Source organism: Biomphalaria glabrata, chromosome 1 (assembly GCF_947242115.1).
Source record: "Biomphalaria glabrata chromosome 1, xgBioGlab47.1, whole genome shotgun sequence".
NCBI classification, from domain to species: Eukaryota; Metazoa; Mollusca; class Gastropoda; family Planorbidae; genus Biomphalaria; species Biomphalaria glabrata.
In genome coordinates this window covers 81473217-81617395 of record NC_074711.1, presented here as the reverse complement: position 1 = coordinate 81617395, position 144179 = coordinate 81473217, and the positions used below count along the sequence as shown (strand labels likewise).

General features: G+C 34.4%; 7 protein-coding genes across 16 annotated transcripts in view; 6 read left to right on the top strand and 1 right to left on the bottom strand.

Moving 5' to 3' along the window:
- Window positions 1–5494, top strand: part of LOC106075102 (zwei Ig domain protein zig-2-like) — an 18511-nt gene extending 13017 nt beyond the window's left edge. For both annotated transcript variants that reach the window (XM_013236021.2, XM_056018052.1), the window contains exons 5-9: window positions 491–686; window positions 1219–1266; window positions 1424–1578; window positions 2365–2484; window positions 3678–5494. In XM_013236021.2, coding sequence (XP_013091475.2) covers window positions 491–686; window positions 1219–1266; window positions 1424–1578; window positions 2365–2484; window positions 3678–3692 — 534 coding nt within the window. In that variant the 3' untranslated portion in view covers window positions 3693–5494. The remainder of the gene's footprint in view (window positions 1–490; window positions 687–1218; window positions 1267–1423; window positions 1579–2364; window positions 2485–3677) is intronic.
- Window positions 5495–24891: 19397 nt separating this feature from the next.
- On the top strand, window positions 24892–52055 carry LOC106053690 (zwei Ig domain protein zig-2-like). 4 transcript variants are annotated; one of them, XM_056018048.1, is made up of 9 exons: window positions 24892–25029; window positions 30344–30436; window positions 31153–31189; window positions 31305–31453; window positions 43022–43208; window positions 43815–43862; window positions 44833–44987; window positions 46023–46142; window positions 51934–52055. In XM_056018048.1, the coding sequence occupies exons 2-9, from the start codon at window positions 30359–30361 to the stop codon at window positions 51946–51948; spliced, it is 789 nt and encodes a 262-aa protein (XP_055874023.1). In that variant the 5' UTR covers window positions 24892–25029; window positions 30344–30358; the 3' UTR covers window positions 51949–52055. The 4 variants fall into 4 exon arrangements, with proteins under 4 accessions (XP_055874023.1, XP_055874025.1, XP_055874026.1 ...); XM_056018050.1 differs by having other exon boundaries at window positions 24924–25029; window positions 30349–30436; XM_056018051.1 differs by lacking the exon at window positions 24892–25029 and adding an exon at window positions 25093–25383 and having other exon boundaries at window positions 30349–30436.
- A 7527-nt stretch (window positions 52056–59582) lies between these two features.
- LOC106075113 (F-box only protein 39-like) lies at window positions 59583–68623 on the top strand. Its single transcript, XM_013236032.2, has 8 exons — window positions 59583–60042; window positions 62120–62210; window positions 62760–63022; window positions 64169–64333; window positions 65199–65331; window positions 66068–66246; window positions 67270–67437; window positions 68399–68623. Exons 1-8 carry the CDS (start codon window positions 59800–59802, stop codon window positions 68579–68581), a joined length of 1425 nt encoding a protein of 474 aa, XP_013091486.2. The 5' UTR covers window positions 59583–59799; the 3' UTR covers window positions 68582–68623.
- A 1402-nt stretch (window positions 68624–70025) lies between these two features.
- On the top strand, window positions 70026–80853 carry LOC106075248 (arrestin domain-containing protein 3-like). The gene is made up of 8 exons (XM_013236194.2): window positions 70026–70453; window positions 71706–71778; window positions 71902–72049; window positions 77625–77727; window positions 77909–78165; window positions 79651–79855; window positions 79981–80135; window positions 80226–80853. Exons 1-8 carry the CDS (start codon window positions 70195–70197, stop codon window positions 80292–80294), a joined length of 1269 nt encoding a protein of 422 aa, XP_013091648.1. The 5' UTR covers window positions 70026–70194; the 3' UTR covers window positions 80295–80853.
- A 7914-nt stretch (window positions 80854–88767) lies between these two features.
- On the bottom strand, window positions 88768–120850 carry LOC106075124 (tetratricopeptide repeat protein 37-like). 4 transcript variants are annotated; one of them, XM_056018044.1, is made up of 45 exons: window positions 120750–120850; window positions 117689–117815; window positions 117412–117555; window positions 116941–117032; window positions 116374–116446; window positions 115561–115680; window positions 114734–114832; window positions 113865–113973; window positions 113137–113292; window positions 112928–113023; window positions 112614–112759; window positions 112433–112513; window positions 112040–112137; window positions 111284–111416; window positions 111087–111166; window positions 110867–110963; window positions 110694–110749; window positions 109907–110014; window positions 109426–109510; window positions 109096–109127; window positions 108865–108965; window positions 107900–108002; window positions 107670–107762; window positions 105481–105567; window positions 105072–105295; window positions 104200–104261; window positions 103813–103869; window positions 103217–103285; window positions 103030–103104; window positions 102105–102246; window positions 101089–101182; window positions 100896–100982; window positions 100254–100381; window positions 99610–99733; window positions 97291–97465; window positions 96142–96309; window positions 95756–95876; window positions 94781–94906; window positions 94380–94501; window positions 93719–93829; window positions 93375–93466; window positions 92154–92220; window positions 91383–91501; window positions 90123–90264; window positions 88768–89176 (listed from the first exon to the last, which is right to left on the bottom strand). In XM_056018044.1, exons 2-45 carry the CDS (start codon window positions 117776–117778, stop codon window positions 89102–89104), a joined length of 4659 nt encoding a protein of 1552 aa, XP_055874019.1. In that variant the 5' UTR covers window positions 117779–117815; window positions 120750–120850; the 3' UTR covers window positions 88768–89101. The 4 variants fall into 4 exon arrangements, with proteins under 4 accessions (XP_055874019.1, XP_055874018.1, XP_055874020.1 ...); XM_056018043.1 differs by lacking the exon at window positions 120750–120850 and adding an exon at window positions 120109–120231; XM_056018045.1 differs by lacking the exon at window positions 120750–120850 and adding an exon at window positions 119205–119320.
- A 307-nt stretch (window positions 120851–121157) lies between these two features.
- On the top strand, window positions 121158–127865 carry LOC106075141 (BRCA2 and CDKN1A-interacting protein-like). Its single transcript, XM_013236069.2, has 7 exons — window positions 121158–121471; window positions 124697–124771; window positions 125509–125592; window positions 126032–126142; window positions 126283–126467; window positions 127265–127409; window positions 127610–127865. Exons 1-7 carry the CDS (start codon window positions 121340–121342, stop codon window positions 127781–127783), a joined length of 906 nt encoding a protein of 301 aa, XP_013091523.2. The 5' UTR covers window positions 121158–121339; the 3' UTR covers window positions 127784–127865.
- Window positions 127866–132108: 4243 nt separating this feature from the next.
- LOC106075152 (threonine--tRNA ligase 1, cytoplasmic-like) lies at window positions 132109–143761 on the top strand. Of its 3 annotated transcripts, none has more exons than XM_013236085.2 (20): window positions 132109–132244; window positions 134804–134851; window positions 134942–135123; window positions 135257–135372; window positions 136044–136170; window positions 136531–136648; window positions 136775–136839; window positions 136992–137070; window positions 137182–137328; window positions 137431–137529; window positions 137843–137938; window positions 139705–139775; window positions 140341–140503; window positions 140608–140745; window positions 140867–140944; window positions 141057–141157; window positions 141278–141379; window positions 141578–141650; window positions 141813–141927; window positions 142637–143761. In XM_013236085.2, the coding sequence occupies exons 1-20, from the start codon at window positions 132188–132190 to the stop codon at window positions 142783–142785; spliced, it is 2124 nt and encodes a 707-aa protein (XP_013091539.2). In that variant the 5' UTR covers window positions 132109–132187; the 3' UTR covers window positions 142786–143761. The 3 variants fall into 3 exon arrangements, with proteins under 3 accessions (XP_013091539.2, XP_013091531.2, XP_013091548.2); XM_013236077.2 differs by having other exon boundaries at window positions 132168–132352; XM_013236094.2 differs by lacking the exon at window positions 132109–132244 and adding an exon at window positions 132737–133101.
- The last annotated feature ends 418 nt before the right edge of the window (window positions 143762–144179 follow it).

Below are 144179 nucleotides of genomic sequence, written 5' to 3'. Positions count from 1 at the left end.
TCAGATTTTGATGAGAGAACATGGCAAATAGCAAAGACATTTTAATATCCTCCCTTCTACTGATTTAAATAGCTGGGCACTTAATAAACTGGTTGGCATGCATTTTTATATTTAAGGGAAATATTGGCTACCTGATTGTGTGATATGCATTATGAACTGTCCTCTAGATGGTTCCGGGTTCGAACCCCACCATCCACCTCTATCCTACGAGAGGTTTAAGATAGGATGAAATGATCATTGTCGTTAAGGAATATAAATAAAAAAACACATAAAAAACAATATAAATAAATGTTGACTAAAAATTCGGTCTAGGATTCCTTAAAATGAAATATCTACCACATATTTATTATTTATCTATTGTTTTAAAATGTTTCTTTTTTTTTTTTTTTTTTTAAGTCCATCCAATTCGCGAATATTATGTACATGATAACCTCAACACCCCCAGTTCACCTCCCCCCATTCAAAGCTTTGAATCCACCTTTGCCTGCAGGGTACTTCCCACAATGTCCAGGATGATGAGGCCGCCTTTGAGAATGCCGCAGGTGACGATCTGCCCAGACTCCAACTAGCCAACACTGTGTCCAAACTGTATCTCGACTGTATTACAGAAGAGGACGAGGCTGAATACACATGCGTTGCCGAGACGCCCTTGGCCAGAAAGACCCAATCGCATAAAGTTTTTATTGGTAAGTTTATTTCAGAAGTCTTGCACCAAAACAGATACGATCAAAAGTAGATGAAATATACCTTTGAATCCGACAGTGGAGACCCAACGACAACAGCTCTAACATTAAGATATACTAACATAATCTACTTTCCGTATCATGTAGGGAAAAAAATTTACCACTTTTAAACACAAATTGCAAAGCCTAACAAAATAAACAGGCGAATCCCAACTCAGGCAACCTTATTTATAATTTCACATGCCTATATACAAAGTAACGGAAAAATAGTTGCCAAGTGACAACAAAAGAAATGAACACGAACTGTAAGACATTGACAACAATGTCAGGCTTTGCTCAATGAATCAAATCAGAATAGATATAAAAGGCTTATTTTTAATTAGGCTTTTAGAACAAGGTAAACACATTTTTTTTTTTTTTTTACTAAAAGAACATCAGAATTAAACAAGTTTAATTTATAGGTCTATTGAACGATTGACCTCATAATTTTTTAAACTCTTCAAACATAAGATTTGTTTACATTTTTCTCTTCTAGACCCAATTCGAGGAAATCCGCGTCACAGGTGTTCCCTACACAATGGAGGTAAGGTCTAATGCAATACTAATAATTTTGTTCCCATTTTAAATTGACACAGTCAACTATCTCATAGTAAAATATAATACTTTTTATTTTACTAGTATGTATTTTAAATGCATCCAGATAAACATCAACTGTGATGTCTGTTTTTGTATTATTTCAGAAAAACCCGCCAGAATTTACATGGCAACAAGTTCAAGGTTTGAGTATGAAAATGAACTGACCCAACTATATTGTCGTGCAGAGGGAAAGCCTACACCCACTATTACATGGTACGACCCATTCAATGAACCAATCACAAACGCTGATGGCTACAAGGTAAGAGATAGCGACAACAAAAAAAAAAAAAAAACAGCAAAAAAAAAAAACCCCTCATTTTGATTGATTTTCGATGGCATTTAAAAGTATCTTTACTCCCAGTCCACGAAATATTGTTATTAAATACAGTTTAGGGTCCTGTGTGAAATTGTTAGATCTAAATACACATATTGTTGATATCTAGATCATATACTAGTAACACTACAAAGCTATTTATTTGACCTGAATGACCAAAAAAAATTTAGCTTATGGTTGGCTTTTAATAATTTATGGTCAAAACTGGTCAAAACATAAGTAAAGTAAGTAAACTAACTCTTTCAGATCTTGCAATCTATAGGGAAGATGATGAAAAGGTTATCTGTTCCTATATTCGACTTTAACGAGAGTGTTATGTGGCCAGCACAACGACCAACACGAACATTACTAGCTCAGACTTAATACATTGTTCCGTTCAAAGTCAATGGATAATCGAACTTTTTAAAAACCTCTTCTTGGCTCTTCCTACTATAAGCTCGATTTTTTTTTTAAACTACAGCACTGGTCGTGTGGTATGCGACCTGGACTCTCGTGTAGGGTTCAAATCCTCCCGCCACATTCCCTGCGAAAGTTATGTGCTAGGACCTTAAAATATGAAGGAACATAAGAACATATAAAACAAACCACACACCCCCCACCTCGTACAAGCGTGAACTTGGTAATTTCATCTGCCCTGGTCAGTTTTTAAATGTCTACACTTTTATTGTTTAAGCATGTGTGAAATGAACATGTTCTATTGTCAATGTTTAGATTGCCAAGAATGGTGACCTCATTATCCTGAATGCAACCTGGAAAGATCATATGGGTGTGTTCACGTGTGTGGCAGACAATGGTATTGGCTCAGATAATGCCACAGCATTCCTCTACCCTGTAAGTAGTGTGATCGTTAACATGGGAGATTGTCATGTTTAAGTTAATTCCAGTTCACTTTGTTTACATGTTTTTTTTAGCTGCCCCCGAAAGGGAAAAAGACGCTATTAGTTTTGTGTGGGATGTCTGTCCTTCTGTCCGTCCGTCCCGTTTAGATCACGTAAACTAGAAAAGATAGTGAAAATCCGACATCATAATATTTTAGACCTTTCAAAGTTCTGATGCAATAGCTACTTTTGTCTTTTCTAAAAGCGAAAAATCTATTTTTATTTAAATCACTTATACAAGAAGTTTTTTTCATAAAAATACAGCACTTTTATAACTATTCACTAGTAATAGTAACAAAAAAAATGTTTACTTTTTTTGGAAGTATATATTTAGTATGCATATATGTGGGGCATAATTTAAAACAACAATTAATAAGTAGTTTTTCATATTATTGCGTGAACTGCTCCGCTGTTTACCGGCAATAGAACACAACTAAAGGAATTTTTAAAGGAAATGTTTTTTTTCTTGAGGAATAAAAGATTGTCCCTTTACAAAACAATTAGAGCAATTATATATTCATTATAAAATATTAATTAGGCCAGGTTCACATCTAACTTCACATTCACTTTCACCTATCCTTTGGTATGTGGACCACTGGGGCACCAAACAAGATCCGTCAACCTTCTTTCTCCATTCTTCTCTGTCATTTGTCTTTGATAGAATTTCATTCTGATGTTCTTTCTGCCTTTTTTCCTGCCCGAATGGACCACTTCGGGGGCCGATTTTGAGTTTGTGTCTCCACACAACCTGTTTTTGTAACCTTGTTTTATTCTGGTTTACATTCGTTAAGCGATAAAATAATTTAAGACTAAAAAAAATATTTAAAAATAAATAAAAAATCACAAAGACTATCTAAGAGGAACAACCGCAAAATCACTGCCAGATATCTCAGCACTGCATGGTTTAACTCCCTTTTTCTATGTAAAACACAATTAACAACCACTACTTTATTAACCATCAGATTGTTGTTTTCAAATTTATGCATGTATTTTTATTGACAACTAATAATTTTGCGAGATTAGTTTTACACATGGTTACATCAGAAACATGCACATATAACACTGATTGTTACCAGTTTATTTGTTTATCTTAGAAAGACAGACATTATTATTTCCCTCATTCGATTTGTTTTTCTAACTCTATAGACTGGCAGAGGTTAAAGACAAGCTGATCAATCTGAGATGTAAGGCAAGTGAAACTAGTCCAAGAGTTTACTTCCCCTTGAACTGTCTCAACGATTAGTGGATGAAAGGGAGATCATCGTACTGGAAAAACCACAAAAGAATCATTGGCTCTGATTATCGTGATTTGTAGATATAAAAAAACAGCAACAACAGTTTAATATATAAAAGAAAGAAAGATGTGAGTGGAGAGAGAATGCTCTTTTTGTTTTTCTTTAATTTGATTTGATGTTTTTTTGAGGCTTCAAACTACGTGATCTGAATTCCTTGAAAACAAGACCTGATTTGTTTGTGAGGCTTTAGGTTGAGGGCGAACTAGATGTATTGATCTTCTAAATAAAGGGAGAGCATTCATATACAATTCACCTGAATATTTTGAAGGGCACACAATTGTATCTACTGATCACTAATTTATTTTGTTTTGTTTTTATTCTTGACGTAGTGCAGGCGATAGACAGTATGGAGTCTTTCACCAACTCTGTTATGTCAAGATCGATATTTAAATTAACAAATAATTCTGACATTTGAATTTACATGTATATTTTTATTTTAATATATTTCTATTTTTATGGCTGCCATCATGGTTGTATTGTAAATACCCAATTTATTTATTAAAAAGTTCATCATAATCATTGTAACTGTCCTCCTCTTATCTGTCTTCTTCAATGTGTTGAATACTCAGATATGGCACTGCATTATTAATTTGTTAAAAGCTTAGTCTCCTATATTAGTGTTAGAATGAAGTGTTCCCTTTCTCTCTATCTACTGTTTAAAACTATTGTACTTTTACAGCCATTGCTAAACATTGTTTTTTGATTCATTTATGTTGATAATAGTTTGTTATTCTTGTTAGAATACATTAAAGAAATAGGGGGTCTCTTTCTAGGAACTTGCTTTGATGTCGGACTAATGAAATGAAAGAAGGAACACATTGGAGGGACAGTTTCATGAATTTTATTGTAAAAGATTTGTTTTGTTTCAATCTCTAGTTTGATCCTATTTTTAACAAGATGCATAACATTGAAGTTTAGGAGAACATTCTAATAGCTACAACAGCTAAGACAGTTACGTAACATAAGCACTCCATGGTTTATACCACAGCGGCACTCAAAGGGGTATAATGTTTTATTCAAATTGCAAAACAAAAGCCACAACAGAGATGAATAGGAGATTTTCATACATGGCGAAAAAACTATAAATAGGCAGATTTTTGGTGTATCCGGCGTAGAAAATGTAGGAAGTGTTGTTAAGCTAGCCTTTTTTTTTAATCAAATGTTCAAATTTCTTGTTCGTTTATAACACGAACTAATTTCAGTCTGGAAGAAGCATTCAACTTTCACTCTAAGACTTCAAAAACAACTAAGGAGCTATGATACATGAGACTTAACATGAAGAAAACACTGCCTTGTATTGAGATAGTGTTTCAAGTATATTGTAGTTCATTTTTGTTTAGTTGGCGACAGTGATTTTCAATTTAGCGACCTTGACATTGTTTAATTTAGTGTGAAATACTTCAATCATCTTTACATCATAATGTGTCCAACTGACCTAGTCCTAGAGAACAATAAGAGAAGATAATGCTAAGCAGTTATGAGTGATTTAGTACACAGAGTGACATGCTTCAATGCTTGATGTGTTTATGTACAAGAGTTTGTTACATTGAGTTTGTTACATTATGACTTTGTTATTTATTTTGAGAGAGTTCAAACTGATTTGAAAATGTATTTGATCAGACAGAAACACTTGATGGGGGCAAAAATAAAATTTGTTGCAATGTGAAAGTAGATTTTGTGTTTCTTTTTTTTTTTTCCCCACCGATTGAAGAGAAGCGCGTGACAAGTTTGGTTGAGAACTATTTGGTTTTGAGGCTATACTACTCTTTATTATGTCATTCATCTCTACCTGATTGACAGGAATGTTTGACTGTTTGTTCATTCTCCCATATTTGGTCCGTTTCATTTTCATTTTGAATCCATGGGAAAACTTTTTCTGCTATTGTTTTTACGTTTATAGGAAATTGTCCTATAAAAATTTTGCCCTATAAGAAATTTTTCTATAAGAAATTGTCCTATAAAAATATTGTCCTATAAGAAATAGTCCTGCATTGTTTGATATTGAGAAAAATCAAACAAAGTTTGGACAACTTAAAAAAAACAACAACCGAAGTTTAAATAAAAGAAAGAACTGCACGTTTACATCAATGTCTAAATATTCTCAGATCTATTTCCTTTGTTTTCATATAAAACAAAATTATTTAATAACCGCTAATTAATTAACTAGTTTGTCAATTTTATTGGTTGATTCATGTATTCCACTGAAATTGTACAAAGTCACTTGATCCGAGAGTAGGAAGTGGGAGAAATAACGTGCACAAGATTTTCACCATAAATAACAGATAGCTTGAGTGGATATAGGCTTTGTAAAAAATTTAAGTTTTTAATAATAATTCCATGTCACGACAAAGGTGTCTCAGTGATCTAGCCTTCAGAAGCTAATTTTGGAAAACAAGCTCAATCATCAAAATGATTTCTGCCAAAACTATATGTATATAATGTATGGTTAAGTTATATGAATATTACTGTATCTGTACCAGGACGTCCAAGAGCTGTCCTATAGCCATAGATTTACATAGGTAGACTCTAATCTGTGATCGGACTGCCCCTAAATACAGGGATCGGAGCATGTCTGCTCGGGCTGCCCACTTCGTGGATGCCAGCTTCCGCACAACGCAAAGTTTCCCTGAGGCCTTTTTTACAACTTCCTGGGTGCGCTCACATATTTATAGTTTGCGATCTAAAGTTACACCAAGGTACTTGGGTAGCTTTTCCATGCTGAGAGCCACTCCGTCAAGGGAGAGCCGGAAAGGTTGCCCGAGAATGCAAGTCCCGAGCGTGGACACAGAATAGACTGTCTTGGAGGTGTTCATTTCTAGCCTGTTGTGTGTATGAGGAAAGCGAATGGAGATCTTTTTTCAACACTTTTTGTATAGTGGTTGCGTTGCGCTCCTTTAGGGTCCGGGCGGTTACCGTTTACAGTTACAGTTTTAATTTAAATCAGTATTAGATTTACAATTTTAAAGGTCTGTAATTTTTAGAATAAAGCTCTATGAAATTCAATATTATGAAGCAATATTTTTAACTTTTGTAGAATTATCTTTATAAATGATTTGTAATACATAATCTAAAAAAAAAATTTTTTTTAATTTATTTTTTTTTCAATACTTTTAATCTTATTCTTTGAAATTGTTGGTGCTACATTTTCTCTGATACACACAAACTTACAAAGGGGAAAGACTGGGAATATATTAACAAAACACAATGGAAATGAGTTTCTGTTCGTATAAATGTGGTCAACTTTGCTTCGGAGTAGGCCCATGCGAATTCAGAACGAGACACTTATATCATAATTGTCCTTAGGCATAGCAAACTAGGCATAGGGGAGAATAGGCAAACTAGGCATAGGGGAGTGGGCCTCGCAGTGTACTCAAAAAAAACATTTTTTGAAAACAAAATTGGGAAACTTGGATCAATTGTTAAACACATCAGAGTTCTAAGTCTTTTGTTCGACTACCTATGCTAGAAGACCTTTGTTGCTTTCTTTTGTTGAAAATATCGACACTTTGAGTCTGGTTTGTTGAAGTTTGAGGACATCTGCACAAATATGTTTAAGAAGCGTATGAGACCCTGGCCGTTACGGCCGGGCACTGCTCTAGGCATATTTGAATTTCATTTCAATTATTGGCTTAGATTTAGATACAGGTAGGTTTTGAATAAATTGCATACTTTTTTATTTCGGTGTTTATTATTTATTTTATTTTTAGGGGGGGGAGGCACCAAATTTGCCTTGCATAGGGCCTGCAGTTACCCTAGTGCGGCCCTGGTCTGCAGTTACCCTAGTGCGGCCCTGGTCTGCAGTTACCCTAGTGCGGCCCTGGTCTGCAGTTACCCTAGTGCGGCCCTGGTCTGCAGTTACCCTAGTGCGGCCCTGGTCTGCAGTTACCCTAGTGCGGCCCTGGTCTGCAGTTACCCTAGTGCGGCCCTGGTCTGCAGTTACCCTAGTGCGGCCCTGGTCTGCAGTTACCCTAGTGCGGCCCTGGTCTGCAGTTACCCTAGTGCGGCCCTGGTCTGCAGTTACCCTAGTGCGGCCCTGGTCTGCAGTTACCCTAGTGCGGCCCTGGTCTGCAGTTACCCTAGTGCGGCCCTGGTCTGCAGTTACCCTAGTGCGGCCCTGGTCTGCAGTTACCCTAGTGCGGCCCTGATAAAGCAACTCGAGTAACAACACTGATTGATACTGTAGTGACCAAACACTGATTGATACTGTAGTGACCAAACACTGATTGATACTGTAGTGACCAAACACTGATTGATACTGTAGTGACCAAACACTGATTGATACTGTAGTGACCAAACACTGATTGATACTGTAGTGACCAAACACTGATTGATACTGTAGTGACCAAACACTGATTGATACTGTAGTGACCAAACACTGATTGATACTGTAGTGACCAAACACTGATTGATACTGTAGTGCCACCCAACACTGATTGATACTGTAGTGCCACCCAACACTGATTGATACTGTAGTGACCAAACACTGATTGATACTGTAGTGCCACCCAACACTGATTGATACTGTAGTGACCAAACACTGATTGATACTGTAGTGACCAAACACTGATTGATACTGTAGTGCCACCCAACACTGATTGATACTGTAGTGACCAAACACTGATTGATACTGTAGTGACCAAACACTGATTGATACTGTAGTGACCAAACACTGATTGATACTGTAGTGACCAAACACTGATTGATACTGTAGTGACCAAACACTGATTGATACTGTAGTGACCAAACACTGATTGATACTGTAGTGACCAAACACTGATTGATACTGTAGTGACCAAACACTGATTGATACTGTGTAGTGCCACCCAACACTGATTGATACTGTAGTGACCAAACACTGATTGATACTGTAGTGACCAAACACTGATTGATACTGTAGTGACCAAACACTGATTGATACTGTAGTGACCAAACACTGATTGATACTGTAGTGACCAAACACTGATTGATACTGTAGTGCCACCAAACACTGATTGATACTGTAGTGCCACCCAACACTGATTGATACTGTAGTGCCACCAAACACTGATTGATACTGTAGTGACCAAACACTGATTGATACTGTAGTGACCAAACACTGATTGATACTGTAGTGCCACCAAACACTGATTGATACTGTAGTGCCACCCAACACTGATTGATACTGTAGTGCCACCAAACACTGATTGATACTGTAGTGACCAAACACTGATTGATACTGTAGTGCCACCCAACACTGATTGATACTGTAGTGCCACCCAACACTGATTGATACTGTTGTGCCACCCAACACTGATTGATACTGTAGTGCCACCCAACACTGATTGATACTGTAGTGACCAAACACTGATTGATACTGTAGTGACAAAACACTGATTGATACTGTAGTGCCACCCAACACTGATTGATACTGTAGTGACCAAACACTGATTGATACTGTAGTGACCAAACACTGATTGATACTGTAGTGCCACCCAACACTGATTGATACTGTAGTGACCAAACACTGATTGATACTGTAGTGACCAAACACTGATTGATACTGTAGTGACCAAACACTGATTGATACTGTAGTGACCAAACACTGATTGATACTGTAGTGACCAAACACTGATTGATACTGTAGTGACCAAACACTGATTGATACTGTAGTGACCAAACACTGATTGATACTGTAGTGACCAAACACTGATTGATACTGTGTAGTGCCACCCAACACTGATTGATACTGTGTAGTGCCACCCAACACTGATTGATACTGTAGTGCCACCCAACACTAATTGATACTGTATTGCCACCCAACACTGATTGATACTGTAGTGACCAAACACTGATTGATACTGTAGTGCCACCCAACACTGATTGATACTGTAGTGCCACCCAACACTGATTGATACTGTAGTGCCACCCAACACTGATTGATACTGTAGTGCCACCCAACACTGATTGATACTGTAGTGACCAAACACTGATTGATACTGTAGTGCCACTCAACACTTATTGATACTGTAGTGACCAAACACTGATTGATACTGTAGTGCCACCCAACACTTATTGATACTGTAGTGCCACCCAACACTGATTGATACTGTAGTGCCACTCAACACTTATTGATACTGTAGTGACCAAACACTGATTGATACTGTAGTGACCAAACACTGATTGATACTGTAGTGCCACCCAACCTTGATTGATACTGTAGTGACCAAACACTGATTGATACTGTAGTGCCACCCAACACTGATTGATACTGTAGTGCCACCCAACACTGATTGATACTGTAGTGCCACTCAACACTTATTGATACTGTAGTGACCAAACACTGATTGATACTGTAGTGACCAAACACTGATTGATACTGTAGTGCCACCCAACACTGATTGATACTGTAGTGACCAAACACTGATTGATACTGTAGTGCCACCCAACACTGATTGATACTGTAGTGACCAAACACTGATTGATACCGTATTGCCACCCAACACTGATTGATACTGTTGTGCCACCCAACACTGATTGATACTGTAGTACCACCCAACACTGATTGATACTGTAGTGCCACCCAACACTGACTGATACTGTAGTGCCAGCCAACACTGATTGATACTGTAGTGCCACCCAACACTGATTGATACTGTTGTGCCACCCAACACTGATTGATACTGTAGTGCCACCCAACACTTATTGATACTGTAGTGCCACCCAACACTGATTGATACTGTAGTGCCACCCAACACTGATTGATACTGTAGTGCCACCCAACACTGACTGATACTGTAGTGCCACCCAACACTGATTGATACTGTAGTGCCACCCAACACTTATTGATACCGTAGTGCCACCCAACACTGATTGATACTGTAGTGCCACCCAACTTTGATTGATACTGTAGTGACCAAACATTGATTGATACTGTAGTGACCAAACACTGATTGATACCGTAGTGCCACCCAACACTGATTGATACTGTTGTGCCACCCAACACTGATTGATACTGTAGTACCACCCAACACTGATTGATACTGTAGTGCCACCCAACACTGACTGATACTGTAGTGCCAGCCAACACTGATTGATACTGTAGTGCCACCCAACACTGATTGATACTGTTGTGCCACCCAACACTGATTGATACTGTAGTGCCACCTAACACTATTTGATACTGTAGTGCCACCCAACACTGATTGATACTGTAGTGCCACCCAACACTGATTGATACTGTAGTGCCACCCAACACTGATTGATACTGTAGTGCCACCCAACACTTATTGATACTCTAGTGCCACCCAACACTGATTGATACTGTAGTACCACCCAACACTTATTGATACTGTAGTAACCAAACACTGATTGATACTGTAGTGCCACCCAACACTGATTGATACTGTAGTAGCCAAACACTGATTGATACTGTTGTGCCACCTAACACTGATTGATACTGTAGTGCCACCTAACACTGATTGATACTGTAGTGCCACCCAACACTGATTGATACTGTGTAGTGCCACCCAACACTGATTGATACTGTGTAGTGCCACCCAACACTGATTGATACTGTGTAGTGCCACCCAACACTGATTGATACTGTGTAGTGCCACCCAACACTGATTGATACTGTAGTGACCAAACACTGATTGATACTGTTGTGCGACCCAACACTGATTGATACTGTGTAGTGCCACCCAACACTGATTGATACTGTGTAGTGCCCCCTAACACTGATTGATACTGTTGTGCCACCCAACACTGATTGATACTGTGTAGTGCCACCCAACACTGATTGATACTGTTGTGCCACCCAACACTGATTGATACTGTTGTGCCACCCAACACTGACTGATACTGTAGTGCCACCCAACACTGATTGATACTGTAGTGCCACCCAACACTTATTGATACCGTAGTGCCACCCAACACTGATTGATACTGTAGTGCCACCCAACTTTGATTGATACTGTAGTGACCAAACATTGATTGATACTGTAGTGACCAAACACTGATTGATACTGTTGTGCCACCCAACACTGATTGATACTGTGTAGTGCCACCCAACACTGATTGATACTGTTGTGCCACCCAACACTGATTGATACTGTTGTGCCACCCAACACTGATTGATACTGTGTTGCGACCCAACACTGATTGATAATGTTGTGCCACCCAACACTGATTGATACTGTTGTGCCACCCAACACTGATTGATACTGTTGTGCCACCCAACACTGATTGATACTGTTGTGCCACCCAACACTGATTGATACTGTTGTGCCACCCAACACTGATTAATACTGTAGAGCCACCCAACTATCTATCATCTATCTATCTATCCAATTATCCATCCATCTATCTGTTCTTTTGTCCATTATAAATTGGAATTCAGTGTCCGATATACCTAAGAAACACTACTCTAAATCTATTTAACCAAAGAATTACTGAACACGTTGTTGGGTACCTTACAAATAATAGATTTAAAAGTTTCGCAACGATCTCACCAACCCTAATTATATTAAACTAATGAAAGAGTTAGTTATATTGTTTTGGATGGGTTTTTTTTTTCCTTTGTAGGAATCGGACTGCGTGGGCGAAAAAAAAGGTGTCTATGAATATGAACAAATAATTATTTATTTTTTTGTGGTAAGAGTAAAATGTCTAGAAACATTTAGAGCTTATTCTATTTTGATCTGTTATGTTCTTTTCTGTCTTTTGGTCTGTTGTTCTGTTGAACAAAACATACAGAGCTCTAGAGCGTCTTTCTCCATTTCTCAATGTTGCCTTCTCATAGCTCCTTCTCATAGCTTCTGGGATATTGTATTCCATTCAATAAAATAACATCAAAAATAACACCAACAAAGGCAAACATGTCTAAAATAAAAAATATTAGAGAGCCATGAACAAAGAAAGTTATCAGGTCACTATTAGGGCTATGTAATTTTTATAGAAAATTCATTCCTAACTATGATCACATTGTTCAACCTTTGGTTGAGTTTACTAAGAAAAAACATTCAAATGTAATTGTTATGGATTATAAAAGCAGGGAAGTCTTCAATAAATGAAAAGATAAATTTAATGAAAAAATTAGAGTTATCCAGCATTTCCTTATACACAGATGCATCCAACAATGGTATTGGTGCATGTCTCTTACAACAGCAAGAATCATATTTAAAACCTGTCATTTATATGAGTAGGTCATTCCCAGGCACAGAAATAAAGTATTCAGTGATTGAAAAGGAACTTTTAGCAATAATATGGTCAGTAGTCAAATTGAAAAATTATTTGTTGGGAAGATTTTTTACCATTAAATGTGACCACAAACCTTTACTAGATTTTAAAAGAAAAGAATTGAAAAATGATAGAATTAACAGATGGTCACTGATCTTATCAGACTATAACTTTGATATTCAGAGCATCCCTGGACATGAAAATGTCTTAGCTGATTTCTTGTCTAGATACACTATTCATGAGAATGAGACAAATGAAAATAATGGCATTAGGCATATTAGACAAGAAATTTTAACTGAATAATTAATTACACAAAACACTTAAGAATATTGTGTATTATTCAACTAGGTCATGATGACCTCCTTTTGGATTTTGACTTTTAAAAAAATTTTTGTGTATGTATTGTTCACTTGTAAGTAAATGTAGTTGAAACTTGTCTGATCAGTTTCACATTTTCAATACTTTGTGTATTACATATTGTTGTAGAATTGAAATATCAAAATGATTTGATTTATTTGCTATTTGAATATTATTGAGTGTATACACAGTACACATTAATGTAAACAAACTCTTGACCTGAAATTTTCTATAACTCACCAATGTTAACATTGACATTTTTTTTTTCTCTTCAGATATTACTGCAATTAACCTTGAATATTTTTATGTTTACAAACATGAGATGTTTTTTCTCTTCATACTACTTATATTGTAAATATATTTAATAACATTTATACTATTAATAACTTAGTCATGTGTAATGTCAACTTAAATTTTTTTTTCTCATTGGTTGATATGTCAGTTGACTTTGATAAAAATGATTGCATGCTAAACAAACATAATAATATTGACAAACAATTTTGATACAATTGTAAATAATTATTTGATTTTTTTTAAAAGAAATTTTCAAAATGTATATGAAATTATCCAATGATGTCATATGATTGAAAATTCCCTATGTCTTATGTCAAGGTTTTCAATTATGTATTTTTCTGAGTTATTAAGCAGTGATGTACTAAATTATTGTTACTTATCTTTAGAAATACTGGATATTCTGAATTTTTTAATACATTAATATTTTAATACATGTGACTTAAATGTAACTTGATACAAGTATTTGATGATTTGAAATAATGAACTTTTAATTTAGTATATAAATGTATGTTGCAAAAAATGACTTTGGGATATGTTTTCTTATCAAAAAGATTTTTTTCAAAATCTTTTTTCTAGGGGAAGGGGCAGTGTGACCTCATTGTTCGGTAGTTAGTGACACTTAGTGGTTGAGGATCACGAAATACACTTGTTGATGGAGAATATGATCTCGCACGGGGAAATCAATGGGCCACAGTTGAATTGTGGTATGTTAATCACATGGTCACGCAGTAGACCTCAGAAATATTGTAGAAGACAGACGTGTGTTTTATTTATGATGAAAGTAGCTATGTATTTGATGAATTCATTTGGATTACACTATTGTTTTACGTGAAATAGTCTACGCGATTTCTTGATGGCTGAAGTTGCCAATACATTGTAAGTCGTTTATTTATCGTAATAAAAGTGTCGTCTGCTAACTATTGTGTATTTTATTAAAGTCTATATGTTGGGTTGATATCACTCAGTAACTCTAGTAGACATACGCAACAACAAATTTGGCGTGGATAAAGATATTTAATTAATATATAAAGAATATTCTATTAATACCAGAGGATGTATTATTGAAACAATACGAAGAACCACATTCATTTAAGAAAAGCCTTACACTGCCCTTCCCACCTAAGCCCTTTGAGTGGGAGGAGGCTGTGCTACTTTTATGGAAAAATCATAGTTTGTGAACAAAATTAGTTGAATTACTATATAATTTTAATATTATGTCGCTACCCTTCTGGTATCTTGGCCGATTCGGTGAGGTGGGGGGTGTCGATTGCGTTTACTGCCCTCCTCCCTCTAGCCCCTGGGGGGGGTCGTATTTTTATGGAGAAATAATAGTTTGTGAACAAAATTAGTTGGATAACTATATAATATAAACTACGTGTTGATATGTGAACCCATTTGTATATTATGTCGCACACACACTCTAATCTCAAATTTTATTATTAGTAAATATAAAATGAAAAAGGGTTGTGCCAGGTGGGAGGGGCGATACATTGAATCTCCTTCCGCCCATCGGACAAAACCCGTACTTTTTTCTTTTTGTATTTTAGTTAAGAAGTTACAAAATTTAAAAACATTGTCACGAATATAATTTATATATGCTATAAATTAAATTCTTATATCGAGTCGCCCCACCCCTATTCTTTAATGCCAAATGCAATCATTACCAGAAATTATAGAAAGGATCGAGAATTAATCGTTGCCACTCTACCGCCCTCTCCCTTTTCCAAACGAAAACATGACGTTTTAAAATAGAATAGTCAAATATGGCGACAGAGTTTTGTGTAATAGCACATGATTTATAAGTATTTTAAGAAAGACTTTATTTTGGAAAATTTAGAATTCATACGAAACTTTTCAGTATAAGAGTAACGATTGTGATGAGTTCTGTACCCAAATATTATTTTCCTAGTCAGCTTTTTCCAACCTTTACTTATACAGATATTTTTCTATTGTATAAATACATTTGGGACTATAAGTCAAAATATATACTTAAATCCTAAAAGTGCAAAAAAATTTGGAGTAGAATCTAGTTGGTCCACTTAATTTCTCCTCCCGCTTCCGAAATGTATTGTTTAGGTCAGTGGTCTTCAACCTTTTTTGACCTACGGCCCCCTTTTCGTATTTTTTCTTTAAAAAAATTGGCCAGCGCCCCCTCTAAGAAAAACACTTATAAAGAAGCGTGAGAAGGCAAATTTGAACAAAATGTCATTTATTAATTAATTTTTATGCTGTCGAATTTTCAAATTCTCCCCCCTCCTAGTGACGCCACTGAAGTAACTAAATCTATTTGTTTACTGTTTCTAGATTGTGTTCGATGTTCAACGCCTTCTTTTTAAAAAAGTTGCTTGAAAAACCTGTTCAACATGGATTATCTGAGTGTTTAAAAAAGTGGTGTGTTTGCCTCTTTGTTAGTCGTACCACGATAATAGGTATACTTTAACAACCGACGGGAAACTAATGTATATTTTCAGCTTTGATTACAAACTTGTTTTTCGGAGCTATGAAAAAGCTGAACCTCTAGAAAGAACCATCGAAGAACGATCAGCTATTATATTTGCATTGAACGTAGTTGGCTACAAAATAGACCTTTTAAGCCATTTCTACAGTTCCCTTCTGCTTTTATTTTATCTTATTACTTTAAAAAAAGAAGATAATTACGTCCTACGCATTTCATGTGGCAATCTAGCCATGCATGTTAATCAATGACTTAAACTCTGCTAAGTCTTTGGTTTTGCCTGTTGACAGTGTCCATTATGTAAATTGTAAAATGTTTTACATGTTTCGGATGTTCCTTCAGAGTTGAAGATAGTTTACTTCCTAGTCCAAACCGACGGGGGATGGGAGCGGGCAGGATTTGAACCCTCGACCATCGATAAATCCGAACGACAGTCCAGCGCGCAGCCATTATCAATGCTTTAGAAATAGAATAGTCCATCAATAGATTTTAAACAAAAAAAGAAAGATATGATGTTTAGCATAAAAAAACTTTAAAAATTACTTATATTAATAAAGTTTATATTAAATGTACTTGTATCAATTAGTTTATTTTTGAACTCATGGTATTCCAGCTAGATTACTCAATAAAATAAGCAATAAGATAGCTCCAGTGTTCAAAATACTTTTTCAGGCATCTCTTAACCAGGGCAGATGTTGTGACACGGTTACTGTGTCTGGTCAACCGTGACACACGGTCAAGCGTTGGGTATCGGGGAGTTAGGGGACTTGCGGGAAGTGACGAGTATGTAAACAAGAAGAGAGGAAGTCAGCTAGTGAAGTTGGGTTATCTGTATATAATGTCTGCCGTGTATATATCTTATGTTGAAATGCTTGACAATTAAAAGGCACTTTAAACGTAAAAGGACTTGTTTCTTCACAGCAGAGTACCAAGGGACTGGAAAGAAGCGAACGTAACCCCCTCCCATTGAAAAACTACAGACCAATATCACTGACCAGCATCACGTGTAAAATCCTAGAACACATAATATGTAGCAACGTCATAAACCACTTACATAATGTTCTTACTCCGTACCAACATGGCTTTAGGAAACATAGATCATGTGAAACACAACTAATAGGACTCATTGATGATTTTTCAAAAGGTTTAGATAATAGGGAGCAAATAGATGGTATTTATTAAAATTTTCCAAGCTAACCCAGCCATTAGCTCCAGTGCTCCTATTTCTTCTCTGTGGTTGTCATAGAGCTTATTAGTTACAATGAACTTAAATTTTAAATTATTTTTTCTCCATTGGGCCATTCAATGAGTATTCCAGCTCCTCCGTTTGTAGTGGCTTTCTGAGAACCATCCATGCAAATTCTGACCAAATGGTTGTTAGGGCAATGGATTTATAGAAGAGCTCATTAAATTCTTGAGCTCTGTTGGAATATAGTCAAATATTTCTTTCTTCTTATGTAAGCCTTTGCAAACAACATATTTCTCTATACAGCTGGCTGAGTTAACCTTGTCTGGTAATGATGTATTTTTAGCAGCCCCCGAAAGGGGAAAAGACGCTATTAGTTTTATGTGGAATGTCTGTCCGTCCGTCCGTCCCGTTTAGATCTCGTAAACTAGAAAAGATAGTGAAAATCCGACATCATAGTATTTTAGACCATTCAAAGTTCTGATGTAACAGCTACTTTTTTCTTTTCTAAAAGCGAAAAATCTAATTTTTTAAATCACTTATGCAAGCATTTTTTCATAAAAATACACCACTTTTACAACTATTCACTTTTAATAGTAACAAACACGGGAGGCTCTTTAATAGGGAATACACACATATCCCATAACACATTTATGCAAATGATTTTATATTTTTTGTCAACATTTTTTTTTATTACATTTGTATTGCTAAGTTAAGTAAGTTCTGTCATACTAGCTACTACATTTACACACAAAAAATGTTTACTTTTTTTTAAAGAGAAAAAATCTATTTAGTATGTATTTATAAATTGGACAAAATTTTAAACAACTATTAATAAGTAGTTTTTCATATTATCGTCTGAACTGAGCACTGCACTACCGCTACAGAACTCTTAACTAAAGGAATTTCTTATTTTTTTACGGAAATGTTTTTTCTTGGAGGATTTGAATAAGAGATTGACCATTTACAAAACAATTAGATCAATTAGATATTCACTATAGACATCATTTAACTCAGGTTCACATCTAACTTCACAATCACTTTCACCTATCCTTTGGTCTGCTGGACCGCTGGAGCACCACACAAGATCTGTCAACCTTCTTTCTCCATTCTTCTCTGTCATTTGTCTTTGATAGAATTTCATTCTGATATTCTGTCTGAAAATATTGAAACCTGCCTTTTTACCCGCCTGGGTGGACCACTTCGGGGCCGATTTTGAGTTTGTGTTTCCACACAAGCTGTCTTTGCAACCTTGTTTTATTCAAATTATTATAGCTCAAGAAATATAAAGAGGCCATCTCTACTGACTAGATCGAAGACCTTAGTCAGGTCAATGAACGCGATGTACAAAGGCATCCTTTGCTCTCTGCACTTTTCCTGAAAATGCGGATGGAGAAAAGCATGTCAATTGTGGATCTCCCTGAGCGAAAGCCGCACTGTGATTCAGGAAAGACCCGATCAGCGAGTCTTTGTAGCCTGGGAAGTATCACTCGAGCAAAGACTTTGCCAACAATACTTAGGAGGGAAATTCCCCTGTAATTGTAGCAGTCACTTCTGTCACCTTTATTCTTGTACAGGGTAACAATTTTAGCATTCCGCAATTCTTCTTGCCAACATTTGCAAAGCAGTTCGTGTAGAGGTTGGCGTAGTTTAATTTTGCATTGTTTTAGAAGATCTGGGGGAATACCATTGCATCCAGGAGCCTTCTTGTCAGCCTATGGCAGTCTATGGCTTTGTTGAGCTCTATTAGGGTGGGTACTTTAGCTCATTTATTGTGGGTAATTGGTTGATTTGAAATTGTCATGTAGAGCTGTAATTCGTACTTGGAACCCTAAGGCCAGCAAAAGCGAACAAGAGCTCCATATTACCAACCTGAATGAATGGTGCACACCTCGCATACGCCGTTCTGTCTGGCGGGGAGTGAGACTCGGGGTTAAACTTCATTTCCGGTGGACACGGACACTCCGGACTCGCGGAGTAGAGACTCAACCGAAGGCTCCACCACCGAGAACCCCGCCATTTTCCTTTGATCTACCAGGCTAACCGTGCGGGACACGCCATTTATGCAACGGCAGCTCTTTTACATCCCCGCAAAGTGCAATGAGGATACTCTCGTACTCTCTTAGGCACTCTCACGGGAGCCTTGTTGTGCTACCCTTTGGCCTAGCCGTCCCCTCTCACGACCGTTTCCACCCGGGCGTCACGAGACAGGGTAGCGTGCCCGGGGCTAAAAAAAAGATGGAGTCAAGCTTTCCTTCCGACCTACGCTCTGTTGCCAGAGGTACTAGGCAGATGCTCATGTGTTGGGACGTGGGTAGGGGGGCTGTGCATGTTGCCTATGCCCATAAACGCTAGTTGACCGCCCGGAAGCAGTATTGTCTTGGACTTTGGCTTTGCCAGTCGCGCTAACTACGACTTGAATGTCGGACCACCGTGGTCCTCGAGCTTTCCGGACTGGGGACTTTTTTCATCCCGTGGAGTAATTTTCAACCTATCTATGCATTTGTCGTCTCTTGTCTGTGATAACTTCCCCAGTGGTTGATTTAAGAATGTATGTATGTAGGTATGTTGCCTTTTTTTGGAGGGTCCAAGAGCCTTTTTGATTCCTTCATACATCCCTCTTATGTTGCCCACTTATGTTGCCCACTTATGTTGCCCTCTTATGTTGCCCACTTATGTTGCCCTCTTATGTTGCCCACTTATGTTGCCCTCTTATGTTGCCCACTTATGTTGCCCACTTATGTTGCCCACTTATGTTGCCCACTTATGTTGTCCACTTATGTTGCCCACTTATGTTGCCCACTTATGTTACCCTCTTATGTTGTCCACTTATGTTGTCCACTTATGTTGCCCACTTATGTTGCCCACTTATGTTGCCCTCTTATGTTGCCCACTTATGTTGCCCTCTTATGTTGCCCTCTTATGTTGCCCACTTATGTTGCCCACTTATGTTGCCCACTTATGTTGCCCACTTATGTTGTCCACTTATGTTGCCCAATATGTCGCCCACTTATGTTGCCCTCTTATGTTGTCCACATATGTTGTCCACTTATGTTGTCCACTTATGTTGCCCACTTATGTTGCCCACTTATGTTGTCCACTTATGTTGTCCACTTATGTTGCCCACTTATGTTGCCAACTTATGTTGCCCACTTTTGTTGCCCTCTTATGTTGCCAACTTATGTTGCCCACTTATGTTGCCCACTTATGTTGTCCACTTATGTTGCCCACTTATGTTGCCCACTTATGTTGCCCACTTATGTTGCCCACTTATGTTGCCCACTTATGTTGTCCACTTGAGCTGCGAGCTGGATATTCTCACTGGGCTCTACCCAGGTTCCGCAAGGTTGTTAACACCGAAAGTGGTAATGGTCTTAAGCCCATCATTACCAGTGGCACTCGCCTTAGATAGCCTCTGACAACCAGTCCAACTCCTGGCCTTCACGTGTGGATCAGATACTGATCCTGGCGGAACCGTTTCCACCGACAGGAGAAGGGGCAATAGCGAGCAACTTTTGCCTAAACCGGTAAGCTTCATGAAGGAGGGGCTCGTTTGATATACCAAACAAAATAATCAATTACTTATAGTTAATTAACTAATCGGTATGTTTTTTATTGATTCTTATGTTGTCAGGCAAAATCAATAATTGTATGAAATCTTCCCTCGAAGAAAAAGTACGTGTAAATTTAATCGAATTTTCCTTAATTTTCTTATATTTAATATACACATTTGTTTTATCTTTCTGAAATTTAAAGACTATCTTTAATACAGGAAATGCCCTGTGTGGCTGCGTAGTCTTACGCTGCCGTAAATTTGGCTCCAAATCTTATCATGGACGTAGCCAGGGAGGGGGTTCAACCTCTCCCCCCCCCCCCAAAATGATATTCGGAATTTAGTGACTGCTTTTTGCTTTAATGTTCTCTTTTGTAGGATAGATTTTAATACTAAACCAGCGCCAAAGGAGTTTTGCGTTTAAAACCTCTATCAGGGTTTTGCAGTTTAATCACCCTCTTCTATAAAACAAAACAAAAATAATGTAAACGACAATTCCCATATTCCAAGAGCATCGCTAAGGGGGTTTTGATTTTAAACCCCGTCCGAACTTTGGCCGGGGGGTATGAAGAAAAAAATCCCCCCCCCCGAAAAAATCCTGGTTACGCCCATGAATCTTATGTATGCATTTTGGTATGTGTGTTGCTATCTGCGTCTGCCTACATACCTTCCTACCTCTTTGCCTGTCAGTCTGAATATTTGTCTGTAAGGCAGGGAGCATTTTCCAAAGGCTGCAACCTATTTGGACAAGCCAAGCCATTGGGCTCGTGACAAAAATACACCTTCTCAACACAATTGTCATTCCAACTGCAACATATGCATGTGGGACATGGAAGTCATCTGTCAAAATTGAGAAGAGGCAAAATGTCGCTCAACAAAAATGGTTAAGACGGATTTCGGGAGTCAATTACACAGATCGGGTCTCAAACAAGAAAATCCTTTGCCGAACTTGGAGTCGAACACTTAGTGAGGTTGTGACAGAGCGTCACATGAGGTAGGTTTGCGGGACATGTTCTACGACAAAATGAACTACGTATACCAAGAGTTGCGATGACATGGAGGCCAAAACGAGGAAAGCGCAAACAGGGACGTCCTCGTATTACTTGGCGCCACACTTTCATGGAAGACCTCAGAACAGTGGACACCAGGTGGGAGGAGGCTTCAGACATTGCCAACGACAGATCTTTACGGAGACAGCTTGCTGCCCAATGCGCCGAATGGCGCGGGAGGACCTAAGTATAAGTCTAAGTCTGTTTAGATGAATCAATTTAAAACCTAATTTGAAAAATGTAGAGACAGAACAATAACTGATTTACTTTAGATTACAAAATCTTAGTTCGACACTTTGAACATTGGGAAGGCTTTTTGTTTTGGTGTATTCTTTAACTGACATTCTCACAAAGTATGCAATAAACTCAATGGACCTCATTTACCAAACGTAAACAAACACCATTTAGCCATGTACGTAATACACAATGGCTATCATGTAACAGTTTTTTTTTCGTTGTTTTATCAATATTATCAATGTTATTTGTTTACGATTGGTGAATTAGGTCCATTGTTTACTGCTGAATAAATGCATGTTGATATTCCCTCCATCCCCCCAAAATGTAGTTTGAAACCCCTGATACTATAATTTATTTTTTTTCAATCAAGAAATATCTGTTTCAGATAGTAGTTACACTGATATAACACTAATGTAGTTCTGCTTTGATGACAAAGTCGTTGCTTAGAGCTAATTTAAGAAAAGGTGAACATCCAAAAAAAAAAAAAAAGAACTTTTGAAAAGTGGCGTCTCCGGGGGGAGGTGATACCGGGTGATACCCATTAGGGAGGTGACACCAAAGGGAAAAAAAGTACTTTTGGAATAACTGACAATTTTTAAAAAAGTAAGTGTCAGTAGCTAAATATTGGAACATGTTATTCACAATTGATAGATAGACATGTATACATTAAAAAAAATATTTCAACTAAACATACTTTAATTTTTTAATAAATTCTACAAATAGTCAAAAACGTTACATCATACTTTATATCAAATGCAGGTGTAAAACCTTACTTTCAAGGTATATTAGCTGCATGTATACAAAACACTGTTTTGATTTTTGACAATGTTTTTTATCAAATCTATTGAAATAGTAGCTAGCACCGTAATATCAGGATGCCAACCAATAGTCACTGTTTAACAAATTACGGGATTCTCCAGGCATAAAATATTATCGAAATCTCACATGTAATTAATGTAAATTTCATTAGAATTGGAAAGTAAATAAGTGGCTATTGAGATTTCTGAAGAAGGTGATGTAATTTCAGATGTTGAATGTAAAAGAAACTCTAGCCAAGATGAAGGAAAAGGTACAATGAACCAGTTCAATGAAACAGATTTCAATATTTTAGGGGATAGTTCGCGAGTTGTTAAAAGAATGGTTCTGGTGCTTCCTATTGAGGATGATTTAGTCACAAGAAATTGTATGTATTTTTGTTGTCAACTAGTTTCAACTAGTTCTATGGAAATGAGATACCAATTAGTTATTTATAAGTAGTGGAAATAAAGTCTGAAATTAGAATATCAAAACACGTCTCAAGAATAGTCATTGGAAAATCGTAAAACAAGGGCATCTGGCTACAAATACATTTCACAAGGAAGTCGTCGCTATGATTGATGTAAAGAAGAAAAACAATGGAAGGATAAATTGCACACATTGTTTCTATATAATAAAAATATTTGACATTTCGTGACCATATTAACGACGAGAAATATAGAATTTCCATAAGTTGATGGAAATGTTGTGTGAATAAAACCCATAACCGAAAGTGTATTTATAATGTTGAAAAGTGTATACATGTTTTAGAAAACCACGTAAAATATATATTTATAGAAGTAAAAATTACTATAAGCACCTTTATATTTTGTTTGACATCACACCTGACATAGTGCACACTGATCAGATTCATAGGTTATAAGATTTTCAGGGAGAAAAAAGCTGGTGAGATCTACATAATATCTTAAAATGTCTAGAAAGGAATGAGCTTGACTTTATGATATGTCGAGACCAGGAATATACAAAATGCAGTTTCAATGTCGAGCCATAAAGAGTACTGGAAATTTGAACAACCAATAGAAAAGTTATTTAATAGATGTGTATAACATTCACTTAATTTATGTGCTCAACATTTTCTACTCATAAAATGCTTCTTGCCTACAATTTTTGGTACAATAGATAATTTTTTCGTTTTAAAATTATAGCTTTTAGATGCGCGTCTTAAGATATATTGCCAGATCTTTTTATTTTATCTATCGTTGCGTTACCTTTTTTTTGGAGGGAAGGTGTACTAGAAAGCCAACTATTGACAAACTGGTGGCTAATTAAACTTTTTCTTTACCTAAAGCATAACACGTTTGAAAATGGAACAGACGTCACTTTCACAACGGACAAATTTATTGAAAATGAAATCGTTTAAGACATTTGTTTAAATTTATTGAAACGTTTTCAAGTTTGAAATCCCAAAAACAAAATTTATTAAGGTTGCATTGTTGCAAAATTGAACTGTAAATAAATTGTAACAACTGAATTTTACAATTTTAATTGACACTCATTTTAACGACCAATTATTGTTATTAATTATAAAGTATGTATATTATGGCTCAACAGACAAGAAAAAAATAACACGCAATTTCTTTTTGAGGGAGGGGGCGGGGGTGACACCTACCCTAGTGACGCCACTGCTATTGATCAACTTTTAATCACAGTCTTGTTATGGAAAGATTTTGGTCACACTCACCGTGACAGACAACCATTGCCTACAGTTTTCTCACAGCTGATTGGTAGATCTACCTGCTTATTCTTTAAGCAATTCTTAAGAAATAGAAGAATAGCATGACAGATTTAATTAACCAAAGATTAATATAAGTTTAAGGCTGCAAAACCTTTCAGAAACGTGTACCACTCAAATAAACCAAGAAATCTAATCTAGTTTCAGATTGATTCAGAATACAATTTACTGCTCTCACGACTATATAAATCGGCTCTCAGTCACAGAGAGATGCGAAATTAATTTCGTGTAATCAAACTTTTAGCTGTGTTGTTGTTTTTCTGTGCCCGGCTGCTCTTCACCAACGGTTGTAACAGGTCAAGCTCAAGGTAATGTATAGTTTATATTGACCGTTTTAACTACGATTTCCTGAACTTGATCTCATCTTGATGGATGAGGGCGTTTTGGGTTATCGTTTTGTTTTTCTTGAACAATAATTAATATTTAATCATTTTCAAGAGAAATTAATGCATATATAGGTTTTGTATGTTCATCTAGTGTGCGTATGGTAAAGATAAACTTTAAAGCAGTCCCTGAAAGTTTAATGACATGTATAACTTGTATGTGGTCTGACCGTCACTTTTATATCTAAAAACTAGACAGCAAAATCCGATTTCACCATATTTTAAAACTTACTGATTGTAAGTACAAGGGCTACTTCCATATTTCAATATTTCAAAAAGGTAAACCTTTTTCTTTACATAAATATACCATTCTTTTAACCATGCTAACAGACGTTCACAGTCTGTACGTCAATTATTAACCGGCGGCATCATCCAATGACCCTTAAAAATTACAACAATTAATTTGTATTTATTACAACCCGTAACTGATGCTTGCCGTGTTATTTTAAACGCTTTACAGCAGTACCAAGCGTTTCAACACCTCAAAGCCTTTTTGAGTCTTAGATTTTTTTAAATCGTCGCTTCTCTCGTCTTTGCTGGTATGGTGTAAAGGATCTATCACATATTTGCAATATATTAGCATCAAGATACTTAAAGAGATATAGGAAGCACTAATGAACTTTTCAATCACCCAAAAGGCTCCACTCCTACTTTGTTCTGGATGTTGTTTCCTGATGAGAGAGTGCTGAAAGACAGTGGCGATATGATTTTAAAGTAGGCCTACCTTACTAGACTGACAAGATCATTCTGCTCTAACAAAGTTTAAGTCTGAGTTACGACATTTAAAGAGATCATTCTTTATGCCCAAAAGCGTCCTTGCCACGTGACAAGTCTGACGTCACGACATTGTGACGTGGCAACGAACTAGTGCTCAAACGTTCAATAAGGATTGGTCGTTAAATCTTTCAGTGCGTATTATTTTCATCAAAAAAATTAAAGATTTTTCAGGCACAAAAATGTGCAAGGGGGTAGAGTTACTATTTTACATCACTATAGGTTCTGATACAACGGCTACTTTTTTACTTATTCAGCATATTCTGAAACGGTTTTAGATTTTTTGTAAATATTTTTTTTTTAAATTATTACTAAATTAGGCTCGTTCTTTACTATTTTTTGTTTGCATTTTAAACAAAAATATTTTCTTTCTTTAAGAGAACAAATATATTTGGTATGCAAATGCCGCTTTGAATGAGATATTGGCCCTTTACAAAACAATTAAAACAATAAGATTCAATTACATCAGTTAGGCCAGGTTCACATTAAATTTTATTCTTTCGTAGCTATCATTTTATTGAATACATACGAATATTAACAATGTAATAAAGATAACATTCATAAATCTCCGTATCGTGTGGTATAAATTATTACGCAAACTAATACTATGGCAGTATTGGCAATACTTTCGACACGAGCACGTCTCTCCTTGTTGATAGTTTGTAGTTTATAGTTTCTGATAATCTTTCTGAAAATTCTTTACCAACCTGAGCGGACCGCTTGTTGAAGACTGGGAATTTTTTGGCGAATCTGCGTCCTCGCAGCTCTAATAAGTATCTGACATTAAATGGGGAAAAGTAAAGGCGTTTGGTCGTTGTACTGGCCACGGAAACTGAAAATCTTTTCATCATCTGCCCCATAGACGTCAAGATCTGAAAGAGGAACTATTTGTTTTAGTTTCTATATTTGACTTGTACAAATACAATAAGGCTGATGAAAGCAGCTCATTACACTCTAGCAATCCAAACCGCTGGTATACAGTAGAGACGGGAAACGAACCAAACTCCAAACTCACTTACGACCGAACCGAACCCAAACTTTAAAAAGATAGGTACGAACCGAACCGAACGAACTGTCTATACCTTGATTGAATCAAAGATTTTGCAATATTTTTTTTACTAAGAAAAAATAAAAAACCTAGTTTCATTGAGATGATTAGACAGTTAATTTCAATGTTTGGAAAACTTAGCTGGGTCATTTTGAGTCGTCTTCTTTTGATGGTATCGTAACATTTAATATTTGTGCGTTAATGAAATGGGAGAGTCAAAGAAACGAAAAGTAGACTCTGAATGTAGAAACTACCAGGAAAAGTTGGACAGATTTTTTGGCTTTTTATGGAGCACGAAAATAAGTCAATATTTTATATTGGTATAACCCGGGCATACTACCCTGCCTCATAGTGGCGCCCGGGTGGAAACGATCGTAAGAGGGTAGCAAAACAAGACTTCCGTGGGGTGCCCAAGGGGGTGCGAGAGCATCCTCATTGCACTGTGCGGAGTTGTAAAAAAAGCTCCCACAACCTTGTCACAATCCAGGCGCTGTTCCTGAAGGGGCGTTACATAAATGGCGTGTCCCGCACAGTTAGCCTGGTATAGAAAAGGAAAATGGCGGGGGTCTTAGTGTATGCGGTCTCATGCCGCCAGTCTGACCCGCCCATCAGACAGGCCGGAGAGAGGGAGCTCTTGTTCACTTTTGCTGGCCTAGAGTTCCAAGAGCCGAAGGCTCAACTCTACCTGACAATTTAAGAAGAAGAAGAAGAAGAAGATATTGGTATAAAGATGTTTGTGGCTTTTTTTTTAAAGAACGTAACTTTAAACAGAATTATGAAATCTTAACTTAAACAAATATTGCGGCATTCTTAGTTTGAGCCTCGAAGAAAAAAATGAGAAAATGAGCCAGCATAAGGACATGGTACAGAGTTGTTCACATTTGAAGTCGTGAAATGAAGCCTTTTTTTTTTCAGCGGCGAGGAATGCTGTTAAGGGGGGTTATTATCAGTGATGGAAGAAATGTGTCATGAAAATAAGAGGGATAAGAAGGCAGTTTAAGCCGCCACTTTTTTTTTCGAATGACGAATAGAAATCTCAATTAAAAACTAAAAGATGGAGCAACAGAGCTGGAAATGTTTACCATTAACGCAGGTATATCTAATAGCGGTCAACTCTTGCTACTTGTTTGCAATACGAAAAGCAATTTTTAAATCAAAGAACAAAATCCCAACTATAAACTCTACACGGGAAAAATTGCACAAAGCTGCATTGAATATCAAACATGTTATTGACTAAATTATCTCACTGATCAAACTTATAAGAAGTCCATGTTAATTTGGAAATAAAACATTCCGATGTTCGGTACCACGGCAGTGTCCGCTGGCTTAACATGGGCAAGGTATTGAGAAGAATATGGAATCTCCAGGAAGAAATTGTTTTATTCCTTGAGGGACATTTACTGTGACTTTGTTACTAATATTTCTAATGAAGAGTGGAAGACATACTTCATGCTTTTCATCATCAATATTGCACATGACGTGTACCTTTTCAAATAAAACTTTTCCATTTCTCCAGGCAAGTGAAAACATGTATTGCCATTTACCTTTGCTGAAAGGTGAAACTATTTCTAGTAAAACGGTTGAAAAGTACAAGACTTGTTGAATTTGAAAAGCAAAATTTAAGACGTCAAGAACTTGAAACCAGTTTTCAATATCCTCACTTTACTATTTAGTGCAGAATCTGATCAAGCTCTAGAGGAAATACATCCAAGCCAATTATGACCTGAAAGAGAAGTTCCTGTCAGTTCTTCCACGGAAGTTTTATAGTTGCCAAAAGCTGTATTTCCACAATTGAAAAATTGATGCTAAACTTTCACATTATTTTTGTCCACGTACATCTGTAGACAAGTATTCTTTTTGTTTGAAAATAAACAAGTATAAGAACTGGTCGATGCTGACTGGCTGAAATTTGACAGCAGTCACAAGGCTAAGAACTAGTAAGTTACTTCCACCACAGTTTCGGAACATTATGCACGAGTGTAAAATTAAATGTTTTGCATTAAGTACAACAGTGCAACCAAACTGTTGTGATGTAAAAAGGCAATGACAAAATAAAAAAATATTCTTAAAATTAGTTTCACAAACGTTAAATTTTTTGTAACTCCTTAAATTGGTAGTGTAAAAAAAGATATAAATGTTTAATACAATATACATGTAAATTACAAAACAGGTAGCATATTTTCTAAGTTGTAAATACATATTATATATATATATATATATGTGGCCTACCATTCCTAAAAAAAATTTTAATGCGGCCTTCGATAGAAAAAGGTTGACCACCCCTGCACTACAGCAATCCAAGCAGTTCGTACAAAGACTCTGGCTGAGAACATGAATTAATTTTTTTGAAGTTGCTTTAAATTTTTTAAGTTTCGTGTCACGTTTAGGACATTTTGAAGAGCTTTTAAATCAGTTTTTTTTTTTTTTTTTTGGATAAAAGTACAATTATTTTTTTCACTTTGATATCATTCCCAAGTTCTTATGTGGGCTCCAACTGGTCATGAGTCATAAACCCAAGCGCAATGAAACCCTTCGCGCCATTGTCGCTACACCACAGGCGGTGGGCCCCTAATGGTCGTGGGCCCGGGTTCATTGAGCCCCTTCGCGTCATGGATGCTACGCTACTGCTAGTAGATACATATACTTTTTTCTTCAAATTTTCGCAAAATTCGGACCTTATTTTTAAAAGAGACAAAGTAAAATAATATAAACTTTAAAGTTAAAAAAAATTGAAACTCGGAAAATTATTTGAATTATTGTAATAGGCATTGCCCTTGTTGTTATTAATGCCTGTCTGACTTCAAAAGATTACTTTGGAGATGTCTGGGTTTCTTGTGCGGGTTTATTCGATGTACTTAACTAACACGTGAACAAGACCTACACATGTAACACGTGAACAAGACCTACACATGCAACACGTGAACAAGACCTACACATGTAACACGTGAACAAGACCTACATATGTAACACGTGAACAAGACCTACACATGTAACACGTGAACAAGACCTACACGTGTAACACGTGAACAAGACCTACACGTGTAACACGTGAACAAGACCTACACATGTAACACGTGAACAAGACCTACACATGTAACACGTGAACAAGACCTACACATGCAACACGTGAACAAGACCTACACATGTAACACGTGAACAAGACCTACACATGCAACAAGTAGAAAAAGACAAAGTCCAAACCGTTATTCAAAATACAAATCATGTTTAATATTGAAAAGGCCACGGTCGAGCCTCTGTCTATAAATCACGTTGTCCCTATGAAGTCCAAACACCAACTGACTTTATTTACATCAATAATCTCTAACCCAACTTAGTCGTGACGTCACTAAAAGTCGCGTTCAAAGTCAACTATGGTGCGTCTCTATACAAACTAATAATATTAAGTGTCTCACACAGAACAGGACATTCGCCATGCTGACCAGACTTCAGTCTGTGGCCATCATTGTGTGCCTTGTCTACGTGCCTCAATTGGCATCCGCCCACTCTAGGGTGAGTACATTAAATGTATATATATAGTCTGAGTACATTTTAAAGATAGTGTAGGGAACTAGTGGTCAGTTAAGTCCCAGTTATACAAGTTGAAAGAAGCTTGTACTTCTATATGCATAAGGCTACCCTTTGTCCTAATAGTGAAAGTACAGAATAGAAAAATAAATGAAAATATTATCTGGTCTTGCCTGAAGTCTATTCTGTAAAAAAAAATATTTAAAAATCTGAAAATATAATTACACCATAAATGTATATTAGACAAAAACAGCAACAGATGAATTAAGGTGGTCTAATTTTTGTCCATAAAACTTCCGACGTATGACCTTTTCCCCGTTTTCCTGCAAGTCAACATCTTCTTACACAAGACTCATTTGTCACCTGTTTTAAATAAAAGTACCCTTAGTGTTAGTGAGGAGGTGCGGTGGTTGAGCGGTAAAGCGCATAGCTTCGGAACCGGGGGTCCCGCGTTCGAATCCTGGTAAAGACTGGGATTTTTAATTTCGCGATCTTTAGGCATTAGTTGGGAAAAAGTAAAGACGGTTGGTTGTACATGACACCTTCGTTAACCGTAGGCCACAGAAACGGATATCCTTTACATCCTCTGCCCTATAGACCACAAGGTCTGAAAGGGGAAGTTTACTTTTTGTTTTAGTGCCTTACTTGGATAAATCTGCCCAGCTTAAGAGGTGAAAGTACTTTCTTTATTTCTTCTCCAGAGACTAGCGCTAAACAAAAGAAACTTAACTTCAACAAGTAAGTTTTGTACTCCAGCTTTAGGAGAAAGTGTTCTAAAAAAAATTCGATTACTTTTTAAATTTTTGACACTTATATTTTTAAATTCATTTCAATTTTTAATCTTTTTTGAAAGACATAGATTCATTGAGGCGATTGAGTATTTCAATGCAGCCCTTAGAAACCAGAATCGCACTTTACGATGGTATCGTCTTGTCCTGTCAGGTGACTGGGAGACCAAACCCAACAATTCACTGGTTGAAGAATGGAGAAAGAGTGCAACAGGTAATTAACTTAATGTCACTACCCTGCCAGATTTTGATGAGACAACATGGCCAACAGCAAAAACACAGATGTCCCTTGTCAGATTTTGATGAGACAACATGACCAACAGCAAAAACACAGATGTCCCTTGTCAGATTTTGATGAGACAACATGGCCAACAGCAAAAACACAGATGTCCCTTGCCAGATTTTGATGAGACAACATGACCAACAGCAAAAACACAGATGTCCCTTGTCAGATTTTGATGAGACAACATGACCAACAGCAAAAACACAGATGTCCCTTGTCAGATTTTGATGAGACAACATGGCCAACAGCAAAAACACAGATGTCCCTTGCCAGATTTTGATGAGACAACATGGCCAACAGCAAAAACACAGATGTCCCTTGCCAGATTTTGATGAGACAACATGACCAATAGCAAATAAAATATCAGTCTCTTACCAGATTTTGATGAGACTGCATGACAAAAGAAAAAATTTGCTGCAAAATGACATACATTATGTTATTAAATATCAGATTAATAAAACACGTATACTGGTGTTAGAAAGACGTAAAATGGCTTGCAATGACACGTAGAATGGAAGGTAGAATGAAATTGTAATGACACATTGAAAATGACACCTGTAATACATTAAATACCAACATACATAATAATACTAATGTAATAATGACGCATGTTGAATGGAATGTAGAATGCGTTGCTCCTTTCACTGTTACATGCATCAGAGTCCTGGAACTTATATTCCTGCCACATCAAAAACCTAAACTCCTTCCACCTACGCTGTCTAAAGAAAATTCATAATGTGCATTGGTCTGACCACATACCAGATACTGAAATCCAGAAGTTGTCCAACAGGAACAGTATCAATCGCCTTCCCAAACGACTACTGTACTGGGAACTTTGTGCAAACAAAGCGCTCCCAGGGGATCAAAGACACCCTTAAGAGCTCCTTCAAGGAGTGTGATATTTACATTCACGGCTGAGAAGCACTAGTTCTCGATCGCTCCTCTTGGCGTGAAGCTGTTAGTCTCGCAGTCACGTGATATGAAGCAAGGAGAGTGGGCAGCGTGAAAGATTACCGAATAAACAAAAAGCTGAGAAGAAGCAGGTTTATCTGCAACTGACCAAACCTACCCATGTCACGCATTCACCAGCTTTTTAAGGCGAGGATCGAACCACTAGCGGAGTGGGGAGGGGGCGATTTTTTCAAAATCCTAACACCCAGTAAACCCTAACCCTAACGCCCAGTAAACCCTATGCATAAACACGCGTACAACACACACACACACACATATATATATATATCGTTTTTAGCTAGCTCCAGCTACTCACAGGACGTCCTGGGGCTTTCGGAGATCAATCAGCTTCGAGTAGTACTCTGAAGCGCTCTCGTACGTCAGCCAGCCTATCATCATTTAGCTTCTTTGCCCTAGGCAAGCCATCTTCTTTTAACGTCATTACAGCATGCTTTTTTGGTGATAAAAGGCACGTATCGGAGGAATCGCTGGCAAATGTCCCTCAGAAAATAATGTGAAAGGAGCTTGACAACCCACCGACATTTCCAGAAGTTGAAACAGCAATTCATAAACTAAAAAACACAAAGCACCTGGCTCTGATGGGATTCCGGCTGAAATATTTAAAAATAAGTGGTGTCGCCCTAACCGAGAGGCTAACAGACTTGTTCGCTCTATGCTGGGAGAAGTGCGTGGTTCCACCTGAACTTGGGAATTCCGTAATCATATCTCTATACAAAAAGGGTGACAAGTCCAATTGCTTCAACTATCGAGGCATTACACTTTTGTCAGTAGCAGGAAAGATCTTTGCTCGAGTATTACTCGACCTACTAACCTACTCTTTAGTGGACGAAAGCCAATTGTGACCTGTCTGATCACTTCCCAATAGAAAATGGCGTGAAGCAGGACTGTGTACTACTACTGTATTCGCTATATTCTTTGGCGTAATCCTGGGTCAAATGAGGCAGTGATTGCACGAAGGCATCTACATCATGTTTCGTTATGCCGCCACTTTTGGTTTATCTATTAACCTCTGGAAAACAAGTCATGTTCCAAAAGTCACCCAATAAAACCTGCTCAGCCCCAAATATCATCGTAAACGGAAAGCCCCATAACGTGGTATCAAATGACTCCTCACTTTCAATGGAAGTTGAGACAAACGTATGCCAAAGGCAGTCTTTTTTTTTTGGGTGATCTAAAAGATGGTCGACGTGTAACAGGGCGCCCCGCGGAAACTCTTCAAAGACCAGCTAAGCTTAGCTGACAGAAGAAAGCACCTGGTTGCAATAGGTCTCAGAACGAGACAGCTGGGGGTCACTCACAAAGGCTGAGGGATACACTTTTGAAACCAAAAGAAAATCCACTGCCGAGGACAAACGCAGACGATGAAAAGAAAATCTAAATCGACCACCTGCGGACAAAGGTTATGCTTGTTCTGGATGTGGAAAAATATAGTCACAGCTGGGGCTGCATGTCAGGTTCTTGTATTCTTGTATTTATCAAATTATTATTATATATTTCCAATGCAAATATTTATTAATATTAAATATTATTTCAATTTGTATTATTGTTATTATTTTCTGAACTTATAATATTTTGGCTCAAGTTCAGCCTGACAAGCACATCATACACATATAGTTGTAGATAAACTAATAAACTAAGTGTATGATGTAAATAACAATAAAATTTATTCTTATGATATATTTACAAATGACTGATTCATGATGACTGATAATAATAGTATGAAATATCAATATGTAATAATATGTAATCTACAATGATCCAGTTAGTCTCCTTAGATACAGAACATTCATATAATTATGAAACACATAGTATATTACCTTAACTATAATAAGTAATTCAATGGATCACATAGTCCTTCAATCTCAAAAACAACAACTGGTAATATATGTAGATCTAGCCTCTAGATAAGGTACTGTCCACTGACGACAATTCCAAAAAGTAGAAGTTCATAGTTGACACTACACCATCAGGTCTGACCACTGCAACCCGCAGTCTGGAATCTTGAACCTCAGACTCATGTACAAATCCACGTGCACACCAGACGACCAACTGAGAGAAAGACCTCAGTCCTGTAGACTGTAGACCTAAAGTTGTACTCTCAATATAGAACTGAGACTGAATAAACAAGTCTTGACACTAAAACCCTATAGAAGATAAAAGAAAGGATTCTTCTAATCATCTATATCTAGTCCAATTATAGACTTACAAATACGAACGAATTCAAATAGAAAAACTATACAATGAAAAATAAAACTCACCCTAAACAGGGGTCAAGATAATCCAACAAGAAAATGTCCAAGGCAAATGCTAAGGCTATCCAATAACAAAAACCAAGGAGAAATTCCAGAGCTCTCAAATTACGTCTATCTGTACCAACGTACAAAACAATGGAGAGACTGTACTAGACGATAAATGACGCAAATCACACACACACTAAATTTACGTCACTAGAAGTTGTGACAAGCAACAAAAGCTCAGTCCTCTAGTCTACACAGAAACTATTAATAGTGTAATGACGTCATCAATATAGTGATCAACGCCGCACTATCAATTAGAGAACTAATTCTACTAAACAGTTACATAGATAACTGCGACATTCCCCCTCCTCAACGAACTGGCAATTTTGAAAAAAATTCCAGTTATCATAAAAACTGCGAGAAAATTCTCCAGAAAATCAACTTCACCAAGATCAATACTGCAAATACGTTTCCAAGAATTACAGAAAGAGACCTCAAAATCTCACTGAGAAAAAACAACTGAGAAATCCTCAACAACCAATAATCATCAATGAATACCTCAACAATAAAAAATCTTCATTATACACTTCAATAGACAAAATAATGTTTGTCTCAAAATTGTACAGTTAAAGTTACAACTGTTTGCATGTTACATAGTTACATTATCAAATTTAATCAATATCAAAATTAATATAACATAAGTACATGATTGCTCAAATGGATCAAAAAAATTATACAAGTCTTGAGCATACATCAGCAAAAACATTTAATTCTCCCTTCAAATGGACAGAATCAAAACAATAATCCTGAAGTGCTAAACACCATCTAGTTATTCTTTTGTTACAATAATTACTATTTGTTATGAATGACAATGCCTTGTTATCGGTCTGGAGATGAAACTTCACTCCTGCCAAATAACGATCTAGCTTTTTGATCGACCATACAATGGCCAGTCCTTCCCGCTCAAGGATAGAGTATTTCTGTTCACGTGGCAACAACTTGCGACTGACAAACTTCACTGGATGTAACACACCATCTCTCATCTGACTAAGTATACCTGAAATGCCTTTATCTGATGCATCTGTCTGCAAAAAGAATGGAAGAGAAGGATCAGGCAATCTTAGAATAGGATAATCACACAAATAAGTTTGTATTCTCTTCAGTGCCACAATACACTCATTACTCCAATCAATTCTCACAGATTTCCCTTTCTTCAATAACTCTGTGAATGGAAACACCAAGTCTGAATAACAAGGTATAAATTTAGAGTAATAGTTAACCAACCCAATTAATGACCTTACTTCCTTCTTAGTACTGGGTGGTTTAAACTCCAGGATCTTCTGAACATTTCTACTATCTGGTTTCACTTCTCCCCGACCTACCTTATGTCCCAGAAATTTAATGTTAGTAAAGCCAACCTCTAATTTAGATGGTTTTAGAGTAAATCCATGACTTTTCAATACACCGAAAACATTCTGTACATCTCTAACATGAGTCTCCCAACTTTCGCTAAATATACAGATGTCATCAAAATAAAACAATACATTCTCAATATCTCTTAAAATACTCTTTAAAACTCTATTAAAATGGTTAGGGGCACCACTTAAACCAAATGGTAAGTAATGAAACATGTAGTGTTCCCCCAGAACTCTAAAAGCTGTGTACTCCTTACATTCTTCACTTATAGGTATTTGCCAATACCCTTTAGTTAAATCAACTAAAGTAAAATACTTAGCCCTGTAGAGTTTATTGAATAGCTCTTCTTGATCTGGTATTAATTCAGCTGGTATTTGTGTAACACTGTTTAACTTACGGTAGTCAATGCATGGACGTAGTGTACCATCACGTTTCTTAATAACCACAACAGGAGCGGCATATGATGAATCTGTGGGTCCTATGATACCCAACTTCAACATACTATCAATTTCCTCTTTTAATTTCTCCTTCATATTTATTGGTACCGTATATGGCTTTAATGCTATAGGCTTAGTGTCCAGCAACTTAATCCTAAATTCTTCCACATCTGCTTTACCCGGTATGTCTGATATAATATCTTTGAATTCATCCAGCACCTTCATTATTTCACATCTCTGATTACAGTTTAAATCTGGGTTGACCTTTAATTGAGATAAAATGTCTTCATTCGTCTGCTTCTTATTGTTGATTTCTAATGTCGGAATGCTTGGTAAAATATCTTCATTTGTCAAGTCTTCATCAAATTCCTCCTCATCATCCACAACAGACACCATATTAGCAGACAAAATACTGTTCTCATGTTCAATATTAATAACAGTTTCACTTGTATCATCTTTACTTCTGCTATGATATTTCATCAATCTATTGATATGGTAAAGTTTCAACTTATCTCCCTTCTTTACTAGAAAATTAAATCTTGATACCTTCCTTATAACTTTAAATGGTCCTTGCCAATATACAGATAATTTGTTTTCTCTTTGAGGTTTAAGTATCAATACACAATCACCTTCATCAATCTTGCGCAATGTAGAGTATCTATCATACTGAATTTTGTACTTTTGCTTTTTAACCTCACTATTTCTGTTGGCAATTGATGTCACATGAAATAACCTCTCCTTCAAATCCATTAAGTATGAGTAAACATTCCTGTATTCATCTTCCTCCTCTTTGTTTACAAATACTTGTTTCAGAATAGCCAATGGTCCTCTCATCTGTCTTCCATATACCATTTGAAATGGCGATATTCCTGTAGTTTCATTTGGGACCTCTCTATAAGCAAAAAGTGCAGCGCTAACCTTTCTATCCCAATCCTTTGGACTCTCTTGTGTAACTTTCCTTAGAAAACTTTTCAATGAAGAATTGAAACGTTCATTCATCCCATTCGACGAAGGGTGAAAAATAGTTGAGTGCACTATTTTAATATTGTAGAAGTTACACACTTCCTTGTATAAATCCGCAGTGAACTGACTTCCGTTATCACTTAGTACCTCGTGCGGTATACCAATTCTACTGAAGATTGTGTTTAATGCCTCAATCACAGTTTCTGTAGTAATATTTCTTAAAGGTATTGCCTCTGGCCATCTCGTAGCAATGTCAACAAGTGTTAAAATAAATCTGTTCTTGTTCTCGGTAACCTCCAACGGACCAACAATATCTATTGCCACTTTGTAAAATGGTGTTGTTACTATATTCATATTTCCAAGTTCAACTCTGTCACATCTTCGTGGCATTCTACACCGTTGACAAATATCACAACTCCTAATAAAGTCTTTAACATCTTTATCAACTCCTTGCCAAAAGAAATATTGGTATATTCTTGACTTTGTTTTCCTAACTGACAAATGACCTGCAAATATACTTTCATGTGCTGTTTTCAAAATTACTTCCCTTTTTGACACTGGAACCACGAGTTGTTTCTCTTCCTGACCTAATTGACCTTTGAATACACGATACAATAATCTATCGAATACCTTGAATCGAACACTTCCATTTGTCTTATTATCCACACTCTTCTCCTTCTGTCGATTCCATAATTCTTGTAATGTAGGATCACTCACTTGTTCTCTCAAGAAATCTTCACATGATCCAAATAACTTATAACAATCTTGAATAACTTCTGAATGTTTCATAATATCAGCCTCATTCTCTTTTTGTTTCATTGCTCTTGTAACAGCAGCACCAATATGTTCATTATGTTGTTCATCTTGTACATTCCCTATTATTAAATCAGCTACTGGATTTTCAAAACAAGCTACAATATATTTCCCTGTGATATAGTCTGAATTGATGTCAACACATGCCAGTGGATATTCCTTAATAGTACCATCAATCAATTTTAATTTGTAGCTACCTGGAATTTTGTCTTTGCATTCAATTAAAGAACTTCTTACCCCAATAACACTAGATCCTGAATCACGCAATATAGACACTATTTTATTATTTAATAATCCTTCTTCAAAACGTAATTTCCCTACAGACTTTTTCCTCAATTTCTGATCAACAATAGACATAGTTTCTTTTCTACATGGAGTAAAATATTCTATTTCATCAGCCAGATTAGAATGACAACAACTTTGAATTTTACGTGAACAATTTAGTCATCTCTGGGTACCTGTGTTTTGCACTTTCTTTGACTTGTCTGTGTTTTTCTCCTTAGTATAATCAAAACCTGAATAATTCCTTCTGTTATTTCCTCCACCATGGTTCACATCATTGTAAGCTCCTCTCCAATTCCCTCCATCCATTCTCCTTCCTCTAGTATCAAACTGCCTCCTGTAAGTTCCATATGACACATTCCTTGTGCCTGACACATGTCTTGGTCCATCCTTATTATATGTCACCTGCTTTGGTTTCACTCCGGCTCCACCCACATAACATTCCGTTGACCTGTGACCTACTTTTCCGCACCTAAAACAAGTTATGACTTTCCTGTCACTAGCATAATTCTGACTTGTGGCTTCAGCAGCTCCCATTACATACACATTTTCCTCTTTACATAATGATTTTGTTGAACTTGCAGTCTTAAAACTTTCAATTACTTGTAGCATGTCTTCTACATTATCACTTTTATTTAAGATAAGTTGACGATACACTTCGCCTGAAACACTCTCTAATAATCTGTCTGTCACAATCATATTTTTCATGCCTTCTATGGTCTCCTTTACCTCCGCCATCTTCATCCAATTGTCTAGTGCCCTTTTCAAATCGGCTACATATCCCCTGAAATCATTTTCTTTAGGTCTAATTTGGTGAAATTTCTTCCTACACGTTTCTCCATTTATATCAGCCTGTCTCATTAGCATAACCTTTACTTCATCATAATTTTCCTTCTTAAACAGATCATCTTGCAGCATAAAATTCTTGAGTTTCGACGTCAATTTGTACGATAACAACATAGCCCAACTTTTCTTATCAATACAACATCTTGTTGCCACCGCCTCAAATAGAGTCAAGAAACCAATCAAATCCTCATCTTCCTTCATATTCTGAAAACTCTTGTCCAACTTATCAATTATATGTCTATGTTTATCCTGGATCTTAGGTTCTCCTTCTTTGTTTTCAGATTTACTTTCTTTCTGCAACTCCTTCTCCACAATTTTCTCCTGAAGTCTAGCCAATTCCAATTCTTCCTGCCTCTTTTTAGCTTCCACTACTTCCCTTTCTTTCCATCGTTCATGCTCCTCCTTCTTTATGCGTTCCTCCTCCGCCCTTTGTTCCTTCACATAGTTCTGCAAGTCAGCTCCTGTAAAACCCAATGCCTGCCCATCCGCTATAAATTGTGAATTTATAGAAAACCTAGTCTCCATCCTTAGAATTTCCAAACAATATAAGTTTAACAGGTCAAATCGGAAAAACTAATTAGAGCACAAGATATACTATTAGCAACCAAAAAAAATACACTTAGCTGTGCTTTCTCCTGCGAAGATAGAATCTGCCTCAGCACCAGGAAGATAGAGTATTGATGACAAGGTACAGCCAGATACACCAGGACAACTTGAGAATCCCAACAAACAGATCACAGCTCCAATTTAGGTCCACCAATCAGTTTGGCATGTAACAAAATTATATCTTATTAGTATAAATTTAAAAAAAAATATTATATATAAGATACAATGTTAGCAATAACAATATGATACACTGGCACCAATAAAGTCTCACACAAAAAATGTATACGATGCCTTTCCTGAGTAATAAGGTACAATCACATAGTACCGTTATGAATAGTAATGTGACCCAACCAAGTGTCTAGAATCTGAAAATATACTCTTATAAGTACAGAAATTTATTTAGCAAATATTCAACTGTCAATAATATAACAAATTATGACTGAGATAATCCCTCAAATAACTCCTTTAACAGTTTAGACGAGCCCCCAAAATACTTGTCAGGTTCTTGTATTCTTGTATTTATCAAATTATTATTATATATTTCCAATGCAAATATTTATTAATATTAAATATTATTTCAATTTGTATTATTGTTATTATTTTCTGAACTTATAATATTTTGGCTCAAGTTCAGCCTGACAAGCACATCATACACATATAGTTGTAGATAAACTAATAAACTAAGTGTATGATGTAAATAACAATAAAATTTATTCTTATGATATATTTACAAATGACTGATTCATGATGACTGATAATAATAGTATGAAATATCAATATGTAATAATATGTAATCTACAATGATCCAGTTAGTCTCCTTAGATACAGAACATTCATATAATTATGAAACACATAGTATATTACCTTAACTATAATAAGTAGTTCAATGGATCACATAGTCCTTCAATCTCAAAAACAACAACTGGTAATATATGTAGATCTAGCCTCTAGATAAGGTACTGTCCACTGACGACAATTCCAAAAAGTAGAAGTTCATAGTTGACACTACACCATCAGGTCTGACCACTGCAACCCGCAGTCTGGAATCTTGAACCTCAGACTCATGTACAAATCCACGTGCACACCAGACGACCAACTGAGAGAAAGACCTCAGTCCTGTAGACTGTAGACCTAAAGTTGTACTCTCAATATAGAACTGAGACTGAATAAACAAGTCTTGACACTAAAACCCTATAGAAGATAAAAGAAAGGATTCTTCTAATCATCTATATCTAGTCCAATTATAGACTTACAAATACGAACGAATTCAAATAGAAAAACTATACAATGAAAAATAAAACTCACCCTAAACAGGGGTCAAGATAATCCAACAAGAAAATGTCCAAGGCAAATGCTAAGGCTATCCAATAACAAAAACCAAGGAGAAATTCCAGAGCTCTCAAATTACGTCTATCTGTACCAACGTACAAAACAATGGAGAGACTGTACTAGACGATAAATGACGCAAATCACACACACACTAAATTTACGTCACTAGAAGTTGTGACAAGCAACAAAAGCTCAGTCCTCTAGTCTACACAGAAACTATTAATAGTGTAATGACGTCATCAATATAGTGATCAACGCCGCACTATCAATTAGAGAACTAATTCTACTAAACAGTTACATAGATAGCTGCGACACTGCACAGCCATAGGAAATACTGCATTCCTCACTAATCTTCGGACTCGAAGACAACCCTAATTATATATATACTAGACATATTTTACCCGCGTCCCGCGGGTCTTTATTTGCGTACCGTATCACTGTCGATATAGTCACTGAGAGTGTTTTGTAAACAATTAACGAAATAATTTTTAGTACGCGATTCATGAATGAATATAGGCCTATCTCAACACGGCTTCGCAGCCTTTAGAAAACCAAATTTGAATGTTAATTTGATTAAAATATGAAATGAATGGACTAAAATTAGTATGTTTATGTGTTAAAGTATAAAACTATCTTTGGGAAGAGAAGTTCTATCATCTTAGAGTTGAATTAGAGTTTTAGACCTAGGAATAAAGAGATGTGTAACAGTTCAGTCTTGTCTAATGAAAGAATGTACATCAGGACTTTTAACTTAGCAGATATAAGGAACGAATTTATGTAGAAATGCTTTTGAAAGATAAATTTGAAGCTTAAGTTTATTAAATAATGAAATCAATAGACTATATATTGTAATTTTTGTGTGTCAAAGTAAAAAAAACTATCTGTGCAAAGTGTAGTTTTAAAAATTAGATCTAGATCTAGATCCTTTCGATCTTCTCTCATGTAACCATGATAAACATGGCCTAGATTTATTAAATACTAATAGTTTAATAGAGTTAGGCAACTTTTTTTTTGAGGTTCTTAAGTTTGTTTTGGGCTACAATACATACACTACGGTCTAAGTTAGTACCCAAGGAACATTTCTGACAAGTTTTATGAAGATTGGTCAAACGGTTTTGATTTCTATTCGGCACATACATACATATAACATACATACATACATACATACATACATACATACGTACATACATACATACATACATACATACATACATACATACATACATACATACATACATACATACATACATACATACATACATACATACATACATACATACGCCTTACTTTCTACTTTAGAGTATGTTTGTTGGGAAGGGGAGAAAAAAATCAAAAAAGAAAAAAAGTATCTGTTGTATCAGGACTTTAAAAGCTTGAAAGATCTAAGATATCTTGTGGGATTTTCAATATTTTTCTAGTTTACGATATCTAAGCGGGAAGGACGGACGGACAGACAGACAGACCACACAAAACTAGTTGTGTCTATTCCTTTTCGGGGCTCGCTAAAAAAAAAGAGTTCGTCATATTCGCGAATACTATGTACACGATGACTTTCCCGCCCTCGATTCACCTCCTCCTATTCAAACCTTTCCCTCCAGGGTACTTCCCTCGACGTCCAGGGTGATGCCGCCTTTGAGAATGCCGCAGGTAACGATCAGTCTAGACTCCAACTAGCCATAGTTAAGTCAAAGCTGTATATCGACTGTATTACCGAGGAGACTGAATACACCTGCGTTGGTGAGACTCCTTTGGCCAGAGTGAACCAATCACAAAGAGTTTTTATAGGTAAGTTTTTTTTCATAAGTCTTGCACCAAAACAGATAAGCGAATCTGGAAATATAGCCTACCTATGAATTTGACAGCAAAAATTATACAGATAATTATAAAATAATAAGATATATTAACATTATCTAAGCTTGTTGCATGCAGTAAAAATAAAATACATTAAACAACTTTTGTAAAAACCTAACAAAATTAAACAGGCGAAACCCGACTCAAAGCTAGGCATCTTTATTTAATAATAATAATAATCTTTATTATCAATAAGGAAATTTGTCTTATAATTTATAACTTCGCGTGACTATATACAAAGTAACGGAAACCAGTACCAAGTGACAACATTTAAAAAATTAACACGAACTGTAAGTCATTGATAACACATCACAGCACCTACTAATACATCAAATCAGAAAAGATAAAATCTTTTTTTTTTTAAGCTTTCACAAAAAGATTAACGCATGGATAGTCTCATAATCTTTTTATTAAGGGAACTCTTTAACATAAAATACTAAAGAGCGTCAGTATAAAACTAGTTTTACTTGTAGGCCTATTAGAAAATGTTTCAAAACTCTTGAAACAAAAGATTTTTTTTTTACCTTCTTCTCTTTGTAGACCCACTGCCAGGAAGTTCGCGTCACGAGTGTTCCCAACCCAATGATGGTAAGGCTCAATAAAATACTCATAATTTTTGTTTTCATGTTAAATTAACCCACTCCCCTATCTCATAGTAAATAGAAATGCTTTTTTTAAAAACTCGTATTTATTACAAAGCTTATGTCACCTCACTCCATCTGTCTTTATGGTAAAAAGTTTGTACACGTTATTTCTCCCTCACCCACACTCAATAACGGATCAGGTGAAATGGTGCAAAATTATTTCTTTTACTTGACAACTCAAGAATCAATTTTAAAATATTAAACTATTATTAATTAACTATTGGTCATAATTTTTTTTTGTTAGGTATCTAGAACAAAGGAAAGAAATTATAATTGACTAAGTGGTATAAGCTGAATTAGTCCCCTTTCTTGGTTGTTGAGAACACAAACCTGAAAAATGGGACGAGACTATAAAAACAATAGATAACTATACAATCTTCATTAGCTCTCCATTAGCAGAGTGGTTACCGTGTTGGCTTGGGAAGGCTTAAGCCATGAGTTCGAATTCAAATAGTTACCTCTTTATTAATTTTTATAAATGCTTATTTATTGTAAGTTTAGATTCTAGTTCTATCACAAATTTAATAACATGACTGGTCATTAACAAACTGAAACAAAGACGCTCAATATAGGCTTCTTTTTTTTAAGAATTTTTAAAGATTCTTTTTTATTGTTTGAAATGCACTCACTTCAACAACAACTGGTCGAGAGGCTAAGTGCGCTTGAACTTGGTTTGTCTTGGCTACCTAGAAGGGGGCTCGAGGTTCGACACCCGACTCGATCAGAGTTGCGTTTACTGAGCGCCTAAAGGCAGCACGGAAAACCAACTCCTAGATACCCCATCCCCCCCCCCCCCCCCACACCGGTCCACAAATGAGATTGGACCAAAGCGCTCTGAGCATGCTATAAGCATGAAAGTAGCGCTATATAAAAGCTATAATAATAACTGTAATTTCTGTTTCGCATTATTTCAGAAAAACCCGCCAGAATTTACATGACAACAGAGACACAAATGGATTATGATGGTGACACTGCCCAACTGTATTGTCGTGCAGAGGGAAAGCCTACACCCACTATTACATGGTACAGCTCTAACAATCAATCAATCACCATCGTTGGTGGCTACAGGGTAAGAGATGGAAACAAAAAAATCTTTTTGATTGAGTCTTTGGGGCATTTAAAAGTATCATTCAGTTCAGTCCACGAAATATTGTTATTAAATACAATTGAGAAATTCTTAGATCTAAATACAGATATTGTCGATATCTAGATCACACACTAGCAACACTTCATCTGCAACGCTATTTATATGACCTGAATGACCAACAAAGATTTATCTTTTGGTTGTTTTTTTAATATTTTATGGTCACAACATTAATAAGTAAGTAAAGTTTCCCTTTCAGGCCATGCGATCTATAGGGCAGAAGAAGAAAAGGAATCAACTGCTTCTATAAACGACGGTTAACGTGAGTGTCATGTTGCCAACAAATGGACCAACATCAGAAGATTAACGAAATAACATTGTTCCGTTCACCGACTAAGGGTGATCCAATTTTTGTTCTTTTTAACTCTTCTTGGCTCTTCCTACAATAATATCTATTTTAACTGGTCGTGTGGTATGCGATCTGGATTTTTCTGCCGCCCTGGAAATGTATGGGCTACGACCTTCAGATATGAACATACTAACATATCAAACGAACCAGTCATCCCCATCCTGAAAGCGTGAACTTTGTAATTTCATGTGACCTAAAACAGTTTTTAAATGTACTAGTCGACCGGCGGCGTAGCATACGCCGCTATTTTGCAGGGCCTGCCTTAGGTGACCGCAGTGGGCTCCGCACTTATGCAACTGCAGTGCGCCACATACTTTCATAGGACCCGCGCTAATTCTAAGTGTAAAAATTATTAAATTAAACCATTGTATAACTTATAACAGATTTCCCGCGGCCTCCTGTCAATTTACCAGGAGCTCCTGAAAATCTCCTGAAATTGCAAAATATACGAAAGGTTCGTGAGATAACTCTATCCGCAGAAATAAGAGTGACCTTTCCTTTACTTCTTCTTCTCGTCCAAACTCTTAAGCGAAGAAGAGAATTATATATATAGATACACTGTTATTGTTTAAGCATATGTAAAATAAAAATGTTCTACTGTCAATGTTTAGATTGCCAATAATGGTGACCTCATTATCCTGAATCCAACCTGGAAAAATCATTTGGATAGGTTCACGTGTAAGGCAGACAATGGTGTTGGCTCAGATACTGCCCAATCATTCTTCTACCCTGTAAGTAGTGTGATCATTGTAAGGGAAATTTCTCCTACTTTTATACTTAATCAGAGCAGTCTGCTCTGAGTTTACGTTGTTTTTAAAATTCTGGTTTACATTCGTGAAGTGATGAAATAGTGTAAGACTTTTTAAAACAAATAATTTAAAAGCTTATGTAAGAGGAAGAACCGCAAAATCACTCTTGTATATCAAACTGCATCGTTTAACTCCATTTTTCAAAAGGTTTAGATAATAGTGAGCAAATAGAAGCAATTTTAATTAGATTTTTTCAAAGGCTTCACCTTTAAAAAAATATATATATTGTCATTGAAGGTCCACTGCATCAGTGGTATAAATATTCTCTGATAGGGAGAGAACAAACTGTAATAATAAATGGCTCTAAATCAACACCTATAACATTAAACTCAGGTGTACCACAAGGAACAGTCTTAGGTCCACTACTATTTTTAATTTACATAACGGATGTAACAAATTGCATTAGATCAGGAACAAAAGTCAGATTATTCGCAGACGATTGCATAATATATGGAACAACACAAGGCACAGAAATTTTACAAAAAGAATTAGATGAATTACAGAAATGGTAATCAAATTTGAGCATGTCTTTCCACCCAGAAAAATGTCAGTTATTAAGAGTAACATAAAAAAAAATTATTAATTAAATTCCACTTATCATATTCACTGTAAACACAGATTAAAAAGCAATATACTGTTATAATAAATAAAAAAAATGTCATGGAATCGCCATATTATTATTATAGCTTTTATATAGCGCTACTTTCATGCTTATAGCATACTCAGAGCGCTTTTGGTCCAATTTCATTTGTGGACCGGTGTGGGGGGGGGGGTATCTAGGAGTTGGTTTTCCGTGCTGCCTTTAGGCGCTCGGTAAACACAACTCTGCCCGAGTCGGGTGTCGAACCTCGAGCCAAGCCAAGCCAAGTTCAAGCGCCTCTCGACCACGCTTCCATATTGATGAAACTATCAAAAAAATCAAAGAAAGCTTTAGGGTTTATTAAAAGAAATTTCTATAAATCAAATAAGAACATAAAACTAAAATGTTATTGGTTAGGCCAATAATAGAATATGCATACTCTGTTTGGGACCCCTCAACCCAAGAAAACATTAAGAAACTGGAACAGATACAAAATAGAGCAGTGAGATTCATAACAAACGAATATTGAAATTTGACTAGGGTAACACCTTTAGTAAAATCACTAAATTTAGAAAGCCTTCGGGATAGAAGACTCAAAAGTAAAATAGCAGTTATACATAAAACACTGAACCATAATCTTCAAATACAAAATCTAATAAAATACTCAGAAAGACACAAAGATAAAGGCACTCTTCTCATTCCATATGCTAGAACAAATTTGTACAAATGTTTCTTCTTCACTAGCGCTATTAGAGCATGGAATGGGTTGCCTTAGCTAGCCAGGAAAACCAGTGACTTAGCAGAATTTAGGTCATTAGTTAATATGCATGACTAAATGCATGACGCGTTGGACGTTATTATCTTCTTTTTTAAATGTAACGTCTCTATTATATAAGATAAGATAAAATTTTCATATTTAAAAATTAATTAATAACCACAAATTTATTAACTAATTGTTTTTTTTAATCGATTAATGTCTCGTTATATCGACTATAAATAATTGTACAACGTTTCAATTTGATCTGAGAATGAGACGTGGTAGAAAAAAATGTGTACAAAAATCAGAACCAGGCTTACAGAGGGAGGGAGTCAATATAAATTTCAAGATATGTAGAAATGTGGGGGCATCATCATGCAACCTAATGAAAAATGTCAGAAAATGATAAGAAGAAATTTTTTTAAGATTCTGAAATAAATACAATAAGCAAGGAAAAGGACACTGTACTGGAAACTGTTGCCAAACAATTTTGAAAAAATACTTTGTTCTACAAACGAAAAAATTTTGAAATTTGATTCTACGGTGCTAAAAAAATGCACAAAAAATGATGACATCTTTATACTTTGTACTTTTTTTTTTTGTCTTCATATTTTGATCATCTTATACATTAAAGACTCCCTCGTGTAAAGATCTCACCATCTCAAGGAAAAAGATTTTTTAACAAGAATAGCAAGTCAGCACTCTTAGTTTCTCGAAGTTAACATAAAGTTGTTAATAATAACTTTTAGAAAAATGAAGTTTACAATTACCCTTGGCTGTCCATGACATACACAACACGTATTATCGATTCTAATGGTCGAGACTTAAGACCTGCCAGTGCAGCATTGCTCCAAAAAGCATGATACATGGTCGTTGGGGCTGCAGCTTCCATCATATTTTGTCCAACTAAGCCGTTGTAGGCGTAATCATTTCTAAATGCTAGTCTCGATTACAGCTTAAACAAGCGTTTTTAAAACAAAAATGAACGTAGCTTTTATTAACAGTATACACATCTTTTGACTTGTGCTTATATGTATGTAGAGTTACAACTGGAATAGTGACATCTTGAACAATCAAACCATATTCATACTTTACTTATCCCTAGTCTCTCTGATTTATCAAACATGTCTCTCTGTCACTAGTCCCTGGTCTCTCTGACTTATCAAACATGTCTCTCTGTCACTAGCCCCTAGTCTCTCTGACTTATCAAACATGTCTCTCTGTCACTAGTCCCTGGTCTCTCTGACTTATCAAACATGTCTCTCTGTCACTAGCCCCTAGTCTCTCTGACTTATCAAACATGTCTCTCTGTCACTAGTCCCTGGTCTATTTGACATATCAAACATGTCTCTCTGTCACTAGACCCTGGTCTCTCTGACTTATCAAACATGTCTCTCTGTCACTAGTCCCTGGTCTCTTTGACTTATCAAACATGTCTCTCTGTCACTAGTCCCTGGTCTCTCTGATTTATCAAACGCATCTCTCTGTCACTAGCCCCTGGTCTCTTTGACTTATCAAACATGTCTTTCTGTCACTAGTCCCTAGTCTCTCTGATTTATCAAACGCATCTCTCTGTCACTAGCCCCTGGTCTTTCTGACTTATCAAACATGTCTCTCTGTCACTAGTCCCTGGTCTCTCTGATTTATCAAACGCATCTCTCTGTCACTAGCCCCTGGTCTCTCTGACTTATCAAACATGTCTCTCTGTCACTAGTCCCTGGTCTCTCTGATTTATCAAACGCATCTCTCTGTCACTAGTCCCTAGTCTCTCTGACTTATCAAACATGTCTTTCTGTCACTAGTCCCTAGTCTCTTTGACTTATCAAACATGTCTTTCTGTCACTAGTCCCTGGTCTCTTTGACTTATCAAACATATCTCTCTGTCACTAGACAGTAGTCTCTCTGACTTATCAAACATGTCTGTCACTAGTCCCTAGTCTCTCTGATTTATCAAACGCATCTCTCTGTCACTAGTCCCTAGTCTCTCTGATTTATCAAACATGTCTCTCTGTCACTAGTCCCTGGTCTCTCTGACTTATCAAACATGTCTCTCTGTCACTAGCCCCTAGTCTCTCTGACTTATCAAACATGTCTCTCTGTCACTAGTCCCTGGTCTCTCTGACTTATCAAACATGTCTCTCTGTCACTAGCCCCTAGTCTCTCTGACTTATCAAACATGTCTCTCTGTCACTAGTCCCTGGTCTCTTTGACTTATCAAACATGTCTCTCTGTCACTAGTCCCTGGTCTCTCTGATTTATCAAACGCATCTCTCTGTCATTAGCCCCTGGTCTCTTTGACTTATCAAACATGTCTTTCTGTCACTAGTCCCTAGTCTCTCTGATTTATCAAACGCATCTCTCTGTCACTAGCCCCTAGTCTCTCTGACTTATCAAACATGTCTTTCTGTCACTAGCCCCTGGTCTCTCTGACTTATCAAACATGTCTCTCTGTCACTAGCCCCTGGTCTCTCTGACTTATCAAACATGTCTCTCTGTCACTAGTCCCTGGTCTCTCTGATTTATCAAACGCATCTCTCTGTCACTAGTCCCTAGTCTCTCTGACTTATCAAACATGTCTTTCTGTCACTAGTCCCTAGTCTCTTTGACTTATCAAACATGTCTTTCTGTCACTAGTCCCTGGTCTCTTTGACTTATCAAACATATCTCTCTGTCACTAGACCCTAGTCTCTCTGACTTATCAAACATGTCTGTCACTAGTCCCTAGTCTCTCTGATTTATCAAACGCATCTCTCTGTCACTAGTCCCTAGTCTCTCTGATTTATCAAACATGTCTCTCTGTCACTAGTCCCTGGTCTCTCTGACTTATCAAACATGTCTCTCTGTCACTAGCCCCTAGTCTCTCTGACTTATCAAACATGTCTCTCTGTCACTAGTCCCTGGTCTCTCTGACTTATCAAACATGTCTCTCTGTCACTAGCCCCTAGTCTCTCTGACTTATCAAACATGTCTCTCTGTCACTAGACCCTAGTCTCTCTGACTTATCAAACATGTCTCTCTGTCACTAGTCCCTGGTCTCTTTGACTTATCAAACATGTCTCTCTGTCACTAGCCCCTGGTCTCTTTCACTTATCAAACATGTCTTTCTGTCACTAGCCCCTGGTCTCTTTGACTTATCAAACATGTCTCTCTGTCACTAGCCCCTGGTCTCTCTGACTTATCAAACATGTCTCTCTGTCACTAGTCCCTGGTATCTCTGATTTATCAAACGCATCTCTCTGTCACTAGTCCCTGGTCTCTTTGACTTATCAAACATGTCTTTCTGTCACTAGTCCCTGGTCTCTTTGACTTATCAAACATGTCTTTCTGTCACTAGTCCCTGGTCTCTTTGACTTATCAAACATATCTCTCTATCACTAGACCCTAGTCTCTCTGACTTATCAAACATGTCTTTCTGTCACTAGTCCCTGGTCTCTTTGGCTTATCAAACATGTCTTTCTGTCACTAGTCCCTGGTCTCTTTGACTTATCAAACATATCTCTCTATCACTAGACCCTAGTCTCTCTGACTTATCAAACATGTCTTTCTGTCACTAGTCCCTAGTCTCTCTGATTTATCAAACGCATCTCTCTGTCACTAGTTCCTAGTCTCTCTGATTTATCAAACATGTCTCTCTGTCACTAGACACTAGTCTCTCTGACTTATCAAACATGTCTCTCTGTCACTAGTCCCTGGTCTCTTTGACTTATCAAACGCATCTCTCTGTCACTAGTCCCTGGTCTCTCTGACTTATCAAAGGCATCTCTCTGTCACTAGACCCTAGTCTCTATGATTTATCAAAAATGTTTTTCTGTCACTAGTCCCTGGTCTCTTTGACTTGGCCACCTAATTCAAATACCAATCCTCTATTTTAAACCTTAGCTGCGAGGAACTTACTCATTATTACATTAGAATCTATTGAGCTATTAAGAGAAACAAATTATTAGCCATACAGGGCCAGCCTTAGATAATCGGAGAACCTAGGCGAAATGAGTTTGGTGACCCAAAATAAAACAGAAAAATAAAAAAAAAAATAGCGAAAAAAACATTAAAACTAAAATTAAGTTATTTATGAACAACATAGTTAACTCAAACAATAACATTGAGTTCAAGTTTCGCTATTTCTTCTCTAAAATAATAATAATGTAGCCTATACTTTATTAGGCCATAACTAATAGGAGTCCCTTGACAGCGGCCTACTTTGCCTATGCGTAAAGCCGGCCTTGAGCCATGGTTTTACTTCTGGTTACATCAGAAACACGCACACATAGCCTACATCAAAACACTCTTCTAATGAAACCTTTGTTACCAGTGTATTTGTTTGTCGTAAAAAGACAATATTATTTTCTTATGTAATTTGTTTTTCAAAACCTTTATAGACTCGCAGAGATTAAAGACAAGTTGATCATTTTGAGAACGATTACTTCCTATTGAACAGTCTCAACGATTACTGTTATAAGATCATTGTACTGTTTAGTTTATTAAAAGAAAACAAAATTTACGTTTGTGTTTTGTTTTTAAATTTTTCCTTCAATTTCATTTAATGATGAGGCTTCAATCTGAATTTCTTGAAAACAAGACCCGATTTGTTTGTCTTATAACAGAGGAAGAACTTCTTATAATAACAGAAAGAAACGGAGGAAGCAGAACAAAAAACTGCAGGCTTTGACAAATATTAACAAACGTCAATAAAAGACCAGCTTCCAGGAATCAAAAGACAATTATTGTTTCTTATCTGATGCGTTTCGAAGAGCTAACAAAAGCATCAGGCCCTTCCTGAAGGTCGATATTCCAGAACTTTAATGAACCTTGCTACAGGAAAAGCCATAGACATTTGTATGCAGCTTCCAGCACATGAACTACACAACTCCATCAACGCCAAAGACACCCATTAGTACATACATTAGTTCATGTTTACAATGTGGTCCATTGGTAGCGCGTTGGCTTTCAGAGCAAATGGTACAGAGTTAGCTTCTCTGAAAGAGACTCTTTTTGTGTACCAACTTTTTTTTGTTTTTTATTTGTAATAAATGAAGAACACGTATTTAGATAACAGATTTGTAAACATTACTATTTTGTACGATCTTGTTTTTTCAACACTTTTGAATCTAAGCCTTTGGAATTGTTTTGTGCTAAATTTTCTTTTATGTTTTCTTTGCGTTCTTATTCTTCTTCTTCTTCTAGCCAGCTTTATTGCTGCTGAGCTGTGAGCTCTTTTGCAGACTGTGCCAAGGAAAAAAAGTGTGCTGTTTTCTTCAGTTGTTCAGCACTGCCGTACAGGGTGTTGGTTATGTTGGGCTGTAGTGGAAGTAGGGTCTGCCTAAGGTGGATTAGGGAGGGGCATTCAAAGAGGATATGGTTTACGGTTTCAAAGGGGTGGGCGCAATGTCTGCAAAGGGGTAGTTGTGTGGAGTTTATTTTGTTCAGGTGGTAATTTAATAGTGGTGTGTGTCCTGTTCTTAGTTGGAAGATTGTAGATTGTTCTTTGCGGGTGAGGAAGTTAATACTGTTCAGTTTGTTAGGCGTAGTCATTTCTCTGTACATGACTCTGCCTGTGTTTCCTGATGCCCATTGGTTGAGCCACTCCTCTTTGTGATTGTTGACTAACATTGACCTCAGGGTGAGGTAGTTAACAGGTCTATCTGGTTGTTCCATAGATGAACCTGCCTTTGATAACTTATCTGCCTTTTCATTTCCCATGATGCCAATGTGTCCAGGGATCCACTGTAGTGTAATATTGATATTTAATTTTGATATCATCTGGTGGATTATCACAATGAGTGTTGTCAACTCTCTTGGGCTGTTTGAGGTGCTGCTGTTAAGTGCTTGCAGAGTAGATTGGGAGTCTGTCACGAGTCGAGTCTGTGACCTATTTCGACCAGTTTCTAGAAGCTCGAGTTCAAACCAGTGCAAGTGTCCAGCGTAAACAAGTTAATTTTAGGTATCCAATCAAAGAAAGGGGTTAAGGAAAAAATAGCACACGTCAGCTTCTAGAAGGTCAAAGTTATTAAAATAATTAGGGGAGAAGTTTCCATGATTCTGGAATGTACGATTAAGAAAGGTATAAATTGAGGGAAAGTCAGTTAGACGGGGTCCTCGCTCAGTTCTCGATTAGTAACAAGTTTTGTGATATTAGCGGGTCCATTAAGTAAAGTTTTAGTAGTTGAAGTTGAAGTTATACTAAGTGAAGTTTTATGTATCTTTAAGTTTTATTTATGAAGTGTCAAGTTGTTATTGAATTAAGAAGTTAATTTGATGTGAAAGTTGAAGAAGTTATTAAAGAAGTTTGAAGAAAATACAAAGAGATGTTTCTTTCTTCATTTCATTGAATTGTCAAGTTTGATAATATAATCCCCGGCATATGTGATCATCACAGAGTCTGTAAAGACAACAATATCTGATGGTGGTTGCACTCCTTCATATAATTTGTTTTCCACTGTCTGTAGTGTTATGGTAATTGCCTCAATTTCGGTTTGGAAGTTTGAGCAGTAATCACCACAGGGTGTGCTTATCTCAAAGTGTTTATTTTTAGGGAAGACCAGGAAGGCACCAAGACCAGCATTGATGGTAGCTTTGAAAGCCGATCCGTCTGTATAAATATGGATAGCTGTTTTTTGATAGCTTTCGATTGTTTCAAGCGTGCCTACTTTGAGCTCCAGTGGATTTGATTCTTTTGTTAAGGTGTTATTTTGTAAATGTGTTTTGATGGTTGGTTGTTTGTAGTTTAGTCCGGGTGTAATGTTTGAAAGCCTGGTAATTTTTTCTCTGTTATTGGGTAGGTGGTGTTTTAGGGCTAGTTCGTCAGTAAGTTGGATCAGAGTCCTTTGATTTTTTTTGGTTGTTTTTCCTATTTCTCTGTGTTAGTAATTTATTTGGATGATCGTCCTCCAGCCTTCTGTATCTCTCAATAGCTTCTAATGCTGCTCTGTTGCGCCTTAACTTAAGAGGTTTAATATTGGAGTCTATTTCACAGGCTGCTGTGGGAGTAGTTCTCATACCTCCACTAATTAGCCGCAAGGCTTGGTTTTGGATAGTATCTAATGATGATTGATAGGTTTTGTTGGCAGCTACTTGTATGGAGAGACAGTTATCCATTACAGATCTGACATATCCAGTGTATAACTGTCTTAAGGTTTTCTTTTCAGCTCCCCAGGATGTTCCTGCTAGGTGTTTTATTATGTTTAATCTTTGTGATGCCTTTTCTTTTAAATCTGCCATAAAGTGTTTTAGAGACAGTCTTTGGTCTAGTTTTACACCAAGATATGTTGGATTTTCTTCTTTATTTATTGGCTGAGAGTCTATTTTTAGGATGTAGTTTCTTTTTGCTGTTTTGTTGCTGTGGCTAAAGATTGAATAAACTGACTTTTCTTTGTTTATTTCCATTTTCCATAATTTTAAATATGTGGAGATAGTTGTGAGGGCTCTATTTAGTTTGGATCTAGTCAGCACTGGATATTTCTCTGTAGTCCAAATTAAAAGGTCGTCTGCATAAAGTGCCTTATTGACCGAAATGAGGTCCGGGAGGTCATTCATGAAGATTAGAAAGAGAGTGCAGCTAAGGGCTGAACCTTGTGGTAGTCCTTCTTCCAAACTTTTTTTACTAGAGATGGCACCTTCGAATCGGGTTTGGATGGTTCTGTTTTTTAAGAACATTTTTCCATGGATGCCCATTTTTTTCATCTTCAAAAATAGACCTTTTCTCCACACTCTATCATAGGCTTGCTGCAAATCTATAAATACTGCTGTAGTGTGCTTGTTTTCATGAAACCCTTCTACTGTGTCCTGGATAAAACGAAAGAGGTGGTCTTCTGTTCTACTTGCTTTCCTGAAGCCAGCTTGTGCATTGTGGAGTGAGCAAGTACTTTCTAGCCACCAATAAAGTCGGTTATTGATCATTTTTTCTGCCATTTTGCCATGTTGGATGTTAGAGATATTGGTCTATAACTTTTTGGGTCTCCAGGTGGTTTATTTTTCTTTAAAATGGGTATTATGTTTGCGGTTCTCCATTCCTGTGGTATGTCTCCAGTTTTCCATGTATAGTTGATAAAGTTAAGTATACAGTTTTGGGCCTGTGGTCCTAGTCCCCGAATCATTTCATTTGTTATTTTATCGGGTCCAGGGGATTTTCTTGACTTGAGGCTTTTTAGGGCAGTATTGAGCTCATGTAGAGTGAAGGGAGTGTCAAAGATCTGACAGTTGACTGTTGGAGCTTTTTCTTCTTTCTTTAAGATATTACTGAAGGCCTGGTCCAGTTGTTTTCTTGGCTTTGACTTGTTAATGCTGGCAAAATATTTATTGAAGGTTTCAGCCTTTTTAAGGTTTTCTGTTATTATGTCGTCAGTGCCTTTTATAGGTTGGGGGTTTGTTATTTGTTTCTTTCCTGCTAGCCATTGCAGAAGGGTCCAGGCCTTTCGACCATCCTTGTTTAGATCTAGTTGTTCGCATGTTGTGGTCCACTTTTTCTTTTTTTTCTGTTTTAATTTTGTATCTTATAAGCCCTGTCAATTTGTTGTACGTTGTCTTGTTCTCTCTAGTAGGATTTTTTTCTATAGTCTTCCTGGCCATGTTTCTTTCTTTTACTAATATTTCTAATTCAGGTGTCCAAAAAGGTTTGTATTTCTTAACTTGGCCTCGAGGGATGTATTTTTTTGCTGATTGTAAGATGTTGGAGACTATAGTTGTGTAGGTTGAATTGACGTCTGTCTCAATTATGCTTGATAGTCTTGTGTCTGTTTCTTGTGAAAAAGCTGCCCAGTTAGCTTTTTTATAGTTCCATCTAGTTGTTTTGTTGGATTGGTATCTACCTGGCGTTCCAATATTGAGGAGTATAGGCCTGTGGTCACTACCTATGTCTTCAAGTACTGTTATTTTAGAAGAGTCGGTAATGTCTGTAGAGATAAAAGTTAGGTCAGGTCTGCTAGTTGTGTTGTGTGCTCTGTGGAGGAAAGTTGGAGGTGTAGTTTTGTTTTGCAGAAGGTGTAGGTTAGAGGCATTTGTTACATGCGTTCTTATACATGTAGCCAACTTTACTTTGTAATAGACCCATGTAAATGAAGGTAAGTTCATTAAGCTCAAGCAAGTACCCAAATAGGTTTGAAAAGAGGTGGCAGCTAGATTCACAACGGGACACTTATTTCAAGGCCGGTCTTAGGCATAGGCAAAATAGGCAGCAGCTTAAGGGCTCTGATTGGTGGTGGGGTAGGGGGGGCGGAGTTGCAGTGTACTCAAAAAAAAAATTTTTGAAAAAAAAAAGGGAAACTTGCATGAATTCTTAAACACATCAGAGTCTCTTGTTCGACTACCTATGTAAGACACATCAGAGTTCTAAGTCTCTTGTTCAACTACCTATGTAAGACACATCAGAGTTCTAAGTCTCTTGTTCGACTACCTATGTAAGACACATCAGAGTTCTAAGTCTCTTGTTCAACTACCTATGTAAGACACATCAGAGTTCTAAGTCTCTTGTTCGACTACTTATGTTAGAAGACCTTTGTTGCTTCCTTTTGATGAAAAAATAGACACTTGGAGTCTGGTTTGTTGAAGTTTGAGGGCATCTGCACCAGGGCCGGTCTTAGGCAACTGCAACCTATGCGGCCGCAGTGGGCCCAGCACTTTCATAGGTCTCGTGCGAATCGTAGATGTAAATTATTAAATTAAACCATTTTAACTTCTTGATAAAGGGTTCCTGGAATTCTTCTGAAAGTGAAAAATATACACAAAAGTCATGCAAATCTCCTGAAACTATTAAAATCTTAAAAAAAAAAAAATCATGCAAATCTCCTTAAGAACAGACAAAATTGTCTTTTCGGAGTGTCATTCAATATGGAAAACGCCAATCCTACTCGCATTTAAATAAAAACGGTTTCGTCAGCTTTTCTTTAATACAAATGAAATAATAATGCGAATTTTAACCAAAACAAGAAGTTCAAATACTTTATTTACTTTAATAGTCACTGGCATACAAAAATGGACTCAACGCTTTTAGTGGTGCCACGTTTCTCCCTCAAAAGCTACGGTCTGCGGGCTTTTTCCTTGCACGGACCAAAGGTTTGGAACTCACTCCCCATTGATAGCAGACAAATAACATGCTACACCACTTTTAAGAAGAACATTAAGACCTATCTGTTTAAAACATTTTTAGATCAATTGTCATTTAAGTTACCGTGTTTATGTTTGTAATGTTATTACAGCGCCATGAGCCTACATTTTGTTTGTTAACAGCGCTTTATACATAAAATGATTATTATTATTATTATCTGCACGAATATGTGTAAGAAGCCAATGAGACCCTAGCCATGGGCTGCAAGTATTGCTCAATATGAATTGTAGTTAATTATTGGCTTAGATTTAGATACAGGTATGTTTCGGATAAATTGTATAATTGTATAATTCGGTGTTTATTTTATTTTTTAATTTGTTTTTTAGAGCCACGCAATTCACCATGTCTAGGGCCTCCTGTTGCCCTTCTTACATTGAGACTAATCTGGCTTAAGTCCGAACAAACTCATTGCCTATATAAACGTATTGCCTATATAAACGTATTGCCTATATAAACGTATTGCCTATATAAACGTAAACGTATGGCCTATATAAACGTATTGCATATATAAACGTATTGCCTATATAAATGTAAACGTATTGCCTATATAAACGTATTGCCTATATAAACGTATTGCCTATATAAACGTATTGCCTATATAAACGTATTGCCTATATAAACGTATTGCCTATATAAATGTAAACGTATTGCCTATATAAACGTATTGCCTATATAAATGTAAACGTATTGCCTATATAAACGTATTGCCTATATAAACGTATTGCCTATATAAATGTAAACGTATTGCCTATATAAACGTATTGCCTATATAAACGTATTGCCTATATAAACGTATTGCCTATATAAATGTAAACGTATTGCCTATATAAACGTATTGCCTATATAAACGTATTGCCTATATAAATGTAAACGTATTGCCTATATAAACGTATTGCCTATATAAACGTATTGCCTATATAAACGTATTGCCTATATAAATGTAAACGTATTGCCTATATAAACGTATTGCCTATATAAACGTATTGCCTATATAAATGTAAACGTATTGCCTATATAAACGTATTGCCTATATAAACGTAAACGTATTGCCTATATAAACGTATTGCCTATATAAACGTAAACGTATTGCCTATATAAACGTATTGCCTATATAAACGTATTGCCTATGTCGAAAGCTGCCAGCAGGAAGATATACAGAGACAGTAGAACACGTTCTTTATAAGTCAAGGTCTTTAACAAAGTAGTCAAGAGATAGCGCATGAGAGAGGTAACGCATCTTGTAAACGTATTTTAAGGTTTTTTGGCCTGGGGGGGGGAGAAGGGCAGTAGGCCTACACGTAAAAAGTTGGCTGGGGCCCCAAATATTTCTGGTGGCGTTTCTGCTCCAAGTGAGGAAACCCTAAAAACACCTGTTTCCTGGACAGTGTTAAGTGAGAGTAGACCCAGTACAGACACTTAGTACTTGGAGACACTACGGGTATGTCTATGAAAGGCGTCGTTCATTCAGGCCGGTAGAGGGAGCTCTTGTTCGCTTTTGCTGGTCTTAGGGGTCCAGGTGCTTTTGCACAACTCTACTAGACAATTTCAAATGAAGGGCATCATGTTGTGCCGAATCTAAAAACTCATTTAACCTAGATAATAAATGCAACGAAAATAAAACTTCCATTCATTCTCTGCCATCAACGGATTTGTTTATCTATTGCAGTAAAATATAATGGTCGGAGGGCCATATCTTCCTTGATGTTTCTTGAAGCTTCGTCTGAAATATTTCTTTGTTTTTCAAGTCAATGTTTTTTTCAAAGTAAATATGTAGGCTACATGTTAATATGTCCATAGACTATATATATAGTCTATGATATGTCCAAATAACATAATACAATCTTTATGATTTTTGACGCGAATTGATCTGGTGTGGTTTATTTGTGTAAAGAGTTTGGTCTTTTGCATAAATTTACGCTTCAGATGAACGGAAGTAGATCTATATCTTCAAAAAATGATCAATACGCTTTGTGGCGATTTTACCATCTACAGAAACTCACCACCTGTAATGCTTGTGTATTTCATTACATCTTACTACATTTTACATCGATATTGAACTAGATCTAGCTACAGAACATACCAACAAATACACTGTAATTAAACTTTTTGTAATTATTTACTTAGAATAGAACATTGAAATAAGATAATGAAACGAAAGATTAAGAATTCAGACGAAGCCCAAGAAACAGAGAAGGAGGAAGTCCAAGACAATGCCGAGGTCAAGGCCAAGGCTCCCAAACGAAGGCGTAAGTTTGCTGATCTTACAATTATTGACGAGCCACGACTGGAATCGAAGCCAGAAAGTAGTTATTGGGACAGACTCCCTTACCCAATAGGTGTTGAAATCTGCCGCTACTTGAATAATGCCGACAGAAGCTCTATGTCAAGGGTATGTATGTTCATTTATTTTTAATATTTAAAAAAACACCAGAGAAAAACAAGGCGCCAAAAAATATAAATAAATGTTTGCTTTATTTATATTTAAAGGCAGCTCCTTTTTTTTATGTCAGTGATGCTCAAAGACATCAAAGTAGACTAACCTATAATTTAATGAAATGTGTTATTTCCTTATTCGTAGTACATCACAACCTATAAGACATCGATCTCCTAAGTTCTCTATCGCGTACGAACAACTAATCAATATACTAGTGCAGCATTTCTGAACTATAAAGTATCCTCCCTGCTCAGACTGGAGTCATCATTACAGCCATTTAGTGATCCTGGGCGCAGACTTGACTCATTCTTAGATTTGACTCATCCTTAGATTTGACTCATTCTTAGATTTGACTCATCCTTAGATTTGACTCATCCTTAGATTTGACTCTTCCTTAGATTTGACTCATTCTTAGATTTGACTCATCCTTAGATTTGACTCATTCTTAGATTTGACTCATCCTTAGATTTGACTCATTCTTAGATTTGACTCTTCCTTAGATTTGACTCATTCTTAGATTTGACTCATACTTAGATTTGACTCATCCTTAGATTTGACTCATTCTTAGATTTGACTCATCCTTAGAACCAGGGCTAAAAATTGTAACGTTAAGACGCAATACAATATTTTGATGAAAGTTGTTGGTAAGAGACATTTCAATTGATATGTTTACGTATATGTCTAAGCAGACATAAAAGCTTTAATAGCAGTTCTAATTTGCAAACATAATAGCTGCTAAAAATACATTTATTTATTCAGAACTAGCCATATATTACCCGCGGACCGCGGGTCCTAATTTGCGTATCATGGAGCTATCAAAATAGCTAATCTAAATCAATTTTTTAAATAGAACATTTGATTGTAGGCCAACATGTATTTCGATCTAGATCTTGAGTCTAGATACTATTATAATAGATGTAGATCTACTATTATAAGAGTGAATTTAAGGGCTCAAGAAGCTTATTAATTATTGTATGTTAGTATCCCCCATATAAAGCATCATATAGCCTGTCCAATCATAGTGTGTTTACATAGCGGTGTGTACGACACATTAATGGGACTATTAAAATGTATGTCAACACTGCAGCTATGGCGAACGATTGTATGTAAAAATTCAGAATTAACCCTTTTTAAAGTCAATGTCAAAGCAAAAATTGCCGACGATTGACAGTGTTTCTACAACTGTTACCGAAACGACAAAACAAAATTATATAGATTTATAAGGGATCTGGAAGAACGCTGTAAGCTCTCCAAGCCAAGTGCGGAGCCCCGACGCCAAGCATTTCCTACATTCTAGCTGGATTCTAGGGCAGATGATGTAAATGTCATCTGTTTCTCTGGCCTACGGTTAACGAGGGTGTCATGTGGCCAGCACAACGACCAACCGCCTTTACCTTTCCACAACTATTGTCAGGTACCCATTAGAGCTGGGTGGACTCAGAGGCGTCCGAAGATTCCGAAATTAAAAATCCCAGTCTTCATGAGGAATGGAACCCCGGACCCCGGTTCGGAAGCCAATCTAGCTGCAGAAATCATTCTTTTTGGTGTCCAGGGCGCACTACTCATCTGCGAGAGCAAAGAGGGGCGGGTCAAATGAAGTCAAGGGGACAGTAAACACTAAAATGCGAGGAGCATTCGAGACATCCTGTATGCTGTCATCATAACGTTATTGAGTTCAGGAAGACGTATCGAAGCAGACGTTGTTGTTGTTGTTGTTGTTGTCAAACAACACAATCATGTACGACACTAAGGGAAACCCAACTGTTTCAATTTGTGAAAGGCGAAACGAATCACGATAGCAGACGACCAATGGACATGTTTTCAGTCGCGTATATTTCTCATATTGTCCTACTTCCCTTCTTAGCACTCGATCGAAGATTTTCTTATTTTAATCTTTAAAAAAAAACTTAATAGTTAAGAACCAATCTTTGTTCTTAGTTATTGTAATATCCAATCAGCGATAGTCTTGTAACTATAAAACCTGAAAAATTCAATTACCATCTTAAGAGACAATGATTGAACTTTGACCCAGGTATGTCGAGCATGGTACAACATTTTTAAGGATCCTTCGCTCTGGAGAAAGAAGCAGTTCTTACTTGGAGGACCATATTCGAAAGTAACAAGTAAGTACCAAGTAATACTTTAATTTGCCCGCTCCCATCCCCCTTCGTCCATCAACTCTGAAGGAACATCCGAAACATGTAAAACATTTTACAAACATTTTACAAACACTAAATAGCAGCGCCGGACTTAACCATTATGACCAAGAAGTCATGGAAACAGAACAAGTAAACTACTATGTACGACCACAGTAATCATCTTCTTTTTTTGAAATCACAAAAGGGGCCCCCTGAGTGACGTATTTATATTCACTATTCACTGTAGGCATCTGTACAGCTATCGATACATTATCAAACTTAACATAATGATTTTAAGGACAGGTAGACCTAGAATTGGATGTCCATCATACAATTTATGGGCCGGATGAAATAGAAATGCCCGTGCCGATTAGGATACCCAGTCCGCCCCCCTGCACTGCTCTATAGACATTGATTTAATTTTATTATGCCATGAAGTAAAACATCGTGCAATTATGTGAATAGCGCCACAGTTGTACGATTAGCTACCTACAATGAACAGTTGCAGTAATTTTAATGATTCACTAACTTCAGGTAGAAAAACCCTTCGCTTCACCACGATGTTTGGTAGCTGCCTTCAAGAGGCCAGGATCGTCTGCTACCACAGGACGTCCAATACCTGCAAGATCATTTATGAAACAATGGAGAAGATGATGGATAACATGACGCTGTCTAAACTGAATCGCCTGGACATCAAGGACCTAGAACTGGACAGATTCTACTGGAAGTATTCATCTCTCAGAGATAAAGTCACAGAATGTCTTGTCAAAATGTTTCAACTACAAAACAATCTAAAGGTTATCTGTATTCATTTTTTTTTCTTATACAATAATCTAAGAACTTAGATTTGAGAAAGTATTTAGGATAAAGCAATAAAGAACAGTAATCGTGTCAGCACCATATATATATATATATATAATTGCTATTGCTCCTGCGTAAGCATCTTAGGTGAAAGCGTTCAAGTAGTCTTAGTTGCTTTCTGTATAATAACCATGTCTCAGATCCATATAGAAGGGTTGAGAGAACCGCTGCTAGGTAGACATTGTTTTTTTTGGTAGGCAGGCGGAGCTATTTATTTCGCCAGACTCTCGCCTGGAGGCGTCCAAAAGCACTACTGACCGTGGCCAGATGGTTATCAACTTACCTTGAAACCGATTCGTCATTTGATACTATGCTTCCTAGATATGTGAAGTGGTCTACCATGTTAATAAAGGGGCTGTCCGTTTACGGTGGCAAAACCGCACTACGAAAAGCGATGTCCCTGCAAGCGCCCGTATGGACAGTATAGAGTGACTTCTAATGGTCCGACAGTTACGCTGGGCAGGGCACGTATCCCGTAAGGGAGACGAACGTATGCCAAAAGAAGTCTTTTTTTGGTGAGCTAAAAGGTGGTCGACGTAACAGAGAAGCCCGACGAAAACGCTTTAAAGACCAGCTTAGGCGCCAATTTGCCTTAGCTGACATAGTAATGAGCACCTAGTCGCATGCGGCTTCAGAACGAGACAGCTGGAGGTCACTTACAAAGACCGCTGGATACGCTTTTGAGAAAATCCGCTGTCGAGGATAGACATAGACTGCAAAAAGAAAATTTTAATCGACCACCGGTGGACAATGGTTATACTTGCCCTGAATGTGACAAAATATGTATGTCAAAGCCGGGGCCGCGTAGCCACGGGAACTACTGTATTCCTCGTTAATCTTCTGACTCAAAGACAAGCCTTATAATTATTGCCCCTGCGTATAGCCCAGACAATGTTAATTTCTAGAAGTCTGTAAATAAGAAAACAGTCTAAAGTAGAATATAATGAAAACTCTAACACATTGCTTTACAGATATAAAAAATAAATGCACATAAGCATTACCAAATTTGTAATTTTCGGACGGTGCCTTGATAACTTTACTGCCCAAATATTTAAAAGCCATGATATATGCATATGTTTCAGCACGTACGGATGGAGTTGTGTCAGTTTACTTTAACGGAAGGGGCAGCCATTTTAAACGCTCTGTTGCAATCGTCAGGTCACAATGTCTGTTGTCTTCACCTCCTTGACTATTTCGATTCATTTTTTACGTTAAGCGACCAAGAAATTTTTACAAGCATAATCAGTGTAAGCTTGAACATTATATATTAATAGGTACATTTTATACAATACCCCTCTAGCTTCAACTGAGTACGTTCATCAAAACATCACTAGCGTTTTCTGGCAAAGATACCTTTAGGCAGTGGCGTAGCTAGGACGTTGCCATACTTTGGGGACCCGGGGGGGGGGCTTGACCTCTTTGGGGGCCCTGCATTTTGCGTAATATTTAATGTAAAAACACGATTCAAGTGGGGGCCCAGGGGATTTTCAAACTATCCCCCTTCCTCCCCCCACCCTAAGTACGCCTTTACCTTTAGGCCAGCTCCAAAACTGCTCTGCCAAAATGTCCTGCTTTGAACCATAACTATAATGTGTCTAGAGTCTGTAAATAAAAACAGGCAAAATACAAAATAATAGGCCTACTTTAAATTTAAAAAAAAAGCTTATATGAATGTATATCAATTAGTTTGGATCAGTCATGTAATTAAATTTGTAATAGATCAAGACTAACAATAATAAATCTGTGCGATTCGAAATATTTTGTTACCAATAGTTTATGTTCGATGAACATGGAAGATTATATAATAATGTGAAACAAAATGTGTACAAAAAGTGTACTTGACAGACAAAGTGAGCTGATATAAGCTTTGTACAAAATACAATGATATAACACTTATATTTTTAAAGAGTCTTCTGCTTTTGCCTAAGTGCATTTTTTCCACTTGGGTGTCACCCAGTGTGGTCTGCAGCCCTCCCCCACAGCCATAGCGACGCCACTGATAGTAGTATATTATTTTCTGTTGATAATTAACAAGTATCAAGGGAATAGCAACTACTAAGATATCGTGTTCCTGTTGTTAACTTTTTTTTTTAATGCTATTTTTTTCTGCAGAACTTTACCAATCTAAAAAACCTAAGTCTAAATTACTGCTACATTTCGAATGAGTTGCTTATGAATCTCTCGGTCGTACTGAAAGACAAGCTGAAATGCCTTACTATTCGTGCTTCTGTAATAGAGGATCACTGTAAGTGGATATGGGTTTTTTAGCTTTACTTACATTTGAGTTAAATGTTCGCCTTTTATGTAGAAAACATGCTATTTGAATGCGCTCAAAATGTTTACTACTCTAGATCTAGATCTAGTAAATCTTGGAAGTCGTAAAAGGGCCGGCCTTAGCTAATAGAAAAGTGAATTTAGTGGCCCCTAATGGCATAGAAAAAAAAAACGCATTTTATTTAAACCTAGTATACTCCAACAATAACATTGGGCACAAGTCTCGCTATTTCTTCTCTAAAAAAAATGTTTTTCAGTCCTGTGCGAGGCCCGCATCAATCGAAGGCTCTATGCGACTGCCTGGTTTGCTTATGCCTAAGGCCGGCCCTGTTCGCAAGTTCATTGTTATAATCACATTTTCAGTTAATCATGTTTGTCGCAATGTGGAGCGATTCGGTTCATTTTTTTTTAAATGATCGATCATTGAACCCATTCAGATGCGTTAAGACAAATGATAATGTTGGTCAGAGCAAGAAATTGGGACAAAAAAAAAAACACTTTTATATTCTATTGAAACATTCATTCCGTTTAAAACCATGATTTTGTTTGTTTGTTTCTTTCTTATTTAAAGCTCTATATATTTTCCTCTTTGTCTGATGAGCATAATGACTGAACTACGAATGTAAAGACTTACATGTGGTAAATGTGACAAATTAAGACTAGATCTATAAGAGCATAAAAAAACAACACTTTTTTTCCCCCTCCAGATCATGTGATTACACCCGGGACATGGAAATTGTTAAACGCTTCCTGTCCAGCGGTCAAGGTCAGACTGAGCCTACTCAGAATAGCAGACTCGGAGACAATCATCCCGATGTTAGCCCAGGGCATGCCGTTGTCTCGCTTCTCTATGACCTCGGAGATGGAGAGCGCTTTTGATGCACATGTATGACACTTATTTGTAGCACTGGTATCCGTATCTTATCTTATCTCATAAAATACAGACGTTACTTCCAAAAAAGACGATTACGTCCTACGCGTGTCCCTAGGTCAACCTAGTCTTGCATGTTAATCAATGACTTAAGTTCTGCCAAGTCGTTGGTTTTCCTGGCTGATTCAGGCAACCCATTCCATGCACTAATAGCACTACGGAATCATATTTATAAATAGTGTTAAGGGTAGCCTACATTATATTCTGTGTCGCGGCGAGACCAATCGTCATTGAAAGGCCTGGGAGAAATAACGTGTAACAACGTTTTACCAGACAGACAGACCTACAGGGTGAATTTAATAAATGATTTGTAAAAAAAAAAAAACAGTAGGAAGCTTTAGATATGAACAACGATTGTAACTTAAACCTAAACCTCAATCATCCACCTAGTAGCTCATCTGAACGAATTTCTAGATCAAAAGAGTTTGTTCCCTGCTACCAAAAATAATTAACGTTTTTTTTTTATTTGATATACGGTCTGTAATTTTCTTGGTCATATATATAAAAGTCAAATGTGTCAACGTATATTGATGCAGCAGCTAGAAAACCCCGTGTTGACAAATATCCCAGCATGATGGGCGTGACACTCCCTCCTTAAAGTAAGCCTAATGATGGTGTCATGTGACCAGATAAAAAATTTTGCCACTAAGTCTTGACCAACAAAAGTCAAGGATGGCTGGAGTCTGTAATGCTTTGATATTCAGAATCTTATATTTCAGCCTCGATCTGGAAAAAAACTTTTAGTACTTTTAGTACTTCTGCTCTTTACCAATCGTCTGCTCCTGTAGCCTAGTAGTCACAGTTTTTGTTGTGTTTTTTTTTACTTTTTAATGCGAAAAAAAAAGGGGGGGGAGGGGCAAAACCGTTACCGTTGCCATACAATAGTACGCGAATAAAAAAGAGATAAAATTACTTTGAAAACAATTTGCTACTGTAGCTCGTGCAAAGTGTGTAATGCTTTGAATTATTTTCGTCCAGCTATCTCAAACCTTGACACATCTAGTCCACAACTTCCAACTCACACTAGAGGAAGTCAACTTACACTTTAACTGCTTACAGGACTCTGTGGACAATGAGCTCATTAGCATAGTACAACAATGTCGCAACTTGAAGACTTTGCGTGTCATGGCTAATGCAGGAGTTGTGGTAGGTCATGCCGTTGGGGAATAGGTCATTGGGGAATATGTCATGTCATTGGGGAATAGGTCATGTCATTGGGGATAAATATCACGTCATTGGGGTATTGAATTAGGGTTATCAGACACCTGCACAACATCAGGCAGATACAAAAGAAGATACATCTTACAAAGAAAGACGTGAACTTAAAAAAAAAACTGTTTGCAATTTTATTTGATGAAACATGTCATTAAAAGGTAGGCTGTAAAACTGCTATGTTCAAGTTATCAATGCATTTTTTCTAGGGGGGTGCAATGGCTGAGGTGGTAGAGCGCTTGGTTTCCGAACCGAATGGGTCTCGAGTTCGAATTCGGTGAATTCTGGGATTTTGAAATGTGTGTACCTGATACGTTTGGGAAATAAAGGTGGTTGGTCGTTTTGCTGGCCACATGACAGTGACGATAACAGTGGGACATAAAAGCATATGATATTTACCTGCCTCCATGGATCGCAAGGCCTGGAAAGGGTAGCCTACCTCAGCAATTTTTGTTAAGCTACGTAATATAAAGGTATTTTAATTGAGAGGTCTGGAAAGAGAAAAAAAAAGAAAGGGGGGGGGGCAAGTTTTCCTAAAACTTCCTTTTTGATATTGTAACTTAGCATAAAATATCTAATGATGTGATAATGATGGTGTTATGAAGGGATTGCCAGTTTATCAACATTGAAGTTGGCAACACTATGACAAATTTATCGAGACTCCGTCAGGAGCTTTGCTGATGGTGTGCGCATTATAATTCGAAGTAAACACAAAATAAAACGAGTATGCCTACGTTACATATTATTTTAGACTAACCGAGGAGCGGTTAGCACTAACGACTTCTAGTGCCTCCTCAGCTACCCTACATAACTATTTTGATTTTAAAATAAAGTATTTGATTTTAGTTATAATAGTATTTTCACTAAAAAGACGTCCCATGATATCATCCAACAGGTGGCCAATGCTATCTGCACTGCCTTGAAAGACCGTCGACAACTGCGTAAGGTAGAATTCACCGTGAATGAATACAGCGACGATCCCAATTCAGAGCGACTCAGAAGTGTACTGAGAAACATTCAAGACATGCTGAATGAAGTCCGACTAGTCAGAGACATTTCAGTGGCTACAATAAACTAAAGAAAACCTTACAGAATATAAGCTGAAATGCTTAAAACAACACGCAGAGAATGTGTTGTTATTTATTTAAAACGTCTGTGTCTTTTGTGATCTTCAGGTTTGAGAGTCTTTCTTACTTCAAAAGGGTTAATTATATAGGTCGAGAAGAACGAGACTGGAAAATGATTTCCCGCCAAGAAAAACGTAAGCCTCTAATGCCTCTGTAGATATTTATAGATCTAATATCAAAGAGCCAATCATCGCAGACTTGTGCAAAACAGCAAAGAATTAGGACAGATGGCGTGCTTTCATAAAGGAATCACCACTTATGTCGAAAAGATTCCCACCTTTCGGGGTTATGAGTTAGATCATCTAAATCTAGAGGACGAAGTATAAGATAATCGTTCTATCAAAGGATCTTTATAGATCAAGATATAAAATCATCCCAGGGGAGCATATAGGATCGCAACCACACCTTTCCACTGAACTAGGTTCTGAGCAGCTATCTGGATATCTGCTCACTGATGACTGACCTCTTCCAAACTTGCTTGGGCCTGCCCACTTTCCTCTTTCCTTGCTGATTCCAATCAAGTAAGGGGGGTTCACGGGATTGACAAGAATAAGTACGTTTGTAGACAGTGCCTAATTGGAGCGGTCGACCGCTTGTCGAGTGGAAAAGGCAAACCTAACTTGATTCATCCGATTGTGTATATTGTCCTTAGTTACAACGTCTTTACTAACGCTACTTCCCAGATAAGTGAAATGGTCGGTATCGAGGGTGTTCTCCCTTGTAGTTTGATTGGGTTCTCTTGTCTAATATTGATCCACATTACCTCGGATTTCTTTTTGATGATTAGATAAAGTCTGGTCTGAGCATTTTGTTATTGTGGGAAAGGAAGCAGATGTCAACGGCCAAATGTTGTGTTTGTATGCCACTTTTGTTGTCTGAGAGTAAGGCTGTCTCATGACCCCATCAATCACCAACAAAAATATCTGGGGCGAAAGCATACATCCTTGTCTTACTCCTGTTTTTACTTGATAAAGTTGGTAAAATTAGATTCTACTTGACATGGGAGCGATTGAAGTTTTATGATCTAAATCTAGATCTATATAATAAGACCGCCTTAATTTTTTTCCTCAGATTTTTAGATATAGGCTAGATTCGGCTAGATCTAGATCTATAAACTAATAAGGCTAAATATTGACTGATATTCACAAATCATGCAATAAAGATCAGTATCTTATCCAAGTATCTTAGAAATAAGATAACGTGAAGATACACACTGAGTGCATCTATAAAGATCCAGTCAATCAATTTGAAAAAAAAAAACTATAAAGATCCAGTCAATCAATTTGAAAAAAAAAAAAGGTTTTAAAGTGCAAATAACTTTGATTACCTCACGACATCGCTAACAATAGATTTTTTTAAAAATCCAAATCTATTAATAAATAAATGATAGGAAATAAAGGTTAATTCCGGGTCACTGCGCAACAGGAAGATGGAGGATAATTCATAACATTACCCAGTGCAGATTTTTTGGTTTGAGCTGCACTGGACTTTTTCGTAATTTTCGAAAAATGTAACCCTAACTAAACAGTTTTTAAGAAAATAAAAGTCGAGAAACGTTAAAGGAATGGGTAAATTGAAGTGTTTTGAAATTATTCTGTCTGGAAGTAAGACCGTTTATCATCCAGGCGAACGAGTGCAAGGAATTGTTGTAGTGGAACTGAAGGGCGACATGAAGATGCGATCTCTTCGAATTTTTATGAAAGGCGTTGCTAAAGTACACTGGACGGAATCAAGAAGTACAGGCAGCAGACTTGGTTCTTACACAGAACACTATAATGCAGAAGTGGAGTATTTTTTTAAACGACAAGTTTTATTTGGAGGAGGCAAGTAATCAGTTACAGTCACTCACTCACTGAGTCAGTAGAAGTAGAATAAAACATAAATGAATAATACTTTAATAGTTTAATACTTATTAAACGTCATTAATAGTAATAAATTAAATCTAGACTGACTAAACTAACAATCTAGATCTATATTATAATATAATTACTAAATTAGTCTAGATCTACTCTAGATCTAATCAATCTAGGTCTAGAAAGGAAACAGCATATTTTATTGGTACTGGTAGTATTGAAAATCACTACATGGCTCTTGGGGCATTTGTGGGGTGTAAGTAACTAAGGAGAAATAAAGAGACACTCAAGACTGTTGCACGTCTTGGTGCATGATTATACAGGAGTAATGGTTAGTGTCAGGGCTGAGTGGTTAAGTGCTTGGCTCCCCAATCTGGGGTCCTGGATTCAAATCTTGGTGAAGACTGGGATTTTGAGTTTGGGGATTTTTAGGGCGCCCCTGAGTCCACCCATCTCTAATGGGTACCTGACTTTAGTTGGGGAAAGTAAAGGGGGTCGACCATTGTGCTGGCCACATGACACCCTGCTCATTAATTGTTGGCCAAAGAAACAGATGACCTTTTAAATCTGCCCTATAGATCGCATGGTCAGAAAAGGGAACTTAACTTTTTACTATGGTCAGTGTCACATTTTTTTTTCAGTGCAACAGTGATGTCCACTATAATTTGTTACTATAGCAGTATGTGTCAGCTTGACAATAAAGTTTTTTTTTAGGTACAATAAATTATTACTAAAAGTTTCAACTTTATCCGAGAATGGGTGTGGAAGAAATAATGTCTGCATTTATCTAAGGGGACAAAACAGAAAATATTTAGCCTTTGAATACTGAAGAATTAATTCAATGAATAATTATGTAAAGTTTCAACTTGATTCAGTAATGGGTGTGGGAGAAATAATGTGTTCAAACTTTTACCAGACAGATAGAGAGACAGAGTGATTGATAAAGCTTTGCAAAAATAATAAAATAATAATTTACCTCTAAATGCAGAGATTATAACAATGCACACTTATTAGTTCAGTCTCTTCAAAGTACAAGACAGTGTCTACTAATTGTTAATAACAAAGACAAGTTTAGTTTTATTGTTAGTCACTTCCTTTTTTACAATACCTTTATTCATTTCACTCCTTCATGGAACCTGGGTGGGTGGGCAGACAATTGATTTATATCGCTGAGAAAAGAATGACTAGCTTGTTTGTTTCATTTGTTTCATTTTCTCTGCAGAAGTGGCTGATGGTAGAGACACATTATCTGATGGACATCATGAATTAAACTTTTCATTTGATTTGCCAATGGGGTATGTCATAGCAACATTGTCTAAGTCTGACTGAGATATTGTTTCAAGTATTGTTACATATTGTAGTTGAGAGAGTCATTAAGTGAAAAAACATTTAAAACTTTCCTTATCTGTTTTTGTTAGTGGCATATCAACAAGTTTTGAAGGAAAACATGGCAGCATACGATATTGGTTGAAAGCTGAAATGGATAAACCATGGTCATTCAACCATAAAACCAAAAAAGCCTTCACCGTTATTAGCCCCATCGACATCAATCGTCCAGAATATCAAGTGAGTAGCTTAGTCGAGTCTGAATGAAAACATTCCATTAGTAGAAACAATATTTAGCTTCACATTGTAAATGTTTTTAAATATTAGAACTTGAATTGTTTAGTGTGCATTTTCAATTGGTTGTAGGTTGTTTTTTTATGAAAAATGTCAATTGATTGTTGATTTATGAAACATCTTGTTAAAAACATTAAAATTCTTGCTACTGTATATGAACTTTCTAATTGTATTGACATTGATTGAAAAATTTACTTAACAATGCTTAACCCTTTTTTTTTTATGACCTTGCAATATCACATTGTTATCATCGTAATAAATAAATAAGGTTTGTCTTTGATTCCAAAGTTATATGAGGAATGCAGTATTTAATTTTAAATGTACTCCACAACATCTTAAAAAAAAAAGATCATAGCTTTTCCCAGCCACTACATTTATGTTTGAAAGTATATTTAGTTTATTCCTCATATTGTTTAATTTACAATTACATTTATTAGGTCATTGCATGTGGCATTAAATGTAGATCGCTCAGCTCTAATTGCTTGGATGCTGCTTTTTTGTCAATCATTTAAATTGAATCCTGGCATTGTAGTTATCACATAAATCACTTGTTGAGAATGAGTTCTACAAATTTAGCTAGACCTATCCAAACAGGCTTATTGAGACATATTCTCAGCCCAGAATTTTATTGTTTTTACTTTTTTAAAATGAACTAGAAAATTCCAAAAGTTCAGACTAAAAAAATACAAAAATGTTCAAACACAAGGATTATGTCTATGTTAAGGGGACATACGAGTCGGAAAATGACGAATTTTTAATTTTTTTTTCGATTTTTTTTCTTTCAGATTTTGAAAATTTAACCTTTTTTTTATATGAATCATATTATATTTTAGCATAAAAATGTTTGTAAATATGTGTATTTTGACTTTGAACATGTACACCTTTTGGTGATTATTTACAAATTATCGAAATTTATCAATGTTTACACCTTGGATACGATATTACCAATCTAACAAAGCTAGGACCATGATACATCAAAAGAAAGGTCACGATCCGATTTATATGTTTATCTGGGGTTCAAACTAATGGATTTATATGTTTTTTTGTAATTCGTATTTTTCCGAGCTATATAATCTACGGAAACTTCCTTATATGGCACATCGGCAAAACTCGGAAAAAATCGACTAATCAGAATGTGCCGTTTCATCCGGAAAAAGCGTTTCAAAATGGCCGACAGCGTAAACACATTCTTGTAGTGAAAGTCAATGAAAGCCTTGCACAAGACAGTTTCAGTTGTTTGGTATTTGTAAACATCAAAGAAAATATCTTTTACATTAAAATGCCTCGACCAAAGGGACGAAGAATGCTAGAGAAGCTCAATAAAGCCAGAAATGTTATGCTATCTGACAAGCTGCGTGGAAATTCCTCTAGGTCTAGGTCTAGTTTAGATCCAGCATCAGAAGGACAACGTGGTGCATCCAGATCGAAATTAGACCGTCTTTCAATAAATACTGATGTTCCAAGTGATCTAGATCTACAAGAAACAGAGCAATTATGGACTATTGCTAATACTAATCAGCTTACTGATTTGATGTCGGATGCATTATGCCCTAATTGTTTTCAGTCAAGTTTGACTAGTATTAGAGTTATAAAAGATGAAAACATGGGGTTCGCATCAAAGTTGAAGTTATGTTGTAGATCTAGTAGTTGTGGATATACTAAATCAAAGTTTTCATCTCCAAGAATACAAAAAAGTAACTGTTCAAATGTTGCATTTGAAATAAACACCAAGATGGTTTTATACAGCCATGAGATAGGAAAGGGTTTCACTTCGCTGCAGACATTTAGCAGCGTCCTAGGAATTTCTGGAATCAGCCAGAGAGCCTTTAAAGACCATGATAATAAAATCACAGGTATGTTAAATTACACAATAATCTACTATTAGAATTATTTCTTTAAAAATTTTAATCTTTACCATATAAAAATTATAGATCTAGACCTAGTAACTATAGATCTAGAATCTAGTCAATCTTTACAAAGTTCTAACTTTTGATAAAAAATACATGTAGTATGATCACTATGATGTAGCCAATGTAGGCTCTCTAGAGATCTAAATCTTTTTTTTTTTTTTAAAGTTTATATATATTATATATATATTTATAAATCAATTTAATTAATGTTTTTTGTTTTTTTCTTCAGACTGTGAAGTGGAATCTGGGGAAGACATGCTCTACCGCACAGCCAACGCCATACGTCAAGCTTATGCAGAGACGGATGATGACATTAGGGAAGCCATTGAACGAGGAGAAAACCCTTTGATTGACATTTCAGTCAGTTATGATGGGACCTGGCAAAAGCGAGGCTTTACATCGCTTTATGGTGTAGGTGTCTGCATCGATTTACTAACAGGTCTTGTTGTCGACTTCGATATTAGATCTAAGTACTGCCATGCATGCCACATACAGAAAGCTGAGAGCATGAACGCAACTGACCTCGCAGTTTGGAAAGAACAGCATGATTGCTGTACTAATCACCACAAATCCAGCAAGTCTATGGAACAGGACAGTGCTGTAATTCTGTGGAATCGTTCTGTGGCAAAATATAATTTTAGATATGTGGAGATGCTGAGTGATGGAGATTCTTCTGCTTTTAAAGCTGTGCTTGAGTCTAAGCCATATGCTGATAAAGCTGTTACTAAACTTGACTGTATCAATCATGCCCATAAACGTATGGGGACAGCGCTTCGAAAACTTGCCAAAGAAAGCCATCTTGGTGGCAGAGGAGTTGGCAGGTTAACAGAAAAAAAATGTGACAGTTTGCAAAATTTTTATCGTGGTGCTATAATAGACAATATTCCAGATGTGTCCAAAATGAGGAATGCTGTTTGGGCAGGATTATACCACTCCATGTCTACAGATATTGAACACCATCATCGACAATGTCCATTAGGAGAAAATAGTTGGTGCTGGTACCAACAAGCGATTTCGTTGGGACAAGACCCTGACAGCCACTCTAATCATAAGGCATCTTATGTTTGTCTCTAGAGGTGGCTCACAAGCTAATTCCAATTTATCGAAGAATGTCAGATGAGTCCTTGCTTCAACGAATGGCTCATGGTGGTACTCAAAACAACAACGAAAGCCTTAATGCTATGATTTGGACGAGATGTCCTAAAACAAGTTTCATGGGACTTGGCAGAGTGAAAGGCAGTGTTGCTAGAGCTGTGTCAATATTTAATGCTGGCGCCAATGAATTAATTAACGTGATGAATAAGATGCATATTGATGTTTCTTATGTAACATTAAATAATTTAAAAAAGGTCAATGATAAAAGAATTATTCAGTCTGACACTACTAGCCAAGAGGATTATAGAAAAAGAAGAAAGACTGTTTCTTTAACACGGTTTGAAAAAGTCAGAGAGGAATTGGCCAAAGATGGGAATGTATATGGTGCTGGTGCTCATTAGCAATACTACTGTCAATATTTTTTTGTATTATATAATTTTTTTTGTTTTTTATTCATTATTGTTAGAGCATATTGACAGTTTAGTTGCTGTTTTAATTATTTGAAACAAAAATGTAATAACTAATTTGTAGCAAAATTTAAACACCATCTGATTATGTTTATGTAAATAATATAGATCAACAAACTTTTTCAAATATATTATGATACCTTAATTCAAGAGAAAATGTTAGCAAGTTTTATCTAAACTGACAATTATATATATGCTATCTAAAGAACTCCCTAGATGAATAGTAGAGATATAACAGAACTACTGAACAGTTATCATGAGTTTCAGATTTTGAGTTAGCGCTTTTTTCTTATTTGACATTGTTATATATATGACATTTTTTCATTTTAATCTTCTGTGAACTTCAAGCAAGCTCTTTTCTTTAGTATTTAATATTTATTGTTGCAAATTGTTTGGGTTTTTAGATTGCACACCGGTACATCCTACATTCTTATCAAGTTTTTTTTCTTTATGGTTGCTAAATGTTATACCCGGTATATAATATATTATTTTATAATGTAATCTGGATGGAATATACTAAATAGCTATTTTTAAAAGCTGCTATACTAAAGTGTAAATAACATATATTTGCTATTCAGTGATTTTCTGAATAAATTTTTGTAATTGAATTTTTTTTTTTCTTTTTTTGTATTTTTGTATATATCTCTATCTGCCAAACGCTAAGGCTCTGAAACTACTTTTGGAACTTATTTGATATTTGGCATAATTATTCTGTACATATATATCTACATATGCATGCAAAAACTTTTTGATATTTGCGTAAGTTGGATTTTTGTTTGAAATACTACTCTGTAATACAATTGCGTACAATTTACGTTTTATTATCCCAATTAGTTGCTATACTTATATGAAATTTAGAATATGCTCTTTACTAAATATAGCTATTTTTATTATGTTTTCAGATACTTATTATACTAACCTATAAATTACATGCATGTTATCTAGTATTTTCCTGACAAAATTTTTGTAATTGAAATTTTTTTTTTTTTTTTTTTTCATTTTCTTCTTTTTTTGTTTTTGTATTATACCTCTATCTGCCAAACGCTAAGGCTCTGAAACTACTTGAGCTACATACTTCATATTTGGCATACTTTTTCTGTACATAGATATCTACAAATGCATGCAAAAACTTTTTGATATCTCAATAAGTAGATTTTTTGTTTGAAATATTACTCTGTAATACAATTGTGTACAATTTGCGTTTTATTTTACCAATTGGTTGCTATATTTATATGAAATTTAGAATATGCCCTTTACTAAATATTGATATTTTTTTAATGTTTTCAGATAGTTATTATACCAACCTATAAATTACATACCTGTTATCTGGTATTTTCCTGACAAAATTTTTGTAATTGAAATTTTATTTTGTTTTTTTGCATTTTCTCCTTTTTTTGTTTTTGTATTATATCTCTATCTGCCAAACGCTAAGGCTCTGAAACTACTTGAGCTACATACTTCATACTTGGCATACTTATTCTGTACATAGATATCTACAAACGCATGCAGAAACTTTTTGATATTTGAAGTAGTTTTTTTGTTTTAGCGTTTCAAAGTTTAGAATTATGAAATATTTATGTATTTTTCATGGTTGCAACACTAAAAAAATCATTAAAAAAAGACAATAAAAGATAACAATATTTCCCTTCATGCGTTTTTAATACTTGTCATGTATGATATTTGTGTGTAAAAATTATTAATTTATCTTAAGTATTTTTTGAGTTATAAGCTTTTAATTATAGTTTGTTTGGCGGCCATCTTGGATTGTTTCCATGACAACCAGTAAAGTTATAAAGTCAAAAACTATATTTTTTCAATTGTTTAATTAAGTACTATTAAGATAATATAAAATATTTAGTCTAAATGGAGAACTTTTTTTTTTCCTTCTTTCCGACTCGTATGTCCCCTTAAGAAAAAAAACAGGATCATGTCTATGTTAAGAAAAAAACAATATTGTGTCTATGTTAAGAAAAACAGCATTATGTCTATGTTAAGAAAAACTTGTGTCTTATGAAAGAGAAGTTTTTTATTCTTTGTTGTTTTTTTTAGGTTCAAGTCGAAAGCAGCGTAGAGAAAACATTATGTTGTTGGTTGTGTACATCAGGACCTATTTCAATCACATCTAGAACAGATAGACGAGGATATTGTCCTGGTGAATTACTTAAAAAGACAAACATTTAGTCACCATTGATTTCTAAAACTCAATACATCTTAAAATATTTTTCAGTTAGAATAACATTTTAATTTACCTATATATATATATAATGTTATATACAATTTATTTTACCAGAAAAAAAGTAAACTATATGTGTATTTTATTATTTCTTGAATAGGTGAATCCATTGCTATCTCGGCAGAATTTGATAATCATTCATCTCGTACTGTGATCCCCTATGCCACATTGTACCAGTCACAAACTTTTTTTGCCAGTGGTAAGTCCCGTGTCAGACGCACCAAGTTCACCGTCCTCACTGGTCTTCCAGTAGCTCCAGGCACAAGAGGATCATGGGACTCTCAGCTGTTAAAGATCCCTGCAGTGACTCCATCCATCATCAACTGTTGTGTCATGAAAGTAGACTACTATGTCAAGGTAGGGTTTTGCAATCTGGTCCCTTTAAACTCAGTATTTCAGCTCCCATAGGCTCAGAGTTGCGTCTCTCTGAAAACTTTGTAAAATTTTATTTGGGAAGAGGATGGAACAGTTCAATTAATGAGAAACTGTCATGGAATCACCATATTGATGAAACTATTAGTGTTTTTATTAAAAGAAATTTATATAAATCAAAATAAAAAAAGAACATAAAACTAAAATATTGGTTAGGCCAATAAAAGAATATGCATCCTCAGTTTGGGACCCCTCAACTCAAGAAAACAAAAAGAAACTGGAACAGACACAAAATAGAGCAGTGAGCTTCATAACAAACAAATATTCACATTCCACTAGAGTAACATCTTTAGTAAAATCACTAAATTTAAAAGGCCTTAAGGATAGAAGACTTAAAAGTAAAGTAGCAATTATACATAAAACACTGAACCAAAATCTTCAAATACAAAAACAAAACCTAATAAAATACTCAATAAGACACAAAGATAAAGGCGCATTCCTCGTTCCATATGCTAGGACAAATTTGTACAAATGCTCCTTCTTCCCTAGTGCTATTAGAGCATGGAATGGTTTGCCTGAGCCTTCCAGGAAAGCCAGTATCTTGGCAGAATTTAAGTCATTGGTTAACATGCATGACTAGATGCATGACTCGTACATAATCATCTTTTTTTTTTTTAAGTAATGTCAGTATTTTTATAAGATAAGATAAAATTAGACAACCTGGTTCAACCAGTCTATCACATCATTCCACAAGGGGGCCATCATCAGTTTTACCCATAGCTGGACTGGCAGTCCTTATACTTTATACTTTATTGTGACGTTTACTAAATTCCAAGTGGTTAGTGGATATTCAAGTCAAAATTATTTTTATCATTAAGGAATTTTTCTCTAGATGAGCATTCAATATATTTATAAATTAATTTAATTAATGCATTATTTTGTGAAACTATGTCATTAAACAGCTTTTTTTATTGAGATAAACAATCATAAAATAAACCAATTCAAAAAGAATGTTTTTTTACCATTGCATATTTTTGTTTTTGAGTTGGTTTGTTCACACTTTCAATTAGACATTTTTTTGTATTTATTGACATAAACATCTTTTCAAGGACTTCCTAAAATTTGGGTCTAACCCAAAATTAAAAACAAGACTCATGTTTTGAACCTGGCTCTACACATGCACATGATCTCTAACTTGGTCAATTCCCACACACTCGCTAGTTGTCTCGTGCAGTCGAGCATGATAATTACATTATTTCTGACTTGCAGGTTCACTTCCAGGTCCAGTTCATGGGACATAACACTCAGTCTACTTAACTATAAATGTCAAATGCGCTATATTTCACAATATAACCATAACATTTTTTTAACATTAAAACAGGTTCCAACACTTGCACACGTTAGCTATAGAAGATCTAACAATTCATATGATTGTCTGATAAATTTGTCTTTTAAATTATATGATTGCAGGTTGCTTTACATATAAATGGTGCCTACAATTTAACAATGCATTTGCCTGTTGTGATTGGCACTGTGCCTTTCAGACAAGCTCCCAGCTACCGTTACACGGACTCTCGCTACTACAGAGAAACTCAGGCTCAGTTTGCTTCTGTCAGCCTGCTGCCAGTACCCCCACCCTACAGAGAAATGATCACGCCACCACCTCCATTTGATGGTAAGAAATGGAGTTCCTATAGACTATCCGTACTCTCTATACTCTTCTATACTGTCTATAGTCTATACTCTACTAGCATTGAATACATTTTAATAATGCTGATTTTTTGTTTCTCATTTGATTAGAACCTCCTACGTATGCAGAGAGCATCAGTGGTGCTGTTAATTTAGATGATGATGATGACGACAATGAGGCACCGGGAGTAAACATGGGAGACCTGACCTATACACCTATGTATCGCTATGTCTACAACTATAGACCACCCCCAGCTTATCATGAAGTATGTGTCACCATTTGTACATTATAACATAAGTTTTTCTAGTTTTTTTGGGTTTTGGTGGGAATTGAAAATTGTGTTTTCTCATTGCAGACTGACTCAAATGGGCTTTCTAATCTAGAGCACATATCACTCACAGTTTGCAGTGACGATGATTCGTGATGAACTCTTTGTTACCACAAGAACATAACAGGATTGCTAGACTGTATGGTAAACATTTGGTACAAATTAAAAGAGGACTCAGTCACACATCTGTACTTCTGTACCCCAGCAGTCATATTTATTTACAATACCCATTTCTAACAAAATAACAGACCCAATGTTTTCAAGAAACAGAAAATAATCTTTTATGATAAACTTTTTATCTAAAATGTTTGTTATAAACCATTACATACTTTACATTGGCGTGCTTCTTTTAATAAATCTCAACATGACAAAAATAATAGAAGCAAAATAATAATTTTACGCCTCAGGCCCCACCTCCTCCTTTTATTTTTTTATTTTATTTTCAGATTTTGTATTATTACCAAACAAAGATGTCCATCTATAATAAATTTTCTAAACAAATTGTACAAAGTGTATTCTAATAACATTTGTTATTATTTATTTATTATTTAGTGTAACAAATTGCAGCTCAAATGTTTAAACTGTTTCAACAGAAATACATTTACTAGTATATGATCAATACTATCTTAATTATTAGACCCAGAGAAAAACAACACAACAACAAAGAAAATGTCACACGCAAAAAGTTGTCTTGATCAACTTATGTCTATTTTAATACCTTCGGTAAACCTTATCATATTTTAAGAAATACTCCAAACATCATCATTGGTACGGTCTCTACCATCATTGATAATTTTTTAATTTTTTTTTTTTAAGCATACATTTTTTTTCTTTTTTAATGCTTAGCAACATATTATTTGATATCTCTACGCTTTGTCCTTTCTTTTCAGTTTTTTTATTTCTTTATGGTAATTCTTTGTTAGGTACAAAACTTTTTTTTTTCAATTGATGAAAATTCATAAACTTTTATAATCGACTCTATGGTACTAAGTTTCATAGCAGTTAAAGTTTAACAATATTTTTATATAAATATATTTTTAAACCAAAGCCAGTTTAAAATTACTATATATATATATATATATATATATATATATATATATTTCTTTTCTGTCATTATTTTGTATTTGAGATATAGACTTCTTATAACCTTGGAAGTTGTCAACCAGATGGTTATTTCAATGTAATCTATTTATTGAAGAAGTTTTCTTTGAATTTGTAAATGGACCTTCACTTTATTACTGCTATTTAATACTGCGAGTGATGCTCCCGATTATGAATTTTATGTAACTTTTTTTATAGTTGTATATCTTAATGTTAATTTTTTTTTTTATTTGTTTATGTTAATGTCAACAGTTGTAACTGAAGATACAATTTAAAAAATACAAAAAGTCAGAGATGATTAAAATACTATATTAAAAAGTATCCCTTCAACAGCTAGGCTGAGCTCAAATATTTATACACAAGTTGAATGAAAACATTGGCTAATGTGTCAGTGTTTCCACAGACTGGAAATTAGTTTGTCCACATTTTTTTTTTTTTTTTTGTCCACAATTTTACTCCAAATTTAGGCCTACGTTTTTGTTCAAATTCCAATCAATGGAATAATTTGTACATAACTCACTATTAAAATCAATAAATTGTGACTTTAATTATTTCATATCATAAACATGGTGCTAATTTTTTATATTTTTATGCCATTTGACTTTAAACTCAGACATTTTTATTTTAATTTCACTTTAAGTCTTCTGCTCACTATTTGAAGATGTTTTTTCATGTCAATGTTGTACTCAGCTGACTACTGGCGCCTATTTCTATCTATTATGTGTGTTGTCACCTACAGCAAAACTGACTGGCTGCATCTCTGGTCATCTGACTGCATGTATTATATTTCTTAACTGCAGATGTTTTTGAAATACAAATTTTGGCTTTGTGTACTTATCATCGTAAACTTACAGGTGTGTTTTGATTATTTGTACATGGAGAAATGACAAGGGAGACTACTCATTTGGTGTGTGTGTGTGACACCAATATTTGTCTCCTATTTAATGTTACTACTGTCCAAGCTCAGATTTTGAGACTTGTGTTTGTGATTGTATATTCAAACTAATGTAAAACATTTGAAACATTGTATATTCAAACTATTGGAAACATGAATATTACAATGTTGATTTGTCTTGTGCAATGTTTGCCAGCCAAGTTACTCACAAGGTCAGATTTCACTGTATACAGAGTAGAGTTACCTTTTTTTTTTTGGCCATATTAACTTACATAATATCAAATATACATTGTACCTATCAAATTTATTGAAAGATAATGAATTTAGCAATGAAATGCTAACTTATAATCAGAATTTCCCATTAAAAAATGATAGATCATGAAAACCATGACATTTTGACAGGTCAGTGGTTCCCAAACTTGTGCTCCACGGAACCCTAGTGTTCCACCAGGCCTTAATAGATGTTCCACAAACTACTGGAATAATTAACTAATAGGCCACCATGTGAATTAACCTCAAAACAAAAATAAGCAGAGTGTTTCGCTAAATATTCAGAATGTACAAAGTGCTTCGTTAAGGAAAAAGTTTGGGAAACACTGTGATAGGGAAACGACAAAAACAAAGAAACTTGTTGAGGACTAACGAGTCATCTCATCTTGTATTTATGCTTTCACCAGCATACACTCCCCACACTGTTTCATTTCTTAAATGCTTATATTAAGCATGTTGTTTTATTTATTGTGATTATAACTTTTGTTATACATAGTCAAGTGATCATTACTGATTGGAAGAACCTTTTTCGTCTTCTGTATAAATAGAACATGGTAATATACAAAAATAAATTCAACTACTAGACAAACTTTAAAACTTTTTTAAGATATATTTTATCCCAAAAAGATGTGACTGTGTTATTTAAAAATATGGTAATTATTAACTTCTACAAGTTATTGTAAGCATTTTTTTTAAGCGCTACACTTTATCAAAGAATAATAGTGCACTTTGTCTTTTGCAAGCTGATCAACTAGTAAGCTATTTCCTTTGAAATTTTGATTTTCACCCCATTTTAATTTTCAAGCTCTTCTATTGTGAAGTTGACATAGGGAATTGGTCTTAAATGGCTCAGTGTGCTGTTTGATTGCCAATTTTTTACAACACATTTTGGTCCTTAAACTATAGACCTATGTGTGTGTGTGTGTGACTGTAAGGTCTTTGGTCCTAACAACAGTCTGCAATGCACTCCTTACTCCACTGTCTACCTGTCACCTTTAAAAATAAAAGAAATATCAAAAAGGAAAGAGAGAGATAATGGACTACTTAGATATTGCAGTTGAATTTCATATTCTGATATCAAATGAAATATTATTTTTTTGATATTGTTTGTGTAAAAAAAAATGTTTCTATTTGTAAAGTAAATGTGTTGAATTCATGTAACCCTGTTTTAGTATTTGTACATTTTTAGTTTTCAAATATCAAGTGCAATCAATTCTTTTGTATGGCATGGTCTCAGCAGAAAAATGTAGCAGTTGCCATAACTAGACAGAATTTGGGAGAATCCCCACATTTTGTTTTATTATTACTATATGCTCAAAAAATCGATAAGCTTTTATATTTAATTTTTCAATTTTTTTGTCATTTTAATATCTAATTACTAAGATCTGCCTGGTCAAGTGGTTTGTGTTTTGGATTGTTGTCCTAATGGTCCTAAAATTGGACCCTACCCGCAGCCTCTTTTACCATCTTGGGGTGGGGGGGGGGGGGGGGAGGTTTGGGTTAGGATGTAACAGGTAAAACAAAAACATGTCACATTGTAACATGTTACACTTACATTTGACTGTTCTATCCTGTCTCTAGATATGACAGTTATTAAAATAAACTAATGTATTAATAGTATTTTAATGCAATTTCAAAACAAGTTTTAACAACATTTTTTGTCCAATTCATTTCTTAATAGTTAATGTAATCCATTTTGTAGACTGACTTGATTCATTCACAGTGGTTCTGATACATTAATATTTCAATACATTTTTATAAATTAAAAAAAATATTTTTTGATTGCAGAGCCAAATTTGATACTATAGTTAATTTTTTATAAAAATAAACTTTTATTTTATAATGTTGTTACTAAAACAGAAGTGGCTTTGAACAGTTTAGTTTAAAATGTAATTTTGTGCGGACAATGCAGTTAGTCACTGTGATCAAAAAGACCTATAAAAATATTTTTTGAGAATTTATTTTTGCAAAGTGATATTAAATAATGATATTTTAATTTTTCATTTACTTTGAATTCCATTTTTAGAATTATTTTTTTTCAATTAAAAAAAAATGTTAAAAATCTACATTTCTACAACAAATATTTACCAACTAATTTATTCTCTTACATGAATATTGTGTATACCAGTCTACATGATGTGATAAATGTCTACCAATAATTTTCAGTTTGTACTTACACAGTTCAGAAAATCATCTACATAAGAGTATCATCATTTGATTTTTTTTTCTGGTCGGAAATATTTTACTCTAAAATGTATACATTATTTTTGTTTAATGCAAGAAAAATATCTTAACTTATAATTTTAAGTGTAAAAATGTATAAATATACATGGAAACTCAACACCCATTTTTTTTTCTATAATTTACAATTAGTAGCAGTAACTTGCTCATGTCCTCAAGCCTTATATTTTTTAAGGACAAAACATGAGCAAAGCATTTATGTTTCATGTAACTTCTATTGTCATAATACTGATGAAACTTTAATTGTCATAATACTTAACTATTATATAATGTCTTTTACTCCTATTAGCATAAGTATTTTTCTTTAACGTTCCTTGAATGAATAGGTTTTATAGTTATGTTTGGCTAGACTAAAGTTGATGGATGTTTTACAAATTAAGAGGAGATGCGGCGGTTGAGGGGTAAAGCGTTTTGCTTCAGAACTGAAGGGGTCCTATATTTGAATCCTGGTGAAGACAGGGATTTTTAATTTCTGGTACTTTAGGGCGCCTCTAAGTCCACCCAGCTTTAATGGTACTTGACATTAGTTGGGGAAAAGTAAAAGTAGTTGGTTGTTGTGCTAGCCACATGACACCCTTGTTAACCATGGGCCATAGAAACAAATGACCTTTACTATCAACTACCCCATAGATCGCAAGGTCTGAATAGGATATTTACTTCTTTTTTACTAATTTAGAATATAACCAGTGAAAAAGCTTTTAGTTTATGGCAAAGTTAAGTTTCTGTGTATTAATACACTTTCTGATTTAGTTGATGGATTATGTCTGTATCTATTAAAGGTTATTGTTATTCTGTATATTAAAGATGATCACCCAAGTATTTGGTTCCAAGTGTTTGAACTCTGCCATATACCTACATTTTACACTGCCTCCTTACAAATATAGATATTTTTATTTGATAAGCATAATGTATTTCAATGATGATTTCCTTCATACATCAACTTAAAAAGACTTAAAATAGGTGTGGCCATCGCTGGTCGATGCTGGTCACTGAATTGAAATTATTTTATTATACTTGTGACTTTTTTTTTTTACTTTAAGCATGACTTCAGCCTGTAACCACTGACTGTAGAGTGTTTGTAGTACGTTCTTTACTGTTAGACTAGTAGTCTGTAGTGTTCAAATATTGTCCACAGTTCACACACAGTTTGCTAAATGCACCACTCTATAGTATTTAAGTATTTTCTGTTGTTGTTTTTTTATAGAAAATTACTATATCCAGTTGTTGTTTTTTAATTTATATTTGTTTGTTTTTTAACTTTTACTTTCTATTTTGGTTGTAATAAGTCTTTGTTTTCATACACTGGTCAGTATTATTATATTTTAAAATTTTAATTCTTTTTATTTCACTCATTTAAAAGGTACATTTTACACGGTACATTATTATATAACGTGTTCTACTAAATTTGACTAAAATAAAGTACGACTCAAACTTTGATAGTATTGTGTTGTGATTTATTGCACTGAAAAGTGTCTTTAACTATGATTTTAGATGGTATAGCAAGGTAGGCTTGGATTATATTATATATTGGGCTATATTATTATCTGTGTGGAAATGTTTTACAACTGTGCATTACACATTATTAGTACTATAGCACACATACATTCACACCCCAGTTTCTCTTAAACATTACATGTGAACCTTAACAACAGTAAGTTACAGTCTGGTGGCCCTCCTGTGGAAACGTCCGCCCGGGGAAACGGATAGGCAAAGTACGGTAGCACACATAGCTCTCAGTGGGCTACCACACGTACGATCGAGAGACTGTACACAGCACGTGGTAGGGATGTAACAAAGGCTCGCTAACCCGTCCAACACCCCACCGATTCGTTCCCCATCGGGGGCCATACGCGCTGTGATGGACCCTCGCACGGGTTCGGTGGGACATAATAGGCATACGAAAGGCCCCCACGCGGCTCGGCCTCCGGCCTCGCACGAGAGGGGGATACTCGTGTGGGGCTCAAGGGGGTCGTGTCCTGCGACATACCGGACGAGAGTACATGATCGTTTCGGATAAGGCGGGATTTCGGACAGAGGGATTGGTGAAGAGCCGATGCCTCATCCTGGCCATGGATAAAATCCTTTCCTTGGTCAAGAGGTCCATAAAAGGGAACCGGATGTTCTCGGACCTTAAGGACATCTGAAACAGGAAACTTATCCAAGAAATTAAAGTTCCCCTTTCAGACCTTGTGGTCTATTTAGCAGATGATGTAGAGATCATCTGTTTCTGTGGCCAACACAATGACCAACCACCTTTACTTACTAATGTCAGGTTCCCATTACAGCTGGGTGGACTCGAGAGGTGCCCAAAAGATGCTGAAATTTTAAAAAATCCCAGTCTTCACCAGGATTTGAAATCCAAAAGTGGTGAGACTTAAATAATCAGCAGCTTAACTATGTTGATGATCTTTTTATATTGAATCATTATCTCATCTGCCCCTTGACTTTCATTGTAGGGGTGCTGCAACAGTTTGCAAAACCAAATCCCTCTACTCTTTTATGGTCAGCAGCTGTTCTTAGCTCTTGAAAGATGTTTGACTATTTCCTCCAGTGTGACTATGACAAAAAAAAGTGTCAGCCCATTTCACTTGCAGGTGATAGTCTTAGGCTCAAGTCCACTTGGATATAGTATGATTATTTGATTATAGACTTAGAAATTTTGTCTTGAGCACAGCTCCACATGCAAGGTAAAAGCTGGCAACATGTACCATAAAGACAGGTCGAGGTGAGCTTAACTCTAGGTATTGAAGGAACTAGAACAATATGTTCATGAAGCTTTCTTCAACATGGTTTGAAGTGTTTTTGTTTCCCTCCTGGAAATGAAGTCCAATCGCAGAGAATGAAGATCTGTAAGCTTTGTTATGGTATGGACCCTACTTGGCTATCATCCATGGCATTGGGTTGTGGGCTTAGCGAGCCCTGATTGAACTGTGGCACTGAGCTTAAGGTGTGCTATATTTATTTTGAATAATTTGCATAACTTGTACATGACCTTGTAAATACTATTGGTATTTATTCATAATTTATGACATATTACATCATCTATCCAATAAACTGTTGTACTTAAACTTTTGTTGTTAACTGATATAGGTTAACTTATCATTATTACTTGTTCTGTGTAATTATCTAACATGTTACCTAATAAACTGTCAGGGGTATCCGGCAGACGAGCCACGGCCAAATTACAACCCCAACAGGAAGCTAATAATCAGCATTGAGGTGGAGGAAACCCGGTGGAGCAAGTCACTCTAGATAGACCTGTAAACCCGCCTTGACACTCCAAACCTAAACACTTTTGCAGCCACATTTGACTACCAAGCCTACAACTCCCAACCTAAACACTTTTGCACCACATTTGACTAACACAAATCTCAGCCACAACACTTTTGCAGCCACATTTGACTACTAAGCCTACAACTCCCAACCTAAACACTTTTGCACCACATTTGACTAACACAAATCTCAGCCACAACACTTTTGCACCACATTTGACTAACACAAATCTCAGCCACAACACTTTTGCACCACATTTGACTAACACAAATCTCAGCCACAACACTTTTGCACCACATTTGACTAACACAAATCTCAGCCACAACACTTTTGCAGCCACATTTGACTAACACAAATCTCAGCCACAACACTTTTGCAGCCACATTTGACTACTAAGCCTACAACTCCCAACCTAAACACTTTTGCACCACATTTGACTAACAAGCCTACAAATCTCAGCCACAACACTTTTGCACCACATTTGACTACCAAGCCTACAACTCCCAACCTAAACACATTCACTCATGTTGTTGTTTTTTCTGATCAGGCTATAGGATTTTGTACTTCAGACTTCTTGGAATCTACTAGTCTGACCATTCAACATTGAACAAAATAAAAATTGATATCAATGTAAATACAAAAGATATGTCTAAATGTTACTAATGCATGCTACAAGAAAATCAGCACAATAAAACATGCAAAAGATTAAAACTTGACCATTAAAAAAAAATCAACAAAGTCTTTTTTTTTTCAAATCAAATTTTTGTATTCTATCATAGTGAAAATAAAGTTCAATTAATACACATTGTGATCAACATTCTTTGAAATATTTAGTTTATATCTTTTTTTTTGAATGAACAGCTGTAATTGTATTATTATATTATGAATTATAACATAAGTGATTTGACAGGCAACAGTTCTAAAAATCTTTTCATATTTGTTCAATAAACAATTCACATATTTGATAGAATGTTAGTGGAATAAATAAAGCTTTTAATATGTATATAAATATATTATTTAAATTTCTCCAGACAAATATGTCGAAATTTTTTATTTAAAAATGTATTTCACATATAAATAATTGATACATATAATAGAGATAGAGATTTTGTATTTCAATCAGTTATTTAGCTGATAATGACTGAAACATTTCCACAGTTTTAGAGTCTCCTCTAGACTTGGCATCTTGTAATATATTCTGAAACAAAAAATTCATGATAATTCAGAAACAAAACATAACAAATGATATACATCTTCAAACTATAAGTGAGGGGCTTAATAGACTAAGAAACTATCAAGATAAACCCATGTATAGTGTATGTCAGCACAAAGGTCAGGAGCAAGTGGCTTCACTGACTTATCAAAACTGAATAATGCAAGTCAGAGAAAACAATGATCTCTAACAAACATGCAAATATTTTCCCAGCCTCAGTTGAGCATGCTCAAGAAAACGTCTTTGAAAGAATGATTAAATAACAAAGTAAAAGAATATGGTCCCTGTTATATGGGTCAAATGTGATTTCAGATTGTAGAACTGAAAGAATGATCAGTGAGTACCAACCAAATCCAACAAAGTGATTCTCACATGTAACTGTTCTTCTTAGTAATATTTCTGTCCTTTTTTCTTTTACGCTTTCGATGTTCCTTCAGAATTGAAGAATATTACATCCTGCAGGACGGAAAAGGTGGCAGTGGGCAGATTTCAAGTCTGGACTCATCGAGACAAAGTGCATAGCACACAACCAGGCAGTCATCCATAATATGTCCACAGAACTGATGTTCAAAGATAAGAAGACTAAAGTGTCTGACTTCAGGTGTTTGATGTTCAGCATCAGTCAAACAAAAAAGTGAGCAAGAGTTACAGAAAATCAATTGGTGGCATATTGTGGAACAAATATGGTTGAAAATGCACCTTGCATTTCTTTCTGAAGAATTCATTTATTCTGGGTTTAATAAAATAGAATTTTACATTTGTAAACGTATTACACATTACTTCTGAACAATATCTTTTGAAACTGTCCAATTCATTCGCTGCATGCTTAATTTTTTTTTGTGTTTGCAATTAGCGCTTCATCTTTTCTACAGCAGTAAGTAATTCATAAATTAAATAAACGAAGAATTAAAATAGTGAAACTAGTTCTCACTTGAATCAGATTTTGGTCTTGTTCTTTTGTTGATCCCCAAGAAAGTTTTAGCAACCATTGTCTAGCCAGAGAACTACAGAATCCAACATCTTCATTGGCACTGACTTTGTCTAGTGCTGTAGCAAACAAGAATTTAGCTTTCCTGTGAAACAACACAAAAATGAAACAAATATCTATAAACACCATTGACTCTATGTATATTTATCTTTGGTGACAATGACCCTAAGTTAGAATTTTTTATATTTAGCTTAATGGTGGCAAATTTAGGTGGACATGTGGAGATAAGAATCTTAACATGAATTAACAGACAAGTCTAAACACACTAAGACTCTTATATTAACAGACAAGTAAAGACTTTTAAATTAACAGACATGTCAACACACAACTCCTTACTATGCAAAATATATGGCAAGAAATACCAGGCTCCTTAAGCCAACATGTTTACTAAATATTTTCTAAGCATTCATTAACAGAAAGGCAAAGCAAATGATATGTTACAAGTGTTACTAATAAAAAGATGCTATTTCAATTGATATTTGATATAGTTGAGAAAAAAAAGCTCAAGGCTCAAAAATATCAATGATATCAGTAATTCAACTGATACTGACAACTAAATATTAATATCCACCACAGTATTGTATGGCTTTGCGACCTGGGTGCTCTCTAGAAGGCATCTAAGGCTCCTCAAACACTTCAATCAAATGTGCTTCAGCTCCATAATTGGCGCTACTTGGACTACCTTACAATTAACCATGCTTTGCTGGAGCTTAGTGTGGACAGTATAGAAGCACCACTTACAGTTCGACAGTTGCACTTTTTCCACATCTTTATTGGAGAGCTTAAAGGAGGACAGCATAACAGAGGTGCCCCGCATAAGTGCTATAAAAATGAACTCAGTCGCCATTTCGCCCTATCAGGCATAGAGGAAAGTTGCTGGCAACAGAATGCCTCTGAAAGAGACAGTTGGAGAGCTCTCATGAAGGCTGCGTGGGACACACATTTGAGGCCCAGAGGAAAGTCCTTGTAGAAGACAGGCACAGAAGATTAAGGAAAACAGACCCCTGGCAGACAACAGTCTTGTCTGCATCAGATGAGCATTCATCCTTAAGCCCCAAAATCGAAGACATTGCCACTATTATCATTATTTATCTAATATTATGGGACTTCCAGAACAATAGATACAATATAGAAAGATCCAAGTCACTATGGTGCTTATGAGTAAAATTGAGCTCTAAATGTCAGTTTAATATAAATGTATACCTGTTATCATTTGCAGCTAAAGCTCTATAGGCATCCATGATTAAAAGAATTGGAGAGTCCTTCATATCAGTTAGTATTTCTTCAAATTTCTTCTTAAAGTTAAGAGATTCTGGCTGGTCCTGTTATCATTCAACAAAATACAATAAAAGGTAAAAGTAGAAAAAAACTTTTTTATCAAGATCTCTGAGTAATGCTTTTAATTTCAACAAGAAAAACATAAAAAATACTTTAAAAAAAAAAAACAAAGCTTATATTAAGTGTAATTGTATCAAGTAGTTTGGATCTGTCATGTAATTATTATATGTACAATGGACCTAAACATAATAAATCTGTGCGATTAGAAATATTTTTACCCATTGTATTTGTTTAGCTTTTAGCTTTCTCAATGCGCTATGAACCTATCACTTGTCTGGACCAGTTGTGAAGGGGAAGGGGGGGGGGTATCTTTGTGAATGTTTACATTCATTTTTTAAATCCATGTTCACTCAGGGCTCAAGAGGACTCAAAGGTACTAATTCAACTTATATCACCAAATCTGTCAAATACGATTTCTTTCTCTTGTTCAAGATACCACACAAAATAATTAATTACCAATAGTTGATTAACTAACTGGTAAACTTTTTTAAAATTGATTCTTGTCTTATCAGGTAAAAAAAATAATTGTGCAAAATTTCAGCTTGATCCGAGATTGGGTGGTGAGATTGGGTAAAAACTTTTCACCATACAAACAGACAGACAGATTTGTAGAAAAGCTTTGTAAAAAAAAGATACCTTCAAGCCACAGAAAGCTATATAGGCAAGTCTCTCTTTCAAATTGTGCAGGATGCTATCAGAACAGCTGCAGTGAGAGAAACAGAAAAATGTTAGTTAATTTATATTTTATTTATCTCTAGTAAAAAAAAGCTAAAAGAAAAAACTTCATTAAAAACACCATGGCTTCAAAAATGTTCAAATGCAATTGCAATTTTAAATACAACAAACTGAAGTTATACTTTAACTTTCTAGATGAAAAGAAAACCAAATGGGCATTGACATTGTTCAATCTTGGATACTTTAAAAACTTGGACACTATTGCTTTTAGATTTAAAATTGAATTCACAATGTGATCAGTGGAAGGTCATTTCTATATATCTGAAATAAAATAGCCTTTCTATTTTACTACAATCGCTACCACTATCTTTTGTTTTTAATTGATTTGAAGATGATAATAATAATAATAATTGCAAAAAACAATGTGGTTGCTAAAAGGTAACATTTCTAGCTCCTGTAACTTTATATGAGCATTAATTCACAGAGCAACTGACATGATATTTAATGAGCGAAGGAAAAACTAAGGAGATTTTTTTCTTCTGAATTTTTAGCAACACAATTAGCAGTCATTATTTTGAAGAAGAAAAAAATTATTATATTTGAATAATAGTTAATCTGTAACACAATGGACCATCTCTCTTTTTTTCACTAATTTCATTCTTTTGAAAGAAGACAACGCAATCAGATAAAGGAGACCCTAGATATGTGCCCACATGAACTGCTGGACTGTCCCCCTGTATCACTTTATACATAACTTCTTGCAGCTGTCTATAGAGGCATAATGGGTAACTAGTCTAGTAGACCCTTTGCTACTGACTTTTTGTCATAAACTTGTGAATTTGTATCTGAAGCTTCCACAATAACCAGAAAATCAAAATAAAAAGAACTTTAGGGCAGGAATGTACTTTCAATTTATCAATTTAATCATTACCAATGGGTTTACAAACTTGGCTTACATTTCATTTAATTTAGACAATTTCAGGAGCAACATTGTATTTAATTATTATTTTTTAATATTTTTTCTAACAGTATCTACAGTATAATAGTACGGTATAACAGAAGCTTGATTACAACATATTTAAGAGATTAAAAATTAAGCTTGATTACAACATATTTAAGAGATTATACTACAAGCTTGATAACAACATATTGAAGAGATAAAGACCAAACAATGTGAGTTACCAGTTTTGTGTTTCAGTTTGTTGAATTAATCTATCTAACATGTTGATGGCAGTCTGGTAGTCATTGTGATGGCAACACAATTCACAATCAACCTATACAAAAAAAAAAAAAACAGGACACTTGATTTACTCAAATACATTTTTGATTTGTGGTTCAACTTTCCAAAATTGTATTTCCTACTCACCAAATTAGGACTCTATTCTAACAAAGACTTAATGTCATGCTATTGTTACTTCCACAGTTATCCTATGAACATTCAGTATAATACCCCTAACACAGTTTCATAATTAAATGATAAGTTGTTGTTTTTTTAGCTTATCATTGAAAAGAAAAACAGTTCCTACCAGAAGTTGAAGTCTTGAAAGTATTCTACTGTCAGAAATTTCATGCAAAGGATTAATTTTTCTTGTCAAATAAGATGTTATAGACTTGTAAAACATTTCTTCAACTGTTGACTTGAAACAAGAGATACACACAAAATATTAAAACATTGTGATACACTTTTTGTTCACTATAACCAACTTAAATTTCATTTTAAAACATATCAATACACAGAATAGTATATATTTTTCTAATTTGATTTTTATCTATACTATTTAAAATAATGTGATCTAATTCACCTAAAATAATGTGATTGAATGAAGTGATGATGGTTTCAAGCGCCCCATTACAAATATAAATGCTTCTAATGGCATGCATCTCACATAGCCTCTGACAACCATTTCAACCCCTGAGCTCAGTGGAACAGTACAAGAAAAGGGGCAAAGGTGCTAAACTAAATTAGTAAGCTTCAGGCCAGGTGGGGCTCCTAAGCCTTGACTGGCTAATGAACTAGGAGAAGGAAAACTCTGAATCTAAACCGCCAGGTTTTCATCTTGTTACCAGAGTGCTCTAGTGAAATGAAAAAGTACTATACCAGATAAACTAAAGGAAACCTACAATCTAATTTATTTAAAATTATGTATTTACAATAATATAACATATTCTGTTGAAAAAACAACTTACTAATGTATGCCCCTCTTGAAATCTTTTCAAATACATTTGTGCAGAGTCAATATCTTTCCTCTCAATGCAGTTGACAACAAACATTTGCAGACACCAAGACCTAAGTTCTGGAGTTATCCTATCTAAAAAACATGAATTAAAAAAAAAACACACACTTAATATTGATTAGAGTAATTAGGAAACTGATAGAAGAAATGAGTGGTCATAGAAGCAATGAATGAAAACTTAGAAGAAATAAGTGGTCATAAGAGAAATATAATTACAAAGAAGCAACGAGTGGTAACAGAAGCAATGAGTGGTCAGATAGATAGGAGCTAATGACAGTTTAAAAAACTGTCTACTTAGAGAAGCAGCTTATAACAACCAACACCAGTAAATAGTCTCAAGGTTGTTCTACTTACTATCCTCAAGCAGTATGTTTAGAAGACCTTGCTCCACTTGAAACAAATTGCTACACTTTGAGTTTTTCATGACAACAGCCTCTGCATGAACTGCCGCTGCCAAATTACTTAATGCTAGATGACAACCTGCAGGTAAAGAATGTCAGAAAGTCAGCTACTGGATCTAAGAAATGAAAAAACAGTAGACCATTTTTTTCCCCTATAAATGTCTTTTTTTTACTTTCTCACCTTGAAGAGCTTGGTGGCTAAATCGTAAAGCACTTGTTGGCATTGTTTATATGAGTATCTTGAATAATTCCCCTTGACTAAGGGAGCGAATGTTGGAATTTTATGTGTCATGTGTGTTAACAAAGTGTGTAAATAAATTCCCTCATGAATCTGGTATTATAGTGTTGGCGTTGTTTATGGTTCTTAAGTGTAGTATTTCTAGTTAACATTTCAAACCAATGGGATCTCGGATTCATATCTCAGTGTAGACTTTCAGGATTTTTAAGGACAGCTAAAAAGGGTACCTGACAGTGGATGGGGGAAAGTAAAGACGGTTGGTTGCTGTGATAAAAACATCACACCCTTGTTAATTATAGACCATGAAAACAGATGCCCATTAGATGATCTGCCCTATAGATCGCAAGGTCTGAAAGATGAACTGAACTTACTTTTTTACTTCAAGTTACACAACGTAGCAACAAAAAAAAAGTGTTCATAAGTCAAATAATAAAACAATTTACTCAAACTTGGGATGTGTGGCAGAGTGGCATAAACTACAGGGTAACCTATCAAGAAGGTTATTCAAATCCCAACTAAGTGCCTAAAGGTAGCACAGAAACCTTCTCTCGGATACGACATGTCCAAAAGGAGATTGTAACATAGGGCACTGAGCATACCATAGGGCACTGAGCTGGCTATAGCATGTAAGATTTGCACTATCAAAGCAATTTTTAAACAAATAAATCCCAATGTGTTGTAACAAGTTACCTGGATTAGCATGGAATGCTTTTTGTGCAGTTTTCAAGACATTCTGATCATTGCACTTCCTGTGATGTTGTCCAACTAATAGTTGACTTAGTGTTTGTACTAAATCAAACTGTGGGTCATTCTGCAGGAGAGATTAATGAAAAACTATAATACACATAGGTATTTAAAGTATATATGTCAGAGAGACAGACTATAATACACACAAATACATTCACTGAAGTGTGTGTGCCAGGTAGGAATATTTCATCAGCATACATTCAAATTTTTTGTATTTTAACACAAATATTCATATCAATTTTTAAAATGTGTAATTCTATCAATGATCATTCCATGCAATTATGTGTTCTCAATGCATGTTAGAATAATGTGGCTCAAAACATATTTACTTCTTGTCGGCTATCACGAAGACACAGAAACTGTAGAATTGAATGCAAGATTTCTGACTTGGTTAATTTGGTCCAAGAACTGAGAAGACATTGTCCTAAGAGACTTGTTAGAGCTGGCGTTGTCTCACACACTTGTTTCAATTCAATTAAACCTTCCTCGAAACTGTCCTAGAATTAAAAAGGTATATAGAAAGTATTTTAAGTCCAAAAAAAAAATATTTTATGACACAAAAACAGATTCTAATGACAATTTCACTTCTTGATTTTTTAATTAATTTTTTTTTCAACTATTGATAAAATTAATATATCAGTCAGTGTTCTTCAAATTAAAAACTTTATGTGATGCAAAATAGTTCACTGGTAAATACAGTTAAAACAGAATATATCAAATAAAAAATAATAAAACAAAATATAATACAAAGACATATCTTCATTTTAAATATTAAGTGTTCTAAATGAAATAGTTATCAAAATGTGTTTAGTATAGTTAAAATATTGCACTATGTTAAAGATCAAAGAAATGTGCCACCAAATGTCTCAACTTAATGGTCAGGTTCTAAATGAGAAAAGGAAAGATTGTTGAATAATTTTATAGCTCATAGAAAGAAAAAATAACAATTGTTAACAGCCTTAAGTAGTAATTACATGGTAATTAATGTCAGACAATATGCAGCATGAGTAGACTATGTTATATGGTTTAGTGGCCAAGAGATAGAAATGATGACTGATGAACTAAAGGTCTCTGACTCTCTCTCTCTGTTGCATTTTACATTTGATTGTACATTGTTTTCCCTTTGCACCTTCTCATGTGACTTAAGAGGTCAATCCTTGATACACAACTGTGGTCACAGGTCTAGTGTTTTTAATGGTGGTGGTATTTTTTTTTCCTTCAGTACTGAGTTATCTTTACTTTATAAAATACAGACCAAAAAAGTAGATGATTATTTGATTACATCCTACACATGTTCCTAGGTCAATCTAGTAATGCATGATTAATGTTCTAATAGCACTAGAGAAGAAGGAGCATTTGTAAAAACATAGCATATGAGTTAAATCAGTTCTGTCAACATTTTTTCTTATTTTTTATTCTTATTGTCAGGTCTTAAAGCTGAAATAACTTGATCCTAAAACTGTGTAAATTTTAAAAACCTGTAAATAGTTTGAGTAGAGTTTCAACAAACTGATCTCCTTCAGGACTTCCTCTTTATCTTCTCTTTTGTAAACCTCTTCAAGTACAGCAGCAGACAAAGTCATGTCTTTCTGTAAAAGTCCCAGGGCACACAGAGCCAACAAGCCATGAAGTGAAGGTTGAGATGTTTGGAAGCTGCAGACACAAAAAAAAGGTGAGCAATATTGACATATATTACATGTCTTAAAATAAAATTTAAGAAAAGATTGTAGCCATTTTGAATAAACTATATCACCAGTAGCACAATTTTAATAGGGGGAGTGGTAGCTGAGCGTCTCAATGAAGAAAGAATGTCCCCAGAGTCCACCCACCTCTAATGAGTACTTGACATAAGTTGGGAAAAGTAAAGGTGGTTGATTGTCGTTAACCATTGACCATAGAAACAGATGAACTTGTCGTCATCTGCCCAATAGATTGCAAGAACTGAAAGGGGTACTTTAATTTTATTTACTAGAAAGGTGATCTTAGTTCCTGCTCCAACTATCGAAGGATAACACTACTGTCCATTCCAGGGAAAGTTTTAACTGCATTCTGTTAAACCAAATGAAAGATGCTGTAGATCAACATCTCCATAACCAACAAGCCGGCTTTCAAAAGGAGAGATCATGCACAGATCAGATAGCGACACTACGAATAATTTTGGAACAGTCCATGGAATGGAACTCCCCTCACTACGTCAGTTTTATAAACTATGAGAAGGCTTTTGAGACTTTTACTTTTGAGACACTATGGAGTGCCTGAAAAATTACAAATATCATCAAAAAGTCATATGAGGGGATGACTTCCAGAATAGCGCATGACAGACAACTGAGAGAGGCATTTGAAATCCAAACAGGAGTGAGACAAGGCTGTTTACTCTCTCCCTTCTTGTTTCTACTAGCCATAGATTGGGTCTTGAAGACAGCAACAGACCAGAAGCGGAATGGTATACAGTGGACACTGTGAAAACAGCTAGATGACCTTGACTTTGCAGATGACTTGGCTCTTCTTTCTCCCACACAGCAGCAGATGCAGGAAAAGATAAATGTTGTTGCAGACAATTCAGCTAGAATGGGTCTTACCATAAACAGAGGGAAGAGCAAGGTGTTCAAGATAAAGGCATCCAACAATACACCCATTACAGTCCAAGGTGAGGCTCTGGAAGAGGTGGAAAGCTTCACCTATCTCGGCAGTATCATAGACCACCATGGAGGAACAGATGCAGATGTCAGAACCCTCATTGGTAAAGCTCGAGCAGCCTTCCATCAGCTGAAGAACACCTGGGGATCTAGGGAAATAAGCACCACCATCAAGATTAGGCTCTTTAACACCATTGTTAAGCTGATACTACTTTATGGAGCAGAGACCTGGAGAACCACCATCACCACCGTGAAAAAAAACAACTATTCATCAATACCTGCCTGAGGAATATTCTTATGATCCGCTGGCCAGACATGATCTTGAATGAGGAACTGTGGCAAAGAACAAAACATTAGCCATTTGAAGTAGATATCCTTCAGAGACGCTGGAGATAAATAGGTCACACCCTTAGCAAGCATGCATCCAACATAACAAGGCAAGCCCTAACCTGGAACCCCCAAGGAAAGAGGAAGAGGGGACTGCCCTGGAATACATGGTGCCACAATCTGGAAGCAGATGCCAAGCAGAGGGGAAAGATGTGGGGACAGTTGGAGAGACTCGCCCAGAACCTTGATGCCTGGAGGAAGCTGGTTGGTGGCCTATGCCCCAGAAGGGACCACAGGCAGAGATGAGATGAGATGAGCACACTTTAAATGGTTAAAATGGTTCTATTTTAACTTGGCATGACTATTGTTTCCTTCAATATTTTAGAAGGAAGACATTGGCAAGGAATCTACTCTATTTACAACTAGACCTTAGTTTTAGCAGACAATCAAAGAAGCATGTGATGAATACATTCTGTCAGACTATGTTTTTTTTTGTGTTGGTTTTTTTTTTTGCCATTTCTTATGGTGATTGCTAATAAGAGCTGGCCAAGTATTATCATAGATAAATGGATTAATTGATCAATGTGTCTAGTATTGTGAGTGTTGTAAATCTAGGCATGGAGTATTGTTTGGATTTGTGTTTCTGTGTTAAGTTACTTGAAATAATGTTCAGAAATCAAATGACTTTTGAATGTCAGTGCTGTTTTTTGTACAATCCTTCAAACCTTTCTATCGTGTCGGATACATCTGATATATTAATGTCTTTCATATCAAAGACAATCTCTTGAGGATATATTTTAAAAGCAGTACATTTATACTAGTTGTGACAATTACCCGCTAAAGAGAAGAGTCTTTGCTTGGCTTTTGTCTCCAGTCTTGTAGGCTACCATACCTAGTGCTGCATACACCTGAGACTCTTCTGGCATACCAGGAACTACAGTCAGGACTTGACTATACACTGAGAAAGAAACATTAATAGTTAGTAGCTGGTTTCAAGGTTAGCTGAAATAAATGTGGGTTTGCGTTGATTTGTTTTAAATTCAGCTTTTCTGAAAATATGACTATTCCTTTTGAAAACCTTTCTTGTTTTTAAATTATTACAGTTAAAAAGTTTAGTTAGCTAAGCAGAATAAGCAGATTGTTTTAAGAATACATTCAAAGTTATGTTGAAAAGTGGTCCATTTACTGCTGTAAGAAATGTAGATAGTTGACATTTTTTTGCCTGTCACAAACCTTGTGAAGTTCTCCCAACTAGCTAAAGACTATGGACTTAACTCTTTCTCTCCGTAATTATTTTCCTTGTTCTTATAGAATTATACATTTTGTTCATTTGTATTTCACTAATCTGTTATGATTAAACTTCAATCTAGTTTAATGGGGTCAAATCAACGTTGGCATCATCAATTAGGAGAGAAAGAGTTAAATTATAGTAAAACTCAATATTACCTATATAATTTCCTCAACAATAAAAGACTTACCATTAAAAGCATCTTTTATTCTACCAGCCTTGAAAAGTGTCAGCCCATAGAAGCATGTATTCTGTACATCTGAAGTCATGGAACATGTCTCATAGAGCTGAATAGACTCTTCATATTTTCCTTGCTTACTGAAAATATCATGAAACGACATCAGGACAATGACACATTGTTTTGAAGTCAGTAACAAGAGGACACATAAGTCAAAGTAATTCTTGGTCAAGTTATTAGGCTAAACACAGGATCTGCATTCACTTATCATGTCAAGTGCCAAACTAGTGTGTGTGGGCAAGGAATGTAATCAAAGCTCTAAAAAAAAAACTCTGTAAAAAGAACATCTGGCATTCAGTCAGGTTTTACACTGCACAGCTCTAACTTATAATCTAAGCTAAGGCATCTCATAATGAAAGGTTAGGCTAACAGTTCTCAACTACGCTGGTAGCAAGGAAAATCAAAAATGAAAGATAATACAGGGTTAATTCTCACAAGTTTATAGAACACCTCAGGGTTAATTCTCTGGCCCTGACTAGTTTACAGATTATTTCAGTTTTGAATCAAGACTTTTGTTTTGTAACTTAAACACCACTGCTTACTAAATAAGTACAATGAGTCACACTTAAAAAAAAGAAGTTAACTCTCACCAACCTCAGTACTCTGGCTAGATTGATTTGAACATCATTTAAATAACTCTCTGAATCATCCCTGAATCCTTCTTTCAATAAGCTTATAGCTCTGAAAAATAAATGGGTACATTTTCTAAACTTTGTAATACAATGCAAAGGAATTAGGTATATTTAGCTGCTAAATCATTACAAGACACTTAATCATTGAATCTTACTTCTGAAATGCTGATACAGAAGAATCTAGCAAGTTTTGATGTTCAAACAGCAAGCCCTGCATATTGTAAGCAACTGGATCTTTCTTTATACGACCTGGGAACAGGAAAATGATATAAAATAGATTAAACCTTGTTTTTAATACAAAGTCTAAGTAGGCCTAATACTGATCTCTTTAATAAGGTGTTTGGATCTTCCTTCAAACATGAAAAGTCTTTTTATCCTAGGATTAAACAATGCAACTCTGTTAGTCACTATCCTAGTTCACATATGACTAAATTTTATTGCCAGCAAAAAACTTGATCACCTTAGAAAATCAATGATGACCCTTAAAGGATGTGACCATCCAAATGATAGAACCACTGTACCACTGTCTCAAAAGAGATAAAGACAGTCGAAAAAATTTAAACCTTATAGGCTATGGGCCTCAATAACCAAGAAATACCAAGTAAAAAAAAAAAACAGCTATCAATATATAGGTTTTAAAATACTTTTTTCATAAAAAAAGCATACTATAACTATCAAGTTAACTCATTACTTTACTTAAGTCTTTACAGTTAAGTTGAGCTTTTAGATTATCTTTTAGAAAACAAGAAAGGAAACATGTAAACAGGCACAACATGCCTAAACAGTCAGCTGATTTTCTACTAAAACATGATCAAAATTTCTGCAGGGCATGAGGTGATGGCAGCAACAGAAAACAACAAAACTCTTCAGTCAATTTATATTTATGTTGATCATTTCTGAAGCATGTGTCACATTCTATCCTATTTTATATCATTGTAATTCATTTGACTGCTAGATAGCTTTCAGATTTCAGTAATAACCTTTGCTAAGACACAAAAAAGCAACAAAAATTTAAACTTAAATTAAACTCAAGAGATTAAATCTAGATTCAACGTGTACCTTCAATTACAACCAAGCATTCTGACCAGTCTGCTGTACAGGTAAGTTAGAAATGATAATAAAGTTTTGAACCAGTTTAGAACACATTATTATTTAACAATGCAAAGATTACGTGTATATCTTGTCATGTCATCACTAGCTGCTGGTACTGCTGCCATCTGCTGGATACTGTAATGGTAGACATCAGTTTTTCTAACACTGGCATCCCCTAGAACTTTCAATACCCACTGACTGTATCCTAGACTGCTCTCCAACTGTTCAAATGAAATATACAAATCTGAAACTGTACTAACTCAAGTCATATATATCTTCAGCCAGCATTAGAACATTGAAATATGATTAAAAACAAACAAAACAATTTCAGTTCATTGCAAAGAAATGCAAAGATTGAAGTAAAAGATTCCAGCTTCAATGATACAGAAGTTTAATTTCTCCAAATACACAACAATAATTCAACAATATTTAAATGGCTCACTGATGTCCAGCCCACCTCTTTTGACTTAGATCCTCCCACACCTTTCCAAGCAATTTTAGGATTGGAGGGGGAATACAAATTGAATAATAATTTTTTGCACACTTATTTTCTATTTCCTACCACACCTTTCTGAGCATCAGAAAGGGGGGGGGGGGGAAAGCTGGCTGTCAATTCCGACATTTGCAGGAGGCAGCAAGAGGGCTGTTTTGTTTGTTTGTTTTTTTTCATTCTTTTTTTAAAAAAAAAAAAAACAAAGAAGTAAACTAAAAGCATGCATTGATGACATCACTCTGAACATAAACCATAAGGAAATAACTTTGGTGCTTTACATTTCAACAAAAGCAAAAGATGATTGAAGTTTGTAAGGATCAACATGATCAGAATATGTATAGCTATTGGACATTGGAAACAGCAGTGTTATGATAAAATCATGCAATAATGTTTAACTACAACACAAAACTAAAAAAAATTAAAAAATTATGAATCCTTCACTAAAGTCTAAATCTATGCAATAGCCATCAAATATAAAATTGGTATAATCATTTTAAAGGTACAAACATACATTGAATCCAAGCTCTGAAGAGTGTCGAAATAAATCCATTGCCTCATTTGATTGAACTGTTTCAGCAATCATTGCCTGAAGAACAAAATTAACTTAATGAAAATAAGCAGTACTAAACTAAAAAGAAATAAGATGATATTTCAAGTATTAACTAACTAGAAAACAAATAGGCATGAACAATCTTTACCTGGCCAATCCAACAAGCCACATATGTTGGGTCAATACTCTGGGCATTTTTAAAAGCATTGTAAGCAAGCTGTAAATAGAAGTGGTATCAAATATTACACATAAAAGGTTTGGTTGATTTCAACAATTTTCTTTTCTGAATTAATAATAAATTAATATTAACTAAATTAAATATTAAATTATATATTAAATTAATGTTAATAATAAATACAAAAGGGAAAAAAACAATTTTAACCTGGAAGTAAATAAAAAAATCAACTCTATTGTAAGGTTTGGTTTCATGCAAAATGGAATTTAAAGTCAACAAAATAATACAGATTTTTTTTTCTAAATTTAAGTACTTAAATAAAGATACCAGTCCAGCATAATTTAATTGAAAATAGTCACTATATTTTGTGCTTAAAATCAGGGTATTTCGAAAGCATACCCATTGTAAACACATGCAGTTCTCTGAGTGTGGGACTCACATGGTAAACATATACAGCTCTCAGTGTGAAGGACTCATACAGTAAACATAAACAGCTATATGTGTGGGGAACTCATGTGAAAACAGTTTTCTTACAATCTAACAATAAAATCAATTTATGTCAAAATTACCTCAACATTATTTTTACTGAGATAAAATGTTCCAAGATTTGTCCAGGCCACAACATTCTGTAAAAGAAAATTTTATCGAAGAAAATTGTTTGAAAATCATTTATGAATTAGAACATTTTCAAAGTTTATTGGGCCATTTTTTTGTAACCTTCGAAGGAGTTGAAAATTCAGATCTTTCTGATTAATTTTAGGATGGATATGGGGGAATACAAATTGAATAATAATTTTTTGCACACATTTTTTCTATTTTTATTTGTAAAAGTCTAATTCAGTGAAAATTCAATATGGTAAGCACATCAAGATTATATCATATCATGATTATCATTGTTGTAATGGAAGCATTAAGCATTATCTATATTAGGTATATACAATGTTTCTTAACCTTACATTTGCTTCACATTCTAGAGACTTGATAAAACAATGCTGAGCTAAAGATGGCTTGTCACAGGCTAAAATAAAATGAAAGCAAGAAAAAAATTGAAAATATATGTGTATATAAATGTATCATTTCTAAACATCTTATAGTAAAACTAATGCAAACCTAGAACCTCTGCCTTTTCAAAAGATCAATCTGAATGCTTTGTTTTATAAGGTACTTCAGTAGTTAGTATAGTAGGTAGATAACTGAGGTAAACCAAACACTTCTGCATTATCAAGAGTAAAAATCTTTTTTAATTCAATTTCTTTATAAAAAAAAATTGGCATCAACAACTTTTTTTATGTCCAACTACTTTGTCAAGAATATTAATGACGATAATGATTCAAAAATTAGTTTAGTATATTGTATACATAACAACCTTACAGACCTACATCCAAACGTTGGTGAAACTGTGCGATCATCACAATTAAAATAACCCACAATTTAAAAACAGAGGTGTGGTGGCTGAGCGGTAAAGCACTTGGCTTCCAAACCGGGGACCGGGGTTTGACTGGGTGAAGACTGGGATTTTTAATTTAGGGATCTTCTGGCACCTCTGAGTCCACCCAACTCTAATGGGTACCTGACATTAGTTGTGGAAAAGAAAAGGCAGTTGGTCGTTGTGCTGGCCACAAGACACCCTCATTAACCATAGGCCACAGAAACATGACTTTTACATCATCTGCCCTATAGACCACAAGGTCTGAAAGGAGAACTTTACTTTAACTTTACAATTTAAAAACAAATTAGTTGGTGAACTATTCGACAGTTGCAACATGAACACATCACCACGACAGCAATAAGTCAGTAGGACGACGCCATCCCAACCAGAATTACTCACCACTGCAGCAGGCAATGACTCCCAGGACATTCCAGTGTCGCCAGTCTTTGGGCTCTAGATTAATTGCCTTCTTCAGAGCCTGGCTGGCTCTGTCTAACAGTGTGAGACCATCTCCACTGTCATCATTGCTGAATAAAAGCTGACTTTGATGGTACAAGTTTACTCCTAGGTCATGCCACAATGAGCCACTTTCAGGAAATATTTTCAATGCTTGACCATAACAACTTCAATCAAAATAGAAACACAAAACAATATGAAGATAAAATGGATTAGACTTAGTGCAAATGTATAATAGACTTTACATTAACAAGTGATAAGGGAAGCCATTAAAAATCACTGTGAAAATGTTCATGGTACAATTATCATTCTTTAAACTGTAATTTCTAATGGGATAAGAAGTTTGTCTTACCTAGAGCCTATTCTGAGTAATTCACTTTTAGTAACCAGCTTTAACTCTTCAACACTTGTTGTTTTCTTTAACAGTTTCACAGGCACACTAAGAGATTGAATATAGGTAGCTATGAGTTAACCAATGAACAGAAGAAACATTTTTTATATTTAATACTTTTAAAATCCAATAATACTTTATTTTTTGTAAGGAAAGAGACAAAAACGGCTAGATAATGAACAGTTTAGAGAAATAATTGGACCCAAGAAACACTGAGTAAAAGCTGTCAAAATAATGTCTGAAAAAAAAATTCTAACAAATGTTGCTACTACAAGAAACAAAAGAAAGGAATTGTCACAAATGAATGTGTGCATGTGTATAATCTATTTTAATTTGTATTTGTCAGAATATATGCACAAATGACTGGAAGTGTGTTAGTTTTCACTATATCAGAGGCCAGTGTGTGATATATGCTATCAAGTTTTTTGTTGGCCTTGACCAAGTTATTAAGTGTTTTGTAATTACAGCTGAACCCAGGGACACCTAGACTTGGCGAGAAACTAATGTAGTTTCTATAGAGCTAGATAGAATAGAAAGCTGTAACAGAAATAAAAGATAAATACAGTGGAGACATATGTATTGAGTTTACATACATTTGATAACTTTCACTTGAAATAAGAATTTTACTATGAGCTGATGAAAAGCTAACTTTCATTGACCAATAAACAAAGATACTATTAGAGCACATATCTTCATAGTAAGACATTCTCTGTGATTAAAACTGAATGGATTAGTGAAAGAATAGGCTGAGACTAGAAATAGAATATAAACCAGTTTATAGTTTAATGGCTTAGGCCAGCGGTTCTCAACCTTTTATGCTCGGCGACCCCTTTTTACAATCCCCTCCCGCACACACACACAGCAATTAAAGAATAGACAATAACAATCCATCTTTTCAATGGTCTTTGGCGACCCCTGGCAAATCGACAATCGACCCCCAAGGGGGTCACGACCCACAGGTTGAGAACCCCTGGCTTAGGCCAAGCATTTGGATCAAGATTATTTAACTGTTTTGTTTACTCTGCTCTCCTTGAAATCCTCTCTTTTCCTGCCTCAATGTGTTGATAATGTTATTTGTTTGTTTGTTTTTTTAAACATTTATTTACTCTGTCCCATTGAACATTTAAACACAATCAAAGACCATTAATTAATAAACAATTAATTTCAATACAATATAATTTTATGTGTTCAAAAAGTCAAAACAAAATATGTACAGAACTGGCAAAATTTAGACAGGATTCACCAAATAATGCTTGTGACATATAATTGGTGTCAGATGTTCGAAAAAAAATCTCAGTCTGTGGGGAAACAACATTTATTTACTCTGTCCCATTGAACATTTAAACACAATCGAAGGCCATTAATTAATAAACAATTAATTTCAATACAATATAATTTTATGTGTTCAAAAAGTCAAAACAAAATATGTACAGAACTGGCAAAATTTAGACAGGATTCATCAAATAATGCTTGTGACATATAGTTGGTGTCAGATGTTCGAAAAAAAATCTCAGTCTGTGGGGAAACAACTCAGCAAACACCAGTAGAACAAGAAACCAAATGATGCAAAGGGGGTTGGATTGGACACACAGGAGAAAAGCTGGGAGACCAAATCAAACATAAAGGAAATCGGTAGACAAAGAAGCAAAGATGGCAGGATGGACATGGACCCAACTGAGTGGAAATTGCCCAGAACAGAGTCAGATGGCAAAGTACTGTTGCAGCCCTATGCTCCACTGGGAGTCAAACAGAATAAGTCCAAATAAAAATTTTTTCCAATAATTAAAGTTGATTTTGAACAGAACTAAAACTAATTTTCTTACTCAATGTTACAGTATAAAATAAATGTTCATGGACCTAAAGGGCATTTTGTAAGGCTAGGGGTTTCCTCAGGATTTTTATATAATCCCTGCATTTTAAGGAAGTTTACAGTCTTGAATGTTACAAAACCGTGAACCATATCCTCTTTGAATGCCCCATCTTAATCCACCTTAAGCAGACCCTACTAACACTCCAGCCCAACATAATCAACACACTGTATGGCAATACTGAACAAAGAAAGAAAACAGCACACTTTTTTTCCTTGGCACAGTCTGCAAAAGAGCTGACAGCTCAGCAGAAATAAAGCTGGCTAGAAGAAGAAGAAGTACCTAAATGGCTCCACATCTATTGGGTAAATCAGAGTACAAGCATCGCCCAGCAACTTCCAAATGCAAGATAAATCTGGTCTTTGAGCAGCAGCTCTGAAACAACACAAAATTTAAATCTAATATTTTTTTACTGAATCAATAAAAAGAGATAAATATTTTAAAACATACTAAAACATTTACTTTCATTTCAGATTTTGTCAATATATAACAAATAAATAAAAAATATTCACCTAGTTAAAAAGACAATAGCCTCTTCAAAACATCCTTTGGCTAGATCATCCAAACAGGCAAGAAGTTTGTGTTTACCAAGTTGTATAAGACTTTCAGAAACACCTATGTGGGGGAGAGGGGAAAAATGTAGAATGCAAATCTTTTGGCTTTTTTTTTACTTTTAAACAATTTGATCATTTAAAAAAAAAAACAGATTTATGGCGCTTATTCTAGTTCAACTGTATTCTTCACTAGTGGTCTATATACTTCTATGTGGCTGTGAAAATTGGACACTGAATGCTGAGGCAGAAAGATGAATTCAAACCTTTAAGAGTAAATGATACAGAAAAATGTTGGTTATCAGATACCAGGAAAAGAAAACAAATGAATTTATACTGTTACAAGTCAACACTCTGGCTGGCAAAAAGGAGGAACTCCTGAATACTGTGAAGAGAGTAAAGCTGAGCTGGTTAGGTCATAGTGTAAGACATGACTCACTGTCTAAAGTCATCCTTCAAGAGGCAGTTGAAGAAAGGTTGTCCAAAGAAAGGCTGGTTGGACAATGTAAAAGAATAAACCCACCTCTCTTGACATCTTACTAAGAACAGCTGCTAATCGGAACAATGGAGGGATTTGGTTAGGCGAACTATCACAGCACCACTAGGATGAAAGTCAAGGGACAGATGAGAGATTCTTGTTTAACACTGATACAGTGTAACTGAAAATCAATAGTATGACAAAATGTTCAAACTCAATTCTTTTGTTTCCCTATGTACCCTAAAAATGCATTGTTTTCATTTCTCAAATATGATTTGGTGTACCTGGTAAAATATTACAACGAAGTTAGTAAAATAACATTTAGGTAATACTTTCATTCAATAAAGATATAAGCATACAGATTTATAAAACAAGAACCAAGTTGAAATGATATGAGTACATAAAGACAGATGATCTCTGGTATTAATGATTAATAAAAGTAAAATACCTTTTAAGACAGGAACGTAATCTGGAGATTTTTCTAAAATTTTCTTGTACTCTATAATAGCCATTGCCATTTCTCCAAGTACATGTTTGATGTTAGCAATCCTGAAGAGATTGGCATCAAAGACTTAATAACAACATCATTTATTTCTAAATCATTATAAGAGTTATATGAACAATTTATTCCATTTTATTTTGAAATACTGGTATTATGAATGAAGTAATCAGCACTTACTTATATTGACAATACAAAGAGTTTGGATCTAACTGAAAAATGTACAAAAACAAAATGTAAACAATTTAAACAAAATCTTTTTCTAAAGAGGAAAAAAAATGAAAGACTTACAAAAGAAGTTACAGAAGGAATAAAAACAAACAACATTATTTTAGGTGGCCAAAGAAAATGTCCTATAACCTTAAGCATTATATTGAATTACTCAATATTGACCTCACAGATCTTGTATTAAAAAAAAGTCTACCCAAGAAATGTACCTGGGATATAAACAAATTTACTTAGCCTCTTTTTTCACTGATATTTAAAAATACATTAACACAATATATTTACCTCAGATGCTTTAGTAAATGCTTTTAATGCAGCATTGTAACTACCACGCTGGAGATAAGCTTCTGCTAAGCATTCCCAAACATGGCTGCATAAAAGAAATAAGAAATATAAATAACCCTTTTCAAAAATATGACATGGAATAGTTAAGTAGCAATGCTTCTTATTGGAGGGGGGGGGGTTGACATAGCGGTTAGTCTTTGTGCTGTCTAATGACACCTTTATTAATCGTACACCATAGAAACAGATGATCTTCACACCATCTGCCCCATAGAACACAAAGCCTGAAAGGAGTACTTTTTTTTTTTAACTTAAATGCTTCAAAATCAATCTTCTAACATTTAAACTTGTGAAAACTTAAAAGGATACTTTTTTTTTTTAACTTAAATGTATTGAGATCAATCTTCTAAAATTTAAATTTGTCAAAACTAAGTTACAGTGGCTATTGTGAAAATATGATTAACTTATCAGAAGGTTGACCTACTTATCCTGAGGATCTCCTCTGAGGGCAGACTGCAGTGAGATAATGGCAGCATCAAAGTCATTTTGCTTGATCTGGTACAATCCTAGCCTTAACCAAGCCCATTTGGCACTGGGAAATTTGTTGAAATGATTGTGATTAAATGTCATTTTTTAAACAACCTCTCATCATAAGAACAATCCTTTATCAATATCATTAAGAAATTAAAAACATTGTTAAATGAAACAAATCCCATCCTGTTAGATGAAGGTAACTCAAACAACATGGGAATACTTTGAATTGGTGAAAATAATTTGTTTATTCTGGGCTCAATATGACAAAAGAAAACAAATCTGTATCCATTAAGACTACATAAAAAAGCTTAAAATGTTTATTTATTTATTTTTTTGCAAAGATATGTTTGCTTGATTTAGAGTACCTATTATAATACCATTATGAGGAAAAACAAAAAACCTATGTGAAATGTTCATTTGATTTACAGTACCAATCTTAATACATTGTGAGGAAAACAATATCTATGTGAAATAAAAATTCATTTAAAATAAAAATTAACAAAATTTTATTCAATACTTCAATACAGAAGATATTAAAAAAAAAAAAATTTATTAATATTTTTCAAAGTTTATTTTTAACACTTTAATAATGTTAGAAAATTCTGTCAATTTACTGGAAAAGACAAAAGTTTTTTCTTGCTTTTTTGGTGCTGTGTTTCAAGCAACATGCATCAGCATTATAGAAAATGATATCTTTTTATAACTACACTCTAATAGCCAATTTAAACTGAACTCACTGTCCTGCGGCTGCTTGGGAAGTAGCTTGTTCTAGAATCCTAACACACTGAGTTTGCTGTCAACATTAGATATACTTTTTACATTTGAAGTATCAAGGATGTCTTGATTAATTTAAGCAATATAAAAATCAATCCTTTAAAAATGAAAATTTTCTTTCCTGAAACAGACTAACCTCTTCTTCTTCCATCAGTGAATCTACTAAAGCAATTCCTGTCTCAGTAGAAGCAGAATTCAGATCATAGGCTTTTTGAAAACATCTTCTAGCTTTACTGAAATAATAGGCCCATAGGTTAAGCTGCCCTTTCTTTATATCAAAAAATAGGATGCTAAATTAATGTGCAGTGGTGTCTTAAATGACAAGCAAGAATAAGTTAGGTTGCCAAGCTACTTACGTTTTGTCACGTTGAATGTCTCTATAGAAGTAGCCCAAGTACAGAAAACTTTCAAAATGAAGAGGGTCAAGTTTGGCAGCCTAGTTAAGAAATGAAGTTAAAAATATTTATATTTGTCTAGTTTAGATTACACACTGATATAGCCCTAAATCGGGGGCAACATGCTGATGTGAATTCATGCAACTCGAGAAACTTACCTTAAGAAGAGTATTAAAACATTGCTCTTTCACATCTGCTATATCCTGAGAGTTTCTTAGCTCCCACAGAGTTTGACCTAGTTTTAATGTGGTTCTAAAGTCAGAGGGATCTTCTGCTACAATTTTCTTCAGTCTAAACCAGAAACAAAAAGAACTATTAATAAACAGTCATAAGTTGTATAGTCACTGCATTTCTAAAAAAAAAAATAATTTTCAGACATTTTTCTTTATTCATGAGTAAACTTGAAGTAAAGTTCCTAAATTAAGTGTCCAAATTCTATTGTATAAGTCAGCGTTTTCCAAACATGAGCCAGATGTATCAAAAAAATCTCAACAGTGGGTCAGGCTCACATTTCAATACAACATCTTGTGTAAAATGACCTGGTAAAGATGACAAACGTAAAGAAATGGTGCATACAGCACACTTAGAGAACAAACAGTTCATCAAAGAAGGGGAAGTTACATATGAGGTGTGAGAGCAGCCTAGTTAGCCAACCTAACAACACTCGGGAAGGGCTTAACAGTACTTAAGAAGCATTAGGAAAAGGACCCAATTTACAATTCTTAATGTGAAGACTGACTAGAACTCTAAGCCCTGGTGGGCTGTATTCTTAACTTCTTATAAATTAGTCATTCCTTCAAAAAAGAAAAAATATTACTTCTTACATCTTGGCTCAAGGGCAGCACTGGTATTAACTTAATAGGTTTTTTTTTCAAAGAAATTTTCAAAAGTGACATTTTAAAACTATGACATACATTTGTAGAGCTGACATGAAGTCCTTTTTGGCAAATAAAATTGTGGCTTTTAAAGTCTGTACTGGCAGAGAATCTTGAGGCAAATAATTAGCACATGTCTAAAAAACAAAAAAAAAACAATTAAGGAGCAAAAAAAATATTTAAAAAAGCAAATTCAAGTTATTTATGTAATAGTATTATAAAATAATTCATATGAAATCTAATAGATATTAAAAATTTTAAAAATAAAGAGAATGAATTAAGGTCTTATCTTAGTAATGGTATTTTTACAATCTATCTGAACCTAATTTTAACAAATTTTAATTTTTTGGTTGGTCAACATGACTGACTAAATGTTTGATATTAAATGTTTGATACAAGAAAGAATTTTTTTTTTCCCTCATGAAAATTTACCTGAGCGTCATCCACCTTTCCCTGGTCTAAATACACATAGGCCTTGATAAGAAAGGCTTCATTGGGCATTCTTTCTGAAACCTAATATAATTTATAAATGAATAAATATGTCATTGAGGTTAACAATGGCAAAAAAAAAATGTCAGATATTAGCTGCAGTCAACACATTCTGACATCTCACCTCTTCTAAAATTGAAAAAGCTTTCTCTCTAGAGTCAAGTGTATTGATTTCTCTGTAGGCTTCAGCCATGGCCAATTTAAACAAGCAGTCTACATGAGCCAGCGATGAACTAAACACTCTGCTGGGACTGGACAAGGCTGTCAATCCTGGAGAGCAATATATTTTGTTAACATACTGATAACATTCATAAATTTATTCATTTCATTTTTTTTTGTTTTCTTAAATTGTAAGTTTTAAAAAACAACAACATACTATTAAAAACAAAAGTGATTAAATGACATGTACAATTAAAGTATTAGAAGATTTTCACCAACCTTTATTACAAACCTCCAAGCATTGTTGGTATTTGTGTAAACAAAGATTTGTAAAGCCTAAATAGTAGAGTCCACTAATATTATCAGCATCACAAACTGAAACACAAATAGGACATACATTTTAATGATCAGACTCAATGAGTAAGCCACATTGTTTTGAGAGGAAAAAATAAATTATGTATATTGAGATTTTAGAAGAAGAAAAGTACCTTGCAAAAGATTATTTGCTTTAACAAAATTGTTGCGCTGCAATTCTAAAAAGCCTTGAGCAACTTGTATCATTAGAGAGTCTGGTTTGATGCTGATGAGCTGCTCAATAAGTTGAGCCACTTGTTCACATACAGTCACAGGAACTGTGGCAACACCTAGAAGAAGGTCCATGTTTTGAAATGAATATGGAAAACTGTCTTTTAACTAAACTGCCATCCCGTTTATAGCTCACATACACTCATAAAAATCATTTTAAACTGTATGAATGTCAATTGTAAAGAATTATTAGATTAAATTACTTATATCCTAATAGTCTTGTTTAACTCTTTATCTCTGTAATTATTTTCCACGTTCTGACAGAATTGTTCATTTTTCACATTTGTACATTCTACCCTGTTATGATAAAACTTATGATAACATCTTTGTTTGTAATCAGAAAACGTTACTTTTGGTATAGAATTATAGGAGAATGCATGCTCTTTTTATAAAACACAGATATAAAGTTTATAAAATTAAAATTTAATTGAATTTAATGGGGTCAAATTAACAATGGTATCATTAATAAGGAGAGAAAGAGTTGAAAAAAACAGGTCATTAAATTTCAATAGTTAAAAAAAACAAACATTACATTTACAAACTTATAAGAAAGTCAGTTAGTTTATCAATGCAATAAAATCCAATTCAATCTAAAGAGTACATAAAATAAAGCACAGATATTTGACATTACCAATATTTGTTTCTAAATAAAATCTGAGCAGATATTCTTTTGGTGGGAAGGCATCTGGGAAATTTTCATTGAATGTTGTGCACAGAATTTTCACCGAATCCACAGAAACCTGAAATGATCAAAGCTCTTTCTGGATAAAATTACGTAATATTTGCTATTTTACTTGACAGATATAATTATTTGTATCAATGATGTTTCAAATAAGATATTTTTAATGTTAACCTATGTAAATCTATTCAAATCCCCCATGCATTCTGATTCTCATTTATATGTCAAACTATTATAACAAAGCTTTTATTTACTCACTTTATCTGTCTGTCTGGTAAAAAGTGTGAACATGTTATGTCTCCCACACCCATTCTCAGATCAAGTTGAAACTTTACATAATTATTCATTGGACAAGACATAAATCAATTTTAAAAAGGAACCAATTATTCATTTATTAATGGTAATTGATTATTTTGTATAATCCCAACAAGGGAAACTAATCTTTCAGTATTCACAGATATGGATAAATTTGTTGGGTTTAGTCCCCTTAAATGATTGTTAACATTATTTCTCCCTCGCGCATACTCCAATCAAGTTGATACTTTAAATAATTATTTATTGTCCTAACAAAACATGAATCAACAAAAAAATATTGTAATTAATTATTTTGTTTGATATCACATATGGGGAAATAGCTTGTACATTATTGATATACTTTTAATGGTGGAGTTCTTCCCCTTTAAATAAGCTTTATTTTGTTTTGTTTTTTAAGATTTTTTATATTTTGCTTGTTTTTCTGCTTTTGCATAACAAAGTTCTATAAACAATGTTTCTATTCTGGCAACATTTAAGTATCTTCATGAAAAAGTTTTTTGACTCACCTTTGACATCTGACAGAGAAGTTGCTCAATAAAAGTACTGATTTCATCTTTGGTTAAATATGCAGTGTGTTGAAGAATTTCAGTTAAAGCTGACTGATACTGACACATTCAACATTGTGGAAAATAAGTGCATTAAAAAATATGATACAAACAAAAGATTTTTTTTTAATTCTGTCACATTGGTTAAATTGTGCTTAAAAATGTGAGGCTGACTTGGTAACCATTTAGGGAATAAATTGGGCTACTGTTAGCTTGTTTTAAGTGTTTGTTTGTTGGCTAAGTCTAAGCAAAATTAAATATGAGATATTTATATGCATTTATGTATTGAAAACTTATTTGCATAAGACAGCATGGGAAGAATGAATCTGAAAGACATTAAAAATAATATAGAATCCTAAATGCTGCTGGTAAAGTCATTGGCAAAAAACAAACCACATTTGGGCAGCTGTTTGAGACAAACATCCACCAAAAAAGCTAAAAAGATTCTAGAAATAAAAAATCACCAGTGGGGTCAGGATTTTGTGTTTATACCATCACAAAAGAGATACAAAAGACAGATAGCAAAGACAAACAGACACAAACACTTTTGTTACCCTGGAAATCAAATCATTAAATAGAAACAATCTGATATAAACTTTTCACATGTAAATTATGAGTGAGTCTTGTGTGAATGTACATTTTAGTTTTTCATAGTTACAATGTTTGGTTTGGTGTAATGCACAAATTGTAAGACAAATTTCCTTACGGACAATGAAGATGATTATTATTATTATTATTAAATATATAACCAACATACCAAAATTAATTGTTTCAACATCGGCTCTTACCAAATTTGATGTACTGTGAGGCAAGTCATGTGACCATGTGTTTATAATTTGTTTAAGTACAGTCACTCTTTCTTCCACAGCCTTCTGAAGATCTAAAAGATGCTCCAGCAGTTCCAGTGCCTGAAATATAGAGGCCTAAATATTCAATCTATTCAATCAATTGTTCAATCTTTTTTTTTCTTCAATATTTTAGAGTTGGGTAGACTCAAGGGTGTTCAAAAAAATCTCAAAGTTTGAAATCCTAGATTTGAACCCAAGACCCCACATTTCAGAAGCCAAGCACTTGACCAACTGTACACCATCCATTCTAAACAAGGCATTTTAAATGAACTACAATAAATACAAATTACAAAAAAAAAAAAAAAAAAAAAGTTACGTGTGAGCTTATTTTATTTTTTTTTGGTCATGCACTATTAAGGTTAGACTATATTATTATATATCTATAGTTTTGTGTAGCTTTCTTCATTTCTTGTTTTAACTCAGACCCTTAGCCTCATGTTGATTCTGAGGCTGACTATGGTGATGATGTGAGATTTTATTTTACTTTCCCTGATGTTAGAACTCATTTAAGTGACCAGGTTCTGTGATGTCCTTGTCAAAATGTTTGTTTGTCCTAATTTAAAGTGACCAGGTTCTGTGATGTCCTTGAAAAAATGTTTAGTCCTTTCTTTAATAATATGATTAAAATCCCTAGATTTTTAATCGAGGTACTTGTTTTGTTAACAAAGTGCTCTTTACTAAGCAACTATGTAACATCTTGAAAACAAAGTATAAAGTAATATATACAAATCGAAGTAAAAAGACACTACTGACCTTTTCTTTTTTATTAGATTTCAAATACAAGTCCACTAGTTTCTGTGCATAAACTATCTGTTTTTTGCAATCGCTACAATTAAAACAGTTTTTTTTTTATAAACGCCATGCAGACTAAATGTAAGACAAGATCAATTTTTTTCTAAATTTTACTTCCATTAAAGATTTGTACATTCAAAAAAAAAATATTTTTTTCAAATTTTAATGTAAGTTATATAGTAATTGTGACTTTAATAGGACACCCTATACTGGATTATAAATATGTAAATGTTGAGTACATTATGCCACTGTATAGTTTTACAAATCCAAACATAAAAGAAACATCCAAGAAGGATACTAAGTGAACTAATATTTCTACAAAAAATATCAAACCATAAAAGATTCCTAAATCAAGAGACCTTTTTTTTGTTTGTGCTCTTAACTATTTCAAGACTTTCTATAGACATAACTATCAGAAAGGAGATATTAAATATCATTATTAGTGTTTTTAGTGATGTATGTATACATATATACTATTTTCCATTCCTATAAGCGAAACTAAAAAAAAAAAACAATTTTGATTCTAACCTTAAAGTTAAAGCCAAAAGTCTTTGATAAATAATGATAGCTTCATCTGTGCCAACTACAGTAGGATTTTTATCAAAGAAACTGGACAATCCCTGTAACATTAATACAAAAATTAGTGTGTCTGAAATAATTAATAATAATAATAAATTTTTAATTAACTTTTTAGAGTTAAATTATTTCAAGCAATAGATAAACCATAATGATGTAAAACTAATTCTTGTGAAAAATTATTATTTTACGAAAATCTTTGAGTAACATAGTTTTTCTTTTCACTAAAAGGATTTAAGTATAAAAACTAGAGTTATTTAACTTTAAAAAAAAAATTTTTAAATGTGTACCTCTATTAGCTATCAACTAAGTGATGTTTTTTTTTTCTTATTGAAAAAGAATGATCAATAGTGACTTACTTTTTGTGTTTGTTTTAACATAGTAACTACTACAAAACACCTCTCTGCCATTGCAGTTAATTACCTGCCAAGCAAGAAGTTGATCTGGGTCTTTTTCTGAAGCTCTTCTAAAAGCTTTTAATGCCTGATCTGGCTGATTCAGTCCTTCTGCTGCAAGTCCAATAAATACCAAGGCATTATAATTATCCTTGTCCACTCCAAGGACAGCCTGGTTTGAAGATGAATATATGTAGATTACATAAACTTACATTCACAAGTATTAATATTCAACTCTTCTTTCTTTTAAGTAATTTTCAAATCAAACATAATGGTCTTACATGAAGATAAAAACAGCTACTTACCTTACTCTGTTTCAGAGCCTCTTTAAAATCTTTTTCTCGAAGAGCATCTCTGGCTTTTTTAAGACATGCTTTTATTTCAATGGTATCCATAACGAGCTACATAAACCACAGTATCCAATAAGTGTAACTGTATCAAGATAAAATACAAAGACTTGTATCTGCTTGTGTTAAAGGAAGTACAGTTAAAATATAAGATTCTATATAGCATCTAAATATCAGACATAATAAACAATTGAATGTTGAGTTAAAAGTAATAGCTAACTACAAAAACATGATGCGGCACAATTTTTAAAAAAGTAATGTCAGCCCTTTTAAACATTGGGATCTATGGAGGCAGATGATAAAGATCATCCGTTTCTTGATCTGAAACTATAACAAGGATATCAAGTGGCCAAGACAATGACCAATCACCTTAGCCTTAACTTCCCTAAAGTCTGGAAAGTATGTCAGGCAGCTATTAGTCTAGAGTTGGGTGAACTCAGGGGAGTCCTAAAAATTCTGAAGTTCAAAATCTCAGTCTTCACTTAACTTACTCAAACTTATCTTCTTATAAAATACAGAAGTTACTTCAAAATAGATGATGATAACAGAGATTACGTCTTACATGTCCTAGATCTAGATGCCTATATATTACTTACTGAGATTAGATCTAGATCTACTAGATTCTAGATGTAGCTAGACTAGTGTCTAGATCTAGTCATTATTACTGAGTGAATTAGACATTACTTGTCTAGATCATCATCATATGTATTTTATAAAATAAGATAAGACTATAGATTATATTACTGAAACTACTACTAGATCTATATTATATATTTAACTAGCCAGATATGACCTGCGGCCTGCAGGTCTTAGTTTGGGTATTACTGTTCTAGTGAATTGAATTTTGATCTAGATATCTAACATTGGGAATGTTCCCTACACATTTTTTTTAGATTTTGTAATAAAATAAAAGTAGAGTGTGAAAATGGGTTTATCTATTTAGCCAACATAGTCATATCAAATATAAAATACTGTAAAAATTGGTTTACAAACCTGATTTGTTAAAAAAGTTTAGTTTTTTTTAATAGAGATTTGAGTGTTTCTTTTTATTTTTAGGGCATTCAAATGCTGGGAGGAACATTAAACATACACTACCGTCTCCGCCATGATCTAAGGAACATTTATGCAAAATTTTATCAACATTGGTCAAACGGTTTTGATTTCTATGTGGGACATATGTACATTCATTACCCCTTACTTTCTGCTTTATAATATTATATTAGAAATAAAGTGTGATTATCAGGATAGGCTATAGCTAGTACTTAGTACTAGAATCTATATTATATAAAAGTATAAGTAATAAGTATATTAAGTAAATAATATTAATATATAAAGACATGACATATATGATATTACAATAAGTTACTATTTTTTCTGAGTATTAGATCTAGATTCTAGTATTACTAATAGTATTAGTAATTATTACTTGTCTACTAAATCTAAATAAAGTTATAATTGCCTTGAATGTTATTACCGTATCTGGGAAGACAGAAGTCATGTTCCAGAAGTCACCCAAGCCTACTCAGCCCCAAATATCACCATAATAGGACAGACCCTTAACGAAGTAGACCTCTTCACATATCTGGGTAGTATAGTATCAAATGATCACTCACTTTCAAGGGAAGTTGATAACCGTCTGGCCAGGGCCAGTAGCACTTTCAGACGCCTTCAGACGAGAATTTGGCAGAATAAATCACTCCTCCTGCCAACAAAAATCAATGGCTACCAGGAGGTGTTTCTCACAACCCTTCTATATGGATCTGCAACATGGGTACTATACAGAAAACAACTAAGACTACTTGAGCACTTTCACCAAAGATGCTTGAGCTCCATCATGGACATACGATGGCAAGACCTCATTACAAACAGCGATGTCCTTGCAAATGCCGGTATAGACAGTATAGAGAGACTTCTTATGATCTGACAGTTACGCTGGGCAAGGCATGTATCCCATATGGGAGACGAACATATGCCAAAGGCAGTCTTTTTAGGTGAGCTAAAGGGTGGTCGATGTAAAAGAGGAGCCTTGCGGAAATGCTTTAAAGACCAACTTAGGCGCCAACTTGCCTTAGCTGACATAGAAGAGAGCACCTGGTTGCATGCAACCTCAGAACAAGACAGCTGGAGGTCACTTACAAAGGCTGCGGGATACACATTAGAGACCAAAAGAAAATCAGCTGCTGAGGATAGACGTAGACGGCGAAAAGAAAATCTAAATTGACCACCTGCGGACAATAGTTATGCTTGCCAAAATATGTAGGTCACAGTTGGGGCTGCACAGCCACGGGAAATACTGCATTCCTAACTAATCTTCGAACTCTAAGACAAGCTGTATTATTTAACTTATTTATTAAAGTTAATTGATCTATATACTCTACCTTGAATTTGAATAGTCTAGAGTCTAGATCTTATGTCTTATCTTTTATCTACTATATTAGTGATGATTAGTCTATATAGTAGATCAATATCTAGAATAGTAGATCTAATAAAGTATTATAATTAAAGTATAATAAACTATAGTTATAGTATACTCTAGATTCTAGATCTAACATCTCTATATCATAGTATATCTATATCTATGAGTTATGGGTATTAGTATACGACACTAGAAACGCTAAATTAGGTTTCTGTTATATTTTCAGAATATGAATATAAACTATGTAAAAAAGTATGTAAAAGTTACTAAAAGTAAAGTTTTTGTAATAAGTTTAACAAGTTACAAATTACTGAATTGGTGAATTACAAAGTTAAAGTATTTTAATTTACGTTACGCCAGACTTAGACTCTATCTTAATCTACGGTATAAACTATAATTAGTGAATTAGTGACACTGACTTTGACTGACTGACTACCAAAAATTGAAAATGAAAATCTTAGGCAAGGCAAGAAGTTAGAAGATAATCTAGATCTGGAAAGAATCTATCTAAATCTAAATCTATAATCAAGCTAGCAGCTAGATGTGTCTATAATCTAGAATTCTCTAGTCTAGAGATAATAGATTCTAGACTATTTATCTTACTTTTGGTTTCGTTTTCTGTTTTAAGATTCTATTTCTACTAGATTGTAACTAGATCTAGATCTAGATCTATATAGATGACAAATACAGACACTCTACATTCGATATTTGAACTAATGCAGTACCTCATTCGGAGAAAAAGAGTTATTTCTACTTCTCACTGGGTATATAAAGATCTAATAGATCTATAGCATCTACATGGCTGACGTTTTCGAATAACACATCTTGACTTCTAGATCTAGATAATTAATATTTTGATTTAGATCTAGATAAGTAGGCCTAGATTATATACAGAGTCTATCTAAAACATACAAAATGTTACATGTACTTTCTGCAATGTTCACGTTTATTTTTATTTTAATATTATCTGGCATGCAGTTTACGTAAAGATAGAACCTATATCCTAATCAGATTGAAAACATCCGTTGAAAATAATCTCTTGAGAGTCGACTTGTTATCGCGTGTTAGTTGTCAGATTTAGAATAATTTAGATCTAGAGTAGATCCTAGTCTAGATCTAGATTGTAGATCTAAAATATCCTAGATTTATACCTAAATTCATATATATTTTATATATCTGTGTTTGATAAGATAATGGATGATGAAACAGGAATAGCTGGTTCTATAAATGATGAAAATAGTCACGAATTTGAATCAGACATCGATGAAGAAGATCGAGATGATGATGGTGACAACGATGAAAGCATGGATGAAAATGTTGGCAAGGTGTGAACTAGAATAGATCTAGATCAAGACTATAGATCTATTTAGATAATACTAATAGTCTATAGTCAGTATAGATTCTAGTATAGTAATTAGTAACTAGATCTATTCTATACTTATTATTAAATTAATTATTATACTTATACTCACTACTGTAACTATTATCACTATAAGTTAACTATAACTAGATCTATAAGTATAACTATAAGTAGTATATAAGTGACTATCCTCTATACTTACACTTAGTTACACTTGTACTTATTATTATTATATAGTAGCTTCTTATATATTATATTTATAAGTATAAGGCACAGCTCATCGAATTCTCCTTTAGGAACACGTCGCTTTTTTGTTTATAATTAATTTGTTTTTATGTTTGGAGTTAAAAACGTTTCGGGACAGTGCATGTCCAATTTTAGATAAGTTCCTGTATTTTTGTTCCGCTTTTCCAAAGCCGTCAAAGCAGATGGCAGTTTTTTAGATTCTCGGTAACCAAGTATGTAAAGCTATTGTTTTAACCGCCCCCGGCAATTCATACCCATATAAGGGATGAAGGCTATATTATTAGCCTGTTTTTTTAATTCGCTGATTGATGCTTTGTCTCTTTATGTGTTTGTGTGTGTATGGTATGTATATAAAAAGTTTTCTTTTTACAGAGTACAGTATAGTAGGTAAAAACATTTTTCCATCTAATTATCTCGGGGTGGGGGGTTAACACAAGTGTTACAAAGATACACTTAATTTAAGAGCTCTCTCAAGGAGTGTGAGGTAGACATTTATGGTTGGGAAACACTTTAGCTCTCGATCGCTCAGCATTGCGTGAAGTCGTGAGTGTCAGAGTTTGAAAAAGCCTTGAATTTCGTAAAAAACGGTGAAAAAAACTTGAATTTTAAAACTGGACCTTGAGTTCTTTCCCTCCCGATACCTGGTGTTTATTTTCGTTTTTTTCCCGGTTACATTGAGCTGACCAATGATGACGCGTCTACACCGCCTTTCACCCACTTGTGAAGCGCGACCTCGTGATTGAAAACGACCTTGGCTCAAGCAAGCATTTCACTTAGCACTATTTTCCTTTCACTGTTACGACTGAAGACGCGCTAGATCTAGTCTGTAGTGACTATTGTCTATAACTAGAGCAATTAGCAGCCTAATGTGAAGGCTACATCCCTCCGGGCCCTCCCTCGCCGAAAATCTTCTTGTTGTAACAGTAAGAGTGACTCTGCGTGGAAAGTCCGTATATCATCTTATCTTTGTGTCTTTCTGAGTATTTTATTAGATTTTGTATTTGGAGATTATGATTCAGTGTTTAAGTATAATTGCTACCGGTACTTTACTTTTGAGTCTTCTCACGATCCATCCTTCTCATCTAGCTAGAAATAGTATCTAGATTTAGATCTAGTGAAGATAATTCGCGCTTAACCTGATAACTCCGTGAATTTTAGTTAATTTAAGGATCTAGATACAGGTACATCTAATGTCTAGATTGCTCTAGAAATACGCTAGATTCTAGATTTACACTAAATCACTAGAATCTAGTGAAGATAATTCTCTCACAGCCGTTAAAAGTCCGCGAAGTTTAGTGACATTGAGTTAGAACCTATAGAGTCTAGATCTACGATAGATTCAGTGAAGATAATTCGCACACAGCCATGAAAAGTCTGCCAATTTAGTGACTTAATTAGATCTAGACTGTAGAATTAGTGACAGCAGTGAAAAGTCCGCGAAGTTAGTGGCTTAGATCTAGACTCTAGATTTACGGTAGATTCAGTGAAAATAATTCGCACACAGCTGTGAAAAGTCCACGAATTTTAGGGACTAGATTTACGGTGATTCAGTGAAGATAATTTGAAAAAAGTCCGCGAATTTAGTGACTTAGACTTAGATCTAGGCTTAATTTACGCTAATCCAATAGAATATAGAGTGAAGATAATTCTCTCACAGCCGTGAAAAGTCCGCGAATTTAGTGACTTAAATTAGAGTCTAGATCTACTGTAGATTTAATGAAAATATTTCGCACACAGCTGTAGAAAAGCCCGTAGAGTTATTTTGATTGTAATTTACTTAAAACTGATGGAAAGCAAGTCAACTGCTATAGTAAGAATGAAATATTATTTTTACAAATCTATGTCAATTTAAGAAAATTTCCAACTTCAGATTGCAACAGTTTTAGCTGAATTGCATCTCATATTTTAAAAAAGGTATTCTTCTGTAGTGCAAGCTTGTGTGTGTGTTTTCTAATGTATTAAAAAGTTGCATTTAAATGCTTAGGAAACACTAGAGATGAATTTTTTTATTTTTTTTTTCGGAGGTATGATTTCAACTTATCAGCATACATTTTAATGAGGGTTTTTAAATTTAATATTTATATATATATATATATATATATATATATATTATTCTTTTTACATATTTATGTCATATGTATGTAAATATATATACATATATTGCTTGCTATGGTGCGATGCATACCTTGAAAACCTGGAAAATCATTCATGAAATTGGCTATGAACCCTGATCTTCACCAGACTGAACCTACCCATGCCATGTATGTGAACTGCTTTTTAAAGTGAAGATTGGATTTCATGGCCAGTTTAAATTCATAGATATTGGTACATTTTCCTCATTAACATTAATTAAGGTAAAGGCTAGTAATGGATTTGCTCCAATTACCTTTTATTGATGTCTAAAAAGACATTTAAATTAGAGCTAATATGTTTGTTGTTTCTCAAAGGAATTAAAAGTGTGTTCCATGAAAGTAAATTTTACATTTTTAAAGTAAATAGATCTATTAGTCTATACATTTTAATTTTTTTCCTTCAATCAGTGTTAAAAAAGTCTCATAAACTGTTTGTTTCTGAACTTTATAATAATAGTTGAAACTGTGTGAAAACAATGTGTGTGCTTTAGTGAATGTATGAAAAACCACAACATAACGGGCTGCTGGCTCGCTCATACTGTGCACAGTGACTTCATGCAGCTAATGCTATACTATATAAACGATATGGTGGATAAACTATAAATTGGTAGTATCTAAGTCAAATGTCTTAACCAGGCTTTTTGATTTAAAAAATGTGTAGGATGTTGTCAGCATTCTTTGGTGCTATTTCACAGTGATTTGTTTCTTATTGGTTTTATTTGATAATACATTTTTTATTATCTTAATGTAGTATTACATTTAGTGTTTAACAATTTGTCTGATCAGCGTTTCTTTTTTTTTTTTCTTTAAAGGTCATTGATGTAGCATTTGAAGCAAGACCACCAAATAGTTCAGATTTTCATGGAGTCAAACGTTTGTTACAACAGGTAGGGTATCTTTGTGGTTTACTTATATGTAACTGTCTTTTACAACTTCTATCAATAATTAGTTCAATGTTTTTTAATCAAAATTTTGTTGAATGGTCCATGTAGATTAACAAATCTCAACCATTCTCTCAAGTACGGTAACTGTAAACCCTTGTATATACTTTTCATTTTCAAATCCCCACTTCTCCATCCATTTCTTTCACTTATCAATGTCCTCTGATATGTGTTCAAATGAAATTAAGTGGTCTGTATGTTTGTAGAAGTCCAATGTGATGACTCAATATCCAACTGTATTTCAGACATCCTTGCTCAAGTGAAGAAATTTCAGAATTCTTCTTTACGAAAATATGATATTTTAATCTTTCAATTAGAAATAATGAAAAGATTGTACACACCAAGCAGTAAAACTCAATATAATCCAAATTTGATAATAAATTCACAGTAGTAAACTTTATGAAGCATGGACACACTGATTTTTTGGACCATATAAGCTTGTCTCCCCAATTTATAGGTTCTGAAACTTAGAAATTGAAAATTCTTAAATATTCTGGTAACCTTTAGATTATTTACTCTTCTTTGTAGAAACTGGAAGCTACTAGAAGAAAAACTGATGTGTACACCAATTGGCTATATTCTATATATTTTAGTATCTTAAGAAATGATTTCTAAGAAACACAGATATATATAAGAATGGTTAGTCTGTTTTCTAATATATTATCTTGCCCATGTTTTCTTAGCTTTTTGTGAGAGACATTAATGAAGAGCTGTCTGAACTGACAAATCTAATTGTAGCCCAAGATTTTGTTGGCTGTGTTCTCAAGGTAAGAGTTCACCTCATAGATTAACTAATGTGGACTAACCTTGTCCCTTTGCTCCTTCTGCCTCATATTGATGTATTTTGTGATTTGCCACTTCATTGCCTATATATATATAGAGAGAGAGAGAGAGTCGTGTAGGAGGCAAGTTGGCTGGGTGGTAAAATGCTTGGCTTTTGTACCTATGGGGATCTCAAGTTTCAAGTTTTTATGAATTACCTCAGTCCACCTAACATACATTGGGGGGGGGGGGGGGGAGAGACAGAAAGACCCTCATTCACCATCAGCCATAGAAACAGGCTTTACATCATCTGCCTCCATAGATTGCAAGGTCTAAAGAAGGATACCTTTATTTTATTTTTTATCCTCGGCTGTTTTAAATTAATAAAATGAATTAATCTTTATCTTTTATGAGAAAGTATACTAAGCTCATTATTTTTGTTAGCAAGACAATCAGAACAGTGATGATGAAGATGATAGTGAAGACAGTGATGAGTCTGAACAGGATGAAAATGTTTATGCATTAAATACAGTTGTTAATATTTCAGAAAACCAGGTTAGTTTAATTAACAATTTTTCTGGGTCCTTCAAAATCATATGAATTAAATTCATTATTGTTTTATGGAGTTTAGTTAAAATGTATTTAATAGTGCTGAATATTTTTTGCTACCAATTTTTACTTATGTGTTCTTTAAGAATTTGTCCTGCATAGAAAAAGTCAGAGAATTGTTGTCTTCAAAATGTGAAGTACATTATAAAGCTGAGCCTGGAAGAATTGGGAAACTTTTAGAAGATCCTACAAAACAAATAGGTCTATTAATCAGTGAAAGGTTCATCAACATACCTTCCCAAGTTGCACTGCCTTCATATAAATCTTTACAGTAAGCATTGTTTAAAAGTAATATTTTAGTATGATTTTAAATAGCGATAGCTGATAGCTAAGATATATTAGTTTAAATTCTACTCAATATAACTGCTTGTACACTCATAACAATATCTTGATAGTAACTTTAAAATATTTTGTCATACTACAGCTATTTCTTCCCGCCCTTTCACAGAGAAATTTTCTGTTCATCATGCCTATGAGATATATGCAAGCTAACATTATAATTGCTTATCATTCTATATCACTGTGAAAATACAAATACAAGTTCCATACATATTCAGCAATGAAATATGTTAAACTTTGCCCTTTGTGGTACCATACTGCTTACTATATGCCACGCTACAACACAAACATTTCTTGTCTATCACTGACCAACAAGAAAATAAATCCATACACCAACCCACTCCTGCTCAAAGCCTACTCAGAAGTAGTTCCTTATAAGAGATAGACAAGGACAAATGCCCTTGTGCTAGTTTAATTATAAACCTAAACATTTAACTGCAGAGTCCTAAGAGTAATAACCTCATCCTAATGGGGAAAAATACCACATATTCGATAAATGGGACATCAAACATATTCTCAATAACTCATCTAGCAGAATAGTCCCATTCATTTATCTCATAACCAACAGCTAATAACTATAAAGATGCAGATTCAGTTATGTAATAGATTAGAACTTAATCATTTTGATTGATTGTCAAGTTTCTTAATTAGTTAAATTGTGTGTGTGTGTTGTTATCATTTGATTTTATGTTTATAATATGAATAATTTTTTTAAACTAATAATTGCAGGAGTGATATAGAAAAAGCTATTCAGAAAAAAAAGAAATTTAAGTTTACTCACTATGTGTTAATCAGTAAAACATATAAAGCCAAAGGTGGAGTGATGCAAGGTGAAATGTATTATTCCAATCCAGAGGAGCAATTATTTAGTGAGGTACTGGTTGAATAAACTTATTAATTAATTGTGTATAGTTCAAAATATTTTGTATCTGTGTGTGTGTTTTTTTTTATGATTTGGTTAAAATTTGGTATGGTATTGGATAATTATTTTTTTTTTATTAATTAGTGGTATACTGTTTTTAAAAGTTGTATTATTTTAGTGAGTTATGTTGAAATAGTAAAATTCTTTTTCAGCTCTGTGAGTTTAGCTATACATACTCTGTGGCAGATCAGAGAGATTCAGTCTCTGAAGGAGACTGGGATGATGATGGTGGAGATTTTGAATCACTCCGTACTGTTATGGTTTTTGATGCTAGCGCTCTAGGACATATAATTAGCAAGTTACAGACTGAAGTTCAAGATAAATAAATCCTTTTCTTATCAAAAATATTTTTAGAGCTATTTATGTACAATAAAAAATGTGTAAATAAATTTTCTTTTTTTTCCTTTATGTTATTGTCTGTGTATTTTTTATTTTTTTTTTTTTGATGTTGGTTGTGATCAAATGTACTTGTTTTGAAACACAATTGACTTAAGCTGATGAACTTTATGTTCAGGCTATGCACTAGTTGTGCATGAAAACACCAACTTTCGACTTCTTAAATTTACAGTTGAGACAGTGTTCAAATCTTCAAGATACCAGTAGTCAAAAAAAAATTTGCTTCAATTTGAGAGTTTTATTGTGTAATTGACCATTGAAATAAATCAAAAACCTCTGCTGCTTTAATCTTTTACATTTAATTTTATAGACTGACAGAATTTGTGAGCCTTTTATGCATATAGACCTAATAACACATTTGGTCATCAATGGATGAGTCTCAATACATGCACTAGACATACTGTACATTTTTTCAGTGTAAGTGTACAAAGTAAGCCAAACTAGTAAGGAATCAAATGTGTTATACATAAAGCCTTGATGTCTAGAAATATTAGTTTTAAGATACATTATAAATAGAAACTCATGTGGAATGGTAGTCTATAGTTGCTCCTCATCAAGAGCTCTTGTCACTGAGCCTTGAGTGTAGCAGTTTTAATCTACACGACAGAGCACCAAAGAAGGTAAAAGATAAAAATGCAAGCAATAGAAAGAAGAATACTTTAAAAAAACTAAAGCTTATCTAAGGGAAAGAACTGCTAACTACTGCTGTTTATAATAAAATTACAGGGGTTAGTTCCCTTTCTGTTATATATATATATATATTATAAAGTAGAATGTGAGGGGTATGTATATATGTTATTTATAGACATCAAAACCGCTTGACCAATCTTGATAAAACTAGGCAGGAATGTTCCTTGGGTACCAACTTAGACCGTAGTGTATGTATTGTAGCCCTAAAACAAACTTAAGACCCTCAAAAAAAAATAAAGTTGTCCGACTCTATTACAGCTATAGTATTTTATGGATCTAGGCCATGTCTACAATGTTGACATTAGAAAAGATAGAAAGGATTTAGACCTAGATCTAATTTTAAGAAATACACTTTGCACAGATAGGTTTTTACTTTGACACATGAAAAGACAAAAGAAGATCCATTGATTTCATTATATAATAAAATTAACCTTCAATTTTGTGTTTCAAAAGCATTTTTTTACATTAATTAGTTCCTTATATCTGTGATTACAGATTTCCTGACGAACATTCTTTCATTAGACAATTCAGTAATGAATCGCGTACTAAATATTAATTCGTTTAATTGTTTACTTTATAATCCCATCCCTATATCTAAAACTCTAATTCAACTCTAAGATGATAAAACTTCTCTTCGCACAGATAGTTTTATACTTTAACACATAAACATATTAATTAAAGTCCATTCATTTCATATTTTGATCAAATAAACATTCAAATTTGGTTTTCTAAAGCTACATTCATCTACGAAAGCTGCGAAGCCGAGTTAAAGGCCTAGATCTATATTCATTCATGAATCGCGTACTAAAAATTATTTCGTTTTATTGTTACTTTATAATCCCATCCCTAGATCTAAAACTCTAATTCAACACTAAGATGATAAAACTTCTCTTAGCACAGATAGTTTTATACTTTAACACATAAACATATTAATTAAAGTCCATTCACTTCATATTTTGATCAAATAAACATTCAAATTTGGTTTTCTAAAGCTACATTCGTTTACGAAAGCTGCGAAGCCGAGTTGAGATAGGCCTAGATCTATATTCATTCATGAATCGCGTACTAAAAATTATGTTGTTTAATTGTTCACTTTATAATCCCATTCATTTAGCAAAGCTATCGCTCTTTTTGTTTTTTAATAGATATGAATGTATCGGCTTCGGGTAATCCCATTTTCGCAAACCTAATTTTATTTTCGTAGCGAAAGAGAAAAAACTTGAAAGGATCATTAGTTAAGTTTAACATACATCTAAATCCAATCCACTAGATTATTCAAAAGCATTTTTTACATAAATTAGTTCCTGATATCTGTGACTACAGATTTCCTGGCGAACATTATTTCATTAGACATTACCAATGGTTACACATTAACTTAACACACATCTCTCTACTGAGTCTATTCCTAGGCCTAGGTCTAAAACTCTTATTGAACTCTAAGATGATAAAACTTCTTTTCGCAAAGATAGTTTTGTGCTTTAACACATAAATATACTAATTATTGTCCATTCATTTCATATTTTAATCAAATTAACATTCAAATTTGTTTTTCTAAAGCATTTTAATACATTCGTTCGCTAAAGCTGCGTAGCCGTGTTGAGATAGGCCTATATTCATTCATGAAAAAAGGTCACGCATGCACAGCACAGAATGAACTCTATAAAAGCCAATGTTTAACTCTAGATTAGTGTAGATTTAGATCTATGTCTACCTCAATATATACTTTATACTTTATACACATGAACATACAAAATTTAGTCTATTCATCTCAAATTTTAATCAAATATATGTAGGCCTACAAGCAAATGTTTTAATTTGAAAAAAAAAATGGATTTAAGCCTATTAGCTATTTTGATTTCATAGCTTCATTTACACTATTTTTACATTGACACATTCCCTTTACTTATTACATTATTATTTCGTTTAATTGTTTACAAAACACTCTCAGTGACTATATTGACAGTAATGCGCAAATAAAGACCCGCGGGTCGCGGGTAACATATGTCTAGTATATATATATAACAAAATTAATTAATTAGTACTCAATGATTATCTAACTGGTTTATTTTTGTATTGATTCATGTATTGTTATCGACTGTGAATAATTATGCAAAATTTCAACTAAATCCGAGAATGGAAAGTGGTAGAAAAAAATGTGTGAAAAAAGCACATAAAATCTGCTAAATATGCCTACTTGGGACAGAAAATTCCTCCGAAAAATGTATGGTGCCTTACATGTGGAAACCGGATAGAGGATTCGCACCAACCAAGAAATATACCGGCTTTATGAAACCCCTACTTAGTGACGGAAATAAAAAGAAAACAGATAACGTTGGGTATGTCACCTATCAAAATGCCAGGGGACTAAATCCATATATGTATTCACATCTCTCACTAATTAGCATTTATTCCCCTTATTTCAAAATAATTAATAACCAAGAAATAATTAACTAATTGTTTGTTTGGTTTTTTTTTAATTGATTCATGTCTTGTCAGGTTCAATCAATGAATAACTGTGCAAAGTTTTAACTTGATCCGAGAATGGAAAGTGTCAGAAAAAACATGTTCGAACTTTTTACCAGACATGAGTTGATATAAGCTTTGTAAAAATGTGTACCGGTACAAATAATATATTACATTACATCCATCATCCCAATGTTTTAAATGTAATCATTTAAATATTTAGGAAGCATGATACATTCCTGCAATGACCTAATGTCAGAAGTAAATGAGCGACAGGCAACAGAGCTTTCTATAACACACAACACATACTAAAAAGTAAATTTATATCTAAGATAACAAAGAAAACCATTTACAAAACCATCATCAGACCTGTAGTCATATATGCAAGCGGAACTGGGCGCTGAAAAAAAGCACATAAAATCTGCTAAATAGGCCTACTTGGGACAGAAAATTCCTCCGAAAAATGTATGGTGCCTTACATGTGGAAACCGGATAGAGGATTCGCACCAACCAAGAAATATACCGGCTTTATGAAACCCCTACTTAGTGACGGAAATAAAAAGGAACAGATAACGTTGGGTATGTCACCTACCAAAATGCCAGAGAACAAAGTAGAAAAGATTGTTCACTAGTAAAAAGCTAAAGGCAGGCGCCCCAAAGGCGGACCACGAGTACGGTGGCTTGATGATGTAGAGGTAGATCTACAACAGCTTTAAGGCCGGGCTTGGTAGATCAGAATGGAGAGAATTGCTAAAGCAGACCAGGGCCCTCCATGGGCTGTAGCACCACTGGAATGAAATACATGTTCTCTATAGTCAGAATGGTCAGATAATGGCTTTGTATGCACTGATGATGATTTATTATACATTTCATATATACAACTAGAGTTTATGACCTACTTTTTCATGTGATAAGATTTTGAAGTTTCATTGTTATTTCATCATAAATTGTGGAATTAGTTTTTTTACATTAATTTTTAAATAAAATTATTTTTGTTAAATTAAAAACATATATAGATTCTAGAACTAGATTCTAGATCTTGCTCGTCAGACTATTCTAAATAGTTTAATATGTATAAGTAGAACTGTCGAGCATGAAAATAGTACAAGGGAGTTAACTATTAAACCAGGAAAATCTCATTGATTGTCAACCCTGGACCATAGTTTCGTCAACACTTCAAGATGGCCGAGAACGTGGCTAACAAAATCGAAAACATGGATATTTCTGACAATAAAAAGGCATGAGCAGTTGTTTTCTTTAAGATCTGGAAAATGTTCTCCTCGCGGATAGGTTTTCTTCATATTGCAAAGAGATTAGGGGCATCGTACTTGAGATCAAAGAGCTTGGTTTGTAGATTTTTTCAATCTTCAGGCCACTCTCTTTTCGGTTTCGTTAAAAAAAAAGATTAGAAAAACTGTCCATTGACTTGACTGACCATTCAGCATTCTCATGATTCTCCCATTCTAATCTTTTCCCCCTTAATGTGAATAGTGCATGAACAAAACTCGGGACGATCTAATGATGCAATACAGTTTATAGATTTTAGAGTTAAAGTAATTTACATTTTATTGCATCAGCTTTTTTTTTCAGAAACCTAAAAATAGTTTTTTCTTTTTAACCATTCATAGACTACTAGAGTACTAGATTATAGATATACTAGCCTTATATATATAGATCTATATATATTATATATATATATATATAGAGAGAGAGAGAGACTCAGACCTATGTATCATACTATATTATAATAATATAGTATAGATCTCTATTCTTACTGGACTACTAGATCTAGAATCTCTAGAGATCTATTATTGGTGTCTCAGGGTTTCATTGTCAACTTAGCTGACGTAGATTCTATTGTATATTTGTGTTGATTTTGACTTGTTAAATAAAATAAATCAATAGAGATCTAGATCTAGTATATCATGTAGAAATTTGAATTGAAAATATTCTTGCTTGTGTTGTGATGTGGCTTGTTGAGTGTGTTTAGACTTAGTCAAGTTTAGTGTTCTGAATTAATCTTAGTAGAGATTATTTTTTCATGAAAGCTGAGTTATAAGTTGCCATGGCAGAAACTGTTGAAAGAGATGATATGGTATTAATACTTGATAGATCTATTAATATTTTTCTAATTATCTTTTTTAATTTTGTTTAAAAGGACCATAATTATCTATCTATACACTATAATGGAGAAAGTATTTTGAATTTATTGACTATTATAAGTTATATATTTAATATATATTATAAAATCATTTTACAGAATATTGTTTATAAATCTTTTCTACTGACTCCTGATAAGAATTTTAGTTCAATTTTAATGCATGAAACGAATACTTTAGTTACACCAATATTTAATAGTTTTTTTTTCATTTCTATGGGGTAGACTATACTATGTAAAGTTTTGTTGGTTTGTTAGCTTATTAACTAGAGGGATTTGTGGCCTGCACAATAACCAATAGATATATATTACATTTCTCAGCAGTGGTTTGATACCCTTCAATGCTGATTGGACTCTGAAACATTCTTAAAATACACTAATTAAAAATCCCATCCTTCAGAAGCATTGAAACTAGAAAAAAAACTCTTAAACACTCAGTCATATTATGACATATTTATAATACAATATTTTATTTTCTAAACAAATAGACACCTATAATAAGTTGAAATAAAGGACTTATTCAATTCTGAATTATGTTATTAAATATCTTTGTCTAGCAAGCACTATATAATATATGTGTCCTATATTTTGTACAAAGAATATGATAAATTGATAAATGCAATAATAATAATTAAAAACCCAATAAACTTAAACTAACAAAACCAGAGACAACTTTTAGAAACCCTCTGCATTAATCAAAGATGATTCAAAATCTGTCTTTCTATGATATCACACCCTGACAACCAGTTTTCAATTAAAGAATAATAAATAATGATGGAATATATACAATATTAATAATACTGCTGTAATAGATACACATTTCTTAACCATAAGTTTCCTTCATAGTTCTTGCTTCTTACTTTCTTACTTGTAAGACTATCTATATCACTAACATAAGTTTGTAATGGTTCTTACAATTATAATTTGACATGACCTTTTATACACAACACCTAAGTTATGAAGTAAATATTTTAAGAAGATGAAAAGGAAATGGTAGCCATAAGATCTGTCATTGAAGTGTATTGTGCTGACTGACCTTTTCCTTTATAGAGTGTGTATTGAGAAACATGTGAGTTGAAGAACATTTTAATCCCAAAATCAATGTTGAAAAAAAAAATTACCAACATCTGTTCTCCAGCCTAGAATATAATATTGAATTTCAAATTCTTTTAAATGCATAAAGATCTACAATACTTAAAAGGTCATGTCACAATTTAAAATAGATACTATTTCTTTTTCAAAAACTTTCTCATTTTAATAATTTAATTTGAATGTAAGTAGGCTCTGGATGTTTTCTTTATACCTAACTTAGATAACCCAAGTCTTAGAAAAATTCAGAGCTTGAGTATTTTATAATCTTATTAAAGGGGGAACTGTATTAATTTAATAAAATATAAAAGGAAAGGCATGCACAGGAAATTTACAATTGTTAGAATGTATATATATATATATGCTAAAAAGAGATTTGCTATCAAAAAGTCTATAGTGAAATACTAGCAAAATGTTAGTAGGCTATTCCTAATTTCTTGTAATGTTCATTTTTTAAAATCCGGTCTTATGATGAAATTTAAATTGCAATACAAATAATGAAAGTTCAATATCATAAAAATCACTTAAATAAAATGTGTGTCTTCCACAGAAAGCCAAAGCAAAAAGTGCAGAAGGAGTAGAAAAAAGAAAGCTTGAGGTATGCAAACAAAGTTATTGAATGTGATGTGTCGAATAGGTCATTCTCTTTCTTTTTTTTTATCTATATATTCTACATCTTTTTTTTTAGCTTCAACCCCCTCCAAGCTTTATAGAACAAAGGCAGAAACTTTGGGATAAACTCAAAAAAGAAAGAGATGAGTGGGTGGCAGCACAAGACCCAGTGCAGATTAAAATTACTTTGCCAGACGGTGCTGTTAAAGAAGGAAATGCTTGGCGAACAACTCCCTATGAAGTTGCTGTAAGCATCAGGTAGGTCGCTTTGTATTGGTACATTCTTACAACTAAGACCAGAACTAAGAAAGTAAAACATAACTATTGAGATTAGCTAATAACTTTTCTTTAAATGTCAAGTCTATAACTTTTTTATTTCAATATGTTACAGTCAAGGTCTTGCTGATAATACTGTGGTAGCTAAAGTAAATGGTGAATTATGGGACTTGGACAGACCATTTGAAAAAGATTCCTCTCTTGCTTTGTTGAAATTTGACGACCCTGATGGTTGGTACCCAGTAATTCCTATCTTAAACAAAACCTTATATATATATATATATATATATATATATATATATTATAACCCTATTCGCGACGCAAAAGGGTTAACTGTGTGTGATCAGCTGACTTATGTGACACAGGCCAGTAATACAGTTTAGCGTGCTATATTGAAAGGCAAGGGCATGAACTTTGCACGTGAATAGCGCCCGTGTTATGGTCATCTGATCATAAGCCTGCGCAGACCAGACACAGTGTGTAGGAAAGAGCAGTTCAAGACCGGAGAGCGTTGAGACCGGGACTGTTAGTCAGCCATGAAGTCGGTCCTGGTGCAGTCCTCCAGTGAAACGTACGAGTCCAGGAAGAGACAGTAGAGTAATGAGTTTAGTACAATGATATACAGTCTAACGTTGTAGCAGTTGATTGTGTTGCCAATTGTGTCGTATTGGCTGTTTGATTTGACCCTTATTAAAGTACCAGATGATTTGGAGCTCTTGTTGTCAGGTTCTTGTGTTGTGTTGTATTGTGTTTAGCAGTGTTTACAGAAGGCCTGAGTAGGAGAGAATCATAACAATATATATATATATATTATAATTTGTATTGCTATATATAATATATAAATATATCATAATGATACATGATTTGATATAGTGTTTTTGTTTTGTTTTGTTTTTCCCCAGGTCAGTATGTGTTCTGGCATTCCAGTGCACATATACTTGGTGAAGCTATGGAAAGACACTATGGTGGACATTTATGTTATGGTCCACCCATTGAAGAAGGCTTCTACTATGACATGTGGACCCCAGAGTTAGTATTAATATTATTTTAGTTTAATTTTTTGTGAACAAGAGGCCTCTAAAAAGTATAAAATGTAATACTTATAGGCTACTACAGATATATTGGTCAATAATAATTAGTGGAATCTTAAATTATTGTAATAGTCAAAAGCAAAAGAATTTAATAACCCATAACATGACTTTGAAGTCCCCCCCCCCCCTTTCCCATTTTGTAGTTACCTTGGACCAAAAGGTACCTCTTGTGAAATTAGGGAAAACAATCGACATTAAATAGGAGTAATTTTGTTAAAGCTAATAAAAAGGATGTTGCTTTCTCAAATTGAAAGTATGAACGATGATATAAACTTATATAACTTGGATAATTTTTTAGGCCTGTTTCAAGCAACGAGTTGCCAGATCTAGAGACCTTAGCCAAAAATATTACCAAGGAAAAGCAGTTATTTGAAAGGCTAGAAATGACTAAAGAAGATCTTCTAAAGATGTTTGAGGTTAGAATTTTTTTCTTTAATACTCCTCATTCAAAATATTCTTTAAAAAATAAATAAAGCTGGTTAGATAAAGAAGAAGCTGATTTTCTATCTAAATTTCATACAGATAATTTATTTTTTTAACAGTACAATGAATTTAAGCAGAGGATAATCAATGAAAAGATTGACACACCAACTACCACTGTGTACAGGTTAGTTCCTGCTAGCTTCTTTGGTTTGTGCTGTAACAAAATATCTTGATGCACTAACAATTAAAGTGCCACTTTTCACTTCAAAAACAAAAAAAATTTAACTCATGCCATTGCATTACCTCGTATTGTGCAGTTTTGTTATTTTGTTGAAGGTGTGGACCTCTCATAGATCTGTGCCGTGGCCCTCATGTTCGACATACTGGAAAAGTGAAAGCTATTGCTGTTACCAAGGTTGTTTTTCTATTATCTTTTCAATAAATTAATGTGTTTACATGTAAGTTTGCATTATACAAGTGGAATCATTTTTTCTGTTTATCATGTGTATAACTTTATCCATTATAGAATTCGTCCACTTATTGGGAAGGTAACGCAGAAGCTGAAAGCTTACAAAGAATTTATGGTATCTCATTCCCTGAGCCCAAGCAACTTAAAGAATGGAAACATTTTCAGGAAGAAGCCGCCAAGCGTGACCATCGCAGAATTGGCAAGGTAAACTTAAAGTAACACATAGCCTCTACTTTGTTTTTTCCATTTTATTTTAAGACTATATATTAAAATATTTCTTAACACTAAAATGTTTACTATTTCTAGGAACAAGAGTTGTTTTTCTTCCATGAGCTTAGTCCTGGGAGCTGCTTCTTTCTACCGAGAGGTGCTCACATTTATAATACACTTATAGATTTCATCAAAGTGAGTAGTTGACATAGAATTAAATATCTATTAAGATATTATATGTTTAAGTGTGAAATAAAAAAAAAAACTCACTAATAAAATGTTACATCAGGTGTGCTATTTTAACGCAACACTAAATGTTGTCCATTCAACATTATTTTATTTTTTTATAAGCACACATTGGATTAAGCCTTCATTAGAATAAAACCCATACTTTATATAGACATTTAACAATGAGATTGTCTTTAAAAAAAATAATAACTAATTTCAAAAATTAACATTTCTTTTTTTTTTTTTTAATTAATACAAACCTTTTATTTTTTCCCACCAGACTGAATACTGGCAGAGAGGTTTCACTGAAGTTGTCTCCCCTAATATTTACAACAGTAAATTGTGGGAAATTTCAGGACACTGGCAACATTATGCTGTAAGTAGTTGGCAGTTAATTTTGTTACTCAAGTTTATTTGATTAATGATGGAAAATGTTTTCTTTCATTTTAATTAAATGTTACTGGTATTAAAGATTTGGGGTGTACTGGATAGTCGCTACAGCTATTTTTCACTATTCGGCGATATTCCGCTTCGACCTAATATCACTGCCGAATAGTTGGCCGGATAGTAAATAACTACACCATAATACCTATATATTGTTAGCCGCCTCAGCGCTAAATCTTTTCCAGCTAAGTCAAACAGAGGTAACACTTAAATATCGAAACAACACAGGCGAAAAGCCAACAATAAATGATGTCGAACAAGAAGTTTAATAGTTAATGAAGAGAACCTTCGAATGTCATAAAACAAAATATCTACGTCAATCAAAATCTGCCAATATTTATAAAGTGGACATGATTCAATAATGTCAGTTCTGAAATACATTAACTTTTATGTTTCAAATAAAAGAATGTGCTTTTAAAACTATGACTATGCACCAAACATCTTTTATTACAAAAACAAGGTGTGTTAATCTAAATAGAAATAAAACTTTACATTATAAATTTGCATTATATACATAGCAGCGATTGCTGGCAGATTTTAAAATTTTGTCTTGACCTTTGAGTGGGCTAGTTAACGTAATATTTTTAACTACGTCACAATTAGATCAATTAGATATTCATTATAAGACATCAGTTAGGCCAGGTTTACATCTAACTTCACATTCACTTTCACCTATCCTTTGGTCTGCTGGACCGCTGGGCACCACACAAGATCTGTCAACCTTCTTTCTCCATTCTTCTCTGTCCTTTTTCTTTAATCAAATTTAATTCTGATGTTCTTTCTGAAAATATTGATACCTTCGTTTTTACCTGGCTGGGTGGACCACTTCGGGGGCCGATTTTGAGTTTGTGTTTCCACACAAACTGTCTTTGTAACCTTGTTCTTCTATATTTGGTTTTCCTAATACTCTTAGATCTGCATAGCTGTATATTTAAACATAGATCACAATAATAGACCAGACTACAATTTAATCTATGCTTCTGCATCATCTAAGGTTCAAGCCATAAATAGGTATAATTGATGTTCCAGCTGTTAATAAAATATCGTTTAACGCAAATAAATTAATCTAAAACAATAAATATAGAACGCTTCAGATTCCAACTATTACCAAACAGCTACTATCAGTATTAAGCCCCTGAAGCCAGAACCAGAAGCAGTCCTTGGACTTAAAATTACAAGCCTGATGATCAGCTGTTGGTTTGAAATTCATTAACACATACATCCACCCACAATACATGCCAGATTGCACTTAACTTTTAAGAGATTTACTTTAGTAACTAGTTAAATATATATTTACGTATTTTACATTGGCCATGCAACACACCCCCTTTACAATTGGTGAATTCGTACATATACACACATTCATGCTACACAGATTAGTTTGTGATAGGCCTATCTGTTTATAAATACTGTTAAGCTTTAATTCATCAATCATTAAAATAGTTCAAAGCAATAAGGTAAATAAAAGGAAAACAATTATTACAAATATAAGTATGTTATTTAACAGTTTGTTAAAATGCTCAGCAACACAAGCTATTTACAAGACATGTAGGTATTCGGCTCCGGCCGAATATCATATTTTACTATCCGGCAATATTCGGCTCCGGCCGAATATCAAAAAGCACTATCCGGTGCACCCCTATTAAAGATGCACCTTACATATTGCTGACAAGATCCTCTTATGTGTATTTTGTTTAGGAAAACATGTTTTCTTTTGACTGTGAAAAAGAAAAGTATGCTTTGAAGCCAATGAATTGTCCTGGTCACTGGTAAGAATAAAGCTGTTCACATTAATGAATAGAATAAAAAAAAATTAAGTTAATGGTTCTCCTATTGCATTGGTGGGCACTGTGGTATGGTATTTTATTGACTACTTAACAAACTTTATTTGCTCACCAAAGTGGATGTTGGGAAGCCTAAACGTTAGGAACCACTGGCTTAAAATTGTCTTACCAAAGCTCTAAGGCACATTCAAAACATGCTGATGCATTTAGTATTTTTCACTAACAGCAAACTTCTAAAGAAATGAAACTCAGATTAACACTATTATATTATAACATTTTTTTATCCAGTATCTCCAATTTGGTAAAAATGCAGAAAAAAAAGGGGGGGGGTAAAAATAAATATCGGGAAAGTTTTCCAAGCTTTAATAAAAATGTAAAACTTTCAGTGCATTTTGATCAATGACATAAAAATCTGCACTACATGTAAGTCTCAACTACTTGTATATAGTCAAGTGCCATTTATGCATAATTTTATGGCAGCTCTAGAGAGGCGAGGGTGTCAAGAATTCTGTTTTGATTTAAAAACAAAATTTTTTTCTTCTTTTGTCAGCTTGATGTTTGACCATAGGGTCCGATCATGGCGTGAGCTACCTCTGAGACTTGCTGACTTTGGTGTTTTACATCGAAATGAGGTATCTGGGGCTCTATCTGGGCTTACTAGGGTTAGAAGATTCCAGCAAGATGATGCCCATATATTTTGTAGAAGAGATCAGGTAAGCTCATCCCTTTTTGTTCAAATATCCATTCTAGCCAAATCTTTTGTCAAACTATTTATGTTTCAGATTTCTAAAGTCGTGTTTCTTTTTTTGTGTTCCAGATAAAAGAAGAAATAATGAGTTGTCTAGAATTTTTGAGCAATGTATACAAGATATTTAATTTTACTTTCAATCTGAAACTGTCCACTAGACCAGACAAGTTTTTGGGTGAGAAAGAAGTTTGGGATGAGGCAGAGAAGGTAATTTTACTTAAAAAAAAAATTTTTTAAAAATCCTTTTTATCTGTACAGGTTATCTATATACAGGTTGATAGAATAGAAATACAAGTTTCAATTAATATTGTGTTTTATCGTAAATTAGCAACTTGAAGAAACCTTAAATGAATTTGGACACAAGTGGGAACTCAACCCAGGAGATGGTGCTTTTTATGGCCCAAAAGTAAGATTTTAAATTTTTTGTTTAAAATAAGATCATTCTTAGGACAATATGAAGTGCACTGAAACGCAAGCCAAGCAACTCAAAGAATTCATTACATGTCGTTACTTTTCAGATTGATATCACAATTCATGATGCCCTGAAAAGAAGTCATCAATGTGCCACTATACAATTAGATTTCCAGTTACCAGAGAGATTCAACTTGAGTTACATGAAGTGGGTATTACATCAAAATAAATGAAGAATTAAGAAGATACTTTTTTCTTTCTAACTGAAGTTAGCTTCATTTTTTAGTATTTCTATTATTAAAGAAATTTGTTTTTGAAATGTTTACAGTGACAAACAAGAAAAAGAAAGACCTGTTATAGTTCACCGTGCTATATTAGGTTCCGTGGAAAGAATGATTGCCATCTTGTGTGAGAGTTTTGGAGGCAAATGGTAAGTTAAAACATTTACTTTGATATTGTTTGGCAGAATTATATTTTTTTAAGTTGCTATTAACCTTTTCAGAAACAGATGACCTTTACATTATCTAACCTATAGAACACTAGTTCTGAAAGGGAAACTTTACTTTTACTATTAACCTTTTAGTTGTTATAATCCATCTTGCTATTAATTAATTAATTCTTTCTCTAGGCCTTTTTGGTTGTCCCCAAGACAGTCCATTGTAATTACTGTGGCCCCTTCCTTTGATGACTATGCCCAAGAAGTTAGTGATCATTTTTTTTCTTTATTATGAAAAACAACAAAATGTATCATATATTGTCACAAGATAATGTCACATCAACATATTATAAGATAACGTAAAAAATAATTATATTCCTTGCTTTTAGATAGTTTAAAAAAGTGTTTGTTTGTTTTTTAAACATAGGTAATGAAACAGATACGCAGTGCTGGATTCATTTGTGAACATGACTTAGACCAGGGTACTACCATGAATAAAAAGATTCGCAATGCTCAACTCAGTCAATACAACTTTATCTTTGGTAAGTTGATTTTATAGTAAGTACGGTCCAGAATTCTACCACAGTGACAACAGATATGTTAAGACCTTCTCATTAATGTTTTATTTATTTATAAAGCTTTTTTTTTTTTTACTAACTGAGCAAAATTGTATCTGACATCAAAAACATTACATATTGATTATGCTCTAGGCTTTTGTCATTATGTTTATCTGTAAACTTATGTTTTAAAAATTGAAATGGTTTTTTTTTTTATGTCAACATATTTATGATGTTTTAAAATATGATTTAAAAGTCTTATCTTGTTCAGTACTGTGCTGTTGTATGGTACATCATATTTCTCCATAGTTTTCATGTCTTTAAATTATGTTAAGAATATCTTAATAGTCCTTAGAAAGTATGCCCTTTATTTTCTAAAACTAAAAATGTGCATATTATATACACATAAGTGTAATCCATTTTTAAAACAAGATTTTAAAGGTTCTACATGTTATTCAATAGTTGCAATCTAAATTTTAGAAAATAGATAATTCAGTGTAAGTGACTTTACATGTAAGTACAGCTGTATGCAGATGTCACTGTGTAACACAAACTACCTTTATTATCTTGTTTTGTTTTCTCTTTGTTGGTTACCTGTTGCCTAAAGTTTAAAATTTGTCCTATAATTTTATTTTACCTGTGTGTTTAATTATTATTAATATTATTGTATTGTTTTTTTTTAAATCTATTTTAGTTGTTGGAGAGAAGGAATTGGCGAATAAAACTGTTAATGTTCGTACGCGTGACAACAAAATTCATGGAGAGCACAGCATTGAGCATGTCATCTCACGTTTCCAGGATTTCAAGAAATCTAAAGCCCTTGATGCAGAAGAAATTTTTTGATTTTCTTTTTAGTGTTATCTTTTTAAAGATCACTTAAATTTAAAAAAAAAACAATCTTATGTCTACTTGAAGAGTGTCAATATTAGTGAAAAAGGGATTGTATTTATTTTTTGTGTATGCTTTTGATTCTTGACCTCAATTTATTTGCTTCATTTCTATGTAAACAAAATCTTGTCGTTCAAACATTAATTTTGCATCTACAAAATTTGATGTAGCTTAACCATTTTCAAATCTCGCTCATTTCATTTGTAGGCCTAAATCTAGAATACATTATGAATATTAATATTTCAAAATAATACAACAGTATATGATATGAATATTTATTACATTTGTTAAGGCTTACAATTAAAGATAACATTAATTTCAGGATGTAAAAAATTCTTTGATAATGTTTCATGTTTTGATTGTCATTACTAAAATGTGCACATAATAATAAAAACAACTTACTATTCATAAATCAGTTTGTCTAATTGCATTGTAATTTACAATCTTAATAAATGGGACAGCTAATGGAATTATATACTTATGTTATGAGTCAATTTTTGGCATTTCATTTTTTTTTCATTGGCCAACTTTTTGGACATGATATAATTGTTCTATCATTAAAAATTATAAACTTTTTGCATATTGGAAACAAAAATATTTTCTTGCAATAATTAACTGTACTTAACGTTATTATTTTGGAGACAAATGAAGTACAGAATAAAATAATACCCAAATACTGTGTAAGCTTCATTGCATAGGTGCCATGTAGAGAACATTTATTCTCTAGCAACATGACAAGATAGGCAACAATCCTTCTCAGATCTCCATGCTGACCTGTCATTTCACTCACATGTTCACTATTGTTGTGTAGCACTACACAAAAAATACCAAAACTAGACTAGTACTTAGAAAGTCCTTTTTTTTTAAATACAATCTGGAATACTATTGTTATGATTTTCATTTTACCATTAAAATTTTAAAGATGTTTTAAGTATATTGTTTTTGTCCTCATTTATATTTCATATCATCATTATTTCAATGAAAATTACCATTAGCTAGCTGTTCATGATGTTATTAGGTTAAACTTTCTACTCTTAATAGTGCATCTTTTTGATGTAAGCACCAAAAGAGTCATCAATTAATAGGTTTACAAACAAGTTTCACTTTGTTTTTATGTGAACTTTGTGTAAATCTCTTCTCCTATTAATGTCCACTGTCAGCTATTTCTAAAGTAAAATGTATTTCTATTGCTACAAATCAACATGCAAAAAGTTACAAGGTGCGAAAACCTACTTAGCTCAACAGTTCAATAGGACTTCATTGGAGAAGTCAAAACTAGTGCAGATGTCAAATGCAGGTTTTTACTTTAATTTAACAGATGAGTAGGTAAGGGAAGGCTTACCCTCAAC

What these genes read in the sequence shown, in the direction of transcription:
- LOC106053690 (XM_056018048.1), top strand. Translation starts at nt 30,359, where the DNA reads ATGCTGACCAGACTTCAGTCTGTGGCCATCATTGTGTGCCTTGTCTAC. An exon ending in AAGAAACTTAACTTCAACAA is followed by an intron (nt 31,190 to 31,304) that starts GTAAGTTTTGTA and finishes CTTTTTTGAAAG; the next exon opens with ACATAGATTCATTGAGGCGA. An exon ending in GTGTTCCCAACCCAATGATG is followed by an intron (nt 43,863 to 44,832) that starts GTAAGGCTCAAT and finishes GCATTATTTCAG; the next exon opens with AAAAACCCGCCAGAATTTAC.
- LOC106075113 (XM_013236032.2), top strand. Translation starts at nt 59,800, where the DNA reads ATGAAACGAAAGATTAAGAATTCAGACGAAGCCCAAGAAACAGAGAAG. An exon ending in TTCTGTAATAGAGGATCACT is followed by an intron (nt 65,332 to 66,067) that starts GTAAGTGGATAT and finishes TTCCCCCTCCAG; the next exon opens with ATCATGTGATTACACCCGGG. An exon ending in TGGCTAATGCAGGAGTTGTG is followed by an intron (nt 67,438 to 68,398) that starts GTAGGTCATGCC and finishes ATCATCCAACAG; the next exon opens with GTGGCCAATGCTATCTGCAC.
- LOC106075248 (XM_013236194.2), top strand. Translation starts at nt 70,195, where the DNA reads ATGGGTAAATTGAAGTGTTTTGAAATTATTCTGTCTGGAAGTAAGACC. An exon ending in ACAAGTTTTATTTGGAGGAG is followed by an intron (nt 70,454 to 71,705) that starts GCAAGTAATCAG and finishes TTTTCTCTGCAG; the next exon opens with AAGTGGCTGATGGTAGAGAC. An exon ending in TAGACGAGGATATTGTCCTG is followed by an intron (nt 77,728 to 77,908) that starts GTGAATTACTTA and finishes TTTCTTGAATAG; the next exon opens with GTGAATCCATTGCTATCTCG.
- LOC106075124 (XM_056018044.1), bottom strand. Translation starts at nt 117,778, where the DNA reads ATGGATACCATTGAAATAAAAGCATGTCTTAAAAAAGCCAGAGATGCT. An exon ending in TGACATGACAAGATATACAC is followed by an intron (nt 101,183 to 102,104) that starts GTAATCTTTGCA and finishes TCCTGTTCCCAG; the next exon opens with GTCGTATAAAGAAAGATCCA. An exon ending in TCTGTATCAGCATTTCAGAA is followed by an intron (nt 100,983 to 101,088) that starts GTAAGATTCAAT and finishes TTTATTTTTCAG; the next exon opens with AGCTATAAGCTTATTGAAAG.
- LOC106075141 (XM_013236069.2), top strand. Translation starts at nt 121,340, where the DNA reads ATGGATGATGAAACAGGAATAGCTGGTTCTATAAATGATGAAAATAGT. An exon ending in TCAAACGTTTGTTACAACAG is followed by an intron (nt 124,772 to 125,508) that starts GTAGGGTATCTT and finishes ATGTTTTCTTAG; the next exon opens with CTTTTTGTGAGAGACATTAA. An exon ending in TTGTTGGCTGTGTTCTCAAG is followed by an intron (nt 125,593 to 126,031) that starts GTAAGAGTTCAC and finishes TATTTTTGTTAG; the next exon opens with CAAGACAATCAGAACAGTGA.
- LOC106075152 (XM_013236077.2), top strand. Translation starts at nt 132,278, where the DNA reads ATGTTCTCCTCGCGGATAGGTTTTCTTCATATTGCAAAGAGATTAGGG. An exon ending in ATGAATTGTCCTGGTCACTG is followed by an intron (nt 139,776 to 140,340) that starts GTAAGAATAAAG and finishes TTCTTTTGTCAG; the next exon opens with CTTGATGTTTGACCATAGGG. An exon ending in GTGCTTTTTATGGCCCAAAA is followed by an intron (nt 140,945 to 141,056) that starts GTAAGATTTTAA and finishes GTTACTTTTCAG; the next exon opens with ATTGATATCACAATTCATGA.